Raw genomic sequence first — 144,179 nt, 5'->3', positions numbered from 1 at the left:
GCAGGCATTTTATTTAAGCCCCCCACTCCTTCCTGATGGGCAGCCAGGGTTAAGGCCCACTAGTTTAGAGTCACGTTATGGAATTGTCTAGCACTTTCAGAATGGCAGTTTTGTGTCTGTTTCTGCAGTCAGAGGTTCAGACATATTGAAGTTCACTTTCAGAGAACCCGGCTACACAATTTAGAACTGTTTTTAATACAAGAAAAGGATATTTCAGTGTCTGGTTTGAATTTTCTCATCTTATTGGACAGGAAGAAATGCAATGCCAGACCATCTAGCTCATGCCAGCCATCTGGCAAACGGAGCTTCATCTCACAGGGTGCGCACAACACAGCCACTCATGGTCCTGAATGGGGAACAGGGTTAATTGCAAAAACATAGATAATCAAAAAGGTTCATTTTAGTTTCTTTTTGAGCCTCTTCCCTGAGCCTTTAGCAAAAGTTGCCTAAGTGCCCATCAGCAATGAGTGGATTAAAAAACTGTGGTACATCTACACAATGGAATACTACACTGCTGTAAAAAAGGAAGGAACTCCTACCATTTGTAACAGCATGGATGGAGATGGAGAGCATTATGCTAAGCAAAATAAGTCAGTCAGAGAAAGATAAATATCACATGATATCACTCACTTGTGGAATATAATGAACAACATAAACTGATGAACAAAAACAGATCCAGAGACAGAGAAGCATCGATCAGACCATCAAACCGCAGAGGGAAGGTAGGGGAGGGTGGGGGTAAGGGAGAGAGATCAACCAAAGGACTTGTATGCATGCATATAAGCCTAACCAATGGACACAGACACCAGGGGGTGGGGGCATGAGTGGTGTGTAGGGGGCAATGGAGGGATAAGGATACATAGGTAATACCTTAATCAATACAGAAAAATAAAAAATAAAAAAGAAATTGAAGAAAGCAGCAGACAAACTCATTAGAGTTTTACCCCTATGTTCACAGCCTCTAGTACCAAAGCCAATAAGTTATGCCCGGGGTGGCCGCAGCGGTGAAGAGGGAGGAGAAAAGCCCAGGGCTTTTTAATCACCTCCCTGGAGAAATAGTGTCTGGATAACCAAACATGGATTTTGCCACATATTTTCTTGTGCTCATTGTAAAGGTAGCACTCAGATGGCATTTGTCAAAGTCCTATAATCCAGGAAAGTTGGAAGCTAGAAGGAACCTGGATCTTCCTTTACACAAAACATACAGCTTTGGATGATGGCAGGTCAGCTGCTGTAGGGCATTAGCCATGGAAGACACTGCTCTGAAGGTAGGAGTTTCATTGAGACCAACAGCTGACAGGACTCTAGAACCACTGAGTAACACTCCTGGCCCCTCTTCGTGGCCAAGGATGTAGAGGAAGAGGAGGAAGCATGGGTGATGAAGAGTGTTATTTTTTGCCTCTCTCCTTATATGTCTCCAGGTCTTACATGATACTACTGCCTTCTTTGCCCCTTCATTCCTTCTTCAGCAAGCACTTTAGTATCACATTGCACTGGGCAGAGAATTCAGAGATGAATTAGCCTCAACTTCTACCCTCAGGAAGCTAACAAATTAGTGATGGGGACAGACACAAGAACTAACCACAGAGAAATGTGGTCACTGCTGGAATGGAAGGGTACCCAACATGCTATAGGATCGTGGCAGAAGGAAGAATTGATTCCAATTAGGAAAGGCTCACAAATCAGGATATAATCGATACTTAGTTCTTGCACAATGTGAATACAGCTAACAGTACTGAGATGTACACCCAAAAATGGCTACGATGGTAAATTTTATATTTGTTTTTTACCAAACTTCAAAAAATGATTCTTTGTAAAAGTTTCCAATTGAGATTGGCCTGGATAACCCAAGGCTTTTCTTTTTCTTTTCTTTTTTCTTTATTATTTTTTTGTTGTTGATATAGGAGCATTTTATTTATTATTTTTTATTTTTTTCTGTATTGATTAAGGTAGTACATATGTGTCCTTATCCCCCCATTGCCCACCCACCCCCTGCTCATGCCCTCACCCCCCTGGTGTCTGTGTCCATTGGTTAGGCTTATATGCATGCATACAAGTCTTTTGGTTGATCTCTCTCCCTTACCCCCACCCTCCCCTACCTTCCCTCTGAGGTTTGATGGTCTGATTGATGCTTCTCTGTCTCTCTTTTTGTTCATCAGTTTATGTTGTTCATTATATTCCACAAGTGAGTGATATCATGTGATATTTATCTTTCTCTGACTGACTTATTAAAAACCCAAGGCTTTTCAATAGCTTCCTAGTTTCCAGACTCTAACATTTTAAAGAATTACAAGGGTTGCTATGGGGATGGCGAATCATAATAGGCTTTGAGCAGATTTTGAAAAGATTTTCTGAGATAGAGGGACAAAGAAAGACTAAGGCAAAGGCAGGGGAATGGTATAAGAACGACATTTGGTGCTGGTTGAATCACACCCAGTGTGGCTAAGAATCAGGAGGGATAATGAGGGAGGAAAACCAGGAAGAACTGAGATGATGACGACTTTTTATTGATATAAAGTTTGTCTACCAAAAATTCACGATTTAACCATTGTAAGGTACATAATTAAACGGTTTTTAGCATATTCACAATGGTGTGCAAACATCACCACTGTCTAATTCCAGAACAGTTTATCACCCCAAAACAAACCCTGCACCCACTCCCAGCATCTGGCATCCACTAATCTACTTTCTGTCCCTTTCTTTTTCTCTCCTCTGGGACCCCCAGTAAGTATATGTTGGTTAGCGTGTGGAGTCCTACTGGTCTCTTATGCTCTATTCATTTTTCTTCATTCTTTATTATTACCCAGATTTCTCAGACTGGGTAATCACAATTGACCTATCTTTAAGTTCACTGATTATTTATTCTGCCTATTCAAATCTGCTGTTGACCCCCTACAGCAAATTTTTCATTCCAATTATTGTGCTTTTCAACTCCAGAATTTTCATTTGGTTCCTTTTTATAAATCTTATCTCTACTGCTATTCCTGTTGGTGAGATACTGTTCTCATGGATTCTATTTTGTTTATTGTTTATATACTTTAGCATTACAAGTTTTCTCTTGATCTTTCTGCCATAATAGCCTTAATCCCAGGGGTCAGGGACCCAATGTGGGCATCCTCCAGATGTGAAGAATGTCTGTTCCAACTACATATTCCTGAGCTGGGGGAAACCACAGAATGGGTGCACAGATCCATGAAATTTACTGTGAGATGGACTTGGGCCAGAACACCATTTACTATTGGACCTTCATTAGCATCCCCTCTGACTGTTGGCTCAGGAATAGCCCATAACTGTTATCCAATCCCAGAAAGGTTTTAGAATTTCCCTTTCTCCGGTGCACATTTAAAGTGGTGGACACCTACAGGTTCATAGTAGACAACTAGGAAGATGTATGTTATTCTGTGATGTTACCACAAAGTCTTTCTTCAAGAGTTCTTGATCTCCCCTTAAATCAAGGAGCTCTATGAACTGTCTTGGGTTGAAGGGCTATGGACTTCCCAGAAGTACAGACTCATGCCAGGCTCCTCTCTCTTCTCTCTCTCTCTCTCTCTCTCTCTCTCTCTCTCTCTCTCTCCCTCTCTCTCTCCCTCTCTCCCTAAATATATATAATGTATTACAGGCCCAGTGCACGAAATTCATGCATGGGGGTGGTGTTCCCCTTAGCCCAGCCTGGACCCTCTTCAATCCGGGACCCCTTGGGGAATGTCCGACTGCTGGTTTCAGCCCAAAACTGACAGTTGGACATCCCTCTCACAATCTGGGACTGCTGGCTCCTAATTGCTCACCTGCCTGCTGCCTGATTGCCCCTGACCACCTCTGCCTGCCAGCCTGATCGCCCCTTAGTGCCCCCTCTGCCGGCCTGGTTGCCCCTAACTGACCCCCCCCCGCCAGCCTAGCCACCCCTAACTGTCCCCCCTGCTGGCCTGGTTGCCACCAACTGCCCCCCACTGGCCTGGTCACCCCCAACTGCCCCCCCACCAGCCTGGTTGCCCCAACTCCCCCCCACCCCGCTGACCTGGTTGCCCCTCACTGCCCCCCCCCACCAGACTGGTCACCCTCCACTGCCCCCCTCTGCCACCCTGGTCACCCCACACAGCCTGCTGGTCAGTTGTTTGGTCATCCCTCACTAACTCCCTGCCGGCCTGGTTGCCCCATGCAGCCTGCTGTTCATGACCAATTTGCATATTACCCTTTTATTAGTATACTAGAGGCCCGGTGCACAAGATTCATGCACTGGGGCCAGGGAGGGTTCCTCAGCCAAGCTTGCACCCTCTCGCAGTCCAGAAGCCCTTGGGGGATGTCCGACTGACGGGGAGTGGGCCTAAGGTGTCAATAGGACATCCTTAGTGCTGCTGCGGAGGCAGGAGAGGCTCCTGTCATTGCCACTGTGCTGGCCAGCCTGAGCCCAGTGCTTCTGACTGAGCAGTGCTCCCCCTGTGGGAATGCACTAACCACCAGGGGGCAGCTCCTGGGTTGAACGTCTACCCCCTGGTGGTCAGTGCCTGTCATAGTGACAGGTCATTCCTCCCTTTGGTCAATTTGCATATTAGCTTTTTATTATGTAGGATATATATGTATACCATCATTTTTTTTTCAATTTTTTTTATTAAGGTATTATATGTGTACATATCTTACCATTGCCACCCCCCACCCCACTCCCATATATGCCCTCACCCCCCAGAGTTTTGCATCCGTTGGTTATGCTTATATGCATGCATACAAGTCCTTTGATTGATCTCTTATCTCCCCCACCTCTCCCTAACTTTCCCCCTGAAATTTGACAGTCTGTTTGATGCTTTACTGTCTCTGTATCTGTCTTTTTGTTCAAGTTTATAATGTTCTTTATTATCCATAAATGAGTGAGATCATGTGGTATTTTTCTTTCATTGACTGGCTTATTTCACTTAACATAATGTTCTCCAATTCCATCCAGGTTGCTGCAAATGATGAGAATTCCTTCTTTTTTGTGGCAGCATAGTATTCCATTGTGTAGATGTACCACAGTTTTCTGATCCAGTCATCTGCTGACGGGCACCTAGGCTGTTTCCAAATCTTAGCTATGGTGAATTGTGCTGCTATGAACATAGGGGTGCATATATCCTTTCTGATTGGTGTTTCTAGTTTCTTCGGATATATTCCCAGGAGTGGGATTACTGGGTCAAATGGGAGTTCCATTTTCAGTTTTTTGAGGAAACTCCATACTGATCTCCACAGTGGCTGCACCAGTCTGCATTCCCACCAGCAGTGCACGAGGGTTCCTTTTTCTCTGCATCCTCGCCAACACTTGTCGTTTGTTGATTTGTTGATGATAGCCATTCTGACAGGTGTGAGATGGTACCGCATTGTTGTTTTGATTTGCATCTCTCGGATAATTAGTGATGTTGAGCATGTTTTCATGTGTCTCTTGGCCTTCCTTCTGTCTTCTTTTGAAAAGATTCTATTTAGGTCTGTTGCCCATTTTTTTATTGGATCATTTATCTCCTTTTATTATCTCCTTTTTATAAGCTGCCTGTAGATGTTGGAGATTAAACCTTTATCAGTGATGCCATTTGCAAATATGTTCTCCCATGCAGTAGGCCTTCTTGTTGTTTTGTTGATGGTTTCTTTTGCTGTGAAAAAGCTTTTTATTTTGATGTAGTCCCATTTGTTAATTTTCTCTTTAGCTTCCATTGCCCTAGGGGCAGTGTCAGTGAAGAATTTCTTTTGGTGGCGCAATCGGTTAGCGCGCGGTACTTATACCATCAATTTTGATCAGTCACTTGGATAACCTCCTTGGTCATATTTTCTGTTAATTAAATACCCACTGTGTCTCTGGAATGTGAATACTGCTACATTGACCTTTCCTAGGTCCTCATATCACAATGAAATCAGAAGTACATTTCAGTGGCACTATCGTTCACATTCATCTCTGACCTTCAGAGGAAGGCCACCTCCTTTCAAGGGTGACACTCTATACTTTTTTCCCCCAGCTTTATGGAGATACCAGAGGCCCGGTGCATGAAATTCGTGCATGGAAGGGGGTCCCCTCAGCCCAACCTGCACCCTCTCCAATCCGGGACCCCTTGGGGGATGTCTGACTGCTGGTTTATTGGGCCTAAACTGGCAGTCGGACATCCCTCTCACAATCCTGGACCACTGGCTCCTAATTGCTCACCTGCCTGCCTGCTGGTCACCCCTAACTGCCCCCCTGCCCGCCAGCATGGTCACCCCTAACTACCCCCTGCTGCCGACCAGGTCACCCCCAACTGCCCCCTCCCTGCTGGCCTGGTCACTTCTAACTGCCCCCCCCCCTGCCAGCCTAGTCACCCTTCACTGCTGCCCCTGCCAGCCTAATTGCCCCAAATTGGCCCCCCTGCTGACCTGGTTGCCCCCAACTGCACCCCCCTCCGGCCTGATCAACCCTAACTGCCCCCCCCCTGCTGGCCTGGTTATCCCCAACTGTCCCCCCCCTGCAGGCCTGGTTGCCCCTCACAGGCCCCCCTGCCAGCCTGGTTGCCCCACGCAGCCTGCTTATTCAGTCATTTGGTCATCCCTCACTAACCCCCCTGCCAGCCTGGTCACCCCATGCAGCCTGTTCAGTCATCCGTTCAGTTGTGATGGTTGCTTAGGCTTTTATTATAGATGTGCAATAAACATGTATGTGCATGTGTCTTTTTGAGATAGTGATTTTATTTCCTTTGGATAATACTCAGAAGTAGAATTGCTAGATCATATGGAATTTTTAAAAATAAATATATACACATACTTTTATTGTTGATTGTATTACAGATGTCCCCCACATTCCCCCCTTTATCCTCCTCCACCCAGCCTGGAATTTCAATTTTTAATGTTTTGAGGAACCTCCATACTATTTTCCATTGTGGTTGCACCAATTTACATTCCCACTAACAGTGAATAATTTCCCATTTCTTTATATCTTGTTATCACTTATTATTCCTTCTTTTTGAAAAGAGCCATTCTAACAGGTGTAAGGTGATATCTCGTTGATATCTCAGTGATACTAGGCATCTTTTCATGTACCTGTATGTTTTCTTTGAAAACTATCTATTCAGATACTATGCCCATTTTTAATTAAATTGTTTGTGTTTTGCTATTGAGTTATATGAATTTTTATGTATTTTGGATATTAACTCCTAATCAGATACATGGTTTCCAAATATTTTCTCCCATTCCATTGGTAGCCTTTTTATTTTGTTGATTGTTTCTATGGTTGTACAGAAGCTTTCATTTTAATTAGTCCCACTTGTTTACTTTTGCTTTTAGTATCAAATTCAAGAAATCATTGCCAAGACCAATGTTAAGAAACTTCCCCTTATTTTTTCCCCTAGGAGTTTCATGGTTTCAGATCACGCATTCAAGTCTTTAATCCATCGTTTTAGTTGATTTTGGGTATGGTGTAAGATAGTGGGTCAAATTTCATTCTTTTGCATGTAACTGTTCAGTTTTCACACCATTTGTTGAAGAGACTATCCTTTTTCCATTGTATATTCTTGGCTCCTTTCTCATAAGTTATTTGACCTTAAATGTGTGGGTTTACCTCTTCAGCTTTCTATTCTGTTCCATTGATCTATGTGTCTGTTTTAATTTCAGTACCATACTGTTTTGGTTACTATAATTTTGTTCTCCTTGCTTGCGATTACTTTGAATGATATCTAGTTTAGTCTATTTCTCTGAGAAATGCCATCAGAATTTTGATGGGGATTGCATTAAATCTGTAGATCACTTTGGATAGTATGGACATTTAAACAATATTAATTATTTCAGTCCATGAACATGAAATATCTTTCCATTTAGCTGTGTTTTTTATTGTTTTCATCAATGTCTTAAAGGTTTCAGCATAGATATCTTTCACCTCCTTGGTTAAATTTAGTCCTAAGTATTTTATGGATTTAGTGCAAATGTAAATGGGATTATTTTCTTAATTTTTATATCTTTTTGAGGGAGAGGGTACCAAATTACTTTATTTGAAGGAATGGTACAAATGAAAGACATACATGGATGATTAATAATTTCTAATAGTTCATTATTATTAATATAAACACAACTGATTTTTATATATTGATTTTGAATTCTGCAACTTTACTGAATTTGTTCTAACTTTATTTTTGGTGAAGTCTTTAGTGTTTTCTATGTAAAATATTATGTCATCTCCAAATAGAGAAAGTTTTACATCTTCCTTACCAATTTGGATGCCTTTGTCTTCTTTTTATGGCCTAATTGCTATGGCTAGGATTTCCAGTGCTTTGTTGAATAAGAGTGGTAGGAGCAGGCATCATTGTCTCCTTCCTCATCTTAGAGGAAAAGCTTTCAGCTTTTCACTATTGAGTATGATATTAGCTGTAGGCTTGTCACATGTGGTCTTATTATGTTAGGGTACTTTCCTCTATATCCACTTTGTTAGGAGTTTTTATCATGAATGGATGTTGAATTTTATCAAATGTTTTTCTGCATCTATTGAAATGATCATATGATTTTTTTATCCTTCATTTTGTAAATGTAGTGTATCATGTCGTTTGATTTATGGGTGTTGAACCATCTTTGAATCTTCAGAATCAATTCCACTTAATCATGGTGTATAATCCTTTTTATATATTGTTGAAGTCACTTTATTTTTAATGTAATATCTGATCCTACATTATAATAAAGAAACATGCAAATTGACCGCACCTCCGCTATGCCCATGATTGGGCCTGCCAGAGGCTGGGGGCGGGACTCTGGGTGGCCTAACTGGCCATTGAGAAAACCAAGATGGCGGTGCCAAATCCTCTTAGTTCCGGGGGTCCTGGTGAGTGATGGCAACCCTAGAGGGGCGTGGTATGCACAGCCAGCAGCCTCCGCGGGGTCCCGGGACCCATCGCGACGCGGGGGGGCGTGGCCGGGCACGGCCAGCAGCCTCCCGGGGGTCCCGGGACCCATCGCGACGCGGGGGGCGTGGCCGGGCACGGCCAGCAGCCTCCTGGGGGTCCCAGGTTCAATGGCGACCCGGGGGGGCGTGGCCGGGCACGGCCAGCAGCCTCCGCGGGGTCCCGGAACCCATCCGACCGGGGGGGCGTGGCCGGGCACGGCCAGCAGCCTCCTGGGGGTCCCAGGTTCAATGGCGACCCGCGGGGGCGTGGCCGGGCACGGCCAGCAGCCTCCCGGGGGTCCCGGGACCCATCGCGACCCGGGGGGGCGTGGCCGGGCACGGCCAGCAGCCTCCCGGGGGTCCCAGGTTCAATGGCGACCCGGGGGGGCGTGGCCGGGCACAGCCAGCAGCCTCCGCGGGGTCCCGGGACCCATCGCGACCGGGGGGGCGTGGCCGGGCACGGCCAGCAGCCTCCCGGGGGTCCCAGGTTCAATGGCGACCCCGGGGGCGTGGCAGGGCACGGCCAGCAGCCTCCCGGGGGTCCCGGGACCCATCGCGACCCGGGGGGGCGTGGCCGGGCACGGCCAGCAGCCTCCTGGGGGTCCCAGGTTCAATGGCGACCCGGGGGGGCGTGGCCGGGCACGGCCAGCAGCCTCCCGGGGGTCCCGGGACCCATCGCGACCGGGGGGGGGGGGGGGGGGGGGGGGCGGGGCCGGGCACGGCCAGCAGCCTCCCGGGGGTCCCGGGACCCATCGCGACCCGGGGGGGCGTGGCCGGGCACGGCCAGCAGCCTCCCGGGGGTCCCAGGTTCAATGGCGACCGGGGGGGGCGTGGCCGGGCACGGCCAGCAGCCTCCCGGGGGTCCCAGGTTCAATGGCGACCCCGGGGAGCGTGGCCTGGCACGGCCAGCAGCCTCCGCGGGGTCCCGGGACCCATCGCGACCCGGGTGGGCGTGGCCGGGCCCGGCCAGCAGCCTCCCGGGGGTCCCGGGACCCATCGCGACCCGGGGGGGGCGTGGCCGGACACGGCCAGCAGCCTCCGCGGTATCCCGGGACCCATCGCGACCCGGGGGGGGGGTGGCCGGGCACGGCCAGCAGCCTCCCGGGGGTCCCAGGTTCAATGGCGACCCGGGGGGGCGTGGCTGGGCACGGCCAGCAGCCTCCGCGGGGTCCCGGGACCCATCGTGACCGGGGGGGGGCGTGGCCGGGCACGGCCAGCAGCCTCCCGGGGGTCCCGGGACCCATCGCGACCCGGGGGGGGCGTGGCCGGGCACGGCCAGCAGCCTCCCGGGGGTCCCGGGACCCATCGCGACCCGGGGGGGCGTGGCCGGGCACAGCCAGCAGCCTCCCGGGGGTCCCAGGTTCAATGGTGACCCGGGGGGGCGTGGCCGGGCACGGCCAGCAGCCTCCACGGGGTCCCAGGACCCATCGCGACCCGGGGGGGCGTGGCCGGGCACGGCCAGCAGCCTCCCGGGGGTCCCGGGACCCATCGCGACCCGGGGGGGCGTGGCCGGGCACGGCCAGCAGCCTCCCGGGGGTCCCGGGACCCATCGCGACCCGGGGGGGCGTGGCCGGGCACGGCCAGCAGCCTCCCGGGGGTCCAGGGACCCATCGCGACGCGGGGGGGCCAGGCCGGGCACTGCCAGCAGCCTCCCGGGGGTCCAGGGACCCATCGCGACCCGGGGGGGCGTGGCCGGGCACTGCCAGCAGCCTCCGGGGGGTCCCAGGTTCAATGGCGACCCGGGGGGGCGTGGCTGGGCACGGCCAGCAGCCTCCCGGGGGTCCCGGGACCCATCCCGACCGGGGGGGGCGTGGCCGGGCACGGCCAGCAGCCTCCCGGGGGTCCCGGGACCCATCGCGACCCGTGGGTGGCGTGGCCGGGCATGGCCAGCAGCCTCCCTGGGGTACCGGGACCTATCGCGACCCGGGGGGGCGTGGCCGGGCCCAGCCAGCCGCTCCAGGGGTGATGTCCCTGGGCAATCGCCACCCTCGCCTAAATGGCTGGTGCTGAGAGGGATCAATGGGGCCAGTGGAAGGAGCAGGTGGTAGTTGACCACCGAGGCCATCTGCAGCAGCCGGATGCAGAGCTGGGGTCCACGTTCTCCAGGTTGGCCTCCGTGGGGCCCGAGTCGCACCCATAGTAGCCGAGTGGGCATGCTGGCATAGTAGCCCCAGCATGAGGCCAGCTTCCCAAGCCAGGCTGCGGAGGGAGGGAGGGCCTCTGGGCTGGGAGCACTCCCCCACCCCAGTGGACAGGGCACAGAGAGCAAGCAGCAGAGAGCTACTAGAGGTGGTGGGTGTGGTGGCCTAGCTTCCAAGAGGCTGGCTTCAGCTGCTGTGGCCTGCGCTGAGGTGGCTGGTGGTGGGGGCAACTGCATGGGCGCATCCGAGGCTGGGGCACTGGGAGACGTGGGACTGCAGCCCAGAAAGCGAGGCTCCGGAGGACCTGGTCACCGACCCCGGGCATTAAAGCCGCCTCCTACAAGATGTATCCTAGCCTAGGTGTGTGGGAAGCAGATTCAGGAACCTCTCCCTTTGCGGCGCCAGAGCCCAGGCCTGCCAGCACCCCAGAGGAGACCCCCACCAGGATCGGGGACGTGACCAGTCTCTAAACCAGGGTGGCCATTAGCCTAGGCCTGCCAGCACCCCAGAGAAGACCCCCACCAGGATCGGGGGCGTGACCGGCCTCCAAACCGCCAGTGACCCTAACCCAGGCCTGCCAGCCCCCCAGAGGAGATCCCCACCAGGATCGGGGGCGTGACCAGCCTCTAAACCTCCCGCAGCCCTAGCCCAGGCCTGCCAGCACCCCAGAGGAGACCCCTGCCAGGATTGGGGTCATGGCCAGCCTTCAAACTGTGGCGGCCCCTAGCCCAAGGAGGCCTCCTGGCCGAGGACGCCTGAGTCTGTTCTTGACCTAGGGCCGGACTCTCCCCACAAGGGACTCAGAAGCCACCAGAGTCTAACTGCCAGTCTCTGGGAGTGCATCCACTGTCCACCAAAAAGTCGGGCCATCAAAGCATTCAGTCTCAGTGCAGGCACAGGTCTGTGGCTGACGGGGTGGAGGCCAGACCAAAACAAAACAGCAGAAACACCCTGCCCACCTGGGCGGGTACTGCTGTAGTCCACGTGGCCTGGGCAGTGTAGAAAGCGCTACCTTCTCCCAGGTCCTGTGCTGGCACCGCCGCCTCGCTCACCCTCAAGCCCCCCTGAGTCCTGACAGCAAAGTGTGTGGGGCATTCTGCAGGAGTTGTGCCGTTCTGGGTGCTTTTGCCCAAAGACACACTTTGGGATGAATTCAGAGCCACATCTCATTTCCCATGACACTGGAAGAACCATGTAAAAGGATTTTGACAAAAGCTTTCCACATCTCTGTTTATTCTTTTGAATCCATAAAACGACCTTAAAAAAAGCATCCGGGCCACCTAAGAAAGAATGCACTTTCTGGCCAGAGCACGCAGGATTCTTTTGCCCAACAGGTTAAAGGGAGCAGAGCTGGCACAGTGGGAATGGCCCTGGTGCCCTATGAGGAGACCGGGGGAATGGGGTTGCCGAAATTCCATAAGCCTCTTGCCACCTTCTCCTTTGCAAACCACACCATCCAGATCCACCAGGACTGGAGGCAACTGGGAATCACAGCCGTGATTTGGGACATGGTGAGCAAATCTTGAGGGGCCTCTGTAAACATCTGCAATTGATTATAAGACTGGTCTTTATTTAAAAAGAAATAAAAGAACAGCTTTGTTGAGAAATATCCATATACTGTACATGTCACCTAAAGTGTACAATGAACTGGTTTTTTAAAGTAAATTCAGAGTGGTACAACCATCACCATGCTCAATTTTTAAATATCTTCATGACCCATCCCGTCCAAAAAAAACTTCTACCCATTGGAATCACTTTCCTGATCATCTTCCCCAAAATAGATTGCACTTTAAAGGTGGGTAAAGGAAAGTTGAGGGAAGTTAAAACACTGCACAAAGGATATTGTAAGATGACAAAGCCCAAAGTGAAGCTCATGTGTTTTCTTTAAAAAATATATATTTTTAAAATGTCAGAAAGGGAGAGGGAGAGAGAGATAGAAACATCAATGATAAGAATCACTGATCAGCCGAAACCGGTTTGGCTCAGTGGATAGAGCGTCGGTCTGCGGACTGGAAGGTCCCAGGTTCGATTCCGGTTAAGGGCATGTACATTGGTTGCTGGCACATATCCTGGTGGGGGGGTGTGCAGGAAGCAGCTGGTCGATGTTTCTCTCTCATCGATGTTTCTAGCTCTCTATCCCTCTCCCTTCCTCTCTGTGAAAAATCAATAAAATATATTAAAAAAAAAAAAAAAAAAGAATCACTGATCAGCTGCCGCCCACAGGCCCCCTACTGGGGATTGAGCCCAAAACCCAGGCATGTGTGCCCCTGATCAGAATCAAACCTGGACTCTTCAGTCCACAGGCCGATGCTCTCTCCATTAAGCCAAACTGACCAGGGCCATGTGTTTTCTTCAAGTTCTGCGTGGTTTTAATGGTCCCCAAATCTATACTAATAAAAGGATAATATGCTAATTAGAGTGGTTGTCTTCCGGACATCTTTCCAGACAAAGCCGCAGTGGCTACAAAGGCCAAGGCTCAGGCAGCCATAACCAGCTGCAGTGGCAGCAGCATTGGGGTTATGGGGGTGGTGCCTCCAGAGGGAGGCCAGACTGGGGGCCAAGGCACAGGCAGTTTGGGGTGATCAGGCTGATAGGGGAGGACAAGGTAGGGGCAATCAGGCTGGCAGGAGATCAAGGTAGGGGCGAGCAGGCAGGCAGGCAGTGGGGTTAGGGACAATCACGCAGGCAGGCAGGTGAGTGGTTAGGAGCCAGCGGTTCCGGATTGTGAGAGGGATGTCCGACTGCTGGAAGTTGGACATCCCCTGAGGGGTCCCAGATTGAAGAGGGTGCAGATTGGGCTGAGGGGCACCCCCCCTACCCCCACCCCCAGTGCACGAATTTCGTGCACCGGGCCTCTAGTTTTAATATAATCAGTTTTAATATTTAGTTGAGGATTTTTGCATGTTTTCATCAAGGATATTGGCTTATACACCAATATAATGTTCTTATAGTTTTATTTTATGGTTTTATCAGAGTAATGCTGGCCTCATAAAATGAGTTTAGAGTGTTCCCCCCTTTTTTATGTTTTGAGAGTATGAGAATTAATAATATTAATTCTATTAGAGGCCCAGTGCATGACATTCGTACACTGTGAGGGGGTCCCTCAGCCCGGCTTGTGGTCTCTCGGGGAGCAGGCCTAAGCCAGCAGTTGGTCATCCCCCAAGGGGTCCTTAGTGCTGCCACAGAGGTGGGAGAGGCTCCTGCCACCGCCGCTGTGCTCCCCATCCATGATCCCAGCTTCTGGCTGAACAGCACTCCCCCTGTGGAAGTGCACTGACCACCAGGGGGCAGCTCCTGCATTGAGCATCTGCCCCTGGTGGTCAGTGCACATCATAGTGACCAGTCGTTCTGCTGTTCAGTCTATTTGTATATTAGCCTTTTATTATATACTAGAGGCCCGGTGCACGAAATTAGTGCATGGGGGGGGTCCCTCAGCCCAGCCTGCACCCTCTCCAATCTGGGACCCCTTGAGGGATGTCCAACTGCTCATTTATGCCCGATCCCAGTAGGTTCGGGCCTAAACGGGCAGTCAGACATCCCTTTCACAATCCAGGACTGCTGACTCCCAACTGCTCACCTGCCTGCCTTCCTGATTGCCCCTAACTGCTTCTGCCTGCCAGCCTGATCACCCCCTAACCACTACCCTGCCAGCCTGATTGATGCCTAACTGCTCCCCTGTCAGCCTGTTTGCCCCTAACTACCCTCCCCTGCAGGCCTTGTCACCCCTAACTGCCCTCCCTTGCAGGCCTGGTCACCCCTAACTGCCCTCTCCTGCAGGCCTGGTCCCCCCCAACTGCTCTCCCCTGCAGGCCTGGGTCCCCCCCAACTGCCCTTCCCTGCAGGCCCAGTCGCCCCCAACTTCCCACCTCTGCCGGCCTGGTCACCCCTAACTGCCCTCCCCTGCAGGCTTGATCACCCCCAAATGCCCTCTCTTGCAGGCCTGGTCCCTCCCAACTGCCCTCTCCTACTGGCCTGATCGCCCACAACTGCCCTGGTCCCTCCCAACTGCCCTCCTCTGCTGGCCATCTTGTGGTGGCCATCTTGTGTCCACATGGGGCAGCCATCTTTGACCACATGGGGCAGCCATCTTGTGTGTTGGAGTGATGGTCAATTTGCATATTACTCTTTTATTAGGAAGATTTTAAATGTTTGGTAGGATTCACCAGTGAAGCCATCTGGTTCTGAACTTTTGTGTGTTTGGAGGTTTTTTTATTGCTAATTCAAGTCTCCTTCTATAGTTGATCTCTTCCCATTCTCTATTTCTTTCTGATTCAGTCTTTATAGTTTGTATGTCTTAGAATTTATTTCTTCTAGGTTGTCCAATTTGCTTGCATATAACTGTTCACAGTAGTCTCTTATGATCCTTTGCATTTCTGTGGTATCAGTTGCAATGTCCCCTCTTTATTTTCTGATTCATTCTCCCTCTCTTTCTCCCCCCGTCCTTCCACTCTCTCTAAAAACCAATGGGAAAAAATCCTCAGGTGAGGATTAACCAAAAAAAAGTTCTCAGTTTTCTTTTAAATATATCTTTATTGTTCAGATTACAAATGTTCCTCTTTTTTTCCCCCATAGCTCCCCTCAACCCAGAACCCACCCCACCCCATGCCCTTACCCCTGGCCACTGTCCCCGTCCATAGGTGTAAGATTTTTGTCCAATCTCTTCCCACATCTCCCACACCCCCTTCTCCCCAAGAATTGTCAGTCCACTCCATTTCTATGCCCCTGATTCTATTATATTCACCAGTTTATTCTGTTCATCAGATTTTTTATTCACTTGATTTTTAGATTCACTTGTTGATAGATATGTATTTGTTGTCACTTTGTTGTTCATAATTTTTATCTTTACCTTTTTCTTCTTCCTCCTCCTCTTAAAGAATACCCTCCAGCATTTCATATAATACTGGGTTGGTGGTGATGAACTCCTTTAGCTTTTTCTTTTCTGTGAAGCTCTTTATCTGACCTTCAATTCTAAATGAAAGCTTTGCTGTGTAGAGTAATCTTGGTTGTAGGTTCTTGCTAGTCATCACTTTGAATATTTCTTGCCACTCCCTTCTGGCCTGCATAGTTTCTGTTGAGACATCAGCTGACATCAGATGGGTACTCCCTTGTAGGTAACTAACTTTTTCTCTTGCTGTTTTTAAGATTCTTTCTTTGTCTTTTGCCCTTGGCATTTTAATTATGATGTGTCTTGGTGTGGTCCTCTTTGGATTCCTTTTGTTTGGGGTTCTTTGCGCTTCTTAGACTTGTAAATCTATTTCTTTCACCAGGTAGGGGAAGTTTTCTGTCATTATTTCTTCAAATAGGTTTTCAATATCTTCCTCTCTCTCTTCTTCTAGCACCCCCATAATTTGGATGTTGGTACGTTTGAAATTGTCCCAGAGGCTCCTTACACTATCTTCATATTTTTGGGTTCTTTTTTCTTTTTGCTCTTCTGGTTGGGTGTTTTTTTGCTTCCTTGTATTTCAAATCTTTGACTTGATTCTTGGGATCCTCTAGTCTACTGTTGAATTTCTGTATATTATTCTTTTTTAACATATTTTATTGATTTTTTACAGAGAGGAAGGGAGAGGGATAGAGACTTAGAAACATCGACGAGCTGCCTCCTGCACACCCCCTACTGGGGATGTGCCCACAATCAAGGTACATGCCCTTGACTGGAATCGAACCTGGGACCCTTCAGTCCACAGTACGATGCTCTATCCACTGAGCCAAACTGGTTAGGGCTGTATATTATTCTTTATTTCAGTCAGTGTATGCTTAATTTCTGACTGGTCCTTTTCCTTTTTTTTTTTTTTTTTTTTTTTGCATTCTCACGAAGATCCTTGAAGGTCTCACTAAGTTCCTCGGAGGTTTCTAGAAGATTCTTGAGTAACCTTATAACTGTGGTTTTGAACTGTATATCCAGTAGTTTGCTTTCCTCCATTTCTTTCATTTGTGACATGTTTCTTTGTCTCCACATTTTAGCTGCTTCCCTGTGTTGATAGAGTGGCCTTGTGTGGTAGGTATCCTATAGGGCCCAGTGGCTCAGCCTCCCCAATAATGATGTGGACACTCTTGGTGCACCCCTTTGTGGGCTGGGTGCACAGTCTTGTTGTAGTTAAGCCTTGATTACTGTTGGTATCACTGGGAGGAATTAACTGCCAGGCCAATTGGCTGTGAGGACCAGCTGTGTCTACAGTGGGAGAACTGCTGTGCTGGTGACACCCTTATGGGGCAGGACTTGTTTCAGTGGGGCTTTGGTGCTCACTGAGTCTGCCCCTTGAGTGTGTCGCTTATAGATGTGAAGAGTTGTAATCTGGAATGGTCTCACACTGACCACTGGGTACACTGGCTCTTGGATCTCCAAGGAGGTGCAAAGTCAGCTACTGCCTGAGGCCACCCATCAGGGGCTACAGAGAGATCTGAAGATTCCTCCTCTTTGTTTGGGGTTTGGAAGTGCCCAGATGAGGCCCAGCTATGAAGCAAGGCAGGCTATTGCCACCAAGAGCCTTGGGGCTTCTTTTGGAAGCTTTTGAGCTCTCTGACCTAGCTGCAGTTTGTTAGATTAGGCTACAAAAGTCCAGGCCATTCATATGCAAAAGCCACTGCACACAGCTTGGGTGGGGTTGTAAATTGGGTGGGGTGGGAACTCAGGGAATCATCAGGGCAGAGCAAACAGCAATGGCTGCCAGTCAGCCTTCTCGGCATCTCCGTGTCCCGAGCCCCCATGCAGGAACAATGATCACTACAAGCACCTCTGAGAGAAAGCCACCCTCACGTTTCAGCCCAGTGCCAGACAGTCCAGTTTCTCCGTATGAGTCTGGGTCCCCAGAGTCTCACCCGGAACTGAAGTTCAGAGCAATTGGGAGCTTGTATCTCCCTCCTGGTTGAAAAAAACAACAACAGCGCACTCAGTTGCCAGCCCATTTTGCGCACGCCTTAGTACCTCCACACCTCCTCCCAGTCTCAATGTGCTTTTTTCTTTCCTCCTAGTTGTAGAACTTCCACTCAGCCAGTTTTCCTGTGGTTCTGAATGATAGCTGTTTTGTTTTTTAGTTGTAGTGTTTTTTTGTTTGTTTGTTTTTAATATATTTTATTGACTTTTTACAGAGAGGAAGAGAGAGGGATAGAGAGTTAGAAACATCAATGAGAGAGAAACATCGATCAGCTGCCTCTTGCATAACCCCTACTGGGGATGTGCCCGCAACCAAGGTACATGCGCTTGACTGGAATCGAACCTGGGACCCTTGAGTCCGCAGGCCGACGCTCTATCCACTGAGCCAAACCGGTTTTGGCTTTAGTTGTAGTTTTGATGTGGTTTTGAGAGGCAGCAAGTATAGGTGTTTACCTATGCCACCATCTTGGTTCTCCCAAGTTCTCAGTTTTACTGATCTTTTCTATTGTATTCTTAGTCTTTGTCTTATTTGTTTCTGGTTTTATATTTATTATATTTATGCTAACTTTAGACTTTTTTTTCTAGTTCCCTAAAATGTAAAGTTAGGTTGTTTGAGATCTTTCTTGTTTCTAATGTTTATCACTATGAATGAACTTCCCTCTTAGAACTACTTATGCTGTATCCCCTTAATTTTGGTATGTTACATTTCTATTTTCATTTGTCTCAAGATATTTTTTTTTCATTTGACTTCATCTTGTTTGACACATTGATTGTTCAGGAACATGTTTAATCTCTACATGGTTGTGAATTTTCCAATTTTCTTCTTGTAAAATTGATTTCTAGTTTCATAATATTGTGGTCAGAAAAATGCTTGAAATAATTTCAGCCTTCTTAAATTTATTAAGACTTGTTTTATGGCTTAACATATGATGTGTCCTGGAGAATATTCCATTTGCATTTGAGAAGAGTGCATATTCTGCTGCTGTTGACGGAATGTTTGGTAAATGTGTGCTAAGTCCATCTGGTCTAATGTATTATTTAAGTTCAATGTTTCCTTATTGATTTTCTCTCTAAGGATGTATTTATTGATGAAAGTAGAGTATTAAATCCCCCTATTATTATTATTATTATTGTATTGCTATTTCTACCTTTGTTTTTTATAATTAGGTCCTCCTAAGAAGGGTACATAAATATTAACAAATGCTATAATCTCTTGCTGGATTGACCCCTTTAACATTACATAATGACATTCTTTGGCTGTTATTACAGTTTTTGTCTTAAAATCTATTTTGTCTAATATAAATATTGCTACCTTGTTCTCTTTTGGTTTCCAATTAATGGAACATCTTTTTCCATCCCTTCACTGTCAGTCTGTGTGTGTCCTTAAAGCTGAAGTGAGTTTTTAATACATAGTGCATAAATTAATCCTATTTTTTTAAAAATATTGTTTCATTGATTTCAGAGATTGGAAGGAAGAGGGAAAGAGAGAAATATCAATGATGAGAGAAAATCATTGATAGGCTCCATTCTCTATGCCCCCCAGTGGGGATTGAGCCCAAAATCCAGGCATGTGCCCTGACCAGTAATCAACCCCTGACCTCCTGGTTCATAGGTTGATGCTCAACTGATCCAGCCAGGCTGAATCCTGTTTTTTTAATTCACTCAGTCACTCTGTCTTTTGATTGGAGAATTTAGTCCATTTATAATTAAATTCACAGGTATCTTATTGACATATTGCTCATTGTTTTCTGGCTGTTTTATAGTTCTTCTGTTCTTTTTTCCTTGTCTTGCTCTACTTTTTTAGTTACTTTTTTAAAGTAAAATTTATTGGCATAACGTTGGTTAATTAAAAATTTGGGGGTGGAAGAACCAAAATTGTGGTGTAGGTAAACACCTGTACTCACTGCCTCCCACAACCACATAAAAATTACAACTAAAATACAGAACAACCATCATTCAGAAGCAATGATGGAGAATCAAATCCTCTACCTAAAAACTGGCTGAATGGAAGTCCTACAACTAGGGAAGTAAAGAAAAAAAGCACACAGTGACTGGTTGGGGGTGGGGGTTGGAGGCACAGAATGGGCTGGTCCAACACCCACTTGTGGCATTTATTTAATCAGGAGGGAGATCGTCTCTGTGGAGGCTGCCTGTGAGAAGCAAAAGGTCCCAGCCCCACACCAGACCCCCATCCCAGGCTCCCAGACCTGGCAAAAGAAGTCCCCATAATTATGGGCTGTAAAAACCAGCAGATTTTGGGGTTCAGTGATATGGAGGCTTCTGGAGACTCAGCTGTTCCACTTAAAGGGCCGCACATAAACTAAACATACAAGGTCCCACTTCCTCTGAGCACCAGTGCCAGGAGACACAGACGCATACAAGGAGGAACTGGACTATCTGACATCAGGGCAGGAACTCAGAGGCAACTCTCTCTCTGACAGATGTGCTGGCAAGGGTCATTATTCCTGTGCTGGGACCTCCCCTGTTGCAGGGCTGACTGGCACCCATATCCGAGTCTCAATCAGCCTGAAGCACATTGTTTGCTCTACCCTGTGGACTCCCTGAGACTCTGACCCATCCAATTTTCAGCCCTACCCAAGCTGTTTGCAGCAATTTTTCCATATGAATAGCCTGCCCTGGTTCAGGCTCCAGACTTGGCTAAAGTCTCTCAAACAACCTGTAGCTGGTGACAACATGCCCAAAACCTATCAATAAAAGGCACAAGACCCGGCACTAGCACCAGCCTGCCTTGCTTAACAGCTGGACTTCACCCCCTGCACAGCAGCTCTCTCACTGTAGTCACAGCTGGTCCTCATAGCCAGTTGGTCTGGAGGTCATCTCCTCCCAGAGACACCAACAGCAATCAAGGATCAACTACAAGACTGTGTACACAGCCCACACAGGGGCACACTTAGAGTGCTCAGCTCAGGTGACTGGGGAGGCTGAGCCACTGGGCCCTATAGGACACCTATTACACAAGGCCACTCTACCAATCCCAGGATTACAAAACTGTAATTTTGCTACTGTTATGAATCGTAATGTAAATATCTGTGTTTTCTGATGGTCTTAGGCTCTACAGCAGCGGTTCTCAACCTGTGAGTCGTGACCCACAGGTTGAGAACCGCTACCAGGGTCGCCTAAGACCATCAGAAACACAGATATTTACATTACGATTCATAACAGTAGCAAAATTAGTTATGAAGTAGCAACGAAAATAATTTTATGGTTGGGGGTCACCACAACATGAGGAACTGTATTAAAGGGTTGTGGCATTAGAAAGGTTGAGAACCAAATGGAAGAAGTTATTTGCTCTCTTCTTCTTTGATTTGATAATTTTCTGTAGTGGTATGCTTGGATTCTTTTCTCTATTTTTTTAAAAATCCTACTAATACAATAAGCAGGTGGTAAGGACTATGGTTAAGATAACACAGCAGATAACAGGGACCCGGGGAGTCCCCTTTGGCAACTGATCTGGGTATGCTTTTGATGACTTTGATTAATGAAGCTGCCATCCCTTCAGAGGAGCAGGCTAGCATAGCTCTGCTTTTCTGCAGGTGTGTTGAGAGATGGAAACCCTGAGAGAGACAGGGTTAGGCCACATCTCAACAGGCAAAGCAAAGGAGGCTTGAGCTCAGTGTCCTAAATGCCCCAGGTGTTACTCACACATGCCCTCCTCTCCCCTCCCCCCCCCCGCCCCCGCCACGAGTATCTAAATTGCCTTTCCAGGCCAATTTAGAAATACAGAGAAGCAACCAAAATGCGGAGACAAAGAAACATGTCATAAATGAAAGAAATGGAAGCAAGCAAACTACTGGACACAGAGTTCAAAACAATGGTTATAAGGTTACTCAAGGATCTTGATGAGACTTTTAAGGACCTTAGTGAGACTAGACAGACATGAAAAAGGACCAGTCAGAAATTAAGCATACACTAACTGAAATAAAGAAAAATTTACAGGGATTCAATACTAGAGTAGAGGATTTGGAGAATCAAATCAATGATTTGGAATATGAGGAAGCAAAAAGCACCTAATCTAAAGAGCAAAAAGAAAAAAAGAATAAAAACATATGAAGAAACTGTAAGGAGCCTCTGGGATAACTTCAAGAATCCAAACATTTGCATTATGGGGGTGCCAGAAGGAGGAGAGAGAGAGCAAGATATTGAAAACCTATTTGAAAAAATAATGACAGAAAACTTCCCCTGCTGAAAGAAATAGACTTACAAGTCTGGGAAGCACAGAGAGTTCCAAACAAGAGGAACCCAAAGAGTCCCACCAAGACACATCATAATTAAAATGCCAAAGGTTAAAGATGAAGAGAGAATCTTAAAAGCAGCAAGAGAAAAGCAGTTAGTTACCTACAAGGGAGTGCCCATATGACTGACTGTCAGCTGATTTCTCAACAGAAACTTTGCAGGCCAGAAGGGAGTGGCAAGAAATATTCAAAGTGATGAAAAGCAAGGACCTACAACCAAGATTACTCTACCCAGCAAAGATCTCATTTAGAATTGAGGGCCAGATAAAGAGCTTCACAAACAAGAAAAAGTTAAAGGAGTTCATCACCACCAAACCAGTATTATCTGAATGTTGAAGGGTATTATTTAAGAACATCAAGAAGAAGAGATTTAAAAAATATGAACAATAAAATGGCAACAAATACATATCTTTCAATTGAATTTAAAAATCAAAATGAACAAGAAATCTAATGAACAAAATAAACTGGTGAATACAACAGAATCAGAGGCATGGAAGCATGGAACAGACTGAAGAATCTCAGAGGGAAGGGGGCAAGGAAGTGGGAAGAGATTGACCAAAGGTATTACCTATGGACACAAGACAGTAGGGTGGTGAAGGCCTGGGGTGGGGCAGGAACCAGGTGGAGGGGTGAAACGGGTGGGGGAAAGGAGGACAGCTGTAATACTCTCAACAATATTTTAAAAAATGTTCATGTGTACAAGATTATAATTCAACATCTGTGTATTCTACTAGTATTATGTGCCCCCACTCAAAGTCTAGTTTTCTCCTATTACCATATATTTTATTCCCTTCACCTACTTTGCTCCTCCCCCTTTCCCTTCTGGTAACCTCCCTCCTCTTGTTTATAGTTAAGGTTTTGCTTTTGTTTATTTTATTATTTGGTACTTTTTGTTTATATTTTACATAATCTATCAACATATCGATCAATCGAATCTAAAAATCAAAATGAACAAGAAATCTAATGAACAAAATAAACTGATGAATAAAACAGAATCAGAGGCATGGAAGCATGAAACAGATTTCAGGAATCTTATACACCTGAAATTATGAGTGAAATATGATTTTTGTCTGACATTTTCCATCTGACATTTCATTTAGCATAATACTCTTAAAATCCATCCATATTTCATCTTTTTTATGGCTGAGTAGTATTGCATTACACACACACACACACACACACATACACTGTAGTATTGTGTATACTCATGTATATATCACATTTTCTTTATCCAGTCATCCACAATGGACACACAGATAGTTTCATGTGTTGGCTATTGTAAATAATATTGAATTGAATATAGGGACACATATATATTTACAAATAAGTTTTTTTCATATTTGGGCAGTAAATATCCAAGATATTGATTGCTGGATAATATGTTAGATCTATTCTTAACTTTTGAGAAACCTTCATACTGTTTTCCGTGGTGGCTGCACTAATTTACATTCCCACCAAGGTGTAGTAAGTTCCCTTTTCTCCAACACTTCTTATTTCTTGTCTTTTTGATAATAGCCATTCTAATGAGTGTGAAATCGTATCTCATAGTGGTTTTGATTTTCATTTCCCTAATAACTGGTGATGTTGAACATCTTTTTATAGGTCTGTTGGCCATCTCTTTATGTCTTCCTTGGAAAAGTATCTATTCAAGTTCTCTGCCCATTTTTTAATCAGATGGTTTTATTTTGTTGTTGTTGTTGAGTAGTGTGAGTACTCAAAATGGATTAAAGACTTGAACATAAGACCTGAAGCAATAAACTACTCAGAAGAAAACATAGTCATTAAACTTATGGACTTTGGTCCTAGAGGAACTTTTGTGAACTTGACCCCAAAGGCAAGGGGAGCAAAAGCAAAAATAAATGAATGGGATTACATCAAACTAAAAAGCTTCTGCACAGCAAAAGAAACTGTCAACAAAAAGACAACAAACCAAATGGAAGAAGTTATTTGCTCTCTTCTTCTTTGATTTGATAATTTTCTGTAGTGGTATGCTTGGATTCTTTTCTCTATTTTTTAAAAAATCCTACTAATACAATAAGCAGGTGGCAAGGACTATGGTTAAGATAACACAGCAGATAACAGGGACCCGGGGAGTCCCCTTTGGCAACTGATCTGGGTATGCTTTTGATGACTTTGATTAATGAAGCTGCCATCCCTTCAGAGGAGCAGGCTAGCTTAGCTCTGCTTTTCTGCAGGTGTGTTGAGAGATGGAAACCCCGAGAGAGACAGGGTTAGGCCACATCTCAACAGGCAAAGCAAAGGAGGCTTGAGCTTGGTGTCCTAAATGCCCCAGGTGTTACTCACACATGCCCTCCCCTTCTCCCCCCCACCCCCCACGAGTATCTAAATTGCCTTTCCAGGCAAATCTTGACATCTCCCTGACCCAAAAGGAACACATTGCTTTACTTTTATGACTGAAATATTGCTCATATTTATTGAAAAAGAACATACTGCAGCTGTAGAGACCCAGCTTCCACAGTTCTGCAAACACTGACTGTAAATCACCCTTAGGCTTGTCATTCCCTTCTGTGAAAGCAAAACCGCCCTAAGGAAATGTCCCCAGGAAGACTAATCTAGAAGATGCACCTTCTCTGGAACCCACTAGGAAATATACAGCTAATAAAGTGCTGGCAGAAGCTTGGAAATGAAGTGCTCTTGAGCAAAAAGTTCCAATGCCATTCAGTCCAGGGCATATGTCCCTGAGGCAGGAGCCTGCCACCGAGACCCAAGTGGCACAAAGTCCACCCCCGAGACTGGTTGCCAATAGGACTGAAATCTTACAGTAACTGCCATTGCCAATGTCGAAGACAGTACTCAGGCCCTGTACTGTCATGGGTGGTTTATGGGCAGCTGATCCCCCAGTGAAAGGCCAGAAGCTTCTCTCTGGAAAAGCGGGGGAGGGAAACGTGGTTTGGAGGTCCAGCAATAGAGGATAACCAGGAGAGGACCCTCAACTGACCTCTCACTAACACAACTGGGACTTGATGGAATGTGCCTAAGTCAAGAGCTCAAATGGCAGGTATAGTGAACACCCTACTTTTTACTTGTAGGACTGTCTTTAAAGCTTTCTATCCCAAGAGCATGCGTGTTTTGATTGTATAACAGGTGCCGTTACTATAGGTGCACAAATGTACAAACATTGCTCCAGGGCAAGGTCAGTCCTGGTGGGTGGGAAGTGTTTGCATAAAGAAGCAAGAGATTGGAGCACCTGGAACAAGCCCTTGAAGGGAATAAGGTAAGGTCATCTGACCCCAATACATAGGAGGCGTCTTTACAGAAGACAGCTCACCTTGAATTTGGAAAAGTTGAAAGAAATGACTGAGCAAAGAGAAGTTAAAATTTAGGAGGGGCTAAGATATAACTTCGGGTTTTCCAACTTCAGAACGTGGTGTGATGAAACGTGACAGGCCCCCAAAGGCCACGTCTCTCTTGATTAAAGCTGGTCTTGGAAATTGGGTATAATTTCTCTTTTTGATGACCTACTGCCCAACTCAGCTCCCCTACCTGTGCTGAGCTCACTAAGTCTAATGTGCCTCAGCTGTGAGAAGATGCTGGCCGGAGGAGGGACACCCTGCACATGTTGCTTACAGGCATCCTTAGGTGCTTAGCAAGGCCAGCATCCTCCTCCAAAGATCAGGAAATGAGACACCAGATGGTTCCATGACGTGATTCAGATCACTCCTCAGAACTAGTAGTTGTGCTGTAGCTCAGAGCTACAGCCATACTACCTTCTCTTTTGAAATAAGCCCAAGCTCCCTGATGTCTCATACATTTAGAGTCTAAAATGTTCTCCCAGAAGCTGAGGACAGGCCCTAGGCAAGCACCCAGCCTCCAGGATGCTGCCGCCTATGGACTTCGAGGCACTGTGTCTGGGACCAGGCCAGGCAGGGGCAACGAGACTCCCCCTTTAAACCAGCTAGACACTACCGAGTGCGTAGTAAAAATATCTTCTACAGGATCTGGAATATGTGCATGTCCAACACCAGCATCACCCTCCATTCCCTGGAGAGAGGCAATGCACCCAGCAGTGTGGCGGAGGTACCGTGGGGTCCCCGCTATCCCCGCAGGTAGGTGCTGCCTGCAGGCTCCCGCCTGAAGGCATTGATGTGCGGGAGGGCTCCTGCCGTGGCCGCCAGCTTCTCGCTGAGCTTCTGGTTCGCCAGTTCCAGGTGGCGGCCGTTCTTCCGCGCCTGCCGCAGAGACCGCTTGACCTTCTTCACCCGGTCCCGGAGCTGCCGGTTCCGCTTCTCCAGTGTGGCCACCTTCTGCTGCAGTTTCTTGACGTGGTCCTCCTCCTCAAACAGGGCCTTCTGCACCGAGGAGCACATGAGCTGGGGAGACAGACACCACGGAGGGAGAGGCAGGTGAGCTCCGGGAAACCGGCCCAGGTCAGCCCCAGTGCCCAGCCACCCAGACCCTAACATCACCCACAGCACTGACTCCAGCACATGGACACCCCTCATGACTCCCCAAAGAAAGCCAGTGGGGCTTGTGTCCACCAGGCTACAGTGAGCTGAGAAACAGTTCTTACAGGGCTCCCACATGGGCCGCCCACCTCAGGGCCCAGCACAGAGGCAGCAGACTGAAAAGCACCCATCTTTCTGTGAAAGGCCTACTTGCTTATCTTAAAGTTGCAGCCTGAGAGGCTTCTAATTAAGTTCACATCTAGAGGCCTACTGCGAACTCCTCCAAACACTGTGGGCTCGGCCTCTGCCTTGCTCCAGGTGGTTGGTACCACCCAGAGAGGAGCTTGGGCACACATTTGGTGCCCCAGGAGTTGTGGCTGTACCCAGGGGACACTCCTTAATCACTTGGTTCTGGTAGCCAGTGGGGCTCATGCTTGCAGATCCCATAGGATTACAGAAAGTAGAGAAACAGTTTTTAACCGGTTACCCCACTCGGCGCAGTGGGGCAATGTTGTAGGCCACAGATTGAAACCCTCTGTGGTCTGGCACAGTGAGAACCCCAGGGCCTTCGAGCATATCAATAAACACGCACACTAAGAAGTCATGGATGACCCAGCTTCTCTCCCAAGATGCCCTCCTGAGTTGTTATGCCAGCGAAATGGAGTACTATGGGGGGAATAACATACCTTTCAACATTGTGTTTATTGTGGATACTGCCCCCAGACACCGACCTTTTACTGATCTTCATCCCAACATCAAACTGGTGTTTCTTCCTTCAAACACAGCACCTCTTTGATCCAACAATGGATCAGCTTTTAAAGCCTACTACACCTGAGGAGGACCTTTACCCAGGCCATTGCTGCAACTGAGGAAGACACTGATGCAATTCTGGAAGGACTGTAACATCTATGACTGAAACAGCACCCTTGCTTGGGCTTGGAATGATGTGACCAAAGAGTGTATGAATGGCATCTGGAAGAAGATACTCAAGGGATTCATCCAGGACTTCAAAGGATTTGCCAAGGATGAGGTGCCTGCAAAAATCAAAGCTGTGGGTGAGGATGACACTGAGGAGCTCCTAGAGCTGGTTCCTGAGGAACTGACTCATGGGGAACAGGAAAGCATTGCTGAAGAAGAAGCATGAGAAAAGGAAACTGCAAGAAAAGAAAAGGAAGAACCCTCAAGATAACTCACAGTGGAGGGCTTAGCAGAAGCTTTTGCAGTCCTCAGGAAGCTCCTTAAAAAGTGTGAAAACATGGACCCCCCAACACCAAAAGGTTTTCATTGATAAAGAGGAATGTTCATGTTGCATCATCTCTGATGAAAAAAAGAAACCAGCAAACCATCATGGATCTTGTTTCCGAAAAGAGTGACACCTCCTTCCCGAGGTGTTCCAGAAGAAGGCAGTGTTATCACCAGAGGTGGCAGCTCCATGTGTGTTACTGCCCCCGAAGACCTTCCAGTGGGACATGATGTGGAGCTGGGAGCCAGTGATATTGATGATCCTGACTCTGTGGGTCTAGGCTAATGTGTGTATGATTTGTGTCTTAGTTTTTAACAAATAAAGAAAATATATCTTGTTAGTTCATGCATGGAATAAATAATAGAAGAAATTGGTAAAAAAAATATTTTTGTACAGCTATACAATGTCTTTGTGTTTTATGCTAAGTATTATGACAAAAGAGAAAAGTAAAAAAGTTAAAATAAGCTAAGGTTCATTTGTTATTCATTTAGTGTAGCCTGTGTGCACAATGATGTCCTAGGCCTTCAGATTCACTCACCACTAACCCAGAGCAAGTTCCAGTCATGGTAAGTGCCCTATTCAGGTGTACCATTTCTTATCTTTTATACTGTACTTGTACTGTATCTTTTCTATGTTTAGATATGTATAGATACACAAATATTTACTATTGTGTTACAATTGTCTACAGTATTCAAACAATAACATGCTGTACAGGTAGAAGTAATGGACATATAATCTGGGTGTGTAGTAGGCTGTACCCTCTAGGTTTGTGTAAGTGCACTCCATGATGTTTGCACAACGATAAAATCACTAATGACATATTTCTCAGAATGTATCCTGTCCTTAAGTGATGCCTGACTGTCGTAAGGTGACAGCTTGATCACATATGAAGGTTATGAAGGTTAAAAGATAAAAGTAGTAAAAATAACTATATCTACAATAATTTATTAATGAATACACAAGATACAAAGATGTAAATTGTGACTTCAAAAACAAAATAAAATGTGTATCGGGAGGGATAAAAAGAGCATTAGAATGTTTGAAAATAAGTTGGTATAAACTTAGAATAGACATAAATATAAGTTGTTTTATGTACGCCTCATGGTAACCACAAAGCAAAAGCCTATAGTAGATACACAAAAGACAAAGGAATCTTAATCATACACTTCAGAATATCATAAATCAGAAAGGAAGAGAGCAAGAGAAGAAAGGAACAGAGGAGATACAAACCAGCCAGAAAACAATTAACAAAATGGCAATAAGTACATACCGACCAGTAATTACTTTGAATGTAAATGGATTAGATTCTCCCATCAAAAGACACTGACTGGCTAAGATGATTTTAAAAGAGAGAGAGAGCCCTAGCTGGTTTGGCTCAGTGGATAGAGCATCGGCCTGTGGACTGAAGGGTCTGGGGTTTGATTCCAGTCAAGGGCACATGCTTGGGTTTCAGGCTCTATCCTCAGTAGGGGGCATGCAGGAGGTAGCCTATCAATGATTTTCTCTCATCATTAATGTTTCTCTCTCTCTTTCCCTCTTTTTTCCTCTCTGAAATCAATTTTTAAAACATATATAATAAAATAAAATAAAAAGAGACATCCAACTATATGCTGGTTATAAAAAACTCACTTCAGCTTTAAGGACATAAACAGACTAAAAGTAAAGGGATGGAAAAAGATATTCCATGCAAATGGAAATCAAAATAAACGTGATTGAGCTACATTTATATCAGACAAATAGACTTTACAACAAAAACAAAGAAGGGCATTAAATAATGATAAAGGGATCAATCCAACAAGAGGATATAACATCCGTAAATATTTATTCACCCAATAGAGCAGTACCTAAAGATACAGGCATTGGCAAAAGTAGGTTTACAGTTGTAATACAAATAAATAATAAGAGTAAACTGTTTCACATACTCATAACTGTAAACCTACTTTTGCCTTCCCCTGTATAAAACAAATATTAACATCTAAAAGGACAGATAGAAATACAATAGTAGGGTAAATTAACACCCTACATTGATCAATATATAGATCATTCAAACAAAAGATCAATAAGTAAACATTGGTCTGAAGCAACACATTAGACTAGATGGACTTAACAGACATATCATGAATATTCCATCAAAAGCTACAGCATTTTTCTTAAGTGCACATGGAACATTCTCCAGGATAGATCATATGTTAGGTCACTAAACAAGTCTTAATAAATTTAAGAAGATTGGAATCATATTAAGCATCTTTTCTACCCACAATAGTATGAAACTAGAAATCAAGTAGGAAAAGAACATTCCAAAATGGCAGCAGAGTAAGTGGTGGCTACACTGGCATGCTCCTAGGACCAAACTGGAACTACAACTAAAATACAGAAAGACCATCCTAAATAATCAACTGAAGACTAGCTGGAGCAAGGATGGAAAGTGGAGACCGCATAGAGACTAGTAGGAAGTGCAGAGGCACAAAAGGGCTGGCTGAGCTCCCACAGACAGCAGCTGAAGTTCCAGAGAGATATCTCAGCTGTGTGGGGTGGAGGGGCGGGGTTCTACTGAGAACTCTGGGGCTTAAATCCCAAGCTGGGCTCCCCAGTCCAGAAAAGCAGCAGGGGTGCTATCTGCCAGGGAGAGATGTCTGGAAATGCAGGCACACTCTTAAGGGCAACACACAAAATTTCATGTGCAGCCACTCTCCTTGGGCTCTGGCAGAGGGAGAGCAGAATGGACTGGAGCTTTGTGAGCAGGAGCCAGGGTTGGGGGCTCTAGGGTTAGAGCTCAGAAGGCAGACACCCCATTTCCTATGCTGAATCATTCTCTCATACTGCAGAGCAGCGGTCACCAACCGGTGGTCCACAGACCACTGGTAGTCCGTGAGGTCCGAATGGTTGGCAACCACTGCTGCAAAGGACATCTTTCTCCAGCAGACCTCTACCATCCAGGTAGCTTTTGCTGTGGTGGGGGAAGGGGAGAGAGGTATTGGCCCACCCTATTGAAAACCCCTTGCCCCACCCTATGGAGTTTCTAAGGCCCATTAAGTGACTGAGAATAACAGTCGGCCTGTAGGCAGAAGCAGTTGCCCACCCTGTTGGAAAAACTCTCACCTGACCCTATGGTTGATATCCTGAGGCTAATTAAGACTGAATAACAATCAGACTGCAGGCAGAGGCAGATCTTTGGAGGCTTTGAGTCTTTGCCTGGTCTAATTCGGGGCCCGGGGCTAGGAAAAGCAGACCTTGGTACAAATCTTGGTCCTTTCTAAAGACATCCATCCCAGCAGGGGGAGCCACAAGCTGTGGATTGCTGATAGCTCCAAACAGGGTACTCAGGGCCAGTCAGAAACAGCATCTGGCATTGTCCAGCATTAGAACGTGGGAGTGACAGCAGATCTACCTAATACACAGACATAAATCCAAATAGGCAGCAAAATGGGGAAACAAAAAAACAAGCCTGAAATGAAAGAACAAGAGAATTCTCCAGAAGATGAGCGAAATGAAATGAAAATATGAAATTTATCAGATATAGAGTTCAGAATAATGATGGGAAAAATGCTAACAGCATGAGAAAAGATATAGTAACTATGAAAAAAAGACAATTCAGAAATTGACAGCACTAAAAAAGAACATATTGGGCCCAGCCGGTATGGCTCAGTGGTTGAGCATTGACCTATGAACTAAGGAGGTCATGGTTCAATTCCTGGTCAGGGCACATGCCCAAGTTGCGGGCTTGATCCCCAGTGTGGGGTGTGCAGAAGGCAGCCAATCAATGATTCTCTCTCATCATTGATGTTTCTATCTCTCTCTCCCTTTCCCTTCCACTCTGAAATCAATTAAAAAAAATTTTTTAAAGAACACATTGGAAGGAATACACAGCAGATTAGGGGAAGCCAAAGATTGGATCAGTGAATTAGAAGACAGGCTAGAAAAAAATCAGAGAACAAAACAAACAAAAAATTAAAAAATAGGAGAACAGCTTAAAGGAACTGTGGGATACTGTGAAATGTAACAATAGTCACATAATAGGAGTACCAGGAGGGGAAGAAAGTTACCCTCAGAAGGCACCAAGAAAATAATCTGTGGTCTTTTGAAATGTCATGAAAGTGAAAATTAGCCTAATAGCTTATCTCTGGACAACGAAGACCCTGATAGCCACTGGGAGCAAGATCAGATGGTAATATGCTCTTGTGGGGAAGGTCTTCGCCCAGTCCTGAGCTCTGAGAACGAAAGTGGTAACAAGTCCAACTTAAACAGTACTACTTAAACAGTACTAGTGGGATGGCTTCATGTGACAATGGAAGGTGGCACCCAGAGCCATGGGGCCACTGACCCAGCCATATCCATGGCTCCGGGACCCAGAATGGAGCTGGCACCCAGCATCTCTGGCCCTAGTGGTCTGCCAATTTCATCAGCACTTGTTCTGCTTTTCTAAAGAGGCCACAAAGAAACAAATAACAGAACAAGAATCAGACCCATTAGACTGGCTACACTCCTGAATGATCTGGGAATATGATCCCTGCCTTTGAAAAAACAGTATCTTCTGCAATTTCACATGAGGGCAAGAAAATGCATCATTATTGTAGAGGATTTAGAAAATCATTTGCGAAGGGGTTCCAGGAACTTCGAAGTGAAGAAGGATGACTGGGGTTTCGTTGGGCAGTTTCTGTGAAGAACCTGAGCCTTCTCCAAGGAAATTCCACAAGAGGGGAAACAATGGCGGCTGTGTGATCTCAGACAGGAGAGCCTCTCCGCCATGGTATCCACCCCGTTTTAGGGCCCTACAGCCACTCGGCCTCACTTTGGAGTTGTATCTGCCTTCCAATGCTTTGTTTATTAGTCTGCTGGCTACCTGATGATAATCAAGTGGCTGTTTCATGTAGAAAGTGCCATAAAGTAATTATTTTGAGTAATTTTAAGAATAGAATCCTTAACTGATACTTTCATGTCCTGACTTGGATCCAGTTTGGACTTTGACCCATGAAATCTGCCATCCTTTGCCTTCTTATTGCCACACTTTTCTAATGAATGGCACACACTCAGTGCTCTAAGCCTGTATCTAACTCACAGTCCCTGGCCCTCTAATAAAGTTGCCTCGTGAGAGCAGGGATGGTTAACAGAAGAGATGGGTCAACTCATTACTTCAGTTCAGGAAAGTCACTGATTTTGGGCAGAGTGGTTCCAGTTATCAAGAATCCCAACAGAATTCATTCTTCAGGCAATTCATCCTCCTTGTTTGGATTCCAAAGAAGGGGCTTGTGAGTGAGTCCTGGCCATCAGTGTGAGTTAGAGCCTTGCTACATGTGGTTCCTGGACCAGCTACATCAGCATCACCTAGACTTCGTGAGAACTGTGGAATCTCCAGGCCTCCCAGACCTACTGAGTCAGAATCTGCATGGTAACAAGATCCCCAGGTGATTGGTGGGCACAATAGCTGTTGGTCCACGGCGGGGACAGGTCAGGAAGGCCAGAGATGCTGGGTGCCAGCCTCATTCCACCAGTTCCTTCTAGATTTCTCTCTTTGACACAGAGCTGAATATGTGTCTCTATATCATGTAGTTCTAGGTTATCTTATTTTCTGTGAAAATCACTTCTAACATACAAAGTGTTTTCCTCTTAAATGAAAATCCTGGTAACCACTATCAACCTTCATTCCTTATCATGGTGAGCTGTAAGGGCCTGCAAAAGCACCTATAGGTCTGGGCTCACCACTGGCCCCAAACCATTAAGCTAGTGGATCCCCACCTCCCACCTCCCACCTTCCACCTCCCATCCCCCACCCCAGGGTGCTCATTAGAATCACCTAGGAAATGTATAGAAATACTTGTGCCTACACCCCACCCCAGACCAGTGAGACAGGAATCTCTGAGATGGAGGCTTGGACATCACTTTTTTTTAAAGGGGCTTCTCAGTAATTTAATAAGCAGCTGGGCTTGAGAACCATTTCTCTAAGATTTGAATCACTGTTTTTGAGGTGGAAACAAGATTTATACAACTAAATAACTGTGAAAGTGTTGTAGCTATTCTTCCTACCGTCGATTCTCATTGTAAACCTCACTCTCAGCCTGCACTTCACTTCATTCCCTGTGCTCCAATTTTAATTTGCTGCTTCCAGTCTTTTGCGTGCAGAAAACCATAACACCACGGTTATTAGGACTGTAATAGTCTGAGATCTCACCAATGGGTAAAACATGGAAACTGATATGTAGATGTTAAGGCATCCATGCTAGTCGCCTAGAGTGGGTTTTTTTATTATTCCTAAGTCTGGGACATAGGCGAAATGATTAAGTGAGCTCAGGGTAAAAGGGATGTTATAGCCTTTCTCCAAAGGGGTGAAAGTTTCTCTCGATTAAAAGAGAATCTGAGACACAGATATTCTCATAAAACTCAGGGTCTGATCCTGGCTTTACCCACTGCATGGCTACTATCTCTCTCTTTAAACTTGACAAAGTTTCTGTGTTTACATCCTAGGTCAGAACCTAGTTGTATCTTAATTTTTCCAAGTATTTTAGCCAATTTCCCAAACACTACTGCGTAAATTATCTTTCCACACAAGATTTCTGACACCACCACTATCGAATGCCAAGTTCCCATGTAGAAATGAATCTGTTTCTGGGCTATATTCTAACCCATTTGTTTGCCATTATGCTAAAACCACACTTTAAAAATAGTGGCTGTATTACAAAGCCACTATGAGTTTGAATTTGAAATACTTGGTGGGTTAGGTCCTCTCTTTTTGTTCCTTTTCAAAATTATACTCTTTTGCATCTCTGTGTTTTTTCTTAATACTTTTAGGATTTTTGGTATTTCATTGAATTTGTATAGTTTAGGAAAACCTTTTATATTCTTTAATAAAATTTTCTATCTTTTCCCATAAAAAAAAGAATAAGGTTTCTAAAGTAAGGCTTGAGCTTCAAGTTACCTCTGCTTAGAAATATCCATCGATCCCCAACATATGCCCTGCAATACAGTAAAATGGAGGAGTCACCTGCCTTGGTTTGAGTCCTGCCTCTTCCACTGAGGAGCAGTGTCACCTTGGCTAGCTTCTCAAGCTTATCATAGTGGGATCTCTGCTGCACCTGCCAGACCCCCTGAGGGAGGAAAGGCTTGTTTCCCCAGCTTCCTGGCATGCTGACAGCCCTCAGCTGAGTCTCTCTCTAACTTAAGAGAGCTCTCTCCTTCCCAGGGTGCCCACATCCAATGACTGCTTAACCAAGGATATGAAAGCCAGGGCCCTCCTCCCAGCCTGGATCATTTCTGAAGGGCCCTCCCAGCCTCAGGGCACACGTGAGGTAGGCTATGGCCTTTGGTGAGACTGCATCTCCCGCTGCTCAGTCCTGCTCTTCTCTCTCCTTCCCTTCCCTCCCTCAGGTGTTGAACCCAGGGGCACTCAATAGAAGACAAAAACCTCCTGCACGCTACTCAGCTCAGTCTGTTTCCCAGAGGATCCAGCCTGCAGCACTCACTGCCCTCATGTGTGCAATGGACGAACCATGGTGTCATCTTACGGGGTGTTTCAAAGATTTAATGTGCTTTGCTTGTAAAGTACTCAGAACCATACTCTGTGCTGAGAACCATACGCTGTGCTGGTGTCTGACTGTCTCTCACCAAAATTCATATGTTGAAATCCTAATGTCTGATGTGATGGTATTTGGAGGAGGGGCCTTCGAGAGGCGATTAGGTCTTCAGGGCACAACCCTCATGAGTGAGATTAATGTCATAAAAGAGACCCCACAGAGCTCCCTCACCCCTTCTGCCACATAAAGATAAGAAGTCTGAGACCGCCCTAACTGGTTTGGCTCAGTGGATAGAGCGTCGGCCTGCGGACTGAAGGGTCCCAGGTTCGATTCCAGTCAAGGGCATGTACCTTGGTTGCGGGTACATCCCCATTAGGGGGTGTGCAGGAGGCAGCTGTTCGATGTTTCTCTCTCATCAATGTTTCTAACTCTCTATCCTTCTCCCTTCCTCTCTGTAAAAAAATCAATAAAATATATTTTTAAAAAAGAAGAAGACCTCAGAAAGAAGAATAAAGTAGGTGGGATCTCAATACCAGATTTCAAGCTGTATTACAAAGCCACTGTTCTCAAAACAGCCTGGTACTGGCACAAGAACAGACATATTGATCAATGGAACAGAATAGAGAACCCAGATATCGACCCAAACCACTATGCTCAATTAATATTTGACAAAGGAGGCATGAACATACAATGGAGTCAAGACAGTCTCTTCAATAAATGGTGTTGGGAAAACTGGACAGATACATGCAAAAAAATGAAACTAGATCACCAACTTACACCATACACAAAAATAAACTCAAAATGGATACAGGACTTAAACATAAGACGGGAAACCATAAAAATACTAGAGGAATCCACAGGCAACAAAATCTCAGACATATGCCAAAAGAACTTCTTAACTGACACTGCCCCTAGGGCAATGGAAGCTAAAGAGAAAATTAACAAATGGGACTACATCAAAATAAAAAAGCTTTTTTACAGCAAAAGAAACCATCAACAAAACAACAAGAAAGCCCACTGCATGGGAAAACATATTTGCAAATGCTATCACTGATAAAGGTTTAATCTCCAACATCTACAGGCAGCTTATGCAACTCAATAAGAGGAAGATAAATGATCCAATAAAAAAATGGGCAACAGACCTAAACAGAATATTTTCAAAAGAAGACAGAAGGAAGGCCAAGAGACACATGAAAACATGTTCAAAGTCACTTATTATCCGAGAGATGCAAATCAAAACAACAATGAGGTACCATCTCACACCTGTCAGAATGGCTATCATCAACAAATCAACAAACGACAAGTGTTGGCGAGGATGCGGAGAAAAAGGAACCCTCGTGCACTGCTGGTGGGAATGCAGACTGGTGCAGCCACTGTGGAGAACAGTATGGAGTTTCCTCAAAAAACTGAAAATGGAACTCCCATTTGACCCAGTAATCCCACTCCTGGGAATATATCCGAAGAAACTAGAAAAACCATTCAGAAAGGATATATGCACCCCTATGTTCATAGCAGCACAATTTACAATAGCTAAGATTTGGAAACAGCCTAGGTGCCCGTCAGCAGATGAGTGGATCGGAAAACTGTGGTACATCTACACAATGGAATACTATGCTGCCATAAAAAAGAAGGAATTCTCATCATTTGCAGCAACCTGGATGGAATTGGAGAACATTATGCTAAGTGAAATAAGCCAGTCAATGAAAGAAAAATACCACATGATCTCACTCATTTAGGGATAGTAAAGAACATTATAAAGTGGTGAACAAAAAGATAGATACAGAGACAGTAAAGCATCAAACAGACTTTCAAAGTACAGGGGGAAAGTTTGGGAAAGGTGGGGGAGTTATGAAATCAAACGAAGGACTTGTATGCATGCATATAAGCATAAACAATGGACGCAAAACTCTGGGGGGGGAGGGCATGTGTGGGTGTGGGGTGGGGGGGGGTAATAGTAAGATATGTACACATATAATACCTCAATAAAAATATTAAAAAAAAAAAAAGAACAAAATCTTCTGAGACACTAAAAAAAAAAAAAAAAAAAAAAAAAAGAAGAAGAAGTCTGAGACCTACCAGCCAGTGTGACTCAGTGGTTGAACTAGGAGGTCACAGTTGGATTTCTGGTCAGAGCACATGCCCGAGTTTCGGGCTCAATCCCCAGTAGGGGGCATGCAGGAGGCAGCTGGTCAACAATTCTCTCTCGTTGATGTTTCTATCTCTCTCCCATACTCTCTGAAATCAGTAAAAATATATTTTAAAAAAAGAAGTCTGAGACCTGGAAGAAAGCCCTTACCTGACCATGCTGGCACCTGGATCTTGGAGCCTCTAGCACCGTGAAAAAATAAATCCCGGTTATAAGCCATCTAATCTGTGGAAGTTTGTTACGGCAGCCCTGTGCTGATGTCTGAATGGACTAAAATACAGGAAGTGTTCACTAAATGTTAGTCATTATTATGGCATCTTTTAAAACCCTTAGCCTTTGTGATTAGACTTGGCCTAGATCTCCAGTCTCATTTTTTCATCCCTCTGTTCATCCACTTTATGCCCAAAGCAACCTGTCTCCTGGCTGTCCCCAGTCATCCTGTTCTTTTCCATCTTGGGGCCCCGCCGCACTCTTCCTTCCTCCTGGAGGCCTGTCTCCCTCGCCTCTGTCTGGCAATGCTGTAGCCATCTGTGGGCCCTTCCGTGACACTTTCCACGGGGTCTCCAGGTGTGCATCACCTTTCCTGCTCCCGTGTCCACAGTGCCCCTGTAGCTGCCCATACAGTACATACCAAGCACCACACAGCATGGGGCGTACACTCACTGAAGGCCAACTCCACCTTGCTCTTTGTAGTCTTGTCGCCTGGCCATTTTAGGGATACAACACAAAATCTGAATCAAGTTAAATGCTCCAAAAATACCTGTCATTTAATAAGGAGCTCTGGCCTCTTGGGGTTGCCACTGTTCTGGGGGAGACCACAAGTGCAACACTGTCCTCTTCTGGCCAAAATGAGCCCCATCAGAAAGAAAGAAAGGGAACAGGAGACACCCTTGAACAATGTAAGGGTTAGGGGTACCAACCCCTGTGCAGTTAAAAATCTGAATATAACTTTTGATTCCCCCAAAACTTAGTTGTCTCTTGGTATCCATGTGTGATTGGTTCAAGGACCCCTCTCAGATACCAAAATCTAGGGATGCCAAGTCCCCTGTATAAAATGGTGTCGAACAATACACACCGCGGGCCCTTCACATCCACAGTTTCCAAGACACAGGTTGAAAATAGTACAGGTAGTTCTTTTGTTTAATCTGCATATAATATCAGTGGGCCTGTGTAGTTCAAACCCATGTTATTCAAGGGTCAACTTGAAAGTGTGTATGTGTGAGGGATGGGGGTTGGGGGAGTGAGGATAGTGTAGTTATTAACTTGAGTTGGCTTAGACAACTAAAGGTCTGAGTGAAATTTGTCATTCTCGATCCCCACAGCCTCTCTTTGATAGGGGGAAAGTTTGAATAGCAGCAGAAAGACACAGAAGGACTCTAAGTAACTTGTCCAGTGACCAAGGACCCTTAAGCGAGCCCAAGATCTTCATCTCCAAAGAAAAGTGGGCTGTCACAAGTAGGGAGACCCTAGGCCCTAGGAATAGAGGGTAACCCCATAATAGGATGAAGCCACTGCCAACAGTATTTCAAGGAGGGGCCCCTGAATCCTGACCATTGCCTGAAAAGAAAATTCTTTTTCATCAAGAAAGCAGGAATTTCCACATAAGAGCTATACTTTCAAATAGGTGTGTTTCTTTAAGAAACTGTGCTTTCTCTGGAATACTTTCCAAATGGCATCAATCTCTTTAGAAAACTTCTTTTAATCCTATCTAATAATAGAGTAGTATGCAAATTAACCGTACCTCTGCGACAAAAATGGCGGCCCCCATAGCTACAAGATGGCGGCGACCAGTACGCTCATCCCCGCCGGAGTTCCCCAGTTCCAGGGAGGACTGCTGCTGAGAGCCGGGCAGCTCGGGGTGTCCGGCTGGGAGGCGTCTGTGCCCCCCCACACCACCAACCCCTCTGGGAGGCCGCCCGGGGTGTCCGGCTGGGAGGCGTCCGCGCCCCCATGCCGCCAACCCCTCCGGGAGGCCGCACGGGGTGTCCGGATGGGAGGCGTCCACGCCCCCACGCCGCCATCGCCGCCCGGAGGCCGCCGGGGGGTCTGGATGGGAGGCGTCCGCGCCCCCATGCCGCCATCGCCGCCCGGAGGCCGCCCGGGTGTCCGGCTGGGAGGCGTCCGCGCCCCCACGCTGCCATCGCCGCCCGGAGGCCGCCCGGGTGTCCGGATGGGAGGCGTCCGCGCCCCCACTCCGCCATCGCCGCTCGGAGGCCGCCCGGGGTGTCCGGCTGGGAGGCGTCCGCGCCCCCATGCCGCCAACCCCTCCCGGAGGCCGCCCGGTGTCCGGCTGGGAGGCGTCCACGCCCCCACGCCGCCATCGCCGCCCGGAGGCCGCCCGGGTGTCCGGATGGGAGGCGTCCGCGCCCACAAGCCGCCAACCCCTCTGGGAGGCCGCCCGGGGTGTCCGGCTGGGAGGCGTCCGCGCCCCCACGCCGCCAACCCCTCCGGGAGGCCGCCAGGGGTGTCCGGATGGGAGGCGTCCGCGCCCACAAGCCGCCAACCCCTCTGGGAGGCCACCCGGGGTGTCTGGATGGGAGGCGTCCGCGCCCCCATGCCGCCAACCCCTCTGGGAGGCCGCCCGGGGTGTCCGGCTGGGAGGCGTCCGCGCCCCCATGCCGCCAACCCCTCCCGGAGGCCGCCCGGGGTGTCCGGATGGGAGGCGTCCGCGCCCCCATGCCGCCAACCCCTCTGGGAGGCCGCCCGGGGTGTCCTGATAGGAGGCGCCCAGGACCCCACACTGCCATCCCCTCCGGGAGGCAGCCCGGGGTGTCTGGATGGGAGGCGTCCTGACCCCACACCGCCAACGCCTCCCAGAGGCAGCCTGGGGTGTCTGGATAGGAGGCGCCCAGGACCCCACACTGCCATCCCCTCCTGGAGGCAACCCGGGGTGTCTGGATGGGAGGCACCCACGATCCCACACTGCCATCCCCTCCCAGAGGCAGCACGGGGTGTCTGGATAGGAGGCGCCCAGGACCCCACACTGCCATCCCCTCCCAGAGGCAGCCCAGGACCCCCACACTGCCATCCCCTCCCAGAGGCACCCCTCAACCCCACCCCGCCAACCCCTCCCAGAGGCAGCTCTAGGTATCTGGCTGGGAGGCACCCGCGCCCCCCAGGGAGCGAGTCAAGTACTGATGATTCTTCCAAAGGAAAAGTTTAGAGAAAGAGAGGATAGAAAAGGAATAGAAGGAGAAAAGTAAGAAAGGACAAAAGATGAAACATCAAGAAAAAGAAAGAGAAGAAAAAAAGGAAGAAACAACCACAGGATATCACCTTTCCAAGTCTCATGAAATTCCTGTTTAAGGAGTTTATTTTATGATTCTTTTAGTTTGGGTTTACATTTTTACTGTTTTGTCAAGACCACAGCAGGTACACTGTCCAATATGTTTTTTTAAATAAATTTTATTGATTTTTTACAGAGAGGAAGGGAAAAGGATAGAGACTAGAAACATCTATGAGAGAGAAACATCGATCAGCTGCCTCCTGCAGTATGTGCCCCCAACCAAGGTACATGCCCTTGACCAGAATCGAACCCGGGACCCTGAGTCTGCAGGCCGACACTCCATCCACTGAGCCAAACCAGTTAGAGCAGTCCATTATGTTAAAGAAAAAACCCTATCTAATAAAGAGAGAATATGCAGGGGAGGGCATTTGGGGGTGACCGGGCTGTCAGGGGAGAACAGTTGGAGATGATCTGGCTGGTAGGGGAGCAGTTAGGCGTCGATCAGGCTGGCAGGGGAGTGGTTAGGGCAGTGATGGCGAACCTATGACATGCGTGTCAGCACTGACACACGTAGCCATTTCTGATGACATGCGGCAGCATGTCGAGGATGAAACATTTGCTGCTCCTGAGGATGAAACATTTGCGACTAGAGTCTTGGAGTTAGTTTTTTCCTCAAAGTGACACACTACCCGAGTTATGCTCAGTTTTTTGGCGAAGTTTGACACACTAAGCTCTAAAGGTTGCCCATCACTGGGTTAGGGGGTGATCAGGCTGGCAGGCAGAAGTGGTTAGGGGCAATCAGGCAGGCAGGCGAGCAGTTGGGAGCCAGCAGTCCCGGATTGTGAAAGGGATGTCTGACTGCCTCTTTAGGCCCGATCCCTGTCGGGCCTAAAGAGGCAGTCAGACATCCCCCGAGGGGTCCCAGATTGGAGACTGTGCAGGTTGGGCTGAGGGACACCCTCCCCCAGTGCACGAATTTCGTGCACCGGGCCTCTAGTATATATATATATATATATATATATATATATATATATATAGTCAAGACATTATTTGCTTATTTAGCTTTGTTGTACCTTTTAATAAGCTGAGAAGAGGAGGGGAAAGGCCAGGCCAAGCTGAAACAGGTGCTGCCACATTTTCTTTGAACAGGAACCCAAGAGAAACAAATGATCCCATCAGGGGCCCAAAGCAAGATTCCTAATGAACAGCCCTTCCTCAGGCCCCAGTCACACCAGTGCCGATTGGCTAAGGAGAAGCACGCGCCTGTCAGATGTCTGAGCACCCCCAGCATTCGCCTGTGACAAGTCTGTTTTTCCCTGGAAAGCTCCATGCCCGCGTCTGACAGAGTGCTTGCTGCAGGGGAGTGAGAAGGTTGTCATAGAGGAGCCTGTTCTTTTATTCTCAGTAAGAAGAAAGGTAGACTGGGATACCCATTCCTTATCTTTTCTAAATAACACCTTTTGAAACTATATAAGCAACACATATTCATTGTACAAAGTAGGTGGGATCTCAATACCAGATATCAAGCTGTATTACAAAGCCACTGTTCTCAAAACAGCCTGGTACTGGCACAAGAACAGACAAATAGATCAATGGAATAGAATAGAGAACCCAGAAATTGACCCAAACCACTATGCTCAATTAATATTTGACAAAGGAGGCATGAACATACAATGGAGTCAAGACAGTCTCTTCAATAAATGGTGTTGGGAAAATTGGACAGATACATGCAATAAAATGAAACTAGACCACCAATTTACACCATACACAAAAATAAACTCAAAATGGATAAAGGACTTAAACATAAGATGGAAAACCATAAAAATACTAGAGGAATCCATAGGCAGCAAAATCTCAAGACATATGCCGAAGCAATTTCTTCACTGATACTGCTCCTAGGGCAATGGAAACTAAAGAGAAAATAAACAAATGGGACTACATCAAAATAAAAAGATTTTCACAGCAAAAGAAACCATCAACAAAACAACAAGAAAGCCCACTCCATGGGAGAACATATTTGCCAATGTTATCACCGATAAGGGCTTAATCTCCAACATTTACAGGGAACTCATACAATTTAATAAAAGGAAGAAAAACAACCCAATCAAAAAATGGGCAACGAACCTAAATAGATACTTTTCGAAAGAAGACAGAAGGAAGGCCAAGAGACATATGAAAACATGCTCAAAGTCACTAATTATCCGAGAGATGCAAATCAAAACGACAATGAGGTATCATCTCACACCTGTCAGAAATGGCTATCATCAACAAATCAACAAACAACAAGTGCTGGTGAGGATGCAGAGAAAAAGGAACCCTCGTGCACTGCTGGTGGGAATGCAGACTGGTGCAGCCACTGTGGAAAACAGTATGGAGTTTCCTCAAAAAACTGAAAATGGAACTCCCATTTGACCCAGTGATCCCACTTGTAGGAATATATCCCAAGAAACTAGAAACACCAATCAGAAAGGACATATGCACCCCTATGTTCATAGCAGCACAATTTACCATAGCTAAGATTTGGAAACAGCCTAAGTGCCCAACAGCAGATGAGTGGATTAAAAAACTGTGGTACATCTACACAATGGAATACTATGCTGCGGTAAAAAGGAAAGAGTTCTTACCATTTGCAATAGCATGGATGGAACTGGAGAGCATTATGCTAAGTGAAATAAGCCAGGCAGAGAAAGATAAATATCACATGATCTCACTCACTTATGGAATATAATGAACAACATAAACTGATGAGCAAAAATAGATCCAGAGACAGAGAAGCATCGATCAGACCATTAAACCTCAGAGGGAAGGTAGGGGAGGGTGGGGGCAATGGGGAGAGATCAACCAAAGGACTTGTATGCATGCATATAAGCCTAACCAATGGACACAGACAACAGGGGGGTGAGGGCATGAGGGGGGGTAGGGGGTGTAATGGGGGAATAAGGACACATATGTAACACTGTAATCAATAAAGAAATTTTAAAAAAAGAAAACACATATTCATTGTAAAAAATTGTTTTAATTATGGGACAAAAAAAAAAGGACAATTAAAGTCACCTAATTTTATCACATTTTATCACATAGAGGTACTGTTGACATTTTAATATATTCTTCCTGGGATTGTTTTTTAGGAGTGGAGATAATATTTTAAGCAAAATTAGAATCGTGCCATCATTGGATTTTCTGTTCTACCGTGTTCCCTTTGGCACTTCACGTGACTGTTTCCCAGACTTCCGTTTGTACACTTCCCTTGAGCACTGCCTTGGAAGCTGGGGAGGCTGAGTCAGGTGGCTGGGCCTCGCCACCATGAACTGCGAGACTCGATCCCAGTTGTTAATCTTGCTCTCTCTTTATGTCCACGAGCCAATGGGAAGGGTGCTGAGATGGGCGTTTTTGCATCAGTGAGCTGAGTGATCTTAGTGTGGCCGTTTTTTGGGGGGTGGGGGGCGGGGGGGAGGGTGCCTGTCTCCTATGACAGGACAAACCCGTGGAGGGTGTCTCACCTGTACCTTTACCTAAAAGTTTCCTGTGTGTTCTCTGGTCTGCCCAGGAAACTTGCACAGTCAACATCATGAAAGGTAAAGGGACCATATACAGTTGTCTCTAATGATTTGTAAAGAAATCATTTTTCTAACATTTTCAGCTTCCATATGTTCATTCATTCCAGCAAGAAGCATTTATTATTCCTTGCGTGGCACTGTGTGTTGCAAAAAGTTTTACTGAATTATTCTGCAATATACTAGTAATCTCTATACCTAGCTAAACAGAAAGTATAGTAACAATTACTGTTTCACAACAGAAAACCTACAGAATGCTCTAAAGAATTATTGCCTTCACGAATGCTTTCGACTTAAATCACCACCTATAAAGGCAGACAAAGTGTACTTTCTGAAATGTTAAAAATACGTGGAAGAGAGTCCAAAAGCAACAGCACAGAAAAAACAGCTTGCCTTTTTAAACACTTTTCCCATTATTGGGATTCAAAAAAGAGAAGGGAGGAAAAAGGAGAGAATTAAAATCTAAAGCAGGGGTTAGTCAACTATGGCCAAGTGCAGCCCAACACCTGCTTTTACAAATAAAGTTTTATTGGAACACAGCCACGTTCATTTGTTTATATGCTGTCATGGCTACTTCCATGCCACATGGCAGAGTTGAGTACTTGCAACACAGTCTAGTCCAAAAAGCCTAAAATGTTTACTACCTGGCACTTTACAGGGGGGAAAAAATCCTAAACCCTAACCTTGGGAGGGACTTAAAGCAAGTGGAGATGCCAAGGCAACAACTGGATGAATTTGGAGGGAAAGAGCCAAAGAATGAAAGGAGGGTAAAGGGACAGGGAAAACACCTGGCACCAGAGGCTCCCAGGACCCTCAGCGCCCACCTCCCCTCTTTCACTCTACTCTGAAAACACTGATCTGTGATTACTGCTTTCGGTTGCCAGGTCTTAGCTCAAGTTCTCAACAATCCCTGTCAGCAAGGATCCTTTTGACTCCATCTCAACAGACTGCTGCCAATGTCAAGCCTCCAGATAGGGATGAACAAAACAGCTCTTTCCGAAATGACTAGCAACTGTTTCTAAAATGCTTCCCCAGCAACTGGAAAGATAAGCTTTCTAGAACCTGCAAATGTGCACGACCCACGAAGATCAGTGCTCAGTGTGAAGATCAGGGGATCGGTGACTCCGGACTTGCCTTTTGTCAGTTCTGTCAAGTTTACATTGCGCTGTTTTCTGGGCCGAGGGCAGGCGCCAACATTCCTTCATTCTCCGTGAGATTCGGGTGTTCGGGGGTTGGTGGGAAGCTCCGAGGCCTCAGCCCACGTGCTCCACACCATTGTCTTCAGCCCTCAGACAGATGTGTGGGGAGGTGGCCGCAGGGTCGAGTAGTGCAGAATGGTTTCCTGACGGATTCAGCCCCACCAGGCTGGATGACACCCAGAGCTACTGAAAACGCTCCCAAACCACAGAAGTGGCAGCAAGGAAGCTCTCCTGAGGACTCTGGAGAAACCTGCGACTGTGTTTGACTTGGTAGCTGGTTCTCTACTCCACCCAAAGGCTAGAGTTGTCTCCCTGTGCCAGGAGCCCAGCAGAAGGGGAAGAGAGTGCCCAGACAGGCTGTGGCTGGAAGGTGAGGGGAGTGAGAACAGGAGAGCGGGGACTGGGGTCAAGCAGGGAGTCAGGAGGGAGCTGGGGTGGGAGTGCTCTCCCCGCTCCCCAGCACTGACCCCAGAGCGCCCCTCCCACCACTTGGCCCCAGCAAGCAGGAGGCTATCTAGCATCTGGGGTCAGAACATGGGCAAAACTGTTCAGAATCAGGCAATGTGACTCCTTCCTGGCTCCCCCATTATCAGCCGGTGAGGCCCTGCATAAGTCAGCGAAGCTGCCTTAGCTCAGTCTCCTCATTGACACAACAGGGATGATAATGCCTCTGCCCCAGATTTGCTTTGAAGATTAAGTCAGATGGTATAGGTACCGCATTTGACCTAGCCTTGGCATAGAGTGAACAATAAATGGAGCTTTTATTATATTATTATTCATTCTGAGTTTGAGCTTTCCTGATCAAATTGCTACTCCCTGACTCTCTCAACTGGCTCACCTTTGCATGTGTAGTTAGGTCCTGCTTAGAAAATCTCTAGCAACCCACAATCCTCACACTTTAATCTAATTCATGAAATTCTATTTATCGTCCAAGTCTCAGTTGAGGGTCACCTCCTCTTTGAAGCCTTCCCTGATTCCTCCAGGCAGGATCATGTGAACTATCCCCTGATTCCTCTGTCAAATTTATTGCATCGTGCTCATTAGCAAGTTTCACTCTCTCTTAGACCATACACCTATCTTTACAAGGGCTCTATCTTTTCATCTTTACATCCAACACCTAACACACAGTAAGCATTTAATTAATGGAGGAGGGATGCAGTTGAAACAGAAATAAGTTCAATGACTTTTAAATGGGCAACAAACGGAGAAGCAGGAGCTACCATTGGAAAGTGGGTGCTAGGTTCCCATGATCCTTGTGAAGTCCTGTTTCCCAAGAAGAAAATCAGTTATGACCACTTGTTCTGGGAAGATCAGAAACTGGCATTCAACATCGCTAAAACTAGTGCTTTTATTTTCTACTAGAGGCCCGGTGCACAAAATTCGTGCATGGAGGGGGGGCGTGTCCCTCAGCCCAGCCTGTACCCTCTCCAATCTGGGACCCCTTGAGGGATGTCTGACTGCCCATTTAGGCCCGATCCCAGATCGGGCCTAAATGGGCAGTCGGACACCCCTCTCACAATCCAGGACTGCTGGCTCCCAACTGATCACCTGCCTGACTTCCTGATTGCCCCTAACTGCTTCTGCCTGCCAGCCTGATCACTCCCTAACCACTCCCCTGCCAGCCTGATTGATGCTTAACTGCTCCCCAGTCAGCCTGTTTGCCCCCAACTTCCCTCCTCTGCCGGCCTGGTCACCCCTAACTGCCCTCCCCTGCAGGGCTGATCGCCTCCAACTGCCCTCCCTTGCAGGTCTGGTGCCTCCCAACTGCCCTCCCCTGCTGGCCATCTTGTGGTGGCCATCTTGTGTCCACATGGGGGCAGGATCTTTGACCACATGGGGGCAGCTATATTGTGTGTTGCAGTGATGGTCAATCTGCATATTACTCTTTTATTATATAGGATAGAGGCCTGGTGCATGGGTGGGGGCTGACTGATTTGCCCTGAAGGGTGGGGGTTCCCTTGGGGTGTGGGGCAGCCTGAGCGAGGGGCCTGTGGTGGTTTGCAGGCCGGCCACGCCCCCTGGTGACCCAAGAGGAGGCCCTGGTGTCTGGAATTTATTTACCTTCTACAATTGAAACTTTGTAGCCTGGAGCAAAGCCAAGCCTGCTGCTCGCTCCGCGGCCAGCAGCGATTTCTGTTGGAGTTTATTCACCTTCTATAATTGAAACTTTGTAGCCTTGAGTGGAGGCTTAGGCCAGCAACAGGATGGCTTCTTTTGTTACCACGGCAATCCAAGTCTCCCTCCCGCTCTTGGTGGCTGTAGCCATCTTGGTTGGGTTTATTTGCATATTTGCTCCTGATTGGCTGGTGGGCATGGCTTGGCTGGTGGGCATGGCTTAGGCATAGCGAAGGTGCGGTCAATTTGCATATTACTCTATTATTAGGTAGGATAGTCTCCCTACACCCCTGACTGGATTAGTTTGTATAGGCCTGTACCAAATCCCACAAAGGTTGCAGGTCATGATGGAGATGAGAAAAGACAGTGAATTTTAGAGGGGTGATGCCAGGTTACAGAAAACGTAGGTAAACTTAGGAGATGGGATCACATTTCAGAGTCTACAGAGAGGAGAGAGGAAGGGGCCAGTTCTTAGACAGCCAAAGCATGAATTGTGAACTGACCATTATGAAAACCAGGAAAGACTGCACTGCCTCGGGTCTCTTCCTACCATCGTGGAAAGAAAAGTTCTCGGTTAAGTTCAGTTACAGAGAAATACATTTGTATCTTCAGATAAATCCACTACAAAGTATTGCCCAACATGGGTCTACATAGTGCTCATCTCATGAGATGCTTGCATGGGGACAAAGGGTTCTTCTGGTCAAAACAAGTTCAGAAATGCTGCATATTATATCTCCCTTTGATGTAATGCTCATTAACATATCTGCCACTACACATTGGTCCTAGATTACATAAACCTCTGTAACTCTGTTTTACCCCAAGTCTCATCTGACCGTGGCAGAGCCCTCCAACAGACAACAAGAACTGACTACGGGTTGCAGAGATTTTTGATCCTCTTGGCCCTCATGGTGCCCCAAGCCCCCAGCCAATCCATTCAGCTATGGGCAGCCTGCTGTGTTTTTCCCAATTTTTTTCAATGTCCATAACAAAAATCTTACTGTTATAGTTGAAAATGGCTGGAATATAGAAGTTTAGTAACTTTTTAAATAAGTTAATTTGAAGATATTTTAACTACTTGCCAAAAAAAAAAAAAAAGAATGACTTTCTCATTGCATCCCACTGCTCTCTCTTATATATTATTACTAGAGGCCTGGTGCATGAAAATTCGTACACTGGAGGGGTGGATCCCTCAGCCCGGCCTGCCCGCTCTCACAGTCTGGGAGCCCTCAGTGGCAGGAGGCGACCCAGCGATCAGGGGAAGGCGACGCCCCATCACACCTCTGCTGCTGCCACTGCTGGCAGCGCAAGCCTCAGCTGGCCCTGGTTACCTAAGCCTTGGGCGGCCCTGGGTGGCTGGGCAGCCACCATCTGAGGCTTGCCTGTGCCTCGGGCTGGCCCTGGGCAGCTGGAGGGCTGAGGGGACTGGGGGACTCCAGAGGCAGGCACCCCGGCGGGGCTTAGGGGAATGGGCGCCACCATCTTGTGGCTGTGGGCACTGCCATCTTTGAGGGCGGGGCAGTCAGCATATTCCCTCTTTATTAGATAGGATTACTCAACTGGAGGCCTGGTGCACAAAATTTGTGCACGGTAGGGTCCCTAGGCCTTGCAGGCAATCAGGGCTGATCAGGTTCCCTGCCTCCCCACCTCCTCCTTCCTTCACTCCCTCAGCACCCCGCCACCACTGCTGGTCACCTGCCATGTTCCATGCCGCCCCCTTGTGGTCAGCGCACATCATAGCAAGCGATCGAACTCCCGAGGGTACAATTTGCATATTAGCCTTTTATTATATAGGATTGTATGTATATGGCCTCACTGACAGGAACTGGACTTGTCCCATTCTGTGGCATTTCTGTCTAAGTTCTGAGCCTCTGTGGGTGAATCTACATCTCACCCAGAGACTTTTGCAAGTATAATTTCCTTTGTTTATGATGCAGAAGACTGGGAAGCACTAGGCCACAGAATACTGATTCCAACTTACAATGCTTTTCTAGACCTACTGAGGGGAGGAAATACTGAAACACAGATCCTAGGGCTCTCATTCAGTGCCCAGCACTTTCTGTGGTGCAATGGAGAAAAGACTGCCAAGTAAAGTGAGAAGGAAGCTGTTTTAGTTTGTTAGGATCCCAGAGAATCAGCATCACAGTAGAGGGGCACCTCCATCCAGTCCCAGTTCTGCCACTGATGAGTGAGTGAGCTTACTGAGTCATGATCCTCTCTGAACCTCAGTCACAGCCTCTGAAAGATATCTTCTGCCTCTAACGCCTCTGAATTTTTGCACAAAGCTTCCTTGGGCATCTCAGTCCCTAGCTGGCCAGTCATCCAGGGCTGGGATTCCCTCCCATGAACACAGCAGGAAGGAAACAGGCCCGCTAGACTTGCTGATGTGGGAATTCCCTTCGGAGGGATTGGTGCTGTTCATGCTCACTGGAATCTCATGGTTTTGTAAAGATCTGCCCACTGGCCTTCTGATGTGTATGTACTCAGCCTCCAGGGTATCTTGAACTATGAGAGAGGAAGTATGAAAGGGTTGATGATGTAGCCTCCTCATCCAAACCCAGCAATTCACAGATGTGCTACCATTGGGGATGGGGGCCAAGTTCACTGCTGAGTGAGTTGCTCTGAGCCACTGATTGGCTTTCTAAGCTCCATGCCTCGGGTCACTGCTGTTGCCCCAGGGAATAGTAGTAGGTCGTTAGCTAAGTAAAAACTTCCATTTTACCCTATGGACCTCTGAACTAGTCCAGGGTGAGCTCAAGGCAGTCCCATCAGATCTCAGTGCGTATAGTGAAGCTGCTGAGACTGGGTAGGCTGGACCATGGACTACTGGGATCCACAAGGGAGGGGAAACCTATAGGAAAACTGGCCCAGAGCCAATGTTGGCCTGCTCCACCCCTGCTCTCTCTCCACCAGCACTGTTGGCCTGACCCCCTTCTGATCTGATGTCCATTTCACTGGGGCCTTTCATGGTCATGGGTTCCAAGTATTTGGGGTTTAGTCACCAGCCCTTCTCCTACAAAGGGCAGCTAAGGACTAGGCTCCACTTTTCTTCCCGATGGTTGTGTGTTTTCCTGGCATGGTGACCACTGGCTGAAAACCCCAAAGGGCTCTGCCACCCGCCCTGCTGGGGAATGTGATGGAGATTTATGAGCTGTGAGCGCGCTCCTGTTTACTTTGCAGGGACTGATGACTTGTCCACACGGCCACATCCAGGGCCTGACTCAGCTGTAATTCTGTTTAGGAGATATTTTTCAAACCCAGATACTGGCTTTTCTGCTACTGAGTTAAGACAGGTGGCCCTGCATATGCAAAAGAATGAAATGACACTATTTGACACCATACACAAAAATTAACTCAAAATGGATTGAAGGCTTAAATATAAGACCTGAAATAATAAAATACATAGAAGAAAACAAAGGCACTGAACTTGTGGACCTTGGTCTCAGGGAAGCTTTTGTGAACTTGACCCCAAAAGCAAGGGAAGTTAAAGCAAAAATAAATGAATGGGGCCCTAGCCAGTTTGGCTCAGTGGATACAGTTTCAGTCAGCTCATGGACTGAAGGGTCCTGGGTTCGATCTGGTCAAGGGCACGTAACTCAGTTGGGGCCTGTGCAGGAGGCAACCAATCAATGAGTTTCTCTCACATTGATGTTTCTCTCTCTCTGCCTCTCCCCTTCCCTTCCATTCTCTCTAAAAATCAATGGAAAAATATCCTCAGCTGAGGATTAATAAAAAAAAATAAATGAATTGGACTACATCAAACTAAAAAGCTGCACAGCAAAAGAAAGCATCAACAAAACAAAAAGTCAACCAATAGCATGGGAAAATATATTTGCAAACATCACCTCTGATAATGGGCTAATATCTAAAACATACAAAGAACTCATACAACTCAACAACAGCAATAAAAAAATCCAATTAAAAGTGGGCAAAAGACCTGAACATACACTTCTCCCAAGAAGACATACAAATGGCCAAGAGATATGTGAGGAGATGGTCAACTTCACTAGATATAAGAGAAATGCAAATCAAAATCATAATGAGGTACCACCTCACATGGGTTTGAATGGCTATTACCAATAAGACAAGAAATAACAAGTCTTGGCAAGGATGTGGAGAAAAGGGGACACTTGTACACTGCTGGTGGGAATGTGAATTGGTGCAGCCTCTATGGAAAACATTATGGAGGGTCCTCAAAAAATTAACACTAGAACTACCATATGACCCAGCAATCCCTCTTCTGGGTACCTACCTGAAAATTTTGAAAACACTCATTCATAAAGATATACATTGAGTGGCCAGATTATTATGATCTCTGAACGCATAATAATCTGGCCACTCAGTGTATATCCTATATAATAAAAGGCTAACACGCAAATTGTCCCCTCGACCAGGAGTTTGACCAGCAGGCAGGCCAGCCAACTGCCCATGTCCCCTCCCTCTGGCCAGGCTGGCCGGACCCCACCCATGCACGAATTCATGCAGCAGGCCTCTAAAATACACACACACACACACACACACACACACACATATACATCTTACCTAATAATAGACAAACATGTAAATTGACCATACCTCCACTACGCCCACAGCCAATCATAGTGAGTATGCAAATTAGAAGGCCAAAGATGGTGGCCTCCCAGCTGCTCCAGGAGCAGAGTGGCCAGGCGGGACAGGTCGCCTGCTATGAGAGGGAGGGTGGGGGGCAAAGGGATCTACAGGAGTGGAGTACCGCAGGGAAGACAAGACTGCAGACTCCGGAGTCTGCAGCGAAGACAAAGATAGCAGACTCCAGCCAGAGTCTGCAGCAAAGATGAAGACGGCAGTCTGCAGCAAAGATGGCAGACTCTGGCTGGAGTCTGCAGCAAAGACGAAGACGGCAGACTCTGGCCGGAGCGAAGGCCTGGGTCCCGGGTGCTGGAGGAAAACCGGTGCTGGAAGCCAAGGGAAGAAAGGCCTATTGCACGAATCTCTTCGTGCAACGGGCCTCTAGTACACACACACACACACACACACACACACACACACACACACACTGAGTGGCCAGATTATTATGATCTCTGAACGCATAATAATGTGGCCACTCAGTGTATGTATCCCTATGCTCATTGCAGCATTATTCACAGTAATCAAGACATGGAAACAACCCAAGTGTCCTTCAATGAATGAATGAGTAAAGAAGATGTGGCACATATATACAATGGAATGCTATGAAGCCATAAGAAAGATGAAACACTGCCATTTATGACAACACAGAAGGACCTCTAGAGTATCATGCTAAGTGAAATAAGTGAGATGGAAAAGGACAAGAACTATATTATTTCAGTCATATGTGGGATATAAAACAGAAAGCAACAAATGAACAAACTCATAGAAACAGACAGTAGTGTGGTGGTTAACGAGGGGAAAGGGATGGGAGACAGGCTCTGGGTGGTGAGAACACAATGCAATATACAGGTTATGTATTATAGAATTGTGCACCTGGAACTTATACAATGTTATTAGCTAATGTCACCCCAATAAATTTAATTTCAAAATAAGAGCTGGGGGAGGAGTTTGAAGTGAAACAGGACCTCACTTCAAACCTGGCTCTGATACTGCTAGCTTGGCAGCTGTTTTTCTTCTTTCAAAGAAGAAAAAATTATACTGATAATATTGTTCAGAATATGCACAGATTCACTTGGTAAGCCTTAAAGCCACCAAATATTAACTGTCATTCTTACATACGGTTGGGCTCTGTCAATAACCTCATGTCCAGAATCAATTCTCAATATTTTTTTTCCAAATATATTTTATTAATTTTTTACAGAGAGAAAGGGAGAGGGATAGAGAGTTAGAAACATTGATGAGAGAGAAACATTGATCAGCTGCTTCCTGCACACTCCCCACTGGGCATGTGCCCGCAACCAAGGCACATGCCCTTGACCAGAATCGAACCTGGGACCCCTGAGTCCGCAGGCCTACGCTCTATCCACTGAGCCAAACCAGTTAGGGCAATTCTCAATATTTTATTAGGGAAAAAAGTTATTGAAAAACTTTGAAACAACAAATGGCAAATGGATACTAAAGCACTGAAGTGACATGTTTCTGCCGACTTTCAAAGACTGTCCTTTCTGGCTTGGTATGTGGCACAAGTCCTCGCAAACTTGAAAGCTTCAATAACATGGTCAGGGCAAAATTTACATATGAAGACATTAGATTGCAGTGCAAGGTTCTGAACAGACTCTGTGGCAAATGAAAAGTGGGTATTAGCTGTGAGTTATAGATATACCTTAATTCTTGTTCCATTATACAAACAACCTAAGTTATTCCTAGCAACCTCTTCAGCAGTTTGCTGTTCCATCTTTCTGGGATGCTGTTCCATGATGCTGTATAGCAAACTTATTCTCATCCTCTGTTTCCTGTGTCACCTTCTCAGTTATCTTTCCCTACCTCCCTGTGGGTGGCCTCTCCTAATGACTCTATCTCAGCACTCTGCTTGTGGCCCTAATAGCTGCAAACTATCAGGTTTACTTATTAATGGTTAACTGCCTTTCTTCTGCTATACTGTGAAACAGTGACTTTATCGCAGTGGTACTGCTCCAGCCCTACTGCCTATCAGAGTGCCTTACCACAATAAGTGCTCAAAAGAGTCACTGTTGAATGAAATAATGAATTCTAAAACTATCATATGCTAGTTATTTCAAAAATTGGACTACTGAAAAATAGGAAAAAAAAGTCACCTATCGTTTCACCACTCAAAGACAACCTTCATTTCTTTTTTACTGGCATGATTGTTTTAACCTGGTTATAAAAACACTATTTTCAATTTTGCTTTTTTTAAGCTTCAATTTCATAAAAAACAAGGATTTCATTATTCTAATGTCTGCAACTATATTACTCTTTAAGCTACTTAGCCATACTTTTTGTTAGACACACAGGCTATTTCTAAACACTGTACTCTTTTAAACTATGTTAAAGAAAATAAAACACCACATTTTTCTTTATCAGGATTATTTCCTTAGGGTTGACGCTTGGCAGTAAAATTATTAGATAACTAGATTTAGTGAACATTTCTAAGAATTTTGCTTTATGTTACCAACTTGTTTTCTAAAAGTATACTAATTTAAGGTTTAATTTTTCATAGTTATTTCTTTAATTTACTAGGATTTATTTGGGTAAATGGTGTGATGTAAGTATATACATTTTTTCCAAACAGCAAATCAATGTACTCCTCTGCATTTTACTAGATACCCTCCCTTCCCCACAGGTTATATACCCTCCTCCCTAGGCTTCTGATTTATACTCAGGTCTGCCTGGACCTACTTCATACTGTTTCGCTGTGGGTTAGTATACCAAACCCATGTGACTTTTATTACATTAGTTTTAATATGTGATAGGATAGTCCTCTTTCTCAAAAAAATTTTGGCCAAAATTGTTTAAATCCAGAAGGATTCTATAATAGTCTTGAAATTATAGTATGGAAACAATGCAGCTCTACACATATTTTGAATGGATCAAAAACTATAGACTTACCCTAGCCGGTTTGGCTCAGTGGATAGAGCGTCGGCCTGCAGGCTCAAGGGTCCCGGGTTCGATTCTGGTCAAGGGCATGTACCTTGGTTGCGGGCACATCCCCAGTAGGGGGTGTGCAGGAGGCAGCTGATCAATGTTTCTCTCTCATCAATGTTTCTAACTCTCTCTCCCTCTCCCTTCCTCTCTGTAAAAAATCAATAAAATATGTTTTAAAAAAAACACTATAGACTAATATTTGATAATGACAATTTAAAAAAATAGATTAAAGTACATGCTTTTCTTATCTGTCTTCCTGCCCATTACTTTTTCTTCTATACACTCTTGATTCTATCTTTGTCTTATTCCTAGTCAGGGAATAAAGCCATAAAATTTTATGTTTCATTCTGCATTTAACCTATAAAAGTTGTATTTTCCGCTCTTCTCATTACCCATCTAGGAAAATATGCACAGATGTGCCTGGTGGGGACAAACAAGGATGGTCACTGCAGAATTGTTTATAAGATTGAAAAAGTAGAAACAACATTCATGTTCTTCAAGAAGGGAATGGCTAGACAGCACAGATGGACCTAGAAGGTTTTATGCTAACTGAATAGGGCAGAGAAAGACAGAACCATATGATCTCACTTATATGTGGAATCTAAAGAACCATATAAATGAACAAACAAACCAGAAACAGACTCACAGGTACAGAGACAGGCTGTGTTTTCCCAGAGGGGAGTGGGTTGAGAGGCTGGATGAAAAAGGAGAAGGAATTAAGAAGTATAAATTGGCCCTGGCCGGTGTGCTCAGTGGTTAGTGTCGGCCCGCCCACTGAAGGGTCGTGGGTTTGATTCCTGGTCAAGGGCATGTACCTGGGTTGCAGGTTTTATCCCTAGTCCTGGTCGGGACACATGTGGGAGGCAACCAATCGATGTGTCTCTTTCAGATCCATGTTTCTCTCTTTATTTTTTTTCCAATTACAGTTTATATTCAATATTTTTTATATTGGTTTCAGGTGTACGGCATAGTGGTCAAGACAATCATATACTATTATTATAACTATTTTTAAGGGTGTAATGTAGTATGTAAAGCCTTGGTCAGAAGCATCTTTAATGTCGCATAGTCATCTCTGGGGAGGGTCTGAGACTGAGCGTGCAAAGGAAGCTGTGTTTTGTATTTGTAATGCTTACTTTTTTGTACAGATAATATATTCACACCTGCTTTTCTCACGAAAGTAGAAATTAGTAAAGAGTTTAAAAGCCATTATCTTTGAAGGGATTATCAGCTCAAGGACTGCATTTCTCTTGCATGCGCCTTGGGGCCACAGGCCTCTCAGTTCCTTCTGCAGGTGCCCAGCACACACTCAGCCCCCACAGATGCCTGGGTTATTAGCACGGGCACTGGGCCCCAGAGAGATGTGCTATGACTAAGTCCTGGCCCTGCAGGAGTCACAAGGACTTGCAGATGCCATTTAGGTAAGAAAAGCCAAGCTCAGGGAAGAGTGGGGGCTTGACCAGGCACACGCAGAATCTAGTCTTCCCAGCCCAGCATCCCACAAAAGCAGCTCTAAGCATGCTCATTGCTGGGGACATGACCATCAGGGCTGGTTCACGGTTGTGGGTGGCAGTAGTCATGTACCCAAGGCACTAAGAGCCTCAAACTTGGGACCTGATCTTCACTATATTCTTGCATTTGAGAAAGAACAACTATCATTAACTGAGCATTTACTATGTGCCAGGCACTGTAGGTGCTTTGGACACATTCTCTTATTAAATTCTGACACGAACCGCGTGATAGGTTGTACTATCTTCCCTGTTTTAGAGATTATAAGAAGGAAGCTCAGAGAGCTGAAGTAACTTACTCCGTACTATGTGATGGAGCTAGAACTTGAAATCAGACCATCTACTTAAAAGGTTGTGCCCCCATGCTCTTAAGCTCTGTGATGGACTCCTGAATACTTCAGATCAGGAGATTTTATTTGCAAACCAGAGCTGCGGTGGAGTTTCCGGGCCTCCGCTTTTCCTCGCAGCTCTCCCTGACCCTCACAGCACACAGAGGGCATGCTCCCCACAGAACCCGCCTTCCCACGCTCAGAAAGCCCCAGGCAAGCCGCAGATGATACTATTTATTGGGGACACAGAGGTTTTAGTTCCCAAAAAGTAAAACTTACAGCCACCATTCCAGATGATTGCCTTCTCATCCTCTTCCGTAACCCCACTTGCAAGCAATCTGGATATTCGATTTAAAATGAATTAAGGTGGCAACTTAAGGGAGGAAGCACGGCAGCCCCAGCTTTTAAAAACTCAGTTAATGAACATCAACTTCCACTCTAGTCCCTGAGCAGGTGACCCTCTGACGCATAAACTTTACACATCCTCTGTGGCCAGAGCCACCTCTGTGGTGTGGCCCTGTCCCCAGGGCTGCACATGTGTGCTGTGAGGTCAGCCCAGAGTGGGCAGCCACTGCCCATTTCCCCCAAAGGGGTCCCTTCACAGAACGAACTTACCGCCAGGAAGCCCCGCCCACTGACAGACTTCACTGACCAGTGGGAAAGCCAGGCCTTATTTTATTTTTTAAAATAATTTTGTTGTTGTTGTTGGGGTAAAATATGCTGAACACAAAATTAGCCGTTTTAACCATTTTTATGTGCGCAGTTCCCTGGCACTCAGAACACTCGTACTCCTGTGTGGCCACCGCCCCATCCAGGCCTCAGCTTGACCTTCCTGAGTGTTTTCACCCCAACTCCCACCCTCTGTTCCCCTGCTGCCCTTACAGGCGGGTGACCACCTCCCCAGGTGCTTCTCTGCTGTGACCAGAGACGCTGTGTTTGCGAATGAAGCCTGCAGCCTGACCCCATTGCAGACTCCTGAGTGGCCCCCGCTCTGACGGCTCCCGGGGCCTCCTTCCTGACCCAGCTGGACCGCTTGCCCCGAGGGCTCAGCATCTGCTGCAGGTGCGCCCCGGAGCCTCCTCCGCCAGGCCCCACAGCCAGCCTCCCTCCTCCTCGGGGCTCCTCCAGGTCAGGAGACACTGGAACCACACGCCCTGGGTTACACCCGCCTCTTCAGCAGCTACGTGGCCCTGAGCGATGACCACACCCCAGGAGCCTATTCACCCCTCCACAAAACCGGGCCGGGGATATCACACTGCGGGGTGGGGTGGGGACTGGAAATGAGGCTTCTCGCAAGCCCGCATCACATGCTGATGGTCACGTTCTCCCGGAAACTATCCTGACCTGCTGCTGCCTCTCCGGTGTCCCCTCTCCATCACTGTCCTTCTCCCTCATTTCCTTCTTCCCACAACGTCCTTCTCCACCGCCTCCTCACTCTCTGCCTTCCATGGGGACCCAGAAAGTTTACATTATCCCAGGAAGTGGTAGAAACTAGGAGTCTGGTGCTCTGTTGTCTGGGCCCCAACATACTCCCGTTTTCCCCCTTCCCTTTGGCTGGGTCTGGCCGAAAATGCCCTCTTGGATGTCACACTCCGCAGTATGGAGTGTATAGAAGGATGATCCCAAAAGCCAGTCTACAGCCTGGAAGGGGAGCCTGGCGTCTGGAAAACACGCTCTTGTTCTGATACTTGCCAAATGTTCAACAGACAAATGTAGGATGTCCTTTCCTGGCCTCCCCTTGGTGAGTGAGATAAGAAAGACAATCCCTTGACAGGCTTGAAGAATAAATCACTTACTTTTAAAAGTCAGTCAGGGGAAGGAGACCATCTGGAGGCTTTGAAAACCTCAGAACACAGGAAAGAGACTGAGTAGACGAAACCAGACGAGAATGGCCTTCCACGGACGTCACTTGGCCCCCATCTGCAACTTTAATTTTCTATCAGGGAAAGGAATCTCTGGGTGACGTCCCCTCCTTGGGGAGCACACTTGCATTATGTCATTTCTCTGCTCAGAAACCTCAACCGGAGCCCCAGGAGACAGGCCTCACTTCACTTCCGGATGTGACATCATTACTCTTTCCCCAGCACTAACTTACAGGCACCCTGAACTAGTCTCACTGTTCCCTAAACAAACCCCGAGCATCACTTCTGAGTCTTTGTCCCTGCACCTGGCATGTCTCCCACCATCACCCCTTAAACAACACCCTTTCCAAGGCCAGTCTCTGATGCCACCTTCACCAAACCTGCCCTGGATCCCTTGACTGCATGGAATCCACCCCTCTGGACTCTCATGGCGCTTGGGCCCTCCCTTTTTGCATTTTATCTTGCAGAGGCAAGGATTAAGACAAATTATGTTATATTTTGTTATAAGATACGTAGATGGGTTTGCCTTTGGGACACACATCCCGGTCATGTACATACTTGTCTTCACCTATGCTCGAAGATGAGCTCTTTGAAGGCCACATGTGTGTCTGCCTTCTGGTCTCCATCACTCGCCACCCTCTCAATGCCTGGAATGAGTGGGTACTCAATAAGCCTTTGTCTGTAAAGCTTTACAAGTCAACACGCCTATTCTGAGCACACGGTCTGTGGACAAAACCTCCTCTGCCATGTGTATCTTTGCAAACACTGATAAGGGTGCCTAAACTCAGCAATGCAAATACCCGCCAGGAACAGCTGCCCTTTGCAGTGAAACCGGGGAGAGTGGAATGTCCTCCCTTTGAGAGACTGGAGAGACACTAGGTCTGGTGTGGGATTCATTTGTGAGCTCAGCGTTGTGCCTCCAAGGAGACTGCTTTCAGATGCTGAAGAATTGTCACGGCCTCACTTTCTACTTTAAGCACCTGGTATCGTTAGCTCTGGCTATGCAACCTACAAGTGAAGCTCTGGGTTTTTAGAACCTTTCCCAATCTCCCAAAAAACTGTCAAGAAGCCATATTTCCAATTCTGTCATTAAACACCTTGCCGCACAGAGTGGCTTACGCTGCAAAAAGCATTGCACTGAAAGGCTGCAGAGACTTTACAGCAGAAACAAGCTCATTAAATTCTTGTTATGTTTTAGGAAATCCTAAGCCTGTGGGTTGAAGTAGAAATCCTAGAACGCCTTCCGAAGTGAAAATCTGTTGCCAAAACAGAATTTAAAACTGTGTTGCTATGGCAGCCAATCTGTCATGTTTCATTCAGCCTAAGAATATCTAGACCCTGATGATTCTGAGAATAGGCTAAGTGGAACAGCCAGGTGTGATCTCCAGGGCCCGGGTGACCACTCAGTTTCCTGCTCTTAATGCACTGCTTTCTGTGGATCTCAAAATCCCTGACATCTGCCTCTCAATGTCATTATGGCCTTCAAACTGTCATGTCCTGTGTGTGTATATGTGTATGTGTATGAGAATCCCCAAAATATGTGTTCAAACTATGTTTTGGGTCTCAGGAGTGTAGGGGCTGTGGAGAAGAATGGAAGAGAATACAGTGAGAGTGGCTAGAGATTTTCAAGGAAGAGTTGCAGTTCTGGAAAGTGAGAACCACATGTGACAGCGGTGAGCAGCCCTCAGGTAACACTGAGCACAGGTGTAGAGGATGGAGTTAACCTGAAGCTCTAGAGCTTCTAGGTCCTGAAGAAGAGGAAGCCACCCATCTTATCCATGGAAATAGGCAGGTCTGGGAAGCAAAGATGGTCTTAATAAAACACCTGGTCTCAGCAGATCCTAACTAGGTGCAACAAACCTAGGTCAGACCAGTGGGTCTCCATCAGGAAGCAGGTAGGTGGGAAAGGGACTCAGAGAGGGACTGAGAAGCAAAGCTTGGATGGTATAGATGCTTTGAGCTCCTGATAAATCCAGCCAGTGGGAAGGCTATTAAGGTCTCCAAACTGGGGTGTACTGTTTGCCTCTTTGGTTTATATTCATCTAGAGGCCCAGTGCACAAAATTCATGCACTTGGGGAGGAGGGGGGCGTCCCTCAGTCTGGCCTGCACCTTCTCGCAGTCCAGGAACCTTTAGGGGATGTCCGACTGCCATGGAGGTGGAAGAGGCTCCTGTGCTCACCAGCCGTGTGCCCACCTCAGGGCTTCTGGCTGAGCGGTACACCCACTGTGGGAGTGCACTGACCACCAGGGGGCAGCGCCTGTGTTGAGCGTCTGCCCTCTGGTGGTCAGTGCATGTCATAGCAACCAGCTGTTCCGCCATTCGATTGATTTGCATATTAGCCTTTTATTATATAGGATAAGTAATTTAACTGATTCTAGTCAAGATCTCCTTTTCCCTCTTTAAAATCCTTTGTGGCCCACTATTAATCAAGAATGTTTTCAAAATTCACCCCTGTTGAGTCACATGTTTCAAGAAAACTGTTGACAACCTCTCACCCAGTGAAGGCAAACCCTCAGCAACTCCTCACAAGTGGCCAGTCAGCCTCCATGGCAAGATGTTCTGCCCATGCCTGGCATCCAACCCACTGTGATGTTTTGCTTTGTTTTTCCCATCACAAATACCTTACCCAAAGGTAAGTATATCTATGTACCTTATAACAAAATATAAGTGGTTTTAACTCTTGCTTCTGGAATCACACTGAATAAAGTCATGCCGAGAGAGTGTGCACAGCGTCCTATCTTCTCTAAACCTTCTCTATCCCAGGGTAAACATTTCAGCTCCCCAGATCATTTCTCACATTACATTTTTCCAGACCCCTCATGGTCTGACCTCTCCAATCGTCATGGTCTAGAATCCTCCACCACGTTCATCCCAACGTAGTTTCCAGAGCAGAGCGCTGTACTTTAGGGTTGGTCTGACCAGGACTGTTAAAGCTCAAACCCTATGTATGAGGCAAAAAGGAATAGGGAGAAGACCTGGGAAGTCCTATAAAGCCAGCTTTTACTAGGGTTGGACAGGCCTTGTGAGGCCTTACTGGGCTGCAAAGGAAAATTCCGCAGGTGTAGTAGGGTATTTGAGATGCTATGCCCAAGAGAGAGATTGGGCAGAAGCACAGGACAGCCGGGCACTTGGTGACTCACTTAGAGTGTAGGACAGTGCTCCAGTCCTGAGTGAGGACTAGGATACTGGGTAGGGTGGACACAGGTGTACAGTCAGGAGAAGAAACCCAAACAAGAACATCAATCCATGCTATGGACTAGGGAGCACAGGTGGAGTGCAGAGAGCTGTGAACTAGTGATAACAAGCTGGTCCCTACTCCATGCACAGGACTGTGTGCAATGGTAGTGATCATCAAATTCTAAGCCTAACCCCTAGCCAGCTGGCTCAGTGGATAAAGCGTTGACCCACACACTGAAGGGTGGCAGGTTTGATTCTGGTCAAGGGCACATACTTCGGTTGCAGTTTTGATCTTCAGCCCCCGTCAGGGTGTGTGCGGGAGGCAACCAATCGATGTGTCTCTCTCACATTGATGTTTATCTCTCACTTTGTCTCTCCTCCTCCCTTCCTCTTTCTCTGAAAATCAAAGGAAAAAATATTCCCAGGTGAGGATTAACAACAACAACAAATTTCAAGCCTATGAAACTGCTAGAGCCATGTATTTAAAGCCATTGTATTTAAAACCATTCATATGTTTCTCAAGTAGGCCAAGAATTGTGGCTGAATGAAACCTAAGATTGATAGGCAACAGCAGCCTTCACTATGAGGTGCAGTGAAAAGCAGGCAGGCTGATATGATGCCCACTCTAGAGAGCCTCATTCATGGAGCACTGGAATTGTGCTCCAGGAACACACGTCTCAAACAATGTGATATGAATGATGCTCCTGGAATTCTGCATCTACCCATAAGGAAAGAAACTACTTTCTTCACTGTGCATCTTCTCTTTCTATTAAGGTACGAACAAAGGTTTTATAACAGATAGAAGTAGAAAATAACAAATAGCAAGACGGTAGATTTAAGCCCAGCCATTAAATATGCATGAACTAAACACTCATTAAAAAGATGGACATAAGCAAACTGGATATAAAACTAAGATCCAACTATATGCTATCTATAAGAAATATAAATACTTTAAATACAGGCACAAACAGTTTGAAAGTAAAAAGATGGGAAAGATATATAGGTATATCATGGAAACACTCAGCATAAGAAAGTGGGTGTGGCTATATTGACAGTAGGGAAAGTAGACTTGGGGACATGAAATATTACTCAAGAAAACAGAGGACATTTCACCAAGCCCCACCTCAGTTGAAGACATTATAATCATAAATGTTTTCACCACTGAAAACAAAAAATACATGTAGTAAACTCAGGAACATTTATTTAGCACTGTAGGCATTAGAAAGATAAAACAGTCACTTCCCCCAAAGAAATTCCATCTTGTAAAGAACAAGTATTATAGACACAGAAAAGTCTTTGACAAAATCCAACACCCATTCATGATAAAAACTCTCAGCAAAGTGGGAATAGAGGGATCATACTTCAACGTAATAAAGACCACATATGACAAACCTACAGCCAATATCATATTCAATGGGCAAAACCTAAAAGTGTTTCCCTTAAGATCAGGAACAAGACAGGGATGTCTGTTTTCACCACTCTTATTCAACATAGTACTGGAAGTGCTAGCCACAGCAATCAGACAAAAAGAAATAAAAGGCATCCAAATTGGAAAAGAGGAAGTAAAATTGTCATTATTTGCAGATGACATAATATTGTACATTTTAAAAAACACACACTACTAAAGACTCCACCAAAAAACAAACTGCTACATTAAATATATGAATTCGGCAAAGTGGCAGGATACAAAAATAACACCCAGAAATCAATAGCATTTTTATATACCAATAATGAACTTTCAGAAAGAGAAACTAAAAAAACAATCCCACTTACCATTGCAAAGAAAGAAATAAGATACCTGGGACTAAACTTAACCAAGGAGGTAAAAGACCTGCACTCAGAAAACTATAGGACATTGGAAAAGGAAATAGAGGAAGATATAAATAAGTGGAAACATATAACTGTTCATGGATTGGAAGAATTAACATCATTAAAATGTCCATACTATCCAAAGCAATCTACTGATTCAACACAATCCCTATTAAAATACTAATGGAATTTTTCACAGAACTAGAACAAACATTCCAAAAATTTATATGGAACAAAAAAAAACCTGAATAGCCACAACAATCTTGATAAAGAAGAACAAAGTTGGAGGGATCAAAATACTAGATGTCAAACTATATTACACAGCCATTGTAATCAAAACAGCCTGATACTGGCACAAGAACAGGCATATAGACAAGTGGAACAGAACAGAGACCCCAGAAATCGACCCAGGCCAATATGGTCAATTAATATTTGATTAAGGAGGTGAGAATATACAATGGAGTCAAGATAGTCTCTTCAATAAATGGTGTTGGGAAAATTAGACAGGTACACGCAAAAGAAATGAAAGTAGGATACGAACTTACACCATACACAAGAATAAACTCAAAATAGAGAAAATAATTAAATATAAGTTGCAAAACCAAAAAATCCTCGAATAAAACATAGGCAGTAAAATCTCAGACATCTCACATAGCAGTATTTTCACCACTACATCTCCTAGGGCAAGGGAAGCAAAGCAAAAAAGTTAACAAATGGGACTACATCAGACTAAAATGCTTCTACACAGCAAAAGAAACAATCAACAAAATGAAAAGGGAACTTACTATGTGGGAAAACATAATCACCAATGATACATCTGATTAGGGGTCAATTTCCAAAATATACAAAGAATTCATACAACTCAACACTAGGAAGACAATCCATTTGAAAAATGAACAAAGAACCTTAATAGACACTTCTCCAATGAGGATACACAGATGGCCAATAGACATGAAAAAATGCTCATCACTAATCAACAGAGAGATGCAAATTAAAACTACAATGCGGTTATTACCTCACACATGCCAGAATGACTTTCATCAATAAATCAACAAGTGCTGATGAGGAGAAAAGGAAAACTTAGTACACTGCTGGTGGGAATGCAGACTGGTGCAGCCAGTGTGGAAAACAGTATGGAGTTTCCTCAAAAAATTAAAAATGGACTTGCCACTTGACCCAGTGATCCCACTTCTGGCAATATATCCCAAGAAACTAGAAACACCAATCAGAAAGGATATACGCACCCCTATGTACATAACAGTGTTATTTATAATAGCTAAGATCTGGAAACAGCCCAAGTGTCCATCAGTAATCCTATCTAATAAAAAAGTAATATGCAAATTGACTGTCACTCCAACATACAAGATGGCTGTCTCCATGTGGTCAAAGATGACCGCCACAAGATGGCTGGCAGGGGAGAGCAGTTGTGGGCAATCAGGCCAGCAGGGGAGGGCAGTTGGGAGGGACCAGGCCTACAAGGCAGGGCAGTTGGGGGCGATCAGGCCTGCAGGATAGGGCAGTTAGGGGTGACGGGGCCAGCAGAGGAGGGCAGTTAGGGGGGACCAGGCCTGCAGGGGAGGGCAGTTGGGGGCAACCAGACCTGCAGGGGAGGACAGTTTGGGGGACCAGGCCGGCAAGAGAGGGCAGTTGGGAGGGACCAGGCCTACAGGGGAGGGCAGTTGGGGGGGACCAGGCCTGCAGGGGAGGACAGTTGGGGGGACCAGGCCTGTAGGAGAGGGGAGGTGGGGGTGACCAGGCCTGCAGGAGAGGACAGTTAAGGGCAACCAGGCTGGCAGGGGAGGGCAGTTAAGGGTGACCAGGCTGGCAGGGGGGAGCAGTTAGGGGCAATCGGGCCAGTGGAGCAGTTAGGGGTTGATCAGGCTGGAAGGGGAGTGGTTAGGGGGTGATCAGGCTGGCAGGCAGAAGCAGTTAGGGGCAATCAGGCAGGCAGGCAGGCAGGCAGGCGAGCGGTTGGGAGCCAGCAGTCCTGGATTGTGAGAGGGTTGTCCAACTGCCCAGTGGGATCGGGCCTAAACAGGCAGTCAGACATCCTTTGAGGGGTCCCAGATTGGAGAGGGTGCAGGCTGGGCTGAAGGACACCCCCCCGCGCCGTGCACGAATTTCGTGCACCGGGCCTCTAGTTGAGTGGATAAAAAAGCTGTGGTACATTTACACAATGGAATACTATGCAAAAAAGAAGGAACTCTTATCTTTTGAGACAGCATGGAGGAACTCTTACCCTTTGAGACAGCATGGAGGAATGAGGAGAGTATCATGCTAAGCAAAATAAGCCAGTTAGAGAAAGACAAGTATCATATGGTCTCACTTATATGTGGCATCTAATGAACAAATAAACTGACAAACAAATTATGTCCTGAGGTATGAATGCATAGAATGGAACAGAATAAAGATCTCAGAGGAGGTGGGGGAGGGGAGTGAGACAGGAAGAGATTAACCAAAGAATATATATGCATATATGCATAATCCATGAACACAGACAATAGTATGGGGAAGGCCTGGGGTGGAGCAGGGGTTGGGTGGATGGTGACAAAAAGGAGAAAATGGGAAACAACTATAGCCGTCAACAATAATAAAAAATAAACCTTTACTAAGGAAAAAAATAAGTATTTAAAGATTTTCATAGTACAGTATTAGCAGCAAAGAAAGATATCTCAACATCCTGGTCTTCATATCAACTGGTGTGATATTTCCCACACCCTGTTTTCCATGTTCACCCCAAAAAAAATCTTTGAAAGATCCCTTTTTTATTATGGAAATTTCCAAACAAACATAAAATTAGTGAGATTAGCATAGTGAACCTCCATATACTCATCACCATCCAATTTCAACAGATCCCAGCATTTTGCCTCTCTTGTTTCATCTAATCACTGGCCCTTCCCCAACTACTTTCTGGAAGAGTATTTTAGAGGGAATCCCAGATATCACACCATCTCACCTGTGAATACTTCCATAGGCTTCGCTAGCTGAAAGGTCACTTTAAAAAAGCATAACCACCATTCCTTTATCTCACTCAATAAAATTCATCATAATCCCTTAATATTAGTTAATACCCAGTATAATAATTGCCTCACAGATTATTTTTTAAATTTGATTTGTTCAAATAAGGCCCATATTTTGCCATTTGGTTGTTATAACTCTCAAATCTCTTTTATGGTATAATAATCTTCTTTCCTTACTTTTTAAGCCATTGGCTTCTTAAGAGAAACTGGGTTATTTATGCTACAAAATAATCAAAAACGAGCTCTTTCTGATGTAAAAATCTCTTCCAGAGGTGATTATTACCACTATATAAAGAACAGTAACATGGAAGTTTGGAAGTGATTTCTCTAATACATACTCTGTTTCAAAACACTCCAAAGACATCTCATTGTCCAAAAAGATTGATAAACCTATATAAGACTATTTGAACCCCATTAGAATCCAGGGACCCCATTAGAATCATCAGGAGCAAAAACTTATTTCAAGTCAACTTCAAGTGAAATTCAATCTCCATTTCAAAAGCACTAACAAGACACATAGGTTCTATCAATCTCATATGACAGGTACAGTCCAGAAAAGAAACTAAAATGGAGAAAAGATGGCCCCGAGGTCTGAAGGAGAAGAACGTTGCCAAGTCATAAGTAACTGTTTGTTTTCTTCTAACCTCAAGGCCTGCTGGGGCGCATGGGAGCCTTCACGGAATGCAGGTGTGCACACCCAGGGCCTCCGCGTGTTCAAACACAGCCAAGCAAATGAAATCACAATGCTGTTCAAATACGCGTAATACAAAATAATCAGAGCTTGGAGGAGGTGCTCATGAGGAGTGTGGCTCAAGGCACCTGAGGTGAGTCTGCCAGGGAACCATTTCCAACGCTTGCCCACAGCAAACCCAAACTTTTTTCTCTCTTAGAGAGCTTGGAAAGCCAAAATCTTAGGGGGGAAAAAGTTAGAAAAGCCCCAGGCACAGAGGAGAACACAACAAAAGGAAAGAAAGGGAAAGTGTGACATGACTGCCTTCCCTCAGCAGTTTTCTGCTCCGTCTCCCTCCAGGCCTTTTGGGAATGACCACACTTGACATCCTCAGGAGGACATTATCAGTGAGTTAAAATGGACCAATTCCAGCTTTTCATTAGCTATCTGTTTTCCTGCCCTTTTCCAGGACTGCACTTGGCCACCACAAAGAAACAGACACACAGATCAATGGAACAGAATAGAGAGCCCAGCTATAAAACTACATGTATATGGACAGATAATTTTCAACAAAGGAGCCAGAAACATACAATGGAGTAAAGGTAGTCTCTTCAATAAATGATGCTGGGAAAACTGGAAAGCCACATACAAATGAATGAAACTGGATTACAGTTTGTCCCCGTGTACAAAAATTAACTCAAAATGGATCAAAGACCTAAATATAAGACCCGAAACAATCTTATGTAATAAAGAGCTAATATGCCAATTAGGCCAAACAGCAGAACGACCATCTGGATGACCTTCCGGACAAAGCTGGGGCTACGAGGGCTGAGCCCCTTGCACAAATTTAGTGCATCGGGCCTCTAGTAAGTTACATCAAAGAAAATATAGGTACCTGTGGGAACCATGCCAGAGACACCAGACAACCAAAGCTAATTAGAGTACAGAGACTTTGCTGTTAGTATGCCAGACAGCCAAGGCCACTCTGAATATGGGAATCTTAACCAGAAATGTCCAAAGACTACACAGCTGCAAGGCCACAGCAATCTCATGGTATGCTGTGCCCTTCCATAGCCAAACAATTGACGTCATTATGGCAATCAGCTTCCTTTGTGTAAGTAGTATTAAAAGTATATTACTAAGGCTAGAGAGTTCAGAAGGAGCTGAGAGCTAGTACTGCTATGATGTAAGGCTAAGAGCTCATAGAGAACTCAGATATAGCTACCATGTTCACCAGCCAGTGTACTGGGAGAGAAGCTCAGAGACAGTTACTATGTGAGGCAGTTCAGGTGCCGCTACTATGTGAGGCAGTGAGTCTAGGGGGCAGCATGAGGCTGCTCAGATAATAACTGTGGGTACAGAGACTGCTACTACTCTGTGGGAAAGATATGTATTTACCAGCCAGTGTACAGCTACCTATATGGGATTGCGGTGAAGGACTGTTTTGTCTGATGGCAATATGGCCACCGGCTTCTGCAATACAGACTCATTCTTGAACACCCACAACTTCTCACGGCATCTCCATCTAAGACCTGGCGTCCAAGAAGGTCCAGCCCTAGACAGAGGGGCTCGGACCCAACAGTTAGTACAGTGGGCAGGATTTGAGAAGGAGCCTGCCCTGGTACTTGGCATAGTTGAGGAGAATTTAGAAGAATATAAGGACTCAGAGCAACAGTGCTCTTGCTATCTCTGACAGTACCAAACTTATGGACCTGGGTCACAGAGAACATTTTATGAACTTGACCCCAAATGCAAGGAAAGTAAAGGCAAAAATAAATGAATGGGGCTATATCAAACTAAAAAGCTTCTGCACAACAAAAGAAACAGGCAACCAAGCAGATGGGAGCAAACAGTAGTTCTGACAAAGGTTTAATTTCCAAGATATATAAAGAACTTATAAAACTCAACACCAAACAAACAAGCCAATCAAAAAGTGGGCAGAGGACCTGAAAATATACCTCTCCAAAGAAGACATACGAACAGCCAATAGATATATGAAAAGTTGTTCAACTTCACTGGCAATTAGGGAAATGCAAATCAAAACTACAATGAGATACCATCTCACACCTGTTAGAGTGGCCATTATCAACAAGACAAGTAATAACAAGTGTTGGAGAGGTTGTGGGGAAAAGGTAACCCTCATTCACTGCTGTGAGATTGTAGCCTGAAACAACGGCTATGGAAAGCAGTCTGGCAATTCCTCAAAAAATTAAGAATAGAGCTACTGTATGACCCAGCAATCCCACTCCTGGGTATATACATGAAAAACTCGAAATCATGTATTCACAAAGATATATGCACCCCTATGTTCATTGCAGCATTATTCACAGTGGCCAAGACATGGAAACAACCAAAGTGTCCCATGATAGAGGACTGGATAAAGAAAATGTGGCACATAAACACAATGGAATACTACTCAGCCATAAGAAAGAATAAAATACTGCCTTTTGCAACAACATGGATGGACCTTGAGAATATTATGCTAAGTGAAATAAGTCATTCAGAAAAAGCTAAGAACCATATGATTTCACTCATATGTGGGATATAAAACTGAAACTCATGAACACAAACAGCAGTGTGGTGGTTGCCAGAGGGTTGAGGGAGTGGGGAGAAGGGAGTTGTAATATATGGTGACAGGAGATTTGACTTTGGGCGGTGGGCACATGGTGCAATATACAGATCTTATAACATAGAAACCCACACATGAAACCTATATGTTCATGTTGACCAATGTCATCCCAATCAATTTAATAAAATTTTTTTAAAAAGAACAAGTTGAACCACCCCCCCCAAAAAAAAAAAAAACTTGCCTCTTCAATAAGGGAGGTTGAATAATCTCAGTAGCCTCCCTCTGGAATTCCTTTTTGAGGTACATAATTTATACCAACAGCTGAGTCTTAACATTCACCCAAGTCACCTGATCTGCCTCCCTGCAGGAGGCATTCTGCACAGGAGCCCTGGAGCAGTGCAGTGGAAAGTATCCAGGTATTCTGTTCTCTGACCATCACTTCATCGCTGGAGCAACAATTGTGTAGTTCAGTCATCCCCTAACAGTGGCTCTGATGCAACAAAGAGCTCTTATTCCAATGAAGACATTCCAACATCCAAAATGAGGGGACAGATAGGGTTCTATCACACGCAGCTTCTTTGACACACTCAAAAGAAAACAAAAACAGCTTTGCAGCCACCTGGATGACCTCAATGAGTGTGATGGGTAATCTTCTGTGTTAACTTGACTGGGCTAAGGGATGCCCAGATCGCTGATAAAAAATTTCTGCATGTGTCTGTGAGGGTGTTTCTAGAAAAGATCAGCATTTGAATCAGCAGACTGACTAAAGATCTACCCTCACAACTGTGCACAAGCCTCATCCAATCCTTTGAGGGCCCATAGAACAAAAAGATGAAGGAAGGGCAAGTTCTCACTCTCTGCTGGAGCTGGGACACCCACCTTCTCCTACCCTCAGACATCAGCTCTCCTGGTTCTTGGCCTTCGGACTCAAACCAGGACTTACACATTGGTCCCCTCAATTCTCAGACCTTCAGGCTCAGATCCAACTTACACCATCACCTCCCCTGGTTCTCAGGCCTTTGGGTTGGGACTGAACTACACCACCAGCTTTCCTCCAGCTTGCAGACAGCAGATTGTGCAGGTCAATCCCTTATAAGTAGACTTTCTTTAGAAATATAGACATTTTTAGAAATACAAAATTTAGAACTATTTCTATTTCTGTTTCTCTGGAGAACCTATATAGAGAACCCTGACTGATACAGCAAGGATCCAGACCAACTGAGACCATCCAATTAAAGCAGTGGTTCTCAACCTTTCTAATGCCGTGACCCTTTAATACAGTTCCTCATGTTGTGGTGACCCCCAACCATAAAATTATTTTCGTTGCTACTTCATAACTGTAATTTTGCTACTGTTATGAATCGTAATGTAAATATCTGTGAAGAGTTCCTCTTCATTTGTAAACATTTTTCTGCATTGCTAGTAATAGGTCAATATGACATTAAGGGGGTGGAATGTCATTTTGATGTGGGCAGAATAGTGAACAATAGTGATGTGGCTGCTGCTCCTGGGTTAACAGCTGAAACCATGTCCTAGAGCAATGGTTCTCAGATGGGGGCCACTCTACCCCCAGGGAATATTTGACATTGTTTGGAAGCATTTTGTTTGACATGACTTAGGGTATATGCTACTGCCATCAGTGAACAGAGGTCAGGGATGCTGTGATACAGCCCACAATGCACAGGACAGCCCCCCACAAGGAATTTTCCATCCCCACATGTCCACGGTGCTGATGTTGAGCAAGTCCATTCAAGGAGATCAGGAGCACAGAGCCAGGTGGGCTCTTTAGAGTGAAGCCTCAGTGAGAACTTCAATGACACAAGTCTGTCCCAAGCTCTGGTCCAAATCACACTCTATGCAGTGAGAGGCACAAACTGATTTAAAGCCCTGACAAGCATACTGTATTCACAAACCTTTATGAGTAATTAGTTTCTAACTAATTATTTACTAGATATAGTGGAATGGGGGAAAATTGGAAATTCTAAACCATGCATATATCAAGAATTAGGTCCTATGTGAGTGTTTCCTCTATGTAGGGGTTCATAACCTGGGGTCCCTACCACCCAAAGAGCTGTGGGTAGAATTCGGAGACTATGTGGATTTGGGTGGGAAAATATTACATATTTATTTTCACTCATTTCTAATTGAAAAATACCATTTCCTTCTGTTATGCATGTGATCAACAAGTCACAGCAGTATTAGCAGTTCCTGACATTTATCACCGGTAGATATCACAGATATCTTCATCTCATATTATATCTTAACATATTACTTATGCTCACCATTATTTTGAAATTATAACAGGTATTAGATCTGCTGATAGTTCTTATTTTATACTGTAAAGTGTTAATAGAGTATATTTTTATATCACAAATTTTTTATATTCTGATGACCTAGTTTCCCTTGTAGATTCTTATTCATTTAAAAACATTATTGTGAAAGGTGGTCCATAAGCTTCACCAGACTATCAAAGAGTTTTATGGCACAGAAACAGTTAAAAATCCCTATTGGGTGGGGATGGGGATTGACTCAGAATAAGTCCATTCATAGCTTGTCATAGTGGCTAGGGGAATATATATGGTCTTGTGGAAAGCACATCCACTGGCCTGGCTCAAATGGAAGGTCCACCTGGTCCCCTTAGAGTCTTAAGGCTTAGACAATGGCCACTACCTAGGACCTTGACCAACACAGAGGCCCATGCAACTTTATACCAGGGCCCTACACGGAAACTTGAAGGCAAACATTCTGCCGGTGTCTCAGTCATCACCAAAAATGTTGGCTCCTTCAATCTCCCATCTTTGCCCTACTCTCATTCCAAATTCCTCTATGTTCTTATGCCTCTGATATAGGCTCCCCAAATCTCCCTCCCAAATTTCTAGAACTCTGCAGTATAGAAAATAAATCCCCAAACATCTTCAATTCACATGGAGAATTCTCCTTCCATCTGCCTACTTAGCTGAAGCTTGGCTCTTCCCCAAGAGCACAGCTTCCCAGTCCTATAGGCTTCAGGGTTGGGAAGAGGGGTTAGCATTTTCCTCCCCCAACAATAGCATTTCCACACTATTTCTCCTCCACTAACATACAATAACCTGGAGCTATGGGACTCATGTCATCTAATTACATCACCATCTCCACCTCTTCATTTTGCCATTGACTAGCCTTCTAATCACCAGCCTACATATGTGAATGCTTTTTGCTTCAGCACACAGTTTTCTCTCCCTACAGTCCTGCCATTATTCCAAATGTGGCATCAGTAATCACATGGATAATGAATCCACCAGTCTTGCCTCCAGTGACCTTTACCCTCACCTGGCTTTAGCTACTTTCTCCTGTAGATATTTCCAATACTGGGTTATCACATGGAACCACTCCACCTCCAATGCCCTAAAGGCAATATGGTACAGTGTGGAAAGCTTAAGCTTTAATGTCAGACTGCCTGGGTTCAAATCCCAGATCTTCCCTGCCCTAGTGGGAGACCTTGGGCAAGGGGAGACCTTGAACAAGTTATTCAACCTTTCCATGCTAATAAAATGTGAATAGTCCTAGCTGGTTTGGCTCAGTGGATAGAGCATCAGCCTGCAGACAGAAAGGTCCCAGGTTCAGTTCCAGTCAAAGGCACATGCCCAGGTTGTGGGATCGATACCCAGTAAGGGGCATGCAGGAGGCAACTAATCAATGATTCTCTCTCATCATTGATGTTTCTATCTCTCCCGCTCCCTTCCTCACAATAAAAATATTTTTTTAAGTGTGAGTAACTTGCCCGGCCAGTGTGGGTCAGTGGTTGAGTATCAACCTATGAGCCAGGAGGCCATGGTTCAATTCACAGTCAAGGTACATGCCTGGGTTGCAAGCTCCATCCTCATTAGGGGGGCATGCAGGAGGCAGCTGACCAATGAGTCTCCTTCATCACTGATGTTTGTATTCCTCTCTCCCTCTCCCATCTTGTCTCTGAAATCAATAAAAACATATTTTTTAAATGTGAATAACAATAGTCCTTTCTCATAAGATTACTATAAGAATTAAATGAGTTAATGTGTGCAAAGAATCTAGAATAATGCATTGCTTACACAGAGAGCTATTCAAATATTGGCTTCCATTACAATCATTCCAGTTTCTCATGTCCTCACTTCCTTTGTTGGTCCTCAACCACCTGAAGTTTCTAATCTCCTGATCCTCTGGTTTCTCTGAAAGTATCCATTTACTTCTCTACTCACCTCTTTCCTTACCCAGCCACTCTGTCTCCCATGGTTGCTTAATAAATGTTTGTTTAATGGATGAGAAAAGTAATGATTTGTAACTTTAACTATGTTCTCATCCATTCCCTTAATCCCCTGCCCTCTTGACCTTTAAATAAATACACTCAATGATACACCAGCCACAGATCTAAGCAATAGTCTATATACCCTTCTCCTACCCTTGAGATTATTTCCACTACAAATTCAGCATCTCCAACTTCAACTCTGCTGTGTCATTCCTTTATGTGTCTCAAGTCAACTCTCTTCCTATTCCTTGCAACAGCAACTTCCAGCTTTAAACACTCTCCTCAAATCCCCTCTTTTCCTTAATCGCCCTTTTCACTCTTGGCAGACAACTGTTTCCTACTATATAAAGAAATAAAAGCTTCTACATGTGTACAGAGAGAGAAGGACTCCTCAGCTTTCTTCCCCATTCCTTAAGTGTATCTGTGTCCTCTAATCTCCCTATTCCGATAAAAAAGAGGTCCTTCCAAGTAAGGTAAATTCCTAGCCAAGAGCTTAACTGTCTAGCTCATCTGACCAGTAGTACTTTTAAGCTGCATAAGAAGAAAGCTTTATATTTTATGATGAAGATTAGTTTGTAAAAAATGTTAAAAGTAGATCAATTCTACCCAGATATCAGGTGACCTCTAAGAATAAATTAGACACTCTGGAAAGATCAGTCTCTCTTCCACAGAAAAATTATTGCATGGCAGCAGAGATTCTGACCAAATCATAATTCCCTAAGAGGATGATGAAATAAAAGCCTGGTCAATCCTATTAAGAGTGACAAAAGAATAACTTTATATAGCCAATGATTTAATAAAAACGTTAACTAATTGGCTGATCCTAAGAATTTCCTTAGCACATAGGTTGCTAGATACTAGCACAGTTCATCAAAGACGGTTGGAAGCCTTGAACAATAAGATAAACCTTGCCAGGGTGGATTAATGCCCATTCCAGGGCCTCATGTCCTCACTTCCTTTCTTGGTCCTCAACCACCTGAAGTTTCTAATCTCCTGATCTTCTGGTTTCTCTGAAAGTATCCATTTACTTCTCTACTCACCTCTTTCCTTACCCAGCCACTCTGTCTCCCATGGTTGCTTAATAAATGTTTGTTTAATGGATGAGAAAAGTAATGATTTGTAACTTTAACTATGTTCTCATCCATTCCCTTAATCCCCTGCCCTCTTGACCTTTAAATAAATCTCTGCTGCCATGCAATAATTTTTCTGTGGAAGAGAGACTGATCTTTCCATTTCTGATTTTACTTTTGAGTTAATACCTCAGACCTAAATATCTGAACACTTTGATTTTTCTAACAACGTACAGGACCCTATTGGCAGATGTTTTACATGGAAAAGGAAATAGCTCAAAATACATCAGACTATTTCAGTTACAGAAGCAATGATGCAAAAAGAAAAATAAGGCATCTGGAAAAAGAGTAATTGAAATGGTTTTTTCCCTAAACCAAGCCCAAGTTTACTATTTCTCCTGGGAATGACATTTTATAGTTGGGAAATGTGATGGGGAGATAATGGTTGCATTTCAAATACATGATTGGTACTCAGGAGACCACAATAAAATGGTCTGCAAGGACTTCAAAATCGCATGACCCTTTGAGAGTTACACTAATAAAATCCACAAAATGGATGAGCTTAGATATCTCCAGAAGTCACTTTAGGGTCAGGGTGTTTCCCTAGTCAAAGGGGAAAAAGCAGTGTGAGGCTTTTGGTATAGCAAAAATAACAGATGGTCTGGGGTCAGACTCATCTGAGTTTGAATACTACTCAACCACCAACTAGTTGCATGACTGTCCAATCACTTCACCTCTTAGATCCTCAATGTAAAATCCCATTTACTTCCTATATTGGTGGTGAGGGTTAAGCTAAGTAAGACTATGAGTCAAGTGTACATAAGACAATTTACCCCTCTCCCTTGTCTCCTGGCACTAAATCGAAATATGGCAGAATTGAAGGATAAAGAGCCCATAGTCTAACCTTTGGCATTACCAGTTCTGAAGAAAAATTTGATCAACAACAGGGAGCAGCTGATGGAATTCTGCAAAGGGGAATCTGTGAACATGACAGGGTTTATCTAACGTTGTCCAGTGGGAGGACGGGGAGATGCTGCATTTAGGGAACATCTTGAGTCTCTGATCCCTAAGTAGGAATTACTCATCTCTAACCCCTGTTGTTTGTGAGTGGGCTTCAGACAATGAATGAAAGTATAGTACGTACATAAATGTATTTTTCTGAGAGAGGGTTCATTGCATATACCAGATTCCCAGATATCTGTGAGCAAACACTTAGTAAAAGCAGGATCAAACAACTATAAAGCTAGTTAAAAGGTTAAAAGGCAAAAGGAGGAAGATCATAAGTAATTACATCAATAGATTAAGGGACACAAAAACACACACACAAAAGAAATAAAAAATAATGACAACAACATAAACATGGCAGAGTTGCGTAAAAACCATAGTGATTTTAGAATGTGTTTGAACTTAACCATCAACTTAAAATAGAATGCCATAAACATAACTTGGTATATATGAAGCACATAATAACCACAAACCAAAAATTTGCAAGTGCTATACAAGAAATAAAGAGAAAGGAAGCCAAACAAAACATTAAAGAAAGTAATCAAAATTAACATGAGAACAGAGCAATAGAATAAGAAAGGAACAGAGAACTACAAAAACAATCAGAAAACAATGAATAAAATGGCAATAACTACATACCTATCAATAATAACTTTAATTGCAAATGGACTAAATGCTCCAATCAAAGACATAGGGTGGCTGAATGGGTAAGAAAACAAGATCCATATCTATGCTGACTACAAGAGACCAAATTCAGATAGAAAGACACATTCAGACTGAAAGTAAAGGGATAGGAAACATATTTCATGCATATGGAAATGAAAAAAAGCTGGGGTAGCCTAGCCAGTGTGTCTCAGTGGTTGAGTACTGACCCATGAACCAGGAGGTCACAGTTCGATTACAGGTCAGAGCACATGCCCTGGTTGCAGGCTCAATCCCCAGTAGGGTTTGTGCAAGAGGTAGCCAATCAGTGGTTCTCTCTCATCAGTAGTACAATAATAATGGTGGACTTTAACACCCCATTGACATCAATGGATAGCTCATCCAGACAGAAAATCAACAATGAAACAGTGGCCTTAAATGACACATTAGAGCAGATGGGCTTAGTTGATATTTTTAAGATATTTCAGCCCAAAGCATCAGAATATAATTTTTTTCCAAGTGCACATGAGACCTTTACCAGGATAGATCACAGCATTACAGCGTTCTGGCCACGGGCTTTTACATATATATATAGGTATAATTATTATACTATACACCTGAGAGTAAAATAATATTGTATGACATATGTAATTGAAAAGTAAACTATTAAAAAAAAAAAAACATGTAGTCTGGCCCAGAAAAAGCACTAATCCAGTTTCATATAGTACCAATTAAGTAAGACCTTTCTTACTGCACTCACCTCTCCTCCCCCAATTCCTTGCACTCCAACTCTGGAGGATCAAGACACCAGTTAGTGAAATAGGGAAGGAGAGAAAAAAGACTTGTGGGATGAATAAATAAACTAAATATGATCAATAGGGCCTCAGGCCTCAGAGTTCAATCTAACAGAAAACTCTCTCCAAAGCACCCCAGGAAGCCTGAAGCAGTGTACTAGCATATTTAAGAGCGAGAGAGAATCAACCTGAGGAGTCAGGTTGTTTCAATTGAGAATAAAGAAGGAGCACAGCTCTGCTGAGACACTAAGCCAGAATCTAAAGGAAGGCAATCCTCCATCGCCCTCAGATTCTAGTCATTAGGAGTGAGATCAGCTCCGGGGCAACCAGCAGAAGGAGAAGTGTTCTCTATCAAAACAAACAATGTGAAATGCTTTAACATGTTGGAGTTGGCGAACCCTAGAAAAATATGCATTTGATTGTCATTTTCCCCCTTATCCTGGCTTTTCTGTACAATATTAGAATAGGAAGACAAACATTTCTAAACCTACCACCTTCTCACCCTTCTTTAGAGGAGCCCATGCACCCCAACCAGAACTGGCTGCACACGCTCAGACTTGTGGTTCTCCCTGGGGAAAGGTGTCCCATCATGATCATTTATTCAGAGCTGACAGCAAGACCTTGTGGAAGGAATTGGGGGAGGGAGAGAGATGAGGGGGGATGGATGACTTCCCACCCACCACATCTGACTCTATTTAATGCTCAACAGGAATGACTATGACAGGGCAGCTAGGGTCACCTCATGCACAGAGTACAGGGGGTATGTATGACTGGTTTCCTGGTAATACAGACTGAGTGACCCATGGCTCAGTTTGTGAACAGTTGGTTAGGTTATAAAAGGCCAAGTAGAGGCTGAAACAATCCATCAACAAGTACTCAGTGAGAAATGGGAGAAATAATGTTTAAAACCCTGCTGGCAAGGAATGTTCAACTTAAGGCAGTTTTTCTTAGCCCAGGGGCTGTGTGTGATCCAGGTGCAGTGGACTATGAAATCACTGTAGCAGGTCTCTACCAACATTTGTAAATAAAGCAGGATATAATAGACAGAGTATCAGGGCATCACTTTCATAATTTTGTGAAACATCTGTTTGGATCTAAAATGTTCTTTGTGCAAGCCATCGCCAAAAATGGTTTAAGCCAAGACTGAATAAAGAATGGATACCTTGTGTTCTCTTGAGAACTCCTCTTTTTAATTCGACCCCCATCTACACAACATCTGATTTAGTCTCCTGCTGTTTTCACCAAACATGGCCATAATTACGCCCATTTGACAGATAAAGAAACACAGGTACAAAATAGGAAATGACTTCTTGAGGCCACACGGAGATCAGAGCCAAAATGCATGTGCTAAAATCCAGCAAAACCAAAAAACAGGCCCGTGTGGTCCTTCTCCAACCTTCTATGTAGTCAAACAATGAACAGCCCAAAATAGCAAGTTAGGGTGTGAGCCCCAGGGGGGAAAGGCTTTATTTAGCTCACTGCTCTGTCCTTGGTTTCTAGAACAGTCCCCAGCACAAAGTGGGCCCTCAATAAATATTAGTTGAATGAATTACTTAATGAAGTAATGAATTAGGACAATCCCCAAACTCAACAATAATTACTACTGACACAGACATTTGGCTAACCCTACCCTGAGACGCAATAAGTATCCTCAGCTGCACTTAGAGAACTAGTTAGAAACAGAACCAAGATTATTCATCTCTTGCTTGAAATGTTTTGATGGCATCAGCTGGATGAAGCACTAAACTAGCCTGTGCCATCTTTTATATATACATACTAGAGGCCCGGTGCACGAAATTCGTGCATGGGGGGGTGGGGGAGGAGAAGGTGTGTCCCTCAGCCCAGCCTGCACCCTCTCCAATCTGGGACCCCTCGAGGGATGTCCGACTGCCCATTTAGGCCTGATCCTACCTGGACATCCCTCTCACAATCCAGGACTGCTGGCTCCCAACTGCTCGCCTGCCTGCCTTCCTGATTGCCCCTAACCGCTTCTGCCTGCCAACCTGATCACCCCCTAATCACTCCCCTGCCAGCCTGATTGATGCCTAACTGCTCCCCTGCCAGCCTGTTTGCCCCTAACTGCCCTCCCCTGCAGGCCTGGTCCCCCCAACTGCTCTCCCCTGCAGGCCTGGGTCGCCCCCAACTGCCCTTCCCTGCAGGCCCAGTCGCCCTCAACTTCCCTCCTCTGCCGGCCTGGTCACCCCTAACTGCCCTCCCCTGCAGGCTTGATCGCCCCCAACTGCCCTCCCCTGCTGGCCTGGTCCCTCCCAACTGCCCTCCCCTGCTGGCCATCTTGTAGTGGCCATCTTGTGTCCACATGGGGGCAGTCATCTTTGACCACATGGGGGCAGCCATCTTGTATGTTGGAGTGATGGTCAATTTGCATATTATTCTTTTATTAGATAGGATATTGATTTCAGAGAAGGGAGAGAGAGATAGAAACATCAATGATGAGAGAGAATCATTGATCAGCTGCCTCCTGCATGAACCTCACTGGGAATGGCGCTCAAAACCCAAGCATGTGCCTGACTGGGAATCGAACTGTGACCTCCTGGTTCTTAGGTTGACACTCCACCACTGAGCCACATTGGCTGGGCCCAGGCCATCTCTTTATACTCGAGTTCCTGACTATCTTTCTAGCTATTCCTTTTCCTTCCCTCTAACACATCTTGAAATGTATTCTTTAGCAATGTTAAACTTATTTAAAGTCTATAAATGCATAGACTTTAAATAAGTGTTTTATGACTTGGTGCCATTGCATATCCAGTGTCCTTTGTCTTCTTTGAGAGCCCAAGTCAGGTATGACCTCCTCAAAGCCATCCCTGATGATGGTTCTTAACCCCAACCTCTACAGAGTGCAGCAAGTTCTTGTCCATGCAACCTCTGCACTGTGTGCACGCTGCACCTCTGATCCGAATGATAATCCCTCTGCTCACCCTTATCCCATCTCATCATGTCCCTAAGGAGTACATATGTGGGGAATACTGAAGAAGTAAAAGAAAAAGATTAAAATGTACACATGCAAGTAAAGTACTGATTTGGACTGAAGCGAGAGGAAAATAGAACGTGGTTGATCGCCTTCTCACAGGCATACCATGGAGCAGTTACTAGTCTGCACCTCAGCACCTACTGTGTAAACGTGGGCAGGGAGCCTCTCCCGAGCCTCATGCTGGCTTGAGGGATAAGGAGCTAAGCGCATGGCTCACTCAGGTGGTTTGTTTTTTAAGTAATTTTTAATTGTTGATGCTATTATAGATGTTCCCCAGTCCCCACCCCTTTTGCCCACCTCCACCCTGCCCCTGTTCCCCCTCACTCAGGTTTTAGCCCTGTGGGACTGTGGCTCCGAAAAGCCTCAGGGAGCTCACAGGCGTTCAGAAGGACTGACCCCCAGAGAAAGGACCTCCTATGTGGGAAAAGAAGAATAACAGAAACCATTGAAAGAGTCTAGCGCAAGTCAGCAAGTGTTTTGGGGAAAGAGCCAGTTAGTAAATACGTTCAGCTTTGCAGGCCACATGGCCTCTGACAGCCCCTCATCCAGGGCACCGGGCCCAGAAAGAGCCTCACGCATAGGCAATGGCCACCCAGCTGCGAGCCCAGAAAGCCTGATCGACGTACACACACTGAAATTTGAATTGCACACAATTCTCATGAGTCTCAAAAAAAATTTTTTTAATGTAAAAACCCTACTTAGCTGGGGGCCATACAAAAATAAACAGTGGTCTGGATGCGACCAGCTGACAAGATGTGGCCTGTGGGTCCAATTGCTGATCTCTAGTCTAGTGCGGGAAAATCATGCTATGTAATGTCTGAAGATCTTCACTTAGAAAATAAATACTGTGCCCTGACCGGCTTGGCCCAGTGGATAGAGTATCGGCCTGCAGACTGAAGAGTACTAGGTTCTATTCCGGTCAAGGGCATGTACTTTGGTTGTGGGCACATCCCCGGTGGGGGGTGTGCAGGAGACAGCTGATCAATGTTTCTCTCTCATAGATGTTTCTAATTCTCTATCCCTCTCCCTTCCTCTCTGTAAAAAATCAATAAAAAAAATTTTTTTTAAAAGAAAATAAATACTATAATAGAATGCCCATTTTCTGACCTACTCTAAGTCATCAGAATTTGGATATTCTGACTCCAAGCAAACACAGCATTCATAAAAGACTTCATCCAACCCAAATGTTTTTGTTTTGAAATGTTTTGTTTATGTTTCCATGATACAAATTATTGAATGGGATATATAAAATATATTTGCCCAATTATAATCCAACACTCTAAAACCACTGTTATAAATGAAAACATATAAGGGACCAGACAGTCTTTTTTAAATATATTTTTATTGATTTCAGAGAGGAAGGGAGAGGGAGAGCGAGAAACATCAACGATGAGAGAGAATCGTTGATCAGCTGCCTCCTACATGCCCTACAAAGGGGATTAACCCCGCAACCCAGGCATATGCCCTGACCGGGAATCAAACCGTGACCTCCTGGTCCATAGGTCGATGCTCAACCACTGAGCCATGCTGGCCGGACGGGACCCAGACAGTCTTGATGCACGTGTCGCCCATGAGACTTCGATGATAGCCCTGTAAATGTCCATTGCCATCTGCCTCTCTGCTTTCCGCATGCAGACTGGCCACCTAGCCTTCACCACTTGTCACTCCCAGCCCAGTACTCCACACAATCACCGCACACCACCCACAACAGCAAACTGTGCTTCAATTGTTTTGATTACTTATTTATTTTTAAAATGTTTTAGAATAATTCTGCAATTGTTCAGATACGTCTGGTATCTAGACTCCTTAGTATACCAAATGGAGTTATGAGTCACAAAATTGTTTACTTCCATTTCCATAAAGGGTGAGTATAAGATGCTTTTAAATATCAAGCTCTCCTGATGCAGATAAAATATAATTCACTTTTCAAAGAAATATGTGTTAGGAAACCTGTAGTATTTTGCTTAAGAAAACCCTCTGGTTAGTATTCCACTCCTCCCTCCACTCTATCACTTAGATTCTGATTTCTGTCTGAAAATACCACCTTTCTGAGGCAAAACCAAGTGATCTCTAGGCTTATCTGCAGTTATTATGGCAGGATATTGGGAGTGAGGAGAGTGAAGTAAGTTCGAAGTGAGCCCTGTGGGTTATCTGATTTGTAACCAAGACCCAGATTCAATAACTTCATCCTTGTTTCAGGGACTTGTAACCACTATGTTGCTGTTCTGCCAAACCACCATCTCCATGGTCAAAAATAGAAAAGAGCCCGGCCAGCGTGACTCAGTGGTTGAGCATCGACCTATGAACCAAAAGGTCACGGGTTTGATTCCTGGTCAGGGCACATGCCCAGGTTGCAGGATCCCCATAGGGGGCGTGCAGGAGGCAGCCTATCAATGATTCTCTCTCATCATTGATGTTTCTAGCTCTCCCTTCCTCTCTAAAATCAATAAAAATACATTTTTTAAATAAAAAAGAGAAACTTTCTTTTTTTCTAATCTTCACCCAAGGATTAGAGAGAGAGAGATCAATGTGAGAGTAAAACATTGATTGTTTGCCTCCAGTACATACCTTAATTGGGGATCAAACCCACAACCTAGATATGTGCCATGACTGGGAATTGAACTCACAACCTTTTTTGGTGTACAGAATGACACTCCAAAAAACTGAGCCATCTGGCCAGGGCAAGAAACTTTCTTATCCCATCACTCTATGCTTTTCAAGGTATACTGGGCTGTCTCTGAGGGAGCTAAACAAATTATATTCTTCAGACCAATTTTTCTCCATCTGGCATTTCTATGGAGCAAGACTATGGTTAAGATGGACAATAATTGTCCCTCTACCCATCATCAGAGCTGGGGAGTTGGCACAGGAACCCAGTATAGACCCCAAACCACTCTTCATCCCCTTCTTCCTGCCCATGGAACCATGATTTTGTCACCTTCCTCCCAGTCTTGGGCTCAGAGAAAATGCCCTTCCCAGCTCCAGAAGATGGATCTTGATGAGTCCAAGGTCAGACTCTAAACTAATAATGGAATGTTAAAATTCTTTTGCCACAAAAGAGCTTTTGGTGGTTTGGTTGATTGGGGACTGATAATGCAATTCTGGCCAAGGAAATGACAGTCCTTCCTTGACCATACTTTAGTCAGCTCCTCTGAGCCTCCTTCCAAACAAGGCTTCAATATTGGCCTGTAAGCACTGCAACTTTCGCCCTGGCCAGTTTGACTCAGAGGATAGAGCGTTGGCCCTTGGACCAAAGGATCCTGGGTTCGATTCCAGTCCAGGGCACATATTTTGGTTGCAGGCTCAAACCCCAGCCCCAGTCAGGATGTGTGCAGGAGGCAACCAATCAATGTGTCTCTTTCACATCAATGTTTCTCTCTCTCTGCCTCTCCCCCTCCCTTCCACTCTCTTTAAGAATCAATGGAACAATATTCAGGTGAGGATTAACACAATAAAAAAACTTTCGGCTCAAACAATTCCGTCCACCCCACCACACTTCTAACATGGCTTCCTGCAGCGTAAGGCCATGTCCCTGGGATGACCCAGCCCCCTTGAGTTCTTGTCTGAAAAAAATTCAAGGCTCCCAATAGAATTTACAGGGTTTTTTTCCATCCAATAACCTGAGAGGCCCTGTCTTCCCTTTTCTTAAAGCATTTTTGTTAAAAACTTACAATTGTGAATCCTTCTTCTGTCTCTTTGAGATTTACAAGTATCTCCTACAATGCAGGAGTGTCTTTCTCAAGGACCTAAAAGCCATTCTGCTGAAATGTCATCATCAGGAAGGACTGGACTCCTGTCTCCCAGTCTCTGTAGGAGGGTAGGAGCCTAACTTCAATAAGCACCAGTTAGCAAACCCAGATGGCCGAATAACACTGACCAACCTACCTGCTTTTTGTAATTTTCCACTTCCCTGTCTCTGTTCGAGCCTCTACTCATTCCTCCAAATTCTGCCTTTTAAACTCCCAGTCGCTTCTACATGGATCAGAGTTGAGCCTAGTTCACTAGATACTTAAGTCCATTTCCCCTCCTTCAGTAATACTGAATGAAATCTGTCTTTACCACCTTTAACTAGTGTCAGACTTGGTTTTTCTTTAACAGAATCACAAAGGCAATTCTGCTAAAGGGCTGCAAGTAGAATTTTTTCTTTCTGATCTAAAGTAAAACAAAACCAGGCCTCACTGGTTTGGCTCAGTGGATATAGTGTTGGCCAGCAGACTGAAGGGTCCCGGGTTCAATTCGGGTCAAGGGCACATACTTTGGTTTCAGGCTGGATCCCCGGCACTGGTCGGGATGCATATGGGAGGCAAACAATCGATGAGTCTCTCTCACACCGATGTTTCTCTCTCTTTGTCTCCCTACCTCCCTTATACTGTTTCTAAAAACCAATTGAAAAATATCTTCAGGTGAGGATTAAAAATAATAATAATAATAATAATAATAAAATGAAATGAAACAAAAAAAGCAAACAAACCGAAAAAACCTAACAATCCAAAACTATGAAGGAATTTTGGGAGAAATTATCATTTGGGGTAAAGCAGCCACGTGAGAAAGCCATTTCTAGAGCTGCAACTTTGTACCACACAGGGACAAACGTAAGGGCAACCCCAGCAGGTGCCAGGATCCTGACAACCTGAAGCTCTGATGACACTAAATACCAATCCTGGACCCACGCTGCCTCGGCTTCTTCTAGGAGACTGATAACACCTACCATTTACGCTGCTTTGGGTAAGGCCTTGAAGTCAAATGCATCCTAACTGGTTAAAGGACTGCCCAGAGAATGTGGCAGAAAGGCAGTAGTGCCTAAACAGTCGTGTTGCCTGTGACTCAATTGTAGTGACATCAACTCATCTAAAACTTCAGTAGGGAAAAAAGAACAGTATGCTGGCCTACATGACTGACAAGTCCTGGCCTCGTTTTGGATACGGGCAGAGCTGGACTCAGGTGAGTTGACAGTGCGATCAGCATCCCCTTCCTCCTCCTCTGCTCTGCTTCCCCCTGGGACAACCTCATCTCAGTAGGTCTGCCCCCTGTCGTGGTAAGACAGCCAGCAGCAGCAGCAGGCATACATTTCTCCAGCTTGGCAACCCCAGTGGGAATGGGGGGCGGGGGGGCCTCTGTTCCTATAGTTACAACTAAAGTCTAATTGGCCTGGCTTAGGTTTCTGCCCATTTCTTTAACCACTGACCATAGCCAGGGGATATGAGTTCTTCTTGTCCAGGCCAAGATCCCAGGAATGTGATCAACCCAGTGGGAAAGGGTGGCCACAGGGAAGTCGGGGTGCCACTGCCAAAAGCAAGAGACAGACAGAAACAGCAGATATACACACATGGGGGACTGAAGAATTAAATCTTAGACTCTATTACCACAGCTGCCCCACTTCACTGTAAACTAGCTACGGCCCCCACTGCCACCTCATCCACCACATTGCAAGCTACAAAGAATAGAAATAAGCTTTATGATTTCCTAACACAGTGCCTGGCTTATCATAGACACTCAAATACCAAGTGTTCTACCATTTGAATATACAGCATCAGGGTGAGCCCAGGATCAGCCTGTGAGAAACCATCCCTATGGACACAGCATCTCCTCTGCTCAAACAACAGAATATCAGAGCTGAAAGGTACCTTCAGGCTATAGTAAAAAAAAAAAAAAAAAAAAAACTTGAACCCCAGAGCGGGTTAATGATATGGCCTGGATCTCAGGACTGGTCAGGGTCAAACCCAGGGCTGGAGCCTCTTCCCAGCTCAAGCTTACCACTGTGTCACATGCACTCAGAATGCTTGCATGTGAGACCCAAGGAAAAGTAAAAATTTCTCCCCTTTCTTAAGGGTTTTCTCAACATAACTGTACTGTCCTTGAGGGGGAAAGCAATGAAAAGAATAGACATATGTCTTTTGAATATCTGTTGTGTCTGTCCTTCAGCTCTCTAGGCCTTCGCATTATTGTGTTGTTTTTTAGTGTTTCCTTTGCATTGGGAAGGGGGAGAGGGCGTAGGGAAGGGAGCCAGAATGGAGAAAGACCAGGACATGAGAATGTCCTGAACCAGAAAGATGTGTCTGGGTCCTGGTGCCTCAGAGGGTGGGAATTCCCCTCCCTGGGTTCCAGGTTCCTCTGCTTATTGGCCCAAAGAAGGCACTTCCATGCATGGAGGTTTAGAATGTGATATTCCAGACTTGATCCATGTGAATCCAATAGACCAAAGCCCATAATACTCAGTGTACATCCAGTGTTTTTGTGACAGGCTCAAGAAGCATTCCCACCACAATGACAAACTATGCAGAGTCGAAACACAGGTGAGGCAGGAGAACTTGGCAGTGGGGAGGTGTGGGAAATGGCCAGGAGGCCCCGGAAGGGGCCAGGGCTGCACAACCCTTCCCTAGAGCCAAGGGTTTGGAAAGGTCAACACAGATCCAGAGTAACTGCTGCCCAAGCTCCACCCCTCGCTGGAGACTTCTGACCTGACTCCCAGAAGGAGCCCTAAGGACCAAACCAAGGAGGACAGGAAACGGGGAAGCATTCTGCAGGTACAAAGTGCTCTGCACAAACGCAAAGGGAGTTTGGGGTAACCTTCCAACGTTCTCACTCTTTGCAGTTTGGGTGGTATTCTTAGAATATGATAGCTCATGGGAGGAGAGGAGGCAGAAGGGGGAACAGAAGTGTCTAACAGCAGGGGAGAAACCTAGAAATACAACCTCCACTTAACAATATGGGTATCCTTTAAGGAGTTAGCAGACAGCGCCACCACCCAGAAACAGCTCTGAGTGATGCTACACACGAGCATGGTTTTGAAATCCCACAGACCCAAGCCCCAGCCCAGATTGTGGCCTCACTAGCTCAGTGGCTTGAGCAAGTGGCTTAATCCCACCTCGTCTCAGTTTCCGCATCTATGACACAAGAGTAGTAACAGTATACACATCACTAGGCTGCCTGCCCAAGTGCCTGCTACCCACTAAACCTGCTGTTCCCAAGAATGCATCAGGAAAGGAAACAGCAGGTGGGGCAACTCCTTGCCGGAGATTAACATTTCCTTGAAAGAAGAATAAAGTCAAGTAGCATGAAAAGTGGAGAAAGGAGGCAAACTTCCACCAGCCTTAAATTATCCCAGCTACAGTCTACAGAACAAATCTCTGAGTAGATATGGTCATTGTGAGCCTTTGAAAAGATGTTGGTGTACATAATTTGGGCGTTTATTTCTGTGATCACTGTATAAATATATCCTTGCCCTGGGCAGTATTTGCTCTCAAGCCCAGAGCCACTCAGGACAGCTGGTGAAGTCCATTAGATTGATGTCCAAAGGAGGACTTTGCATTAGGAAGTTAATGCAGCTGAAGCCCATAGCACCAGAGAAGCAGAAAGGATCTCCCATCCCAAGTAATCAGCTGAAATCAGTACAGTTTCCATTTCAATCCTCTCCGTGGGGATCTGCAGCTTGCTGCAGTCTCAACTTCAAAGACAGCACTCTGCAATGTAGAAAATACCCCCCTGACTCCTCTATGAGGAAGTATGAGTGGGAAGAACTGAAAACCTCTGATAAAGGAAGAGATTATAATTTGGATTTGTAGATGCTCAATGCCAAACCAGATAGAATTGGCAAACATCAGCTTTACAAGGTTGATTATAAATAATGGAACGTTGGTTTCTGAGAAGGTTGGAAGTAAACTTTGATAAAAGGCCAAGAAGGATGAAAACAGAAATGCTGTTTTTATGCCAGAATTAAGAGCTCCAAGATTTCTCTGTGCCTTCTTTGGTTTCCCTGAAGGAAAAGGATTTGATATGACAAATTCTCCTGTCAGATGGACACGCTCTCTTTAAAGTAATTTGCTTTGTATTTAAGAAAAATACATAACAATCAGCAAACCTCCAAATCTCTTCAAGGCTATCAAAATAAAACTTGAAGCGTTAAAGTGAAACAAGCTTTTACCTTTAAAACTGCATCTTCCTTTTTTCTTTTAAAGACATGAACAAGTAGTTTTACAGTTGTCACTCGCTACATTTAAAATGCCATATCAAGTGGCCAGAACAAAAGCCTGTCTCAGATGGTATAAAATGCCATCAGATACAGCAGGGACCTTCTCCAGCTCACACAGAATGACAAATGAACTCTAAAACCACTCAGGGTACACAGAGTAAATTTTTTTCTTGAGTAATGTTTCAAACATGGACTAGGAAGATTATTTTTAGTTATAGCTAAAAGCCTCAAGAAGCCAATTTTTTTTCTGTTACTTTTTCTTGGCTAGGATTGCTATAGCTTTTATATAGTTTCTTATAAGTATGTGTGTGTGTTTTTCATAAACAGATATTTAAATTTACATACAGAGACACACAACTCACGATTCTCCACCTCCATTCTCCCCACATCAAAAGTAATAAAATCTAAACTTTTTATTTGGTTAAGAGACTGCCAGCTGTTATAAAAATACTTCAGCAGTTAAATGCCATTTTCAACTAGTGGGGGAAAAAAATAGCTGTGGGAAAGAAGAGACCATTGGGACTGGAATTCATTAACACATTGGGCAATCATTTTCCTTTATTTAGAAGGCTGCCCTAACTCCTCCCAGTATAAAGACTATGCCCAAATATGGACCAAGTACTCACTGTCTCCTCTTTGCCTCTGAGCATCAGCTAGATTTCCTCTCTTGTTTATCTTTGACATCCATCTGTTTCCTTTTACCTCTAATAAAACACCAGTCATATTACTACTTCATATTGGTATGGACCTCTGAGACTTACCAATGAGACATTTATTTATCACAGTAAATTAATACATATATAGCGCTTCCCATGTCCTAAGCACTATTTGAAGAGTTTTATATATGTTCCCTCATTAAACAATAGATTGTATCATCTATACCTCACAATAATCCTATAGGGTTTATTTTGTTGTTTAAATTCTTCTTCTGCTCCCAATAAACCCCAATTTTGTTAAAGTTTCACCCTTTTCCACATGGCCATTACTTCAGGAGGGGCTGACATAAGAGGTGAGTCCTTATTGATCTAAGCTAATCAAGTAGGCCCACCAGGTACAGGCATGTGACACACTTCTGGCCAGTAACATGCAAAAGAAAGTCAGTTGGTTGTGGGGAGGGGGAATTTGTTCGTGACAATACTGTTTTTGTTGTTCTTAATAAAAGCCACAGAGGAAGAGAGAGTATTTCCCTCTTTTGGATCTAGATGGGTCTGGAGTTGATGCCTGGAACTGCTGCAGCCTTCTTGCAACCATGAGGGAACATAATCTCAGGACAGAGGCACCATAGAGAGAGTGCCAAGCCCAGAGAGTCAACCAGAGGGGACCCAGAGCCCTAATTCTGTGTCTGGAACTGTTGGAGCTTTTGCTTTCTTACTTCATGTGATAATACATTTCTCAAATGTTTTAAATTAGCTGAGTCCAGATTTTTCTCCTGCTTGCAGCCAAAGGCATTCCTAATGATATAATTAACTCTACAGATAAAGAAAGAAAGAGGCTAAGAGGGCAAGTGACTTACCTACAATCAGGTTTAGTAAATGTCCTAACCACATGCACACATTTGGGTCTAAAGCTTATACATAAAACTGAAAAGAAGTACTAGAGGACCGAAAAAAATGGCGACGGAATAGAGTCGGGTTTGGAGTCTGTTCCTGGGGCGGAGAGTCGGAGCAGCAGAGGCTCGCAGAGGGAGTGTATGTGGGCAAACCAAGGGACAGCTGGACTCCAGGAGAAGGCGGGGGAGTGCTGGGCAGTGTTCCTCTGACCGCGCAGCACCCACAGGGGCTGGGTCCCCTCCTGGAGCTGCGGGCTCGCCGGGCGCCTCGCCATCTTGCAAGGAAAGGAGGATTTTAGTGGAAACCTGACTTTCCGCGACAACTGCAAACACTGAACTGCTGGGAGCACCAGACCACCGGTCCCCTATCAGCGCAAACATTCGGATTCAAAGAAACTCTTCACTGCACCACGGAAAGGTCAGATTTTGTCTGAAATAAGCTGCGGTTTCTAATCCCCGCGGTGGGTGAGGGAAGCGCGGCAGCCGCAGGACCGGCAGGAGCCGGGAGGTCTGTGCCTAGAAAAATCAGCGGCAGTTGGAACTGCCGTGATCCGTGAATGAGGAGGGGGGTCTTCTGAGCTGCTAACAGAAGTGACCTCTTGAAAGCAACTCATTTTAATCTGACGAGGAGGGTCAGACTAAGAATTTTCAAAGGAGTGCAGGCTCCTTAGTCTGGGGCACAGACCCACGGTCCGCACACTTGGGCTCTTTCCGACTCTGATTGCTAAGCCCAATACATAGAAAAACCCAGGTGGAAACCCTGAAAGACTGCAGGGGGAAGGTGTTTTTTCGGAACCTGGGGCCAGAGCTGCGTGTGACCATCAGAGAGGCAGCTCTGAGGCGCACACCTCCACAAACCGGTAGTGAGTGCCATAGAAGGGGAAAAAAAAAAGAAAAAAGAGCTAGAGAGGCCCGGAAGTCAATTCAGAAACACTGCCACCCAGGGGCTGAAACGCTAATTGTCTCTGGTGTAATAAAAAATAAATACGAGAAATTAAGACAGGGCTGGCTTAAAAAGCAGGACTGGCTTCCAACACTGAGGAGCCCTGGAATGAAGCTGAACTGAAATACCGCCCAGACTGGGAAAAAGGCGTACCAAACAGAATAATAGAGGAAGTGAATGACAGCCGCTACTGCACATTTTAGTCTTCCTATTTTTTAATTTTCAATTCTTTTTTCAATTTTTTAAATTTTTTATTCTCATATTTTTTTATTTTCATTTTTTGCATCTTTTACTTAAGAAACTAATATTTTTTCTTTTTCCTCACTTGATTTTCACCTTTTTAATTATTACATTTTTATTTTCAATCAGCACTATTATTACTATTATTTTACTTTTTTTTTTTTTTTAATGTCATTTGATTTTCTCTTTCTTTTATTTTTGGATTAGTGTCCTACATTCGATTTGCATCTTTCCCTTACAATCGCTTTACCCTATCTCAAAGCTAACATTATGCCATCACTCTCCTCCTAACCTTTCCCCTTTTGGTCCCCAGTTTATCTTAACCCTTTCTGGCTTTAGATTTTCCCTACTTTTTCAGTTTACTCCCTGCTAAAACTTCACCCTACTTATATATCTAATTCCCAACCCCCTGCTCCAAATCCATACAAACCTCTCTCTACGCTACCTTTAAAAAATTATTTTTCTCTCGGGCCTTTTGTTGTTGTTTGCTTGAATGTTGATTAGATTGAATTTTTATGCTTTTTTATGAGATTGTTTTGATTATTCTTTTTGTTGGTTTGGTTGGTTCTTTTGTTTGCTTTGTTTTTGTTTGCTTTTTACTTTTGTTTTCCCTTGCCTCACTTGATATTAGCTGCTGTTGCAGTTTGTATTAATCTCCAGGCTCGTGTTGCTGGAATTTGCTGGGAATAGTGGTTGTTCTAGTGGAGTTTACTCCCCATATATATAGTTTGTTCCCCTTTTCTCTCTTAGTATCATTCTTGTCTCTCTTACTTTTTTTTTTATTTTCTTTTTCTTTTCTGTTATTTCTTTTCTTTCTTTCTGCTCTTTTCCCAAGTTCAGATTCACACTCTTTGTTGTTGTTTTTTTTCTTCATTGTTGTTCTTTCTTTTTACTCTCCCTCTTCCACTCCTATTCCCTAATTTGTCTTTCTCTGGTGGTTACCTTTATTGGAGGTTATTAATATCGTGAATACAATTCTGTTCAGTGCCTTGTCTGTTGTGCCTGGTTGTGTTGTATTTTATACCTTTAAATCAATGCCAGAGAGAGAAATCTATATAACCAGACATCCGGAGAAGAGAGACCATGAGGAGACAAAGAAACAGCCCCAACAGGAAAGAGAAGCAGGCATCACCAGAAAAGGAAGTAAACGATTTAGAGGCAAACAACCTATCAGAGAAAGAATTCAGAGAAATGGTCATAAAGTGGCTGAAAAGGATGGAAGACAAATTCGACAATATGAGTAAGAACCAAGAAGAAATGAAGAAGAACCAAGAAGAAATGAAAAATGACATCGCTGCTGTAAAGAACTCAATAGAAAGCATCAAGAGTAGACTAGATGAAGCAGAGGACCGCATAAGTGAGCTAGAAGACAAGATGGAAAAAAATACCCAATTACAACAGCTTCTAGAAAAAAAAATTAGAAAGATTGAGGAAAGCGTAAGGGAACTTTGGGACAATACAAAACAAAACAACATCAGGATAATAGGGGTGCCAGAAGGAAAGGAAACTGAGCAAGGAATAGAAAACCTGTTTGAAGAAATAATAACAGAAAACTTCCCTGATATAGGGAAGAAAAAACCCACACAAATCCAAGAAGCTCACAGAGTTCCAAGCAAAATGAACCCCAAAAGACCGACGCCAAGGCACATTATAGTTAAGTTGGCAAACACCAACGACAAAGTAAGAATCTTACAAGCGGCCAGAGAGAGACAGACAGTTACATACAAAGGAACCCCCATCAGACTAGCAACTGATTTCTCAACAGAAACTCATCAGGCCAGAAGGGAATGGAATGAAATATACCAAGTCATGCAAAGGAAGGGTCTAAATCCAAGAATACTGTACCCAGCAAGGCTATCAATCAAAATTGAAGGTGAAATCAGGAGCTTCACAGACAAAAAAGGACTAAGGGAGTTTATCACCACCAAACCAGCAATGAAAGAAATGCTAAAGGGTCTGCTGTAAAAAAAAAGAAAAAAGAAAAAGAAAGAAAGAGGAAGCAAAGAAGGTACACAGGGGTATAGAATAAAAATGGCGTCAAATAAGTACCTATCAATAATAACTTTAAATGTAAATGGATTGAATGCCCCAATCAAAAGACACAGGGTAACAGACTGGATAAGAAAACAAAACCCAGATATCTGCTGTCTACAGGAAACCCACCTCAAAAAAAAGGATGCATACAGACTGAGAGTAAAGGGATGGAAAAAGGTTTTCCAGGCAAATGGAAATGAAAAAAAAGCTGGGGTTGCAATACTTATATCTGACAAATTAGATCTCAAAGTGAAGGACATAACAAGAGATAATGAAGGCCACTTCATAATACTAAAGGGAGAAATCCAACAAGAAGAAATAACTCTGGTAAACATATATGCACCCAATACAGGAGCACCAAGATACATTAAAAAACTCCTGGAAGATATCAAAGGAGAGATTGACAGTAATACAATCATAGTAGGAGACTTCAATACCCCACTATCACCATTGGACAAATCCTCTAAACAAAAAATCAGCAAAGAAACATCAATCCTAAATGACTCACTAGAACAGATGGAATTAATCGACATCTTCAGAACATTTCACCCCAAAGCCACAGAATATACATTCTTCTCAAGTGCACATGGGTCATTTTCAAAGATAGACCATATGTTAGGACATAGGCAAAGTCTCTCCAAATTCAAGAAGATAGAAATCATATCAAGTATCTTCTCAGATCACAGTGGCATAAAACTGGAAATCAACTACAATAAAAACAACCCAAAGAAATCAAACACTTGGAGACTAAACAGCATGCTATTAAACCATGACTGGGTTACCAAAGACATCAAGGAAGAAATAAAAAACATCATGGCAACAAACGACAATGAAAACACAACAATCCAAAATCTATGGGACACAATGAAAGCAGTCCTGAGAGGGAAGTTCATAGCTCTACAAGCCTACTTCAAAAAACAAGAAACAATGGTAATAAATTACCTAACCCAACAACTCAAAGAGTTAGAGAGAGAGCAACAAGATAAGCCCAGTGTAAGCAGAAGGAAAGAAATAATAAAGATCAGAGCGGAGATAAACGACATAGAGACCAAAGAAACAATACAAAAGATCAACAAAACCAAGAGCTGGTTCTTTGAAAGGATAAACAAGATTGATGGACCTCTAGCCAGGCTCACCAAGAAGCAAAGAGAGAGGACCCAAATAAACAAAATCAGAAATGAAAGAGGTGAAATAACAACAGACCCCGACGAAATACAAAGGATTGTTACAAAATACTACGAACAACTCTATTCCAACAAACTGGACAACCTAGAGGAAATCGACATATTCCTAGAAAAATACAACCTTCCAAAACTCAATCAGGAAGATTCTAAACAGCTCAACATGCCAGTAACTATGGAAGAAATTGAAGCAGTCATCAAAAAGCTTCCAGCAAACAAAAGCCCGGGGCCAGATGGCTTCACAGGAGAGTTTTATCAAACTTTCAAGGAAGAACTAAAACCTATCCTCCTCAGACTATTCCAAAAAATTCAAGAGGAATGAACACTTCCAGGCTCCTTCTATGAAGCCAGCATCACCCTAATACCAAAACCAGATAAAGACAACTCAATGAAAGAGAATTACAGGCCAATATCCCTCATGAACATTGATGCCAAAATCCTCAACAAAATTCTAGCAAATCGGCTCCAGCAGTACATCAGAAAGATCATACACCATGACCAAGTAGGATTTATTCCAGGAATGCAAGGATGGTACAATATCCGCAAATCAATAAACGTGATACATCACATAAACAAATTGAGAGATAAAAATCACATAGTCATATCAATAGATGCAGAAAAAGCATTTGACAAAATCCAACACCCTTTCTTGATAAAAACTCTCAACAAGGTGGGAATAGAAGGCTCATACCTCAACATAATAAAAGCTATTTATGATAAACCCACAGCAAACATCATACTCAATGGGCAAAAACTAAAACCATTTCCCCTAAGAACAGGAACAAGACAGGGATGCCCACTCTCACCACTCCTGTTTGACATAGTACTGGAAGTATTAGCTATCGCAATTAGGCAAGAAGAAGAAATAAGAGGCATCCAAATTGGAAAAGAAGAAGTGAAGCTGTCCTTATTTGCAGATGACATGATATTGTACATAAAAAACCCAAAAGATTCCATCAAAAAACTAATAGACTTAATAAATGAATTCGGCAATGTAGCAGGATACAAAATTAACGCCAAGAAATCTATGGCTTTTCTATACACCAATAATGAACTTACAGAAAGAGAGACTAAAAAAGCAATCCCATTTACCATCGCACCAAAAAAATTAAGATACCTAGGAATAAACTTAACTAAGGAGGTAAAAGACCTATACGCAGAAAACTACAGGACACTGAAAAAAGAGATAGAGGAAGACGTAAACAGATGGAAGAACATACCATGTTCCTGGATTGGTAGAATCAACATCATTAAAATGTCCATACTACCCAAAGCAATCTACAGATTCAATGCACTCCCCATCAAAATACCAACAGCATATTTCACAGACCTAGAAAGAACTCTCCAAAAATTCATCTGGAATAAAAAAAGACCCCGACTAGCCTCAGCAATCCTCAGAAAGAAGAATAAAGTAGGTGGGATCTCAATACCAGACTTCAAGCTGTATTACAAAGCCACTGTTCTCAAAACAGCCTGGTACTGGCACAAGAACAGACATATTGATCAATGGAACAGAATAGAGAACCCAGATATCGACCCAAACCACTATGCTCAATTAATATTTGACAAAGGAGGCATGAACATACAATGGAGTCAAGACAGTCTCTTCAATAAATGGTGTTGGGAAAACTGGACAGATACATGCAAAAAAATGAAACTAGATCACCAACTTACACCATACACAAAAATAAACTCAAAATGGATACAGGACTTAAACATAAGACGGGAAACCATAAAAATACTAGAGGAATCCACAGGCAACAAAATCTCAGACATATGCCACAAGAACTTCTTCACTGACACTGCCCCTAGGGCAATGGAAGCTAAAGAGAAAATTAACAAATGGGACTACATCAAAATAAAAAGCTTTTTTACAGCAAAAGAAACCATCAACAAAACAACAAGAAAGCCCACTGCATGGGAAAACATATTTGCAAATGCTATCACTGATAAAGGTTTAATCTCCAACATCTACAGGCAGCTTATGCAACTCAATAAGAGGAAGATAAATGATCCAATAAAAAAATGGGCAACAGACCTAAACAGAATATTTTCAAAAGAAGACAGAAGGAAGGCCAAGAGACACATGAAAACATGTTCAAAGTCACTTATTATCCGAGAGATGCAAATCAAAACAACAATGAGGTACCATCTCACACCTGTCAGAATGGCTATCATCAACAAATCAACAAACAACAAGTGTTGGCGAGGATGCGGAGAAAAAGGAACCCTCGTGCACTGCTGGTGGGAATGCAGACTGGTGCAGCCACTGTGGAGAACAGTATGGAGTTTCCTCAAAAAACTGAAAATGGAACTCCCATTTGACCCAGTAATCCCACTCCTGGGAATATATCCAAAGAAACTAGAAACACCAATCAGAAAGGATATATGCACCACTATGTTCATAGCAGCACAATTTACAATAGCTAAGATTTGGAAACAGCCTAGGTGCCCATCAGCAGATGACTGGATCGGAAAACCGTGGTACATCTACACAATGGAATACTATGCTGCCATAAAAAAGAAGGAATTCTCATCATTTGCAGCAACCTGGATGGAATTGGAGAACATTATGCTAAGTGAAATAAGCCAGTCAATGAAAGAAAAATACCACATGATCTCACTCATTTAGGGATAGTAAAGAACATTATAAAGTGGTGAACAAAAAGATAGATACAGAGACAGTAAAGCATCAAACAGACTTTCAAAGTACAGGGGGAAAGTTTGGGAAAAGTGGGGGAGTTATGAAATCAAACGAAGGACTTGTATGCATGCATATAAGCATAAACAATGGACGCAAAACTCTGGGGGGGGAGGGCATGTGTGGGTGTGGGGTGGGGGGGGGTAATAGTAAGATATGTACACATATAATACCTCAATAAAAATATTAAAAAAAAAAAGAAGTACTAAGAGAAGGAATTCCAAACACCAACATTTTATAGTACATTATATGCTTATATACTTTTATAATCACACACACACACTGTCACATCACAACTGATCTTGAAATAACAGTTAGCAAATCATCAACTAGAGCTCAATATATATTTTTATTCCTACTCCCAAAGATTGTTAGATTTTGATTTTGTTTGTGTGTGAGAGATTAGAGGTATAAGTCACGGAAAGTGTCATAAGCCCTTAGAAAGGCAAATAGATGATCATTTTCTATTAAACTCTAATGGTGTTGGCATTAACAGTTCATCTTACTAAAATCAAGTGATTAGCCATGATAGTCAAAGTATATAAATACTAGGGGCCCGGTGCACGAAATTCGTGCACTGGGGCGGGGTCCCTCTGCCCAGCCTGCCCCCTTTCACATACTGGGAGCCCTCAGGGGATGTCCTATTGATGGCTTAGGCCCGCTCCCCATTGGGAGCGGACCTAAGCCACAGACTGGCCTCCCTTTGCAGGAGGTGACCAGGCCTATCAGAGGAAGGTGCCAGCCCCATCACGCCGCTGCTGCAGCCACTGCCAGTCACCGCAGCCGCCAAGGTATTTTCATCAACACGAACTCCAGTCCCTTCACCATGAAAAACTGACAACTTTCTTTAGGCATTTTCAAGATGTGTCTTTCATAGGATATGACATTTCTTTCTTTATTTTTCTTTTTATCCTTACCTGAGGATATGTTTCCATTGATTTTTTTCCCCTTCCCTCCAATCCCAGGCTTGGCCCCTGCCCCTCTCCCCCCCCCACCCCCCGCCACCCCTCTGATCACTAGCTCGGAACGCCCAGGCTTTAGGCTTGGGCAGGGGGCCCCCGCCCCTCCAATCGCAGGCTCGGCCCCTTCCCAAGCCCCTCTGATGGCTAGCTGGGAGTGACCTGGGTGCCGAGGAGGTTCCCGGGACCCATGTATGTATGCAAATTAACCGCCATCTTTGTTGGGTTAATTTGCATACTCACTCTGATTGGCTGTGGGCGTAGCAGAGGTATGGTCAATTTATATGTTTCTCTATTTTTAGGTAAGATAACAGTAATGTTTCCTTTCTCATGCAATCACAAGTCATTAACTTGTGGACACCAGCACTGTGTGGGTTTCAGCTATAAAGAGGAATCCAGAGATGTCTCCCTCCCTCCCTCCCAAAGAGAAAGCTTCATTACTCTATACGAGCTGTAAAATGATACATGAAGGTACACCCCACCCAATGGGATTCTAAATATAATTCACTTTGGATGAGAAATCATTGAGTTCTATGAAAGCAAAGAGTTCATTTTTAGTGACCACACATCAGTAAGTCTCCAGTATAGAAAGGAAATTTTCTATCCAAGCATCTTATTTATATGTCCTCTTTGCCAACCTTTCCCCAGATGTTCCTAAAGCGATGTCTCAATATATCTGCCACGGTCTATGGACAGGAAACATCTGGAAGTGGAAACATCTGCAAATGGGTTTTAATGAATTCAGAGCCCATAGTATCAGCTTGTGGAGGCTGAGTTTCTTCTAAGTGGCAGTATCTGTTGGGAGAAATCTCCTCCCTGTCATCTAGTTTCTGTGTAGTGGATTCTTCATTAAAGGTATGTCTCTGGTTTCTCCAGGGCCCCTCAGTCACCCCACCCTGGGAATTGGGAGTGACTCCAGACTGGTGGATTAGGACCAGGAACTGTCCGTGCTTTGCTCAGTCCCATCCTCTCTCCTTGTCCTCTTGGGAGCTCTGGGCCCAGTCTTCTCATCAAAGCTAAAAATGTTAGAGTGTCAGGGCCCAAGGACATGGGCTCTGGTTTTCTAGGACCACCTGTGCCTGCCTAGGATGGGCAAGTCCAGCGAATCCTGAGTTTGGGTAACAGCCCTCTCACCTGCAGATAGGAACCATATTTTCCAAACATATCTCGATCAGTTTAAAAAAAAAAAAGCAATCTTCAATGCAATTAAGTCAGAACATGGGGAAGGTGGCTGGTGGCTACTTACTGAGCTTGCTAAAACCCCAACATTTTCTAAAAATGGACAGGCTTTGCCATACCTGTATGTGTATAGTGCTTGATGGCACTGAAGCCCTGTCCTGTATCTTATCTCTTTGAGCCTTCTCAACAAACTGGGAGGAAAGGGAGGGTTTATGACCCCAAGAGGACTCTGGCATGGGAACTGAGACCCAGAAATGTTAAATGATCTTGTCCACACATTTTTCCAGATCTCTAGCTGCCACGCTTCTGTTCATTCTTTCCCTCTCAGCTTCCTCCAATGCTCTGAGTCCAACAAGTTGAGTGACTTAGCAAAGCTGGGGAAGGGTGTGGACCCACCTCTCTTTGGGAGGGAGGGAGGGGGACATCTCTGGATTCACTCCCTATTCTCTGGGAATCCACCTCCCCACAACGTAGCAGTTCTGCGCTGTGAAGGCTGCGTGAGTGCCCCACACAACTTACTGACTTCGATGCCATTTGGTAGAGAGACTAATTTACTGGAAGCCCAAACTTTAATTGTTCTGAGCTTTGGAGGCTTCTGCCAGGCAGAGAAGATAATTATATCGATTCTTTTGTTATTTTAATGACCTATTTTTCATTCTTAAGCACTATGTCTCTACCCAAATTTGAGACTCTTAAAAGTTCTTTAACAGTCGCTCCACAAACTAATAAACTAAGCAATTATAAAGCACTTTGCAAAGTCAGACAATTCATTAAACCCTTGTACTTCTCAACTTCTCAGTGTCTACAGTTTAAATAGGGAATGTCTACTAAGCAGTGTAGTGTCAAGGCTAATTACTTCAACACATAAATCTACCAAGTTCTCTCATTTTGAAGGAAAGAGTCCTTGCCCGGCTCAGTGGTTGAGCAAAGAAGTCACGGTTCGATTCCCAGTCAGGGCACATGCTCAATTTGCAGGCTGGAATCCCCGAAGAGGGCATGCAAGAGGCAGCCAGTCAATGATTCTATCTTCCTCTCCCTTTCTCTTTGAAATCAATAAAAACATATTAGAAGAAGGAGAAGGAGGAGGAGGAGCAGGAGCAGGAGAAGGAGAAGCACAGTCCCTGACTGTCACCATGTGGAATCAGACTCCAAGCCATCTGCTGACTTCAGATGCCTGCCACCCTCCTTGTCCCTGGGGCCTGGTAGACTATTTTTACATCATGGAGTAAAACTCTAAGTTGCTGAAATGGGCAAGAAAGGGACCATTGTTGTCAACTGAACCAATGCCTGGGCAGAAAACACAGTGGCTGGTATCTTTTCTAAAATGAACCAGTACATCTTCTTGCCTTAACTGGTCCTGCACAGTGGACACAACTCACTCCGCAGGGACCTCAGATCTCTCCCTCAGAGCACAACTTCTCACTGTGCCATTGTAGGTAGGGATGTGGAAAAGTCGGACAGAGCTCCCTGGGGTCCTCAATGACTTCTTCCTTCCCAAATCCAGTGTCCTTTCTGCACCTTGAATTTCAGCTTTTGGCACTGCTGCCCTCTCCCTCCTGGCTGTCTCTGCACATGGGTCCCACCACCCTCCAGTCTCCTGCTCTCCCACCATTTCCCATGGCTCCCTCTCTGCAGAGTCTTGTCCCTCCTTCCACCCCCTGCAGTCAAACCCCTGAGGCTAGTTCTCTCCTGCCTCCTCCAAGAAGGACTCATTCCCGCTCACGGCTGCAACTATCACCTCCCAGGCTGGAAGTGTTATCTCCCCACTTCTCACCCCCACTGTCTGCGGTACAGCAATCTTCACTATCAAACTGTCACCTCACACCATCCACAAACCCATCCATACTCATGGTTCCTCCCCAAAGCCTTGAATGCAACCCCTCTCCCCAACTTCACTTGTGATGTTGTTTTGCTTTTGTTGTTTTATTTTTGTCATAGTGCTTACAGCCAAGTACGCTTAGACTCTAAGAATGCATAGTGTACTTGGGCTTCATTTATACCTCACCCCCAATTTCTAAAGCTGGCCAGAGGCAAGTCCCCCTAAACTGTGTTATAGCTACAGGCCACACAGTTGGCTTCTGCCTTGTTTTTCTGCTGGACCTGACTCCCTATCCTAAGCCATGTCCCATTCTAAGCTGGAGCTCTGATACCTTCCTAGTTCTTGCCATGTCCCATAGCTACTTAGACCCCAAGTCACATTCCAGACTCTTTTAAAATGAGGAATCCCAGAAATCAGCTTGACTTGGAGTGAACAGGGCAGCAGGGGTATAGGCTGGTATAGCAGCAAGAGCCCCAACTGGGGATGTAGATAAGCCTGGGTTCAAATCTCACCACACCAACTCACTGACTGAGTGACTAGGCAGGCTTCTCCAAGCCTGGTTCCTCGTCTGTAAAATGGGGACATCACCACCTTGCTTTTGGAGTTCCGAGGAATAAGGAAGATCATAAGAACAATGGGCTGTGATTTACTGAACTACCATTTAGAGAGCCCTTATTCTGTGCCAGGTGCTCTGCTAGGGGCCAGGAGGAGACAGAGAGAGCAAAGCCCTTTCTTAAAGACATAAGGTCTCTTTTGCTAATAAACAGTCTGAAGGATCATCAGGGAAAAGAGAACAGCTGAGATCAGCCCTTAGGGAAGCAAGAGACAGAACATCATAACACAGTGCAAGCCCTGCCCCAGCCCTGAGTCCTGGTATGGAGCCCACTACAGCAGTCCAACCCACAGGGCGAGCTGCATGGCTGAAGAGAGGATGCTCCAAAGAGACCAACCAAGGACTCTCCCGAGACCATTCCTGAGCAATTTCTGAGCAACAGGAAAGGACAGGGAAGCAAGCAGCAGCACACGGCCTGGCCTCTTTCCTGAGTCCTGAAGGAGTGTCTTTGGGGAATGCCACCGACTTTTGCCTGTCTGCACCAGCAATGTCTGTGCAGGAAAAGGGAAGGGAAGCCAACTATGCTCTTGCAATATGGAAGTCTCCAGAAAGGTCACAGGCAGCAATTATTTGGTGGGTTTCTGGTACCACCGAAAAGCTGTTGCTGCCTCCATCTCAATGAGAAGGTATATCCCTCTCACGCACTGCACCTTACCCAACTTCTACTGTACAGGCACACCCTGGAGACGTTGTGGGTGCAGTTCCAGACCACTGCAATAAAGCAGATATTGCAATAAAGGGAGCTGTAATCTTTTTGCTGGTGGAGGATTGTGCCTTCGATCTGTAAAAATACAGTATCTGCAAAGCACAATAAATCGAGATATTTCTGGTCTTTGGGCTTCCAGGTAAACCTGACTCAGGTCTCATATCCTCAAGGTCCCTTGCACATGACCCCAGCTTTTCCCCAAGTAGTATGAGGGCACCAGGCCAGACATTAGCAGACTTGAGTTATTTTTCTTTAGCTGCTAACAACCTCTGTGACCTTGAGTGGGTCATACCTCCACGTTCTCATCTGTTGTGACATCTGTGGGTATAAAGGTCAAAAGAGAAGAGAAATGAAAGCACCCTGAGAACTAGGCAGCATTCCAGAAAGGTTAAAGATGGTCAACAGCAGGGTCAATAGCCCTCCAATAGTGAGAAATAAAGGGAGGTGGACAGAGTGTCCCAAATCTGAAGTCACCTAAGCCACCAAAATGAAATATATTGATAGGAAAGGCCTGCTGGGCATAGTGAAAAAAATCTCATCTCATGCAGAAATCAGGGCAAGGTTTCCAAACTTCCTGTCTGGAGTTTCCATTTGTGAGGCAGGCTGTTTTCTGGAGCTGGCCAAGCCGGTTGGCGGTTGGCGTGTTCCACAAGGGGCATCATCAACAGAGCACAAGGATAGGACAGTTGAGTGAAGGCCAGAGGTTTATTTCCATTGTTGCCAAATGACTGTCCCACTGGCAGGGACTGGCCACATTCCTTTCCTCCTGTTTTCCTCTCCAAGTGTTTTTACAGTATCTCCATTGGCTGAGGGGATGGAGCTGACTGATGGTAGATTTGTTATATTTCAGCGATTTCAACTATTCAGAATTGGGAAATCTTGTATGTGGCCATTTTATTCACCTAACCTCCACCTCATAATATCCTTCAGATGGCACAAAAGAGGAAAAGGGAGGGGACAGGGCCTTAGGGGCTGGCTGGAACAAGTGCTACTGGAAGCCAAGGGTGTGGAACAGGACGGTGAATTCCATATGAGCCATAGAGGAGCCTCAAGATAAGCTCAAAGTCAGGAATACTCAAGTTGTGTGTACCCCCAGGCCACCAGGACACCCCCATATTTCTGGGGAAAAGGAAGGGCAAATGAGAAGGTCAGGGTCAAGAGGCCTAGTTTTTCCTAGTGGTAGGATCTCCACCCTAAATCCCATAAAAGGAATTGGCAGAGTGTTTTATGAGAGCTCTCCCTGCTGTCCCAGAGAAACCCCATGCACACCTGACCCAAGGCTCTGCTCATCTCCCCTTTGCCCCCAAGGCCCAACCCTCAAGGTCAGATGAGGACATTCTTTTGCCAGTTCCTGCAATGGTAGGGACCAACCTCATGGAGAGCAAGACCTGATTGCTGCCAGGCACATAGGAAGAAAAGTGGGCTGGCTCAGTAGGTCAGAACAGAGGTGGGCAGGTGGGAGATGAGGAGCGGATGAAGTATCTTCCACATGACAGTCCCAACAAACCCCTGCTCTCCCTGGAAACATTTTGGAACCCAAATCAAAGGTACGGGATGGAAGGAAAAGATAGAGTTGTAGGGGGAGAAGAAGGTAGAAGAAAGAATAATCATAGTAATAACATTACAGCCAGTTTTTATTGAGCCTTTACTATAAGTACATTAAGCAGTTAACATGAGTTAATACATTCAACCCTCCCAACAACCTTATAAAGTAGGTTCTATTATTACCTCATTTTTTAGATGAGGAAACTGATCCCACAGCCAGTATTGAAAAATATTCCCAGGGCCTCCAAGACACAGCTATCACTCTGAGTGGCCAAGAAGAAAGGCCAGCATGTCCTGGAAATGCCATTCCGTGTGACAAAATGGAGCCTAGCAACCTGCCGTTGAGAGCATTTGTCAGAGTATCAAGAAAGAAGACAGCTTGGCCCTGAGGGTATGGGCACCCTGTGGTGCTGGCCCACCAGCAGAGGCACCCACCTCCCTGAGCAGCAAGGTAGGTGTCCATCAGCCTAGATCACTGTCTAACTGTCTAATTGGAGGGCTTTCTGTGAGCCTCTGGTCCTTCAGCCTCTTGGGTGGGTCTTACTACATAGCACGTGGCACAACCAGATCCTCAAATCCCATCCAGGGATGAAGGTTTGATGACCAGATTTGCATCTCCTTAGCACTTCACTACACCTACAGCACAACACCCCCCAATAACATGTCTCCCCAAACTGATAATTGACAGTTACCATTTTTTGAACACTTACTATGTGTCAGAGACTTGTAATATCTGGTGTTTTATATGCTTTGTTTCATAAAATCCTCAACCCTGCCAGGTAAGTATTGTCACACCTTCCTTGTATGTCCCATGACAAATGAAGAGTCTGAGACTCCCCTGTTAAGGGATTCCCAGTTGTCAAACAGCTGGTAAGGTCAGGAGTCAAGTCTATGCCTGATTCTGCCCTAGTCATTTGTGGGCTTCTCTGATGGGTCCCATTCTAAGATTTAAATTGTTTTAGGTGCTATGGGCTTTGATCCCACCATTCACACCCTCTTCCCAGGCCCCTGACCCAGCAGGAAGCAGAGGCCATTCCCCTCATAAATGTCTTCCACTCAGGGTCTTCCAGTCTCCTGCCCATATCACCTCAGAGGGCTCAGTGAGGAAGGTGCTTGCTGCCCCTCCCCCGCACCTATCCCCAACACGCATGCTCATTCCAGGCCTCCCCACACCCACCAATCGAAACAACCAAGGTTCATTTGGCACCTAGCCCCAGCCCAAGTTCTGAACAGACAAGAACCTTCCCATGTTCTGCTCAGCCCCAACTCCACCTACTGGGCATTAGTGGAGCCTTATAAAGGAGTAAGAACATGATGGGTTTCAGCAGCCTTTGAAGAGAAAGGCTTAAAGAGAAAACAAACCCACCAAATCAATTCACCCCTGATTGTTTTTCAACTAGAGGAAAGATGGGCAAATCAATACTGAGCCACTCCTCTAATGATCCCGGACTCACAAGCCTCCCTTGGTGATGGCCAGGCCTGCAGCAGAGTGCTCAGAACAGGCAGGTGCCCACCTGCCAGGCATCGTGTGGGCAGGTCCTGCTAACAGTCTTCTTACCAGCACACTCTGGTAAGAAGGGGTGCCCCCTGGCAGTTGACAGAAGAAAGGGACATTGTGCATTTAGCCAGAAATTCTTACAGGAAGGCCTCAAAGCATTTCATTCTTACCATCTTTTAATCACGCTACAAGGGTGATATAGTTAACCCAATCCAAATTTCCAGGTGCAAAATTTAATTTCCCCAGGTTCCAATGAGTTGAAATGAGACCACCTAGATGGGGAGGAGGAGATGTGATCCAGGGGCGGGACTTGGGCCTTGCCCAGTGACTCAGTGGTCCACAGAAATGACCGTGTCTCTGTAGTACCCGGGCAGTAAGCACCACAAAGCAAAGCGCATGGCGGAAAGGACCTGGAGATCCTCTTGGCTGCAAGCGACATGGATATGGAATGCTTTTTGTCCAGAAACAAAAGAAGAAAACGAAGTGACGTCACAATCCAAACAAGCTGGGACTTGAGTGCCTGTGGTGCATTGGTGACCCCAAATGGAAAGGATCCCGCTCACTGTTGGCTATGGAAGGTGGTCGCGAGGCCCTGCGCTCCCACCGGGTGGGCCTTCGCCTGCTGCCTCGTGCCTGCCCACTGTGGCTATTTCTTAATATCCAAACTCCAAGAATACACTGGGTCCCACTGTTATAAAACCAAGGGGAAATTATGGAGGAATGTTTCCATTACTGGAACTACAGCTGAAAGCATGCTACATCAGCAAGTCTGGATCCTGGAGCCCAGCTGATAGTGGAAGAGTGTCCCAACAGTTATGGTCCAACTGGCATTAAAATAGAACATCAGCTGGAGTCAAATGCAGAAGCATCAGCTCAGGGTGTTGCCATGGAATGAAATTCATATTGCCTCGCTGATTTGATATGAGCATGTGTTCTTGACCTGTGAAGTCCTTATGAAAAGGATAGTGAAAATATTCAAGAGCAAGTAAACTCTGACCTGGAGGTGGCATCCGTCCTATTTAAAGCTGAATGCAATATCCATACATCTCCTCTGGGAATCCAAGTAAGGCATGTCTACACTCCCTCTACAACAAAGCACTTCTCACCCATAAAACAGTCAATTACTCTAACCAATAGACACAGAGGAAATGAGGTCACAACCACACCTCTGTTAGCAAATTCTTTATCTGTCCACCAGTTGGCTGCTCAGTGAGAGATGCTCTACCTGCTACTTGTATGGAACAAGAAAATGATATCAATCACACGGATGAAGACAGATTTACTCCTCTGACGTGGGCTGGAGTACACAGGCAAATAGCTGTGGTAGAGTTTCTACTTCAGAAGAGTGCTGATCCCCAGCTTCTAGGAAAAGGTCAAGAGATTACACTGTCCCTGGCCTGTGCTAACGGCTACATAGCTATTGTCAAAGTGCTGCTTGATTGTGGCATTGATGTAAGGGAATACTTTTGGAGGCTCACCTTTGCTTTGTGCTGTACATGGAAATCATGTGAAATGTGTAAAAATGCTTTCAGAAAATGGAGCTGAACCAACAATTGAAACCAACACTAGATATAATTCTATGGATTTAGCTGTAGCCCTGAGCTATGGAAGTGTCCAACAGGTTACTGAGTCCCATTTATGGAAGCTGTTCAAAATACCAAGGAGTAGACAGTCTTCAGAAAGTGTTGTCTGCCCTTTCATTTACTTTTTGGCCCTTATAAACAATAGTTTTGTTTGCTTATAAGTTTTTAACTCAGGTGCAATATTTACTGATTTTTAGTAAGTTTTAATAAATATTCCTCTGAGTAATGATGATGCTTTTTTGTAAATGTGTTTGATAGCATATTTAAAATGATAAATAAATGTTTTGTGGTATGTAAATGTTTATGGGATAGATAGTTATCTGTCTTTGTATCGAGTGCTATAATTTAACATTTTCAGGAATTATTCTACTCTATTCATCTTCACTCTTGTATTAATTTACTGACTTTATATAGAGTTTGCTATAAATCCATAGAAAAAAATATTATTGAATTAAAAATGCACAGTATGTTTACAAAATGTTATAAATAAAGTACATTTCCAGTTTAAAAAAAAATTAAAGAGATGTACACCTGGAAGCCCGAATTTCTTGATCTGAAAGACTACCCCCCACACACCATTCTGAGATGGCAATTTAATGGCCCAAAATGCAAATGCAAAATGCATTTGGGACTTTACCAAATTATAGAGGTCCCATTCACCAGCTGGCCACTCCTTACTCTGTGCCAAGCTCTTTGCATGAATATATCTTTAAATCTCAAAATAATCCTGTGAAATACCCGTTTTATACAAAAAAAAAGTGGAGGCTCAGAGGAGTTGAATGACTTGCCGACTGTGACAGAATTCGTTTGGAGGAGTACTAGGATTCAACTGCAGGGTCGGCTCCGATCCAATGGTACCCACCCCTTTTAAGTGTCCACAAGAAGTTAAGCAGTGCCTTCTACGTTTCTCCTCGGCATCCATAAATGCCTGTCGATACCAGGGTCCATAAAGCTTTTCAAGGGAAGAGAGCAAATCCACGCCCCATAGAGTTAGTGGCTGAGTGCAGTGCTAACAATGAAAGCACCTGACACTAATTTCGGGGATAGGTCTCCCCATAAGCATAAAATCCCAGCCCTGAGAGACACATATTTGCAACATGAATTGGCTAGAGGGAAAAGCAATGACCTTTACTGGAGGGTTTCAACTAATTTGTGTTTTTTCTAACACAAAATCCAAGCCTTCAGAGGGCCTTTCCAATAAGGTTATATAAGCAGTTTTCAAACACTAGGAAAGACTTATTGCTGACTCCTTCAGCCATAGTAATATTTCATTTTTGACAAACACATATTAAGTTCCTATTGACTGTGTAAAGAATTGGATTTTTGATGCCTTTTCATTAGTAGCTTATGATGACCTAATTAGGGACAGATAAATACTCATGAAAGACACCTGGAGTAAATGTGAGTATAGCCTTCCTTAGGACAACAGGACAGAGGAAGAGACTGGCCTGGGCTTGTGCACAGATGGAATATGGATGCTGTCAACTACATAGCTTGAGTGATTTGATGCATCATCCAGAAAAGAAAAGCTATTTTCTTGAATGGTCTGTTGCACTCACATTTTTTTTTTTTACTTAAGGGATCAGAAGCTTTAAAATGCAATTGTTTATGGAGTAGTAATAAATAGTGCCACTGCTACTCTTTACCACTTTAACAGAATTATTCCTTGGGATCAGCTTCAACTGTCTAGCAGCTTGGGGTTGGTTGCATGGCACAGGTCAGAAAAAGAAATCTGTGCGGCCTGGAGAATGGGACACTGAGAAAGAGACGGGCAGGAGGCATCAGGTAGGTGGGCAACCTGGGGTCTGCTGGGAGAACCCAGAGAGGAAAACAATACAGAAAGACAGACAGACAGCACAGAGAGACCACCCTGGTCTCCAAACACAGCTACAACCATCTCCCAGAAAACAGAAATCGACACTTCTCTCCAGCCACAGAATTAGAAAATGGGAAAGGATCCTCTTCTCAGATCAAGTAAACAGAAATAACAAAGAAAGAGATGCCATCTGATACCGGGCAAGAATGCCCTTCCCTTCCCTGAGAAGTGTGCAACAGGTTACTGAGTCACATTTATTTATGCATAAAATGTCAGCATGCTCCTATAAGTATGTATGTGTCGGTCCACTTCCTCTGACGTTCAGTATGACAGTTTTGCTTTACTACAAAGCTATAACAAAGGATTGGGCACTTTTGGAACCCTATGCTGGTTTCTACTAACATTGTTAAATAGTCTTATCGTTGAAATTATGATTATTTAAAGTCAACACAGCAGCACTAGGCCACATGCTAACAACTAACAGTTGTAGCTTAGAGTTTTTGTTTTCCTATAAAATCATTTTGTGATGTGGCATTAAGGGGTTGAACGAGATGACTTCCTAGCTCCCTCCTAGCCCTGCATTCTTCATCCTGTGTCGGTACAAATGGAATGGCCTTGTGTGCACTCTGAAGACAATGACCCTGGAACATGCTGGCAGCATCTGGGGTTGCCCAGGCCCTGGGGGGAAGCATGATTCTGCCAGATGTCACAACTGATTTAAATAAAAGAAAGATGAGAACCAGCCAGAGGAACTGATGCTTGACAGCATCCCTGAGGGTCTGTCCAGTGAGAGCCAGAGCAGTGTGGGGGAAACAGGGGAGATCTCCTCTGGCCAGGATACACAGGCAGTGCTTGCTGCAGCCACTGTGATCAGTGCCCAGATATGTCCCTACTTGTCTGCAAAACCACAGTGCAGGCTGAGAAAGGCGAGAGCTGAAGCTGCTGGGCAAAGAGACAGGATGATGCAGAAGTGAAGGGCCTACAGAAATGTAGAGGAGTGTGGGGAAGAAGAAAGCATAAAGGCAAATTCACTTTTCCCCTCCCCAAGAGAAGTTTGCATGAGCTAGGATGTCCACAGAGAGAGCTCAGATGGTGACAGATGTTCTGCTTCCAAGACAGAAAGGAGATAATGATCATCCTTTCGTATTTAAAACCACAGCTTGATGGCCAGAGATCTTACACACCTCTGTGTCCCTCTGCAAAGCCTCTGCAAGGACAACACATTCAGCCTCCACGTCCACCTGGGGACAATGAAACACTGAGAAAGAATTTAATGAAGAAAGCAACCACAGACTTCGGGAACAAAAGTGAGAACTTGTATTTTCTAGCCGGCAAGACTCTCAGATTGCTTTATTTAATTTCCTTTTAATACTGGAGCACGTCTCCATAGTAACTCCAAGAACCAGGGAGCCTCATGAGGCCAGGTGGAGGCTGGAGGACTCTCCTCTTTGGGATCACAGAAGACCTCTGATGGAGGACCAGACTTCATTTTGATTTCCTCCCTCACCATCTCAGTGTTTACGAACTGAAGTGCTCCAGAAAGGCTTTGGGATTTAACATTATTATGCAAGAAAATAAACAAAATTAAGGAAGAAAAAATGGATACTCAGTGAAGTCTCTTCAACAAACCAGAGTGAGAACTTTCTCCTGATTTGGGGCACAGGAGCTATACCTGACGGTATAGAGGAAGCTATCTGCAGAATTTGAGTACCAATTATTTACAAAGCTCTGAGGCTGATTACCCTCAAAGTTCCATGCCATAAGGACCTACTGTAATCCATTTTGCTGATGGAGAAACTGAGTTGTGGTGAGATCATGTGATTATCAAAATGAGATTATTAAAAATGAGAATTGACTAGCATGGATCAAATCTACAGCTATGGTCACATATTACAACGTGAGTGAATCTTGAAGACTTCATGCTAAGTGAAATACGGAAGTTGCAGGAGGACAAACACTACATGATTCCACTTATATGAGGTCTCTAAAGTAGTCAAACTCATGGAAGCAAAAAGTAGCATGGTGGTTGACAGGGACTGGGAAGGGGCAGGATGGGGAGTTGCTGCTGAATGGGTCCAGAGTTTCAGTCATGCAAAATGAAAAAGTTCTGGAGATCCGCTGTATAATTGCATATAGTAAACAACACTGTACTATACACTTAAAAATTTGTGAAGAGGGTAGATTCCATGTTATATCTTTTTACCTCAATAAGAAAATATCTATAGCTGTGAGTAGCTTAACAGTTGTATCTGCTCCTTCCTAGTGCTGCTGCAAAGAAGAGTTTGAAGACTTTTCACTTATACTATAAAGGAAAATGTCTACAGCCATAGGTCTAGTGAGAAGAGATGACAAACATGGCCAAAGACATGAAGAGACATTTCACTGAAAAGGCTATACAGATGGTAACCATGCTCCAACGAATGGGAGGACATGATTGTAAATCATATATCTGATAAGGGTCTAGTGTCCAAGATATGTAAGGAACTTATGTCCCTTTGCAAAGCAAGGACAGTCAACACACTCAGCCCCCATGTCCATATGGGGGCAATGAAAACACTGAGAAAGAATAAAAAGAAACACAATTAGCCCTGGCCAGTGTGGCCCAGTTGGTTGGGTCTTGTCCCATGCACCCAAAGGTTGCTGTTTTGATTCGCAGTCAGGGCACATGCCCAAGTTGTGGGCTTGACACCTTGTAGGAGGCATGCAGGAGGCAGCCAATCCATGTCTCTCATATCGATGTTTCTCTCTCTCCCTCTCCCTTCCTCTCTCTCTAAAAATCAATTTTAAAAAATGTAAAAAAATACTGGGCAAAGGACTCGAAGAGACATTTCTCCAAAGAAGATATACAAACGACTAGTAAGCATATGAGAAGGTGCTCAACATTACCAGTCATTAGGTAAATGCAATGAGATACTACTTCATTCCCACTAGGATGCTTGATTCAGTAAGACAGAAAATAACAAATGGTGGCCAAGATGTGAAGACATTAGAATCCTCATACATTGCTGGTGGGGAAGGGAAATGGTGCAGCTGCTTCGAAAAACAGTTTGGCAATTTCTCAAAAGGTTAAACATAGAGTTACCATATGATCCAGCAATTCTACTCCTAGGTATATACCAAAGAGAGATGAAAATATATATCCACATAAAAACTTACCCATAAATATTCATAGCAGCATTATTCATAATAGGCAAAAGTGAAAACAACCTAGTGTCCATCAACTAATGAATGGATAAGCAATATGTGGTACACCTATACAATGGAATGTTACAACAGGGATGAACCTTTAAAACATTATGTTTGGTGAAAGTAGCCAGACACAAAAGGCCACATATTATAAGATCTCATTTATATAAAATGTCCCACATTGGCAAATCACTAGAGACAGAAGGTAAGTGGCTGCCAGGGGCTGGGAAGAGGGCAGAATTGGGAGTGAATGGTAATGGGTTCTGGGTTTCTTTTTAGAGGGATGAAAATGCTTTGGAAATAAATGATGATGGTTGCACATGTCAGTGAACAAAGTGCACTTAACTGTACACTTTAAAAGGGTGAGTCTTACAGTATGTGAATTATATCTCAAGGAAAAAAAAGAATTAAAATCATGGTGAGATAGTATTACACACCTATCAGAATGGCTAAAAAAAAGTGATAATACCAAGTGCTGGCAACAATGCAAAAAATTGGATCACACATTGTTGGTGGAAATATAAATGATCCGGCCACTTTAGAAAATAGTTGGAATGTTTCTTTAAAATGAAAAATTGATTTAGTATATGACCTAAAAATGACAACCTTGGGCATTTTACTGCAGAGAAATGAAAACTTAAGTCCACACAAAAACCTACACACGAATGTTCAAAGTAGTTTATTCATAATAGCTAGTAACTAGAAACGAGCAGTAAATGTTCTTCAGTGAGTGATTTAACAAAGGATGGTACACCTATAATGAGAAATATTACTCAGCAATCAAAAGAAAGACAACTTGGATTAACCTCAGGGAAGTTTACTGAGTGAAGAAGACAATCTCAAAAAGCTACGTACTGTAAGGTCCTACTTATATAACCATTGAAATAAAATTCTAGAGAGAGAACAGATTAGTGGCCACCAAGGTTGAAGAATGGGTGAGGAAGAAGGTGTTGCTATAAAGGGGTAGCACGAGAGACCCTGGGGTGATAGGACAGTGTATATCTTGGTAGAGGTGGTAGTGACAGGAAGCTACACATGTGACAAACTTGTCTAGAGTTTTATACACACACATACAGAGAAGTGCATGTATAACTGGTGACACCTGAATTAGCTCTGTGGACTTGACCAATGCCACCACTTGGTTTTGCTATTGTACTATAGTTATATGAGATGCTCACCATAGGGGAGTATGAGGGAAGGGTACCAAAATCCTCTCTCCATTTCTTTGCAGCTGCTAGTGAATCTATATTTATTCCAAAATAAAGTCTTTTTTACAGTAACTATATAGTAAAGCATTAGTCAATGTTTAAGAATAATTACTGTGTTTCAATAAGATTCATAGTTGATGGCAAAGGTAGAAAAGAAATGACAGCCAGCACAGTCAGCCACAAACCATCCCCTCTATGTGTAGGAGGGAGTTCTAATAAGCCCATAAGCAAAAACAAGGCAAGAACATCCAGTGTGGACCACACATGTATCCTCATTGGCCCTCTATTTCCCTGCATGCAGCTCAACTACCATCTCTGGACCTTCATTCTTGTTCTTCTCTGTCTGAATTCATCATCTTCTCTTCCCTCCGCCTATTATAATCCTTCCCACTTCATGAGGCCCAGAAGCAGTATCCATCTTCCCATGTGGGTTAATTGTATCCCTCCAACTACATACTGGAGTTCAGACACCAGGTTCCCTTCTACTGTATTCTCCGTAATACATGACACAGTGCTGAGAATGTAGGGGGCACTCAAAAATCCTTGTTGATGGAATAAAAGCCGTCTGCCTGGAGGTCTTTTATTCTTACTCTCATGAAGGAGACTGGGTACATGTGAAGACATATGAGCCATGACAAACGTTTCACACATAACCAGTACTTTGTACTTTCAAATGTCATTTCCATTGTTTTCATGGCAGTGCTGTAAACGAGGCATAGTAGATATAATTAGACCGCTTTTACAGGTCAGGCAACTGAGTTCAGAATGGTTCAGTGATTTCCAAAGTCACAGTTGATACTGATTCAGGTTTAGAACCCAAGACTCATTCTAAAGCGCTACCAAGTTGCAAATTGCCACATTAAAATTTTATTTTTAAGAAGGTTAATTATGAAGATTCAAATCTTCACCAAGGAAGTGTAACATTTTGCAGCACAAGGTGTGGTATTTAGCCAACACCTTGGAAGTGGCTGAAGCCCTGTAGGAAAAGGACAGAGAATAAATGTCTTAAAAGACATCTGATCAAGGACAAATTGGAAGAACACAGGAAAATGTCCACTTCCAAAATATAGCCTAAATCCAGGCATTTCTCCCAGCACCCCTGCTATCTATCCCCTCACTCAAGCCTCTAGCCCTCAGATCATATCACTCCATTCAATGGCTTCCCAAAGCACAAAGACCTAAACTTCTTATCCTTGCCTAGAAAGTTCTAAATGGTGTGGCTCCTGCTCACCTCTCCAAATTCATCTTGTTCCATTCTTCCTCCACCAACAATGCTCACACATACTTTTCCATCCTCAAGTGTGCCAGGCATCTCTGTCTTGGCCAGTAGCAATGGCTTTCTCTTCTACCTGGAATGCTTTTCTGCCTGACCTTTGTTTAGCTGGCCATGTGTCATTCAAATTTCAGTGTGTTCTCACCTTTACCAAAGTAGTTACCAGGTTCCTATCATATTACTTTCTTTTAATTCTTTGCCAAACACCTATCACTATCTGACATTTGTTTCATTGACTGATGTATTGACTGTCTCTCCCTCATCCCACTGCAATGTAAGTTCTAGGAGGAAAGGGAGGGGTTTACTTTTGTTCTCTTTTGTATTCCCAGTGCCTAACACATAGTAGGTATTCAATAAATATGCATAGAGGAAGGCAGGAAGGAAGAAAAAGACCACCACCCTACCTACTTCACAGCTCTGGCTCTATCTGGCCAAATGAATGGCCTAGTAATGACAACCTGACAGTAGAGTAATAGCCTTCTATCCCCTCACTCAAGCCTCTAGCCCTCAGATCATATCACTCCATTCAATGGCTTCCCAAAGAAGTAAATGAATTGCATGATCATAAAAAACTTAAAAGCACTGTGAAAGCAGTATAGTTACAGGTCATCGTACAAGGTCTAGATCAAGCCCCCTCTCTTCTCTGAGATCTTCCTGGAATAGTCAAGGCCTCTCTACTCCCTCCCTGCTCTGACTTCCTACAGCTTTATTGCCCACACTACCCACATGATATGTAATAATCCCCTTATTTTCATTGTTATGAGTGCCTACTATGTGAGGGAACCCTGCTAGGTCTTGAGAAGATAACGATGAATAAGGAGTTTATATATAATTTACACCCTGGTTCCAGGCCATAGATATTTAAACAATATTTGCATAATTCATTACTTGACTGTATTTGTGATAAGTGCCACAAAGAAAAGTAAGTGTGTGCTAACAGCATAATTGGAGGACAAAACCAGACCAGCTGGATAAAGGAAGGAAAGCAGGTAGGAAGTGGGTCAGGGAAGTAACAGTTACTCTGTAAGCAGAAAGTCTCTCCAGTGTAGGAGGCAGAAGACCAATGAGCCAAAAATAGAATGGACTTAAAGTCAGGAGACCATGTCTCACTTCCAGTCCTGTCACTGTCTACCCACATTCCATTTCACTTATCAGGCCTCAGTTGACTTAACTGTGATAATTAATAACAGAAATAATTAAAGTGTTTGTAGAACCCTCAGAAAAATAAAATATTACCACTTAATTTTCCAGAGATAAAATCATTTAATTTCAACAAACAAAACATTTTTTGAGCATGTTTTACGTGCTTAACACAAAGATCCATAAAGGTGAATGGATTTGCCCAAGATTAATATTAGTTAGTAGGGACAGTCCAGATTAGAATCCAGATTCTCCTGAATCCCAGCACTGGATTCTTTCCAAAGGTATCCACAGCCCTCTACAATCTGGTCCAACTCTCACTAGGCAATTTCCCACTATTCTCAATGCTAGAAACCCAATGGCTGAAATCATTCCAATCAATGTTTACTCCATGTCTTCTGAAATTCTGGGCCCCATTATGAGGTCACACACACCCCTTTCATAGCTCAGATTGTGAAATGGTCCCTAACTTTGAGTGTTTGTTTCAAGTACCACCTCCTCTTGTACCATTCTCCTATCACCAAGTTCGTCTACAGAAGTGGTTCTTGAAGTCTGCAATTTCTGGGGGATCCTGAGATCCTTTCAGGGGGTTCATGAGATCAAAACTATTTTCGGAATAATACTAAGATGTCTTTTTTACGGTGTAGATGTTTGCACTATTGGTGCAAAAGCAAAGGTGAGTAAAACTGCTGGCACATAGAGCAAGTCAAGGCAGTGACAACAAATTATACTAACAGTCATTATATTCTTCAGTGCCTTGTGTGGGGAAAAAAAGAAAAAGCCAGTTTAATTTAAGAATGTCCTTGATGAAACAGTAAAAATCATTCATTAAATACTGACCCTTGAGTAAACATGTTTTTAACACTCTGTGCAAAGAATTCAGAAGCACACATAAAGCACCCCAGCTGCTTTTCAAAGTATAATGGTTGTCAAGGAAAAGCACTGTTGGCTGAGTTCTGAGCTGAACTAGTGGCTTTCTCCATGAAACACTATTTTTACTGAAAAGAATAAACAACAGACAAACTAGAGTTATTCAGATTTGAGTATTTATAGACATTTTCTTGAAAATGGACAAAGCTTGTCACTTCAAAGAAAATAACTACCAGTATTTGTTACCAATGATAAAATTCAAGTTTTTAAGTAAACATTAGAATTTTAGAAAATTTGACACTGTGTGCTTGACATTTTCCCAATGCTAAAAGACTTTCTTGATGACATCGATGAAATATTAATGAATAGGACTATTAACATTTTTTAAATACCATTTTAGAGCAGTTTTAGGTTTATAGCAAAATTGAGCAGAAGGTACAGATTAATCCTATCTAATAAAAGGGCAATATGCAAATTAACCGTCACTCCGTCACAAAGATGGCGGCGCCCATAGCCACAAGGTGGTGGCACCCAGTCCTCTCAGCCCCGCCGGAGTCCCCCAGTCCCAGGGGCGCAGCTGCTGCGAGTAGGCAGCGTGAGCAGCCTGGCGGAATGCTTGCTTCATCGCTGCGGCGACGAGGCAAGCGTTTCACCCTGGCCACGGAGGGCCTCTGGGCAGCGGGCACAGAGCGGCTGGAGGGGTGGGGGGAACACTTGCATCATCACCCCAGCAACGAGGCAAGCATTCCGCGCCTGGGTGTGGATGGGCCTCTGGCCAGGCCAGGCGCAGAGGGCCTCTGGCTGGGGAGGGTAGTTGGAGGCCATGAGGCTGGCTGGGGAGGGCAGTTGGGGGCCATGAGGCTGGCTGGGGAGGGCAGTTGGGGGCCATGAGGCCAGCCGGGGAAGGCAGTTGTGGGCCATGAGGCTGGCAGGTGATGGCTATTGGGGGCCATGTGGCTGGCAGGGGAGGGCAATTGGGGGCCATGAGGCCAGCAGGAGAGGGCATTTGGGGGTGATCAGGCCAGCGGGGGTGGGGGGCAGTTGGGGGCAAGCAGGCCGGCAGGCAGAGTGGTTAGGGGTGATAGGGCAGGCAGGCAGGTGAGCAGTTAGGAGCCAGTGGTCCTGGATTGCTAGAGGGATGTCCAACTGCCGGTTTAGGCCCAATCCCACAGGGACATCCCCCGGCAGTCAGACATTCCCCGAGGGGTCCCAGATTGGAGAGGGTGCAGGCCGGACTGAGGGACACCAACCCCCGCCCCCCCCCACCCCGTGCACGAATTTCATGAACCGGGTCACTAGTATCATATAAATTAAAAGCCTTAACATATGCAAAATCTGTATAATTTAATTTTCTAAATGTTAAATTCATCATGTTACAAAATCATGCATGGGGAAAAAAATCCAATGTGCAAGACAGACTAATGGATTTTCATATAGGAATACAAAAAGATCATTAATAAAATTTCAGTTTCTGCAGTGAAACTAACTTCTAAGAAAATACCACTTTTTGGAGTTTTGATGTGTCAAAGAAGAATACAGGTGCTAAAATATCTGTTAAACTGAAGTTACGTTCCTCCATCCCTAAGAGTTCTATGTTCTTGAACAAATAGCCTGGTGAACTAGACTGTCTCAGCCAACTTCCAGGGACATTTTAAATCAAATACTTCTAGGGCAGCATGGAAGATCTCGATGAACCAAGTTCTGACTGTTTCATCCAAACCTCACTTTAAAAACTACAGATCACCTTTCCCATTCCTATTTGCTTTTGATAATCAGAAATGATTACTGTTCTTTCCTTCCCTGCAGTATATTCTACCCAAGTTTGACCAAATGTTCTCACTGGGCCTAGTCAAAAAGAAACATCAACTTCCAGTGCCAGTCAAGATGAAATAAGCTGGACGCCTATGACTTGTCCTGATTACAGTTAAAATTCTCTGCACATACGTAATACCAAAAGCAACTACCTGTGGACTCTGAAAACTAAATAACTGAAGGCAATAGGACCTGAACAAATGAGGATGAATCATGGAATTACACAGCAAAATCTCCAGGAAAAATCCCCTATCAATCCAGAAGACCCAGCAAGAGGGCCCCAATGTACTGGAGAGTATGGAGGAAGTCCCTGGTTTTCTCTCACCCAGCCTTGCCCTAAGGCCAACCCCAGGTCTGCACTGCCGTAGTGGCACAGGCCAGAAAAAATAGATAACCTGAATTATTTGCAGATGCCGTGATCCTTTATGTATAAAACCCTAAGTGCTCCCCCCCAAAAAACAAACAAACAAAAACATTAGAACTAATAAACAAATCCAGTTAGTGATAGGATACAAAATCAATATGCAAAAATCAATTGCATTTCTTTATACCCACAATGACTTATCTGAAAAGAAAACAATCCCATTTGTGATAGCATCACAAATGAATAAAATACTTAGGAATAAACTTAACCAAGAAGATAAAAAGACCTGTATACTAAAAACTTTAAACCATTGATTAGAGCCTGGCCAGTGTGACTCGGTGGTTGAGTGGTGATCTATGTACCAGGAGGTAACGGTTCGATTCCAGGTCAGGGAACATGCCTGGGTTGTGGGCTTGATCCCCAGTGGGGGGCATGCAGGAGGCAGCTGATCAATGATTCTCTCTCATCATTGATGTTTCTGTCTCTCTCCCTCTCCCTTTCTCTCTGAAATCAATAAAAAAATATATTTTTTAAAAAAAAACATTGATGAGAGAAATTTTAGAAGACAAAAATAAATGAAAACATATCCCAGGTTTATGGATTGGAAAAATTAATATTGTTAATATAGGAACATTTTAGCAATATTAATTTTGGATTCTAGATTATTAGAATCCAAAGCAATCTAGAGAGTCAATACAATCCCTATCAAAATCCCAATGGCATTTTTCACAGAAATTTAAAAAAAAATAATTCTAAGTTTCATATGGAATACAAAAAAAAACAAAAACAAAAAACCCTGAATAGCTAAAGCAATATTGAGAAAGAAGAACAGAGTTGGAGGCATCATGTTTCCTGATTTCAAACTATATTACAAAGCTACAGTAATCAAAACACTATGGTATTGGCATAAAAACAGACACACAGGTCAATGGTACAGAATTGAGTATCTAGAATTAAATGCATGCATAGGTGGCCAGTTAATTTACAACAAAGAAGGCAAGAATATACAATGGGGAAGAAACAGTCTCTTCAACAAATGGTGGGGAAACTGAACGGCCACATGCAAAAGAATGAAGCGGGACCACTGTTTACATCATTCACAACAAATCAACTCAAAATGGATTATGTACTTGAATGTAAGACCTGAAACCATAAAACTCCTAGAAATAATCTAGGCAGTGAGCTCCCTGACATGGGTCTTGGCAATGATTTTCTTGGATTTGACACCAAATGCAAGGGTAATAAGAGCAAAAATAAACAAAGTGCCTACATCAAAATGACTCTATGCAGCAAAAGAAACCATCAACAAAATGAAAAGGCAACCCACAGAATGGGAAAAATATTTGCAAATCATATATCTGGTAATGGGTTAATAATCAAAATATATAAGGAATTCATACAACTCAACAGCAAAAAAAACAAATAACCCAATTTAAAAATGGGCAGAAGATCTGAAGACATACATATAGCCAACTAATCATCAGGGAAATGCAAGCCAAAACCACAATAAGATATTACCTCACACCTGTTAGGATGGCTATTTTCCAAAAAAATAAAAGATTACATATGTTGGCAAGGATGTGAAGAAGAGGAAACCCTTGTGCACTGTTGGTGAAAATGTAAATTGGTACATCCACTATGGAAAACAGTATGAAGTTACCTCAAAAAAATTAAAAAAGGAACTACCATAATAGCCATCAATCCATCTTCTGGGTATATACCCCCCAAAAAAGAAATCATTAGGTGAAGGTGAAGGGACATTTTCCCTCCCATGTTCATTGCAGCATTATTCACAATAGCCAAGATACGGAAACAACCTGTTTCTGTTGACAGGTGAATGGATAAAGAAATTATGAAATACTAGAGACCTGGTGCACAAAATTCGTGCATGTGGGGGTCCCCTCAGCCCAGACTACACCCTCTTCAATCCAGGACCTCTCGGGGGATGTCCGACTGCCTCCCCTGCTGGCCTGGTCGCCCCCAACTGCCCCCCCCCGCTGGCCTGGTCGCCCCTTAGTGCCCTCCCCACCAACCTGGTCGCCCCTCACTGCCCCCCTCTGCTGGGCCTGGTTGCCCCTCACTGCCCCCCCCCCCGCCGGTCTGGTCCCCCCCAACTGCCCGCCCCCCCCCCGTGGGCCTGGTAGCCCAATACAGCCTACTGCTCAGTCGTTTGGTCACCCCTCACTAACCCCCCTGCCGGCCTGGTCACCCCACACAGCCTGCTGCTCTGTCATTTGGTTGCCCCTCACTAACCCCCTGTCTGCCTGGTCACCCCATGCAGCCTGCTGCTCAGTCATTTGGTCGCCCCTCACTAACCCCCCTGCCAGCCTGGTCACCCCACGCAGCCTGTTCGGTCATCCGTTCGGTTGTTTCGGATGCGATAGTCGCTTAGCCTTTTATATATATAGATTATTCAGCCTTTAAAAAGAACAAGATTCTGCCTTTTGGACAACATGGGTGGACCTTGAGAGCATTATGCTAAGTGAAATAAGTCAGACAATAAAAAGACAAATACCATATAATCCCACCTATATCTGAAATCCTTTTTTTAATGAGATACTACCACATGCCCATTACAATGTCCACTTTTTTTACCTAACACCAAATACTGATGATGATGCAGAGGTGGAGCTCTCCCGCATTGCTAATGTGAATGCAAAATGAGGGAGCCACTCTCAAAAACAGTGTTTCAGTGTCTTATAAAGTTGAATATACACTTACCTACGATTCAGCAAACCTATCCTAGGTATTTTCCCAAAAGAAACTGAAATTCACGTTCACCCAAAAAACTGCACATGTATGTTTACAGAAGCTCCAGTAGCCTAATACTATAAACAACCTAAATATACCTCAGCTGGTAAGTAAAGAAATAAAACTGTGGTCCACCCCTATAATAGACTACTTCTCAGCAATAAAAAGAAGTGACCTTTTGACGCACACAACATGGACAAATCTCAAGTGCACCCTGATAAGTAACAAAAGCCAAAGTAAAAAATGCAACATACTAACAAACTGCATGATTCCATTCATATGACATTCTGGAAAATGCAAAACTAGTGGTGGAGAACAAATCAGTGGTTCTCAGAAGCTGAGTTGGGTGAGGGTCTGACTATAAAGGGGTGATACATGGAAGGTTTTCTGTGATGATGGAACTTTTCTATATCGTGGTTGTAGTTGTGAATATACAGCCATGTGCACTTGTCAAAATTCATAACTGTACATGAAAAAGAATAAATTTTACGGCATGTGGATTTTAAATATTAAGTAACCTACTAAAATCTCTCTCAAATTTGCTTACTTTGCTCTTTCCCCTTCCCCCCCCCCCACCCCCCCACTGCCTCTGTCGTAGTCCAGCATCTAACTGGTAGCTTTATAACAACCACTACCTGTTCTCACCACATCACTTGGGAAAGAGAGGGAGCAGGGGAAGGAGGAGGGAGGGACAGAGAAGACCCCTGCTTAGGCTTCAGAGCTCCCTGAATGCGAGACATTATTCATTTTAACAAATGTGTGAGGCACCATAAAAATGCACCAAATATACAACAGTAAACAAAACAGATATCCCTGCCATTGGGTAGTTTAGTCTACTTGGGTAGACAGTGTCTGAAGAATGAGAAAACAGGGACCAAGGTGGTTTAACTAGGATGGCTGCCATCTTTAAATGTAACAAAACCCCTCCCTCACTGGTTCTGCACCCTTCACCTGTAGCCTTGTATGTATTAATCCACCCAAAGCCAAACTTCATGGAAGAGCTGTCCACTCTCACCATCTCCATATCCATCTCCATATCCTCTTGTCCACCCACACTCCTCATACCCTCACAATCTAGATTCTCCTCCCTCCCTCCATGGAAACTGTCCTCACTTAGGCCACCAAAGTTGAAGGGTTTTTAGTCCTCATCTTACTTGACTTCAACAGCTTTTGGCTCTGTTGATCACTTATCCTTCTGGAAACATGTTGTGCCCAGGACTCTCCTACTCCCCTTCTACCTCTGACTGTTCCTTCTCAACCAGCGACAGCATTCCACAAGGCTCAGTCCAACAATAGGGCTCTACTCCTCTCTATGTCCTCTCCCTTGGAAATCTCATTTGATCCAGTTTCAACTGACATCAAATTATTGTTCATTTCCAAAGGTACTAGTATATCTTCCACTCAGCACCCTTCTCAAAACTCCAAACTTATAGACCCAACCACCTCAACTCAATACATCCAACACTAGATTCATGAATTCCCCTACCAAACCTATTCCCATTTCTCAGTGTTGGTCCTGGCATACAGTTTACAAGCCAGAACACTGGAGTTATCTTTGACCACCACCCCACCTCCTTTACCCCACAAATCCAAACCATCATTAACACCTAATGATTTTATTTCCTAATCTCTCAAATTTGCCTACTTTATTCCATCCCCACTGTCTCCCCCATAGTCCAGCATCTATCTGGTAGCTTTATAACAACCTACCTGTTCTCACCACATCACTTGCATCCCTTCCAATCCAGTTGGTGTTTTCAAAATGTAAATTTGATTCTATCACTCTTTGCTATTGAAACATTCTCATTACTGTTAGGACAAAACCCAAATCCTCACCAAGACCTATTAGTCCCTTCATGGTCTGGTCCTACCCAATGATCTCTCCTCGTTCATCTCATTCACTCCCTTTGCTCCAGTCACAGAGTCTTGCTTTCATTTCCTCAAAGGCACCGTCTACCCTGCTACCAGAGGGCCTTTGCACATACTGTCCTAATCTGAATTGTTCTCATCTCCCACAATGCCTCTTCATCTAGCATATCTTAGCTCCAGTATCAATGCAACAGAGAAGGCTTCATATAATCCCTACGTTTAGGTCAAACTCCCTGATTCTTTCTTTTCTTTCTTTTAGAACATTTTTTATTTGAAATTATAAAGTCATTAATATGGTCATTTGATTATGTCAATCACCAACTCTAGGACTATAAGCTTTATGGATCAGGGAATTTATATTTTGCTCAACACTGAAACTCTAGTGTCTAACCCTGCCAGTGTGGCTCAGTGGTTGAGCATCAACCTATGAACCAGGAGGTCATAGTTCAATTCATGGTGAGAGCACATGCCCGGGTTATGAGCTTGATCGCCAGTGCGGGGGCGGAGGAGGAGGAGGGCACGTGCAGGAGGCAGCCTCAATGATTCTCTCTCATCATTGATGTTTCTATCTCTCTCTCCCTCTGCCTTCCTCTCTGAAATCAATAAAAATATAATTTTTAAAAAATAATCTCTAGTATATAACACAGTAGCTCCTTCACAGTAGATACCCAATAAGTATTTGCTAAAGATTGAACTCAACAATCTCACAAAATGATGTATAATGCCATACATGTCCACACTCCTTGTTTTTTTAAGAAAATCTGTATTGATGAGAGTATTACATATGTCCCCTTTGTCCCCCATTGACTCCTTCTACCTTGCCCCAGGCCTTCACCACCCTACTGTCTATGTACATGGGTTATGCATATATGCATACAAGTTCTTTGGTTGGTATCTTCTGACCCATCTACCCTCCCCTGCCTTCCCTCTGAGACTCCACAGTCTGTTCTATGCTGCTGTGTCTCTGAATCTATTTTGTTCTTCAGTTTATTTTATTCATAGATTCCACATATGAGTGAGATCATATGATACTTGTCTTTCGCAGATTGGCTTATTTCACTTAACATAATACTCTTCAAGTCCCTCCATGCTGTCTCAAAGGGTAAGAGACCCTTCTTGTTTACTGCTGCATAGTAGTCCATGGTGTAAATGTACCTCAGCTCTTTTATCCACTCATCTATTGATGGGCACTTGGGCTGTTTCCAGATCTTAGCTATTGTAAATTCTGCTGCTATGAACATAAGGGTGCATACATTCTTTCTGATTAGTGTTTCGGATTTCTCAGGATATATTCATAGAAGTGGGATCACTGGGTCAAATGGCAGTTCCATTTTTAATTTTTTTAGGAAACTCCATACTGTTTTCCATAATGGCTGCACCAGTCTGCATCCCACCAGCAGTGTACTAGGGTTCCGTTTTCTCTACATCCTCATCAGCACTTGTCATTTGTTGATTTGTTGATGGTAGCCATTCTGAAAGGTGTGAGGTGCTTGCTCATTATCGTTTTATTTTTTATTTTTTTAGAAACTGTTTATTTTCCATCAACCTTATATCCGTTAAGAGTTTGTGGAAGAACAGCTTAGGACCACTCAGTGGTTGTTCCTACCCATTCGGTGACCTGAGCAGTGGAGCTGCAGACCAGTCTTCAGGGGCAGGCTGAGTGCTCGTCTTCGGTAGGAAACCGCTGAATGGGCACAGAGGGCACCTGCGCCTTCAGACCAGTCTGCGCCCTCAGGCTGAGCAGCAGTGAACTCAGGAGCAGGAGCAGTCCATTCACCCTGAAACTCCTCCTTTTCACAGCCTTTTCAGCAGCGCCCTGCTCTTCCTTTTCAATCTCTTCAGGATCTCTGTAGAGGTAAAGATCAGGCATGACCTCCCACGGGTGTTCACTGGAGTTCTCTGGGCCAGCATCCACCACATCAGACCCACTGAGTGAGCCCCCTTGTTGTTGCAAGGGATGGCAATGTCCACATAGCGCAGAGGAGAGTCTGTGTTACACAGAGCAATGGTGGGCAGGTGAATATAAGGCGCCTCTGTGAGAGGCTGGTAGTCAGCCCTGGGATCAGTCACCACCAGAAGTCTCGGCTCCCAGAAAACTGCCTGGATCTGGCCGGTGAAGGTTCCAGAAGTGAAGCAACTGGCAATACGAGTGGCTCCATTGGCAGCAGCAAACTTCAGCGCAGCTCACTGGCAGGATTCCTGGACGACATGACACTGACGTCAGCGGGGTTTTCAATGGCAGCACTGGCACGAGCTGCCAGCAGAAGCTTCTCCCAGGTTCTCTTCAGATTGATGATGTAGATGCCGTCACTTTTCCTTTTGTAGATGCGCTGTTCCATTTGGAAGTCAAGGTTGGTGCCACCTAAGTGGGTTCCTGCTGCAAGGAATTTGAGGACTTCCTCCTCCTTCATTTGCAGGACATCAAGGGCTCTGGACATTGTGAAAAGTTTCCCTTTAAGTAACCTGGGAACCGAGAACAACGCCATACGGAGCCCTCCCTGGGTGTGTGGAAAGCTCTTCATTGTCATTTTAATTTGCATCTCTCTGATGACCTGTGATTTTGAGCATTTTTTCATATGTCTCTTGGCCAACTTATGTTCACTTTGGAGAAATGTCTATTTAGGTCCTTTGACCATTTTTTAATTGGATTGTTTGTCTTCCTTTTGTTAAGTTATATGAGTTCCTTATATATTTTGGATATTAACCCTTTATCAGATGTATCATTGCCAAATATGTTCTCCCATACAGTGGGCTTCCTGTTCATTTTGGTGATGGTTTCTTTTGCTGTGCAGAAACTTTTTATTTTGATGTAGTCCCATTTATTTTCTCCTTAGTTTCTTTTGCCCTAGGACAGTGGTCGGCAAACTCATTAGTCAACAGAGCCAAATATCAACAGTACAACGATTGAAATTTCTTTTGAGAGCCAAATTTTTTAAACTTAAACTTCTTCTAACGCCACTTCTTCAAAATAGACTCACCCAGGCCGTGGTATTTTGTGGAAGAGCCACACTCAAGGGGCCAAAGAGCCGCATGTGGCTCGCAAGCCACAGTTTGCCGACCACGGCCCTAGGAGATGTATCTGTAAACATATTGCTACAAGAGATGTCTGAGATTTTGCTGCTTATGGATTCTTCTAGGATTTTTATAGTTTTGTGACATATTTACGTCTTTTATCCATTTTGAGTTTATTCTTGTGTATGGTGTAAGCTGGTGATCTAGTTTCATTTTTTTTTTTTGCATGTATCTGTCCAATTTTCCCAATATCATTTATTAAAGAGACTGTCTTGACTTCATTGTATATTCTTGCCTCCTTTGTCAAATATTAATTGAGCATAATGGCTTGGGTCGAATTCTGGGGTCTCTGTTCTATTCCATTGATCTATATGCCTGTTCTTGTGCCAGTAACCAGGCTGTTCTGGTTACAGTGGCTTTGAAGTATAACTTGATATCTGGTATTGTGATCATGCCAACTTCATTCTTTTTTCTCAAGGTTGCTGTGGCTATTTGGTTCTATATAAATATTTGGAGTATTTGTTCTAGATCTGTGAAATATGCTGTTGGTATTTTAATAGGGATTGCATTGAATCTGTAGATTGCTTTAAGTAGTATGGGCATTTTCATGATGTTCATTCTACCAATCCATGAACATGGTATATTCTTCCACTTGTTTATATCTTCCTCTCTTTTTTAAACATCCTCTAGTTTTCCAAGTACAAGTCTCTTACCTCCTTGGTTAAGTTTATTCCTAAGTATCTTAATTATTTTTGTTGCAATGATAAATAGGATTATTTGTTTAGTTTCTCTTACTGAGAATTAATTATCCTATATAATAAAAGTGTAGTATGCAAATTGTCCAGGAGTTCAACCAGGGGGCGGGGCTGGCGGGGGAAGGGAGGGAGGCCCTAGCCCGCGGCAGTGGTGGCAGGCAACTGGGGGAAGGGAGGGAGTACCCAGCAGGCAGCCAGAAGCTACTATGGAACCTACCAGTGCACAAATTTTGTGCACTGGGCCTCTAGTTGTATAAAAATGCCACTGATTTCTGGGTGTTAATTTTGTATCCTGTTACATTGCCAAATTCATTTACTAAATCTAGTAGTTTTGTTTTTTTTTGGTGGAGTTTTAGGGTTTTCTATGTATAAATTCATGTTATCTACAAATAATGAGAGTTTTACTTCCTCCTCTCCAATTTGAATGCCATTTTTTAAATATTTATTGTTGAGAGTATTACAGATATACCCCCTTCTTCCCACCATTGCCCTCCTCCACCCTGTTCCCATCACACCCCAGGCCTTCACCACCCTACTGTCTGTGTCCAAGATCTTTGGTCAATCTCTTCCTGCCCCACTCCCCAATTCTGAGATTCATCAGTCTGGTCTATGTTTCCATGCCTATGATTATATTTTATTCATCAGTTTATTTAGTTCATTAGATATCGTGTTCATTTATTTTTATTTTTAGATTCAATTGTTGATAGATATGTATTTGTTGCTATTTTATTGTTCATATTTTTATCTCTTCTTCTTCTTCTTCCTTCTCCTCCTCCTCCTCTTCTTAAAGAATACCCTTCAACATTTCATGTAGTGTTGAAATGGTGGTGATGAACTCCTTTAGCTTTTTCTTGTTTGTGAAGCTCTTTATTTGACCCCTAATTCTAAATAAGAGCTTTGCTAGGTAATCAGGGTTGTAGGTCCTTACTATTCATCACTTTGAATATTTCTTGCCACTCCCTTCTGGCCTGCAAAGTTTCTGTTGAGAAATCAGCTGACAGTCATATGGGCGCTCCCTTGTAGGTAACTAACTGCTTTTCTTTTGATGCTTTTAAGATTCACTGTCTTTAACCCTTGGCATTTTAATTATGATGTGTCTTGGTGTGGGCTTCTTTGGGTTCCTATTTGGGACACTATGCTCTTCTTGGACTTGGAAGTTGATTTCTTTCACCAGGTAAGGAGTTTTCTGTCATTATTTCTTCAAATAGGTTTTCAATATCTTGCTCTCTCTCTCTTTTCCTTCTGGCACCTCCATAATGCGAATGTTGGTACATTTGAGGTTGTCCCAGAGGCTCCTTACACTATCTTCATATTTTTGGATTCTTTTTTCTTTTTGCCCTTCTGATTGGGTCTTTCTTGTTTCCTAATATTCCAAATTGTTTATTTGATTCTTGGAATCCTCTACTTTACTATTAAATCCCTGTAAATTATTCTTTATTTCAGTTAGTGTATATTTCATTTCTGACTGGTCCTTTTTCATGTCTTTCACATTCTCACTAAGATCCTTGAGAGTCTCATGAAAATCTTTGAGTAACCTTAAAACCATGGTTTTGAACTCTGTATCCAGTAATTTATTTGCTTCCATTTCTTTCATTTGTGACATGTTTCTTTGTCTCCACATTTTGGTGCTTCCCTGTGTTTGTTTCTATGTATTAGGTAGAACTGCTATGTCTCCTGGAATTGGTAGAGTGGCCTTGCATAGTAGGTATCCTTAGGGGCCAGTGGCTCAGCCTCCCCAGTCACTTGAGCTAGGCACTCTAGGTGTGCACCTGTGTGGGTTGTGCACAGTCTTATGGTAGTTGAGCCTTGATTGCTGTTGGAGTCACTGGGAAGAGTTGACCTAGAGACCAATTGGCTGCAATTGGAGCAGCTGCAACTACAGTGGGAGAGCTTCTGTGCAGGAAACATCCATATGGAGCAGGACTTGCTTTGGTGGGGCTTTGGTGCTCACTTAGTCTGCCTCTTGAGTGTTTTGCTTGTGGATGTGTAGAGATGTAATCTGCTATGGTCTGAAGCTGTCCACCAGGTACACTGGCTCTAGGGCCTCCAGGGAGGTGCAAAGTCAGCCACTCCCTGGGGCCACCCAGCCGAAGCTACAGAGAGATCTGCAGATGGCTGCTATTCGCTATTTGTATTGAGTTTGCAGGTGCCCAGGTGAGGCCTAGCTCTGAAGCAAGGAAGGCTTATGCTAGTGTTGGATCTTGGGCCTTTTATTGACAGTTTGGGGCATACTGTTACCAGCTGCAGCTTGCTTGAGAGATTTTAGCAAAGTCTGAAGCCTGAGCCAGGACAGACCATTCATATGGAAAAGCTGCTGCAAACAGCTTGGCTGGGACTGCAAACTGGATGTGGCAGGGTCTCAGGGAATCCCCAGAGTGGAGCAAACAATGTGTTCCAGGCTGATGGAGACTCAGATATTGACTGCCAGTCAGCCCTGGGACAGGGGAGATCCCAGCACAGGAACAACAACCCCTGCCAGCACTCCCATCTGGGAGAAAGCCTCCCCCAAGTTCCTGCCCCAATGCCAAACAATCCAGTTCTTCCCCATATGTGTCTGGGTCCCCCAAAGCCGCCCAGTGCTGGGAGCCCAAGTAAAACCATATGCCAGCCCTTTAAATGGAACACCTGGGTCTCCAGCAGCCTCTGTGTCACTCAGCCACAATCCCTACTTGTTTTTATAGCCTGTAGTTGCAGGAACTTCTCTTCCCAGCTCTGGGGCCCTGGGCTGGGTGTCTGGTGTTGGACTGGACCCCTTGCTCCTCAGGGGAGGTCTCTGCAGAGACAATCTCTCTCCTGATTGAAAAAACAGCACACATGGATGTCAGACCAGTTCGTTCCTCACCTCCACCCCTCTTACCAGTCTCCATGTGCTTTCTTCTTTACTTCTCTAATTGTATGACTTCCATTCGGCCAGCTTTCTGGCAGTTCTGAATGAAGGTTGTTCTGTATTTTACTTGTAATTTTGATGTGGTTGTGGGAGGCAGCATGTATAGACGTTTACCTATGCTGCCATCTTGGTTCTCTCTCTGGATGCCTTTTATTTCTTCTTCTTGCCTGATTACTATGGCTAGGACTTCCAGTACTATGCTGAATAAGGGAGGTGAAAACAGACATCCCTGTCTTGTTCCTGTTCTTAGGGAAATGGTTTTTCCTAAGAGTATGTTTCCCATTGAGTATGATGTCCACTGTAGGTTTGTCATATATGGCCTTTATTATGTTGAGAGATGATTCCTCTTTTCCCACTTTGGTGAGAGTTTTTATCAAAAATGGGTGTTAGATTTTGTCAAATGCTTTTTCTGCATTTATTGATATGATCATGTGATTTTTTTTCAATTTGTTTAGGTGATGTATCATGTTTATTGATTTACATGTCCACACTCTTTGTTAACAACAATGTATTGGAAACAACCTAACTCCCTATCAGTAGGGAACTTGATTAAATATATTGTGACACATCCATATGATGGAATACTATGCAGCTATTTAAAGCAACTTTGTATGCATTCATATGGAAAGATCAAGACATCCTTGTGAATAAAGCAAGGTAAAGCGAAGTATAGTGCACTGCCGTTTGTGTCAAAGAAGGTGACAAATAAGCCCGGCCAGTGTCGGCCTATGAACCAGGAGGTCATGGTTTGATTCCTGTCAGGCCACATGCCCAAGTTGAGGGCTCGATCCCCATTGTGGGGCATGCAGAAGGCAGCCGATCAGTGATTCTCTCTCATCATTGATATTTTTCTCTCTTTCTCTCTCTCCCTCTCCCTTCCTCTCTGAAATCAAAAATATATTTTTTAAAAGGTGGCAAATAATATGAAAAGATGTTCAACATTAGTGCTATAAGACTGAATGTTTGTATTCCCCCAAATTCTTATGTTAAAACCTAATCCTCGGGCATGTGCTGGGGGGCAGGAGCGGGCAGGGAGAGGTCAATGGGGGGGAAAGGAGACATATGCAATACTTTCAACAATAAAGAATTTAAATTTTTTTTAAAGGTGGCAAATAATACATGTCTGCATTATTGCTTGGATGAAAATACTTATTGAATGTTTATAAGAAACTAATAACAGCAGCTACCTGTTTGGGGGGGTAGGTGAGAACTGGGTGGATGGGAGGCAGAAGTGGAGAAAAACTCTACTGACTACCATTCTATACTTCTAGATTTGGGAATCCATATGAGTATGTCATCTGTTTACAATTCAGTACACGAGGTGTTTTGTTTAAGTTCTCCCTTCATGGAATCCAACAAATTATTTTAGATGAATGGAGGCATATATGACGGCTTGTCTGTCACCGTTCCCGTCCCCAGTACACATTCCATCACCACTGCTGCCACTGCTCTGCCACTCCCCTGGGAGGTAACAGGAAGCTTCTAATTTTTAAAATATGTCACTTAAAATATGTCATTTTGAGGTCTTAGTTTAAAATGGTCAATTTACAGTAATAAACCCTTCCATCACCCTTTCAAATATGTTATAATTAGTTAGGTCCTTACAACAATCCTAGACAGTGTATACATTGTAGCATTTCATAGATGAGAAAAGAGACGTTGTGAGAAATGAAGAGCCCTTCCCAAGGTCATTCCTCTGGAAATGGCAGAGCCATCTAGACTTTCAGATTACAAGTTTATATTCCTTCTAATGCAGCTTGGACAGTAACTCCCCCATCCTTCCCAATTCCGAAAAAGAGAAAACAGAGATGGCAGAGGACTCTCACAAATTTTATTTCAATCCCATGACACTCTGTGACAGACCCAGACAAGCAGGGGCCAGTCTGGGTCTTGGTCCTAGGGGACAGTACTTGCAGAGAAGGGGAAAGATCCAACTTTCGTTTTGACAGTTATACTCACACAGCAGGATAGAAAAGAAGAAAGAAAGATGTCCGTGGCTGGTGTGGAGAGAATCCTGCCAGGAAATCTGGTGGATGCTCCCCCTTGCCAAAGACATCCCCAAGGTCCCATTAGCACCATGACACTGAACCAGAGCAGCAGTGAACACTCAGTAACACTGCTGACGTCCTGGCGACTCTTGAAAGGTTATGTTTCTAATTACTGAGGCTCGGGTGGGAGGCTTGAAGGTGGGACCAGAGAGGGGGAGGATCTGGCTGCTGAGGATGAGGTGAATGTGGCCCTGGGTGTACATCACAAAAGCTTCCCTATGCATGCTTTCCTCCTCTACTGCTTAACCTCTGGACTGACTCCAGAGTCGCAGATTCGCTGACCCCCCACGATAGAGAAAGTGAGAACTGTCAGTGAAGAGAATAAGAGATGCCTTCACAACCACAGTCCAGATCACGGTCAGAGCTGACTGGAAGCTGAGAGCAACAGCATAAACACTAGAAAGCCCAAGAACTTGCCGTGCAACACCCAGGCCATTTACGATGGTCTCGGACCATGCAAAGCATTTGTGTGCTCTGGTTTTTCAAAAGCGTCCTCAGACCTCTTCCTTCTGGAATAAAAAATGTGACCTGAACAGCTCTTCTGGTCCCTCCCTAAATAAGGGCCACCAGGAGAAAAACACAGACTGCGCCTGACATAATATATTCATCCTGGGAGGGACAATGTGATGCTCACCTTCACACAGGAAAGGCAGGAAAAGTTTAGCATTCTTTTGAAGAAAGGAACAAGTAATTATCCACAATTCTTCATCCAACTCTGAGATCATCAATTCACAACTACTTTAAACACTCCAGAGTACATAAAAATTTCTCAAGGAGCATCGTAAAATGTAAATCATAATATTGACCCCAAAAAGAACACTTAATTTTAGTTTAAAATTAAATTCTAAACTAGCTAGCTAACGTATCTCTGATGTGCTACCTTTCATAGTGGGCAGGGATAAAGTGGGGGGGGGGGGGTTCAAGAGGAGTTGAAAAGTACACAATACATCTGACTTCTGTACGCAGCTATGCAGGAGCTAGAGCAACTATTTTCCTCCCCCAAAGCTTCTGACTCTTCCTCAGAGCCACCCAGCATGCCCTCCGTTTGTTATCTAAGTGGCCAAAAGGACTTCTCCCCAAGACCAACATCTGACCACCAGAAATAGGGCTGCCTTCACATTGAAGCAATTCTCAACAGCCCTATTGTTCTGCTTTTTCAGATGATGGAAAATCTAATTCCAGGAAACGTTAATAGCTTCATTATGTGACCATAGGACTAATGAGTTAGATAGCCAAAGAGTTTGGAACTAAACTACTAAGATATTTTTTGAATAATAGCTGATCTCTTGATATAAATTTATCGTTATCAGGGATCTAGGAGTATAAGCAAAACTCCTACAAAAAGGAGAATCATACGGCCGACCTAAATTTGGAATGTGCTAAGACCTGACTCGGGCTGGGGATACTCAGGCTTACACTTGGCAGGTCCAGGCCGGTGTGGAGTGGATGCCAGTGCAGATTAAAAAGGGGAAGAAACAGGTGCTGGGACCATGGTGGAAGCAAAATATAGAATGAGTGTTCAGAAAATTCTGATGAACCATGGAGGAGAGGTTAGAGGATTCTAGACTCTGTTAATAAAGTAGGTCTAAGGGAAGAGCCTCTTGGTAATATCCAGGAAGTAAAAGTATGCCGGAAACAAATCAGTTTCACTAAAAGAGAGATGTTGACAGGAAGCCAGGAAGGCTGATCAACAACCTTAATTGCTCTAACCCCTCACCCTTTAGTTGTTTACATTGTTAGCTGAAGCAGCCTCCACCTTTGTTTGTCCCATGTAAGTTTCTGTTATTTCCTGCCTAAGGGCTACATGTATATTTCTGTTTATCTTGCCTAAGATGTTTTTCCCCAAAGCCTCAATAAAAGGGATGGCAGAGCCAGAGCAGTCAGTAGTTCTCCCACTAGAGGTGGACTACCGCCTGGCCCCCCATTTCGCCAAATTGAATTTCTTCAAGTCTCCTTTCATTTGTGTGCGGCCCTTCTCCAGAACTCGAACCCTGAACTGGAACCCTGAACCACGCGGGACGTGGAAAGGGATTCCTACAGAAATAGACAGTTTTCCTTAGTTGGGTACCAGCCCATCACGCTAACAGTTTCTGTGCAAGAGCAGGAAGAAGGCCTCCAGGTGCCAGGGAGCCCTGGGCAAAAGATAAGGAAGTTTGGAAGAACAAGAAGCTACCCTACCATGTGCACAGGGAGATGACCTAAGAAGACACGCAGATCTTCTAGGCCCTAAAGTGTAAAATAATAGTGATACCATTATAATTAGCTAGTTATTCGTATAGGAAAGGAGCAAAAGGGAGGACAGACATAAGCACGGCCCTTCGGGCAGCTTCACTAGGAAGCTACAATTTCACACTCGCCAGGGAACCACTGGCCCATCGCCCTGACCAGGTATTGGACCATGACCTTCTGGTTCATGGGTTGACACTCAACCACTGAACCATGCTTTCTGGGCAATGGGACATTTCTTGTTGTCACATGTTGTGAGTACAGCCCTAATGCTGAGAATAATAGGGGAAAAAACCCTATAGTCCACCTCTAGCTTAGGTTATCTCCCTGTGCACATGATGAGGTGTCCACACTGACAAGGGTTTTCCCATTGGTCAGAGACAGAGCCAGGGCCATCTGTCTCCTCTTGGTGCCACATTGGTACCCCCTCTTGGTGGTCTGAAGCATTCTGAGCTTGGTGCTGTCTCTAATTTGTTTGTTTCATTTCACTACATTGTTAGCATTAAATCAATGTGGATGATTTTTGAAGAATATAATCTAGAAAGTTCAATTATTTAGAGCCTGGAGCATTTTTCAAAGATTAAAATGCTGTGTAAAAACGTGTAAGCCTTTATTATTAAAATTAAATAAATGTTTGCTCCATGCAATTAAAAAAGAAAGAAAAGGGGAAAAAAAGAAGCTACCCTAGGACAATGCACCAAACAAGAGAAGAGCACTTCGCCCAAACCCATCACGTGAAGATGGAAGGAAGGAAGCCCCCGAACATGTTCATTAGCTCATATAACAGTCCTTTTCCCACGGGATCCCCACATCCCCACAGCAGGACTCTCTTCAGCAGCCTGTCCCTTCCCTTAAAAAGTCTCGGGCAGGGGACTGGCCTGGTTCCACAATCATCCCACCTGCACTGCGGCAGTGCCATTGCTTTGGGAAAGGAACAGTCCTCAGAATTTCCCCACAACTCTGGCATCTGCCCCAGGTGGGAAGATCCCTTTGATATGTTCATCCCCCAAATCATCCTGACCCTTACATTTCCCAACCATCTTGGCTATGCCTTAACAACTATTGTGGAAAATCATAGAAGTGTTAGCTATGACAATTATTCCATTCTGTTCCTTAAGGACATTTCTTTCTTCCTAGAAAATTTCTTAAGAGTCCTATGCTATCAATAACAACACCAACACACAATAATAATGATGATAGTCACAATGGCTCACATGTGTAGAGTGCTTACCCCGTCAAGCACTACGCTAAGGGCTTTACGTATTTATACATTTTACACAGTGAAATCATATCGCATCAGCCCTGTGATGTAGATGCTACAATTGTCTCCATTTTACAGAAGAGGAAATTGAGGCACAGCGTGCCAACCTTCCTCCCGTATCGCTCCCTCACTTGGTGAGAAACCCCATGCCAATAGTAAAGCCTCCGGAATCCGAAGTTTCTGAGCAGTGTTTTTTAACTGCTGGCAGGGAGGATAATACTCTGGTCTGGGCTTGGGGAAGAATATTCTTGACTCCTTTGGTCACAAAACTCACACAAGATGTGGCTGTTCTATTATTTTGCTGCTGCAAAGGGCACAGCCAGTTCTTACCCTGTTGTCTTCCTGGATCTCCCAGTCGCTGGAGAAAGTTGCCAGTTGCTGCCCTTGGGAGCAGTTTGAAAACTGGAAAAGGCTGGAAAACATCCTTCTGTTCTCTTGAGTGTCTGGAAAGATGGCATCTTGGAAATTGACTCCATGAGGCAAAAGGTTATAATTTTCATCCATCCTAGTGAGGAAAGAGGGAAGCAAGCAGATGTAGAAGAAACACTTTTTGGGGTGTACCAGCTTTAATCAAGAGTCAGAGAAGACTGACAGTCTTGCCAATTACACAACCGTGTCTCACGTGGCTCTCATCAGAGGAGTTACTGTTACTAATTATTTCTCTGCCTCAGGTACGTGCATCTATTCTTACGGTTTTCAAAAAGATGACTTTGGGTGAAGCAGGGGGGAAAGTGTGTATCTGTGTGTCTGTGTGCCTATTTATATATTTCCCAAGAAGCGTTCCGTCTCATAGAGAGTGCTTCTTGTTTCTTGGTGAAAGGAAGGCCAGTTGGAATGGCCCGGGTTCAAATCCTACCCTTACTATTTATCTTCTGCCTGACATGAAACAAACTTTTAAAATCCTCTGCTTTAGTATTCCAGCCTGGAAAAGCAGGATGATATTAGCACTGTACTCCTCAGTGGCAGTGTGAGGGCTACATTAGGACATGTGAGTAAAGCACTTGGCATGAAGTGAGTGCGGCATAAATGTGAGCTAACGTTTCTACAGGGCCTAGTGGAAACAGCCTGCTGGAAAGACAAAGTCACGGAAAGGAAAAGGGGTGATGGAAGTCACTCTCCAGCTTACCAGTGAGTCCCCACTGCCGCTTTCCACTGAGAAATGATCAGAATCTGTCTCAGTGGGTCCCCGAATAACAGAGCAGGAATGATTCGTAGGCAGCTGTTACACCCTTAGGACAACACAGCCCTGTGAAATGGAGATCCTATCAGACCACTGATTGCCTCTGTATTTCTGCCCTAACTCTTTGTAAATATGTCAGAGCAAAAGATGAAAGAGCTGGCTGCCCACCATAGAGCCAGTGGTCAAAACTGTATTTCATGATAAAGTTGGGGGAAGAACAAACGAACGATATCTACTCAAGTACTCCGGCTTTTTCCTTTGGGGAAAAAAAAAAAATGTTTTGTTGTTGTGTAGTTTTATAGCTGGATTCCCAGTGTCTTTCCTAAATAAAAATATGAAAAATCTGAGTTAGGCTTTCCTGTATAAGAAAGGTACAGTCTCAGCCCTCACTGACTTTATTTAGAAACTATACTTCCCCAGCAATGAGGAAAAAAACCAATTGACTCTAGCTAAATCACTCAAGCCAACACAAAGCACGCATGTATTCTAAACTTAGATGTTCTGGCTCCAATATGGAAAACATGTGTTGCCATGGGCTTATGGACGCCCTCTGTGGAACTAACTGTTTTCCGTCTCAGAGAAATCTCAAAAGCTCAAAGTGAATTTGCAGACCCAGGTCTCGGTCATTCAAACATCTTTATTGCTACTTCACACACTGGGCAGATCAGAACCAGCACCAACCACAACTTTGGATAATTCACTCTCAGACTATAGATGCTAGATTCCATTTTGATGTTTCTCTCGGCTGCTCTGTTATCACTCTCCTGTTTCAATCGGAAACAACCAATGCACTTAGGGTTCCACCTGCCGCTCTCCGGTTTCAGACTTCAGTGGAACCCCTTGACTGAATTCTTATGCACATGCACTCCATCTGGACCAAAGGCCAGCTTTCATGGAACATTACAAGATTCCAGGAGTCTCCAATCGGAGAGGGCCACCTGCCTGGTTCACCTCCATCCTCTTAAAAGCACTGTCACTCAGGGTCTTACGCCCAGAAGCCCACCCCCCTAAATCTTGGCTATTTTGAATAGCTTGGCGTTGAGGTCTGTCAGCAGCTGATATGAGACTGATCCCGATGAATATGAGTGAAACTAGGACAGCTGGTCTGCATTCCGCACCATTCACTTCCTGACAGTCAAGCAGGTGGGGAGAAGAGAGTGCGCTCCCCCTGCAGCTAACCTGCACCAGGTGTTTCCAGCAGTTACTCTGTTTTAGTCTCAATCAACCTTGCCTTTCACATTACTAACGTGAGGATACTGAGGTTCTGAGGTCAGTCACTCGCACAAAATCAGGAGGAGCAGAACCAGAATTCCAACAGTCTGATTTCAAAGGTTTTTCTTTTTCTTCCTCATCGGCCCAAGCTACTCCCACTGAATCCAGTTTTTGTTTTGTGTGTTTTTTTAAGTTGACTCAAATGAAGTATTGGGCATTTGCCTGAAACATCTTCTTTGCATGAAGTACAGAAATCATTCCTGTCTTATAACCACCCTTAGCCAGAGATACCTGGTATCTTTGTAGAGACGTCGGATAAGGAATAACGAGAGGACCCCAAGGCATGTTCCCATACGGCAGGGACAGGGTTCTGTGGGAGTCCTGACCTGGCCCCAGATAACTGTGACCTCGGGAGGTCACCCAGCTGTGCACGGGAGGCGGTGTGGGTTCGAGGTGCCGGGCTCACCTGAGGAAGAAGAAATAGGAGGAGTCCTGGACCACCGTGTGGGAGTGACAGGAGAAGTAGCCCAGGCCGGTGAGGTTGAGCCTGGAGCCGGCGGGGACCTCGAGCATGCTGCCCCACGCCTGGTCGCACAGCATCTCGATCTCGGCGGAGTAGAAGAGCCCCGCCGCGCCGGCCTCGTACTGCCAGGGCAGGTAGTTGTAGAGGCCGGGCACCTCCCGGTGCAGCGCCAGCACCTTGGCGTACACGATGATCTCGGCCAGCTCGGCGCGGCAGCCCTCGCTCAGGGGTCTCCACTCCGACGGCAGCTGACAGCCGCGGGCGGGTCGGAGCCGGCCGGCCAGGCAGAGCGCGGCGAGCAGCAGCGGGCGCAGCACGCCCATGCCGGCGGCGGCGGGCGGCGGGCGGCGGGGCGGCCCCGGTCGGCGCTGCGCCCCGGGCGCACTAGCGTGGGCGCATGGCCGGGCCCCCCGGGACCCGCAGGGCGGAGTGGGGCGCGCCGCCGCGGGGCGCGGGGGGCGTCGGGGAACTCGGAGCGCCCGCCCGGCCGGGAAAGGCAGTCCTGGGCACTGGTTCTGGCGCGCCGCTCCCGGAGCTCCGCACGCCGCTGTCCCGCCGCCAGGCTCACCAGCCCGGCCGCGCCCGGGACGGGACGCTTTAAAAGGGTCGCGGGGCGGGCCGACCACCGCCTCCTGCCCGGCCCCTCGCGGCGGGGGCGGCGGCGGCGGGAGAGGGCGGGGGCGGCCCGGCGCGGGGGACGGGGCCAGGGACGCGCAGGAAGCTCGGGAGCCCCGGGGGCTGCCGCTCCGCCTGGCGCGGTGTTTAGAGGGGAGGCGGAGCGCCCCGAAAAAGTCTCTGCTGGAAACACCGCCCAGCCCTCTTCCTGCGCCCCACTAAGGCACTAGGGCAAAGCTTTCCAGAAGTAAAGCGTGTTCCAAGCGCGTGGCATCCTTAAAATAATTGCTGCTCCTTAGCATGACTACTCTTCGTTCATTTTTACGTTTTCTATGTAGTTCATTTAGGGTCAAAATACCCAGAAATCAAATCTGGCTTGACCTTCACAGGGGTTAACTAGGAAATTCGATTGAACTAATAAACGTTCTCTCTCTCTCTCTCTCTCTCTCTCTCTCTCTCTCTCTCTCTCTCATTTAATCATGATCTTAGGAAAGCCGTAATAAAAGATTAGCAAAGCCATTTTACCCTGATGTTTCTAAAGGTACGTAATTTACATAATTCCTACTTCCAGATTCTCAACACCCTACACATAAGAAATAAATTTTGGGGTCAATTCCAAACAGCTTTTCACAAGGCAATGGGTGAATCTTGAGGAGACCCAGACTCTGACAGTTCTATCTTTATCTCTAAACTTAGCAGTTCCTTTTATCTCTAAATTGCCTTATTGTTTGCAACGTAGTGAATAGAAGAAAAACGAGATGCTTGTTATTTATAAATATATTTATACTATGTATGTATATCATACATAAATATGCACATATAACATACATGTTGCTGTACATATATCATGCATATCATATCTAATATATACGTATGATAAATGTATAAGCAAAATTGCCTTAAAATGGAAGTCTCTTTGTTCTGCAAGCAGCTTATGAATTAAGGTTTCTGCAAGTTGGAGCCTTGGAACCCAAATGAATTCTTCTATGCACTGGAGGGAAAAGAGTTCTTGGGGAATTCTGGAAAGAAAGATAAGCAAAAAAGAGGCTACAGAAGTGGGAGAGAAGATTCCAAGCTGGACCTCACCTCCCATGACTCCCAAATATTCTTCCTGAGATCTCTCAAACGTCAGTTAAGGTGAATAAATGTATGCATGCTTGTTATGACCTAAGTTTTGAAAGGCAACTCTGGGGTATGATCCAGCCCTTCGGAGCAGGGACTCGGAAGGAAGAAGACGTGGAAGGGGACTCAGAAGACATGGGGGGAAGGGCTCTGGGCATCCCCAGAAGTGGAATGATCAGGACCCCAGCTGATCATTGTAATTAACCCAGTTATTAATAACAGGAACGGAGCAAGGGGAAGTTGCAATTTAGAAGCATGCCCAATAAAGTCTGGGTGATGTAGGGGAGGGTGCTTGTCTGTCAGCCACACCTGGGAATAGCCGTGCCCACTGCAAGCTGGGGAGGATTCGATACTTCAGCTCCTGAACAAAGGAGTTCCCTCTCTTGTGCCACTCGGCTCCGGCTCTCTTGTTGCAGGGGGCATGCCCCCCTGCATTTGCCCACACAATGGACTGGTGGACTGTGACTAGCCTAATGCTACACTGGACCGAGCTCCACTGTGGAACAGAAACTGTGGACACTAGCCTTGCTTCTAGCTCTGCTGAGTCCTCAGCTGCACCTCTTCCAGGACTGGTTCAACTCGGTAAGCGCCCAGCCTGTTTTGTCTTCCGGACGGAAAGTATAGTGTCAGTCACCGGTGACTGACTGGGCGCTTAACGTGTTAAGGGAAATGGGACTTAAGAACCTGAGGGATGGTCCATCTGGTGTAGCTCTGTGGTTGAGTGTTGACCTAAGAACCAGGAGGTCACGGTTTGATTCCTGGTAAGGGTTCATGTCTGGGTTACAGACTCAATCCCGAGTAGGGGGCATGCAGGAGGCGGCCGATTGATGATTCTCTCTCATCATTAATATTTCTGTCTCCCTCTCCCTTCCTCTCTGAAATCAATAAAAATATATTTTTAAAAGAAATCGAAGGATGTAATTCCATGCAAATAAAAAGCACTCATTCTCCTGTTCGAGTCTTAGAAAATTATTTTTCTCAAGATATCATAAGCACCCGATCCCCCAGCACCCAGTGGGAAGAAGGATCCCCCACTTCCACCAGTGGACACCCTACTTCCATTGACAACACAGCCAGTGATGCTCAGCTGGTGCAGGAATGAAAGGCCACAGCTGACAATAGGTCACATTAGTCTAGAATCTGGTGACTCAATCAACCAAATTCTTATTCTTACAAAATCCTCTGGGATGGGTCTAAAAACAGGAAGAAATAACAGTGAGAGCTCCTCACAGGAACTAACTAATCCCTGCTCACCTGTGGGTCATTTAGGGGAGGTCTTCGGGGAGGATCTCAATAGAATATTCATCAGCTTTATGCTGATGTCCCAAAAAGAGGTTTATTCTCTTAACTTCATCTGTCCTTGGGTGTGGCTGGCAAATGTCACTACTGGATTTCTGCTGTCTCCCTGAGCAGGGTGATTTAAGTTATTTACCCTCTGGCTGGGGAGAAGTGCAAATCATTTTCTCTTAAGTGTCCCTGATTTAGGGAAGATAGGATTTACTAGATGACTAAAAATTCCTTGGCATCTAGATTTTCTAGATGGCTACAAACTGCTATTTAACTATCTGTCTCAGTTTCTTTATTCTACTTGTCCTGGCTTACTGATCTGTCTCACCATTATTTAGCAGGTGTCCTGCAGGTTTGCTAGAGAAAGAGAGAGAAGGGATATAAAATGGTTTATATTCCTGGCAAAAAGAATTAGAGTAAGGTCCTGGCCAGTGTGTCACAGTGGTTAGAGTGCTGGCCCATGCCCCAAAGGGTCTCGGGTTCAATTCCTGGTCAAGGTTCATTCCCTGGCCCCCATCTGGGCGCATGCAGGAGGCAACCGATGGAAGTGTCTCTCTCACATTGATGTTTTCTCTCTCTCTCTCTCTCCCCCTCCCTTTCTCTCTCTCTAAAAATCAATGGAAAAAATACCTTTGTAAGGTTTAACAGCAATCAAAAGAATTAGAGCTATCATTGCCAAATTGTAATATTAACAATTGCTAACAATTATTCGTTGCTTACTATGGGTCAAGCAATGTTGTAAGGACTTCGCATATGTTAATCAGTTCTCTAACCAACACTCCAAAGTGGATATCACTATTATCCGAATTTTATAGATAGGGAAATTCAGAAACAGAGAAGTTAATTGACTTACCTAAGATCCCACAGCTAGAAAGTGACTGAGCCAGCATTCAAACCCTGGCCTCAGACTCCAGAGTCCATGAGCTTAGCTACAACACTAGAATAGGGCAAAACAGGCAATGTTTTAAAGACACAAGTGGGCCCTTTTTCTAGCACTAAGTAGAGTATATGAATAGTGTCAACTTAAGAAACATTCAAACCTGTAAAGAATTTTTGTGAGTTTATTTGAGACAAACTATTGACAATTTCCAGGAAGCAGAATCTCAACACACTGAGATAATACTTCAGAGAATGGCAGTTTTGCACCTTATTTTATACATTACAACCAAAAGAGAAGGCATAAGTGAGTTATATGAACTCTATTGGTGATAGGTTAGGGAGGTGGGAGAAAGCAAAGGTACGGGGAACCTCTGGGATTGGATGAAAAGTAAAATGACAGACACATACCTCTTTTACCTAGGTGGGTCAGGATAGTCAACAGTCAACAATTAACATGATAACAATAACAATGAGAAGATTTCTGGTCTCTGACTTGCTGCATTGGTTGTGCCCTGAGGGGTCTGGAAAAAGAGGAGTTACCCTGACATTCCAAAGGAATGTTGTCTTAGATGCAAAAACACATTAGACAGGCTTCATTAAGGTACTGGTAAAGACAGACTTTTGTCAGAGAAGATTCTAGCCTAGGACATGAATACCTGCCATAAATTGCTTTTAGTTAAAAAGTTTTCATTTCAGCCCAGCCAGTATGGGTCACTTGGTTAAGCATTGTCCTATGGACCAAGAGGTTGCCGGTTTAATTCCGACTCAGGGCACATGCCTGGGTAGCAGGCTCGATTCCCAGTGGGGGGTGTGCAGGAGGCAGCCAATCAATGCTTCTATCTCATCCATGTTTCTATCACTTCCTTCCTCTCTCTCTAAAATCAATAAAAATATGTGTTTTTTAAATTAATTTTAGACCATTCTTTGTGGTTACTTTAGGTCTCTGAGTTTGCAAGGCCGCTAGGCTTCCCTTCCCTGAGCTTCTCAGGTTAGCATGTGGCCCCTTTTTGTCCACAATAGTAATAACCTTAGCATAATCACTAGTGATTGGTAAGTGAGGGTGTAACAGGACCAACATTAATTCAGTATGAGTGGCAGCCCTGCTCGACTTTAGTCCTATGCTATAACTTATGCAGACAAAGTAGTAAGAAGGTTTTTCTTTTCAAGTGTCTTAGAGGCCTAGAAAAGATTTGTCCACTTCGACAGACCTTAAAACACTGACTTTTCTTTCCATTTAGGTGCGCAAATAAATAAAAATCAGTATGTATGCCTGTTTTTTTTCTCTTTTTGCATAAACTATTCTAGAATAAAAACTTTTCCAATAACTACCCAGAATGTCTTTTCCAGAAGCAAGCCCTTTAAGAGATTGTCCTTTGCCTGAATTCCTCACAGGCACACCAGGCATGCTTTTCTTCTCCTCTGTAAGTTCTGGCAGAGCACCCCACAGACTGGGGTTCTTTACCTGGAGTCATGGATGTGTCCCCTGGTGCGCAGCTCCTTTCTGGGGACTGAGAAAGCCAAACAGTCTACGGCCATACCACCCTGAACGCGCCCGATCTCGTCTGATCTCGGAAGCTAAGCAGGGTCGGGCCTGGTTAGTACTTG

General features: G+C 44.6%; 1 protein-coding gene and 2 pseudogenes across 1 annotated transcript; 1 reads left to right on the top strand and 2 right to left on the bottom strand.

Annotated features, from left to right (window-relative positions):
* Positions 1-25,337: 25,337 nt before the first annotated feature.
* CCDC3 (coiled-coil domain containing 3) lies at positions 25,338-139,022 on the bottom strand. Its single transcript, XM_008150449.3, has 3 exons — positions 138,615-139,022; positions 136,087-136,261; positions 25,338-26,444 (listed from the first exon to the last, which is right to left on the bottom strand). Exons 1-3 carry the CDS (start codon positions 138,992-138,994, stop codon positions 26,169-26,171), a joined length of 831 nt encoding a protein of 276 aa, XP_008148671.2. The 5' UTR covers positions 138,995-139,022; the 3' UTR covers positions 25,338-26,168.
* LOC103294042 (ankyrin repeat family A protein 2-like) lies at positions 85,650-107,439 on the top strand (annotated as a pseudogene).
* On the bottom strand, positions 125,103-126,044 carry LOC114234754 (40S ribosomal protein SA-like; annotated as a pseudogene).
* Positions 139,023-144,179: the final 5,157 nt, after the last annotated feature.

Source organism: Eptesicus fuscus, chromosome 5 (assembly GCF_027574615.1).
Source record: "Eptesicus fuscus isolate TK198812 chromosome 5, DD_ASM_mEF_20220401, whole genome shotgun sequence".
NCBI classification, from domain to species: Eukaryota; Metazoa; Chordata; class Mammalia; order Chiroptera; family Vespertilionidae; genus Eptesicus; species Eptesicus fuscus.
The sequence above is the reverse complement of the archived record's forward strand: the minus strand, read 5'-3'. Positions and strand labels throughout refer to the sequence as shown.

What these genes read in the sequence shown, in the direction of transcription:
- CCDC3 (XM_008150449.3), bottom strand. Translation starts at nt 138,994, where the DNA reads ATGGGCGTGCTGCGCCCGCTGCTGCTCGCCGCGCTCTGCCTGGCCGGC. An exon ending in TCCTATTTCTTCTTCCTCAG is followed by an intron (nt 136,262 to 138,614) that starts GTGAGCCCGGCA and finishes TTTCCTCACTAG; the next exon opens with GATGGATGAAAATTATAACC. An exon ending in AGATCCAGGAAGACAACAGG is followed by an intron (nt 26,445 to 136,086) that starts GTAAGAACTGGC and finishes CTGTCTCCCCAG; the next exon opens with CTCATGTGCTCCTCGGTGCA.